General features: G+C 33.6%; 13 protein-coding genes, 2 long non-coding RNA genes and 1 pseudogene across 50 annotated transcripts in view; 14 read left to right on the top strand and 2 right to left on the bottom strand.

Annotated features, from left to right (window-relative positions):
* UFD1 (ubiquitin fusion degradation 1) overlaps positions 1–2,641 on the bottom strand; it is a 5,496-nt gene extending 2,855 nt beyond the window's left edge. Inside the window, exons 1-7 of the mRNA XM_085706622.1 lie at positions 2,558–2,641; positions 2,251–2,303; positions 1,682–1,759; positions 1,371–1,395; positions 1,252–1,284; positions 1,026–1,147; positions 782–912 (exon numbers count right to left, since the gene is read on the bottom strand). Of these exons, the coding sequence (XP_085562748.1) occupies positions 782–912; positions 1,026–1,147; positions 1,252–1,284; positions 1,371–1,395; positions 1,682–1,759; positions 2,251–2,253 (392 nt within the window). The 5' untranslated portion in view covers positions 2,254–2,303; positions 2,558–2,641. The remainder of the gene's footprint in view (positions 1–781; positions 913–1,025; positions 1,148–1,251; positions 1,285–1,370; positions 1,396–1,681; positions 1,760–2,250; positions 2,304–2,557) is intronic.
* A 5,980-nt stretch (positions 2,642–8,621) lies between these two features.
* On the top strand, positions 8,622–9,362 carry LOC146934668 (uncharacterized). The gene has a single exon (XM_085707932.1). It carries the CDS (start codon positions 8,622–8,624, stop codon positions 9,360–9,362), a length of 741 nt encoding a protein of 246 aa, XP_085564058.1.
* Positions 9,363–27,180: 17,818 nt separating this feature from the next.
* Positions 27,181–31,106, top strand: LOC146934667 (uncharacterized). Its single transcript, XR_015007851.1, has 3 exons — positions 27,181–27,233; positions 30,400–30,702; positions 30,887–31,106. It is a non-coding gene; the product is annotated as an uncharacterized LOC146934667 (long non-coding RNA).
* An 861-nt stretch (positions 31,107–31,967) lies between these two features.
* On the top strand, positions 31,968–32,858 carry LOC146934666 (EF hand calcium-binding protein family). The gene has a single exon (XM_085706621.1). It carries the CDS (start codon positions 32,098–32,100, stop codon positions 32,668–32,670), a length of 573 nt encoding a protein of 190 aa, XP_085562747.1. The 5' UTR covers positions 31,968–32,097; the 3' UTR covers positions 32,671–32,858.
* A 7,464-nt stretch (positions 32,859–40,322) lies between these two features.
* On the bottom strand, positions 40,323–43,295 carry LOC146934665 (Tetratricopeptide repeat (TPR)-like superfamily protein). The gene has a single exon (XM_085706620.1). It carries the CDS (start codon positions 43,161–43,163, stop codon positions 40,527–40,529), a length of 2,637 nt encoding a protein of 878 aa, XP_085562746.1. The 5' UTR covers positions 43,164–43,295; the 3' UTR covers positions 40,323–40,526.
* Positions 43,296–44,325: 1,030 nt separating this feature from the next.
* On the top strand, positions 44,326–47,714 carry LOC146934664 (Rubisco methyltransferase family protein). Its single transcript, XM_085706570.1, has 5 exons — positions 44,326–44,690; positions 44,797–44,963; positions 45,561–45,860; positions 46,006–46,269; positions 47,204–47,714. The coding sequence occupies exons 1-5, from the start codon at positions 44,342–44,344 to the stop codon at positions 47,579–47,581; spliced, it is 1,458 nt and encodes a 485-aa protein (XP_085562696.1). The 5' UTR covers positions 44,326–44,341; the 3' UTR covers positions 47,582–47,714.
* An 8,229-nt stretch (positions 47,715–55,943) lies between these two features.
* On the top strand, positions 55,944–58,338 carry LOC146934663 (Pentatricopeptide repeat (PPR-like) superfamily protein). The gene has a single exon (XM_085706618.1). The coding sequence runs from the start codon at positions 56,096–56,098 to the stop codon at positions 58,283–58,285; it is 2,190 nt and encodes a 729-aa protein (XP_085562744.1). The 5' UTR covers positions 55,944–56,095; the 3' UTR covers positions 58,286–58,338.
* On the top strand, positions 55,944–62,099 carry LOC146934662 (ABC transporter C family member 14-like; annotated as a pseudogene). The gene is made up of 4 exons (XR_015007850.1): positions 55,944–60,642; positions 60,747–61,022; positions 61,159–61,245; positions 61,602–62,099. The product of XR_015007850.1 is annotated as an ABC transporter C family member 14-like (transcript).
* A 610-nt stretch (positions 62,100–62,709) lies between these two features.
* On the top strand, positions 62,710–65,370 carry LOC146934661 (nudix hydrolase 18, mitochondrial-like). The gene is made up of 5 exons (XM_085706619.1): positions 62,710–64,036; positions 64,382–64,487; positions 64,601–64,684; positions 64,782–64,910; positions 65,029–65,370. The coding sequence occupies exons 1-5, from the start codon at positions 63,963–63,965 to the stop codon at positions 65,128–65,130; spliced, it is 495 nt and encodes a 164-aa protein (XP_085562745.1). The 5' UTR covers positions 62,710–63,962; the 3' UTR covers positions 65,131–65,370.
* A 1,937-nt stretch (positions 65,371–67,307) lies between these two features.
* On the top strand, positions 67,308–71,689 carry XCT (XAP5 family protein). 2 transcript variants are annotated; one of them, XM_085706617.1, is made up of 12 exons: positions 67,308–67,468; positions 67,985–68,001; positions 68,281–68,465; positions 68,565–68,630; positions 68,736–69,004; positions 69,114–69,190; positions 69,373–69,434; positions 69,533–69,664; positions 69,792–69,845; positions 70,912–70,977; positions 71,136–71,210; positions 71,407–71,689. In XM_085706617.1, the coding sequence occupies exons 3-12, from the start codon at positions 68,295–68,297 to the stop codon at positions 71,455–71,457; spliced, it is 1,023 nt and encodes a 340-aa protein (XP_085562743.1). In that variant the 5' UTR covers positions 67,308–67,468; positions 67,985–68,001; positions 68,281–68,294; the 3' UTR covers positions 71,458–71,689. The 2 variants fall into 2 exon arrangements, with proteins under 2 accessions (XP_085562743.1, XP_085562742.1); XM_085706616.1 differs by lacking the exon at positions 67,985–68,001 and having other exon boundaries at positions 68,246–68,465.
* Positions 71,690–73,018: 1,329 nt separating this feature from the next.
* Positions 73,019–75,000, top strand: LOC146934659 (small ribosomal subunit protein uS19x-like). Its single transcript, XM_085706615.1, has 3 exons — positions 73,019–73,066; positions 73,168–73,380; positions 74,570–75,000. The coding sequence occupies exons 1-3, from the start codon at positions 73,064–73,066 to the stop codon at positions 74,816–74,818; spliced, it is 465 nt and encodes a 154-aa protein (XP_085562741.1). The 5' UTR covers positions 73,019–73,063; the 3' UTR covers positions 74,819–75,000.
* Positions 75,001–78,504: 3,504 nt separating this feature from the next.
* LOC146934658 (uncharacterized) lies at positions 78,505–86,650 on the top strand. Of its 34 annotated transcripts, none has more exons than XM_085706612.1 (10): positions 78,505–80,573; positions 80,666–80,828; positions 81,249–81,288; positions 81,673–81,839; positions 82,122–82,188; positions 82,275–82,417; positions 82,728–83,067; positions 83,419–83,493; positions 84,166–84,213; positions 86,395–86,650. In XM_085706612.1, the coding sequence occupies exons 1-2, from the start codon at positions 78,563–78,565 to the stop codon at positions 80,698–80,700; spliced, it is 2,046 nt and encodes a 681-aa protein (XP_085562738.1). In that variant the 5' UTR covers positions 78,505–78,562; the 3' UTR covers positions 80,701–80,828; positions 81,249–81,288; positions 81,673–81,839; positions 82,122–82,188; positions 82,275–82,417; positions 82,728–83,067; positions 83,419–83,493; positions 84,166–84,213; positions 86,395–86,650. The 34 variants fall into 34 exon arrangements, with proteins under 34 accessions (XP_085562738.1, XP_085562736.1, XP_085562735.1 ...); XM_085706610.1 differs by having other exon boundaries at positions 80,666–80,861; XM_085706609.1 differs by having other exon boundaries at positions 81,249–81,839; positions 86,373–86,650.
* A 1,500-nt stretch (positions 86,651–88,150) lies between these two features.
* LOC146934657 (fe(2+) transport protein 1-like) lies at positions 88,151–90,454 on the top strand. The gene is made up of 3 exons (XM_085706613.1): positions 88,151–89,591; positions 89,709–89,858; positions 89,943–90,454. Exons 1-3 carry the CDS (start codon positions 88,974–88,976, stop codon positions 90,246–90,248), a joined length of 1,074 nt encoding a protein of 357 aa, XP_085562739.1. The 5' UTR covers positions 88,151–88,973; the 3' UTR covers positions 90,249–90,454.
* A 13,041-nt stretch (positions 90,455–103,495) lies between these two features.
* Positions 103,496–107,316, top strand: LOC146934656 (uncharacterized). Its single transcript, XR_015007844.1, has 6 exons — positions 103,496–103,866; positions 104,005–104,101; positions 104,316–104,457; positions 104,543–104,587; positions 105,645–105,715; positions 106,842–107,316. It is a non-coding gene; the product is annotated as an uncharacterized LOC146934656 (long non-coding RNA).
* A 6,373-nt stretch (positions 107,317–113,689) lies between these two features.
* On the top strand, positions 113,690–119,780 carry LOC146934655 (ubiquitin-conjugating enzyme E2 variant 1B-like). Its single transcript, XM_085706567.1, has 5 exons — positions 113,690–113,843; positions 117,217–117,356; positions 117,959–118,084; positions 118,177–118,303; positions 119,385–119,780. Exons 1-5 carry the CDS (start codon positions 113,816–113,818, stop codon positions 119,441–119,443), a joined length of 480 nt encoding a protein of 159 aa, XP_085562693.1. The 5' UTR covers positions 113,690–113,815; the 3' UTR covers positions 119,444–119,780.
* An 11,783-nt stretch (positions 119,781–131,563) lies between these two features.
* PDLP6 (plasmodesmata-located protein 6) lies at positions 131,564–135,284 on the top strand. Its single transcript, XM_085706566.1, has 3 exons — positions 131,564–133,029; positions 134,531–134,656; positions 134,757–135,284. Exons 1-3 carry the CDS (start codon positions 132,288–132,290, stop codon positions 134,765–134,767), a joined length of 879 nt encoding a protein of 292 aa, XP_085562692.1. The 5' UTR covers positions 131,564–132,287; the 3' UTR covers positions 134,768–135,284.
* Positions 135,285–143,579: the final 8,295 nt, after the last annotated feature.

Genomic DNA, 143,579 nt, shown 5'->3' with positions numbered 1-143,579 from the left:
AGATTTTTTCCTGACACTCACTTGATAATGTCTCCACACACAGAAATATATAAACCAATGTGATAACAAATCAAGCTTTCAACCAAACCACATTCCCCAATTTAATGTGATTTATTGATGCAGCACGTGAATTCAATTGCTAATTTTCCATGTGAATGTTCTTCAGAGATGAGAGAAATGGCAGGATAATAGATGACAAGTCAGTGATATGAAAATATGAACAAATAAATGGGGAGCCTTGGCACAATGGTTTGATTTACCACTGCATGACTAGAAGGTCACAGGTTTAAGACGTGAAACCAAGCCTATTGTAAATAAGGTAAGGCTGCCTATAATATATTCTCAATGGATCCAACCCTTCCATGGCAAGAGTTTGGTAGCACCGGACGGCATTTTTTTTTTTTTTTGGTAAATAACTATAAAAAAACGTACACCAGTATACTAGTGTTTGGCTGGGGGTCAGATCTAATTCAATTTTCAAATACAAAATATAGCACTGAACCGGTTAAACAATTCCTAACAATTCCTACGAAATAACCAAAAGTACATGCTGGTTACAATAAAAACAAACCTACACACTTAAGTTAGAATTTTGGGTGAAAGTGGGCCACAATATCAATCACTAGATCAACATGACATCAAACAGCATGGCTATCACTGAAAGACAATGTGAATTGGAAGAAACATATTTAAGCTACAGAGTTGCATCCTTGCAAGAGGTATTCATAAGTTGGGATATATCACAACTTTATTAAACTAAAATAACATAACATCGACTCACATGGCCTTAGGATTGGAAATATCCAAGAAGTCTTTTGTGTGAGGCTGTAACTTAACATATGTTCCCTTTGGAAGTGTCACATTTTTCACTCTTACAACATCGCCCTCTTGTAAAAGCATGTTCTCCATCATCTGTATAAGAACCCATGAAGAGCATTTCAATTAACGTCAAAACTCAAAGGAGAACCATATTCGTGAAACAAGCTTACAAGCATGTTCAGAAACAAAAACTTTTGGATGCATACCCAGTATGGCATGTATATCATGCCTTCCTCAGCAATGAACTCCAGAACACCACAATGAGAAACCCGCTCAGCAGCAGCATTACGAAGTTCAAACAACATCGGATAATCAATATGCAGAGATGCTGCAAATTAAACTTAATATTAGTATTGAAAACCATAAATAAGACGCATATTCACCGGGAAAAGAATGCAAAATACATAACAGTTGAACAGTGACATAACTAACCTAGACGATCAAGGGCTGATGGAGGCATTATAACTGAAGCACAACATTTTTCACATTAGACAGGAACACATAGAACAGGTAATTCAAAAAACTCAAAAAGCATGGACATTGAAACTTACTTTTGTCACCACTTTCAAGTTGGGGCTGCAGGATTGAGATGCAAAAAATAATAAGACAGAAAAGTTAGAATTGTTTCTTAAATAATAATGGACTTAAAAAATTTGTCAGAATGTCACAACTCTCATGTTAAGTACGAGAGATTAATTGGATATTTTTGGTTAAAAAACATTAACAATGTCACAACCCTCATGAACAATCGACATGGAAATTAACCCTAAATAAATAATCGACATGTAAATTAACTCTCAATAAACGTTCTCAAAATCTATGTACATAATATTAGAAACGGACGCCTGAAAAGCACGCTAACCTTTTCGATAAAAGAAGCAGGGTAACATCGATACGTCTGCTCAAACGATGTCCCGTGATATCCATATCCATCGAAAAACTGTGTCAAGCATACAGTAAGCGGTTAAATCATTATATGCAACAAAATATCATGACAATCATAGCATCAATATTGCATATAACTAGCATAGTTATAAAAAACGTTAATGAATTAATTTACGCGTAGAAATGAGCGGAAACAAAACTAATGCCGATGGTGCGAGAAGAAATAATTCGGGTGTGTTTGTTACCATCACAAGTTTTTACTTTTAGGTAAAAAAATATCATATTTTTTCACTTTGTTTCCTACTATCAAATACTTGTACAAAACATAATTCGAAAAACACAAAATCAAAACCCTAAACTATTTGTTTCCATTACAAGTTTTTACATTTAGGTAGAAAAATATCACTTTGTTTCCTATTATCGAATTCATGTACAAATAATCATTAAAAAAACATAATTTGAAATTCCCATTATCAAATACTTGTACAAATAATGATAAAGAAACATAATTTGAATCAAAACCCTAAACATTTATAGGAATCATACCATTTTGTATTGTGATGATTGAAACACCAAAGTGTCAAGTCTTCAAGCTCCCTCTGAGAGTAAATTTGTACATATGAGTAACTTATAAAAACAGAAAATTATATAATATAATACAAAACAATAATAAACAAATTAAAATAGATTCCTAAACTAATTAACAAGCACTTTGAGTGAAGTTGTGAAATTGAAGCAGTTAAAAAAAAAAAGCAATTGAGGAAACCCTAAAAGATTGAAAAAGCATTGGAAAAATTGAAGAATAATTAGGATCGATAAGTAAAAGATTGATAAGATTTGGTAGAGAAAAAACCTGATAATGGTTGATCTGAGAAGAGGAACACGAAACGAATATAAATAAAGATTATTTAGTGAGAGAGAGTTGAAAGAAAGAAACCAAGATCAAGAAGAGAGAAGTGAATATATAAGAGAGAGTAAAGCGCACGCTCTGTTTGTTACGTGGCAGTAATATGGGTTGGGCTTTTAGTTTAGTCCACCTTCAACAAGCCCAAATAATTTACAATCTTTTTTAATTTTCCAAATTTATTTTCAATTCATTATGAAAAATAATTTCTGGAATTACTTACTATAATTCAAAATAAAATTATACTTTTTTTCGAGGAAAAAAATATTCCTAATGCTAGAATTTCAATTTTTTCCAAAAAAATGATTAATTATATTATTATGTTACTGACGTGCAGACACCTGCGTGTATGTCGGTTTTTCTCATATGAAGATCACGGTTGACTTCCGTAAAAGCTAATCTTCATGTTTTAGATGGAATTCTATCATCTAATATATATCGTAAGTTTTATTTAAATTACTAAATTTTAAATCAAGATTGAGTTATTATTAAATTAGATTGGCTAAAACGCACTTTTTGCCCCATAAGTTTCAAAATGTTGCAATTTTGGCCCCCTATTAAAAAAATAGCATTTTTGGCCCCCTTCGTCCAAAAATTGCTGAGAAGAGACCACGTGTCCCAAAAAAGGGGCCATAATTGCAATTTTTTCTAAAGATAAGGGGTCAAAAAGCATATTTCTCTTATGTTAGAGGGTCAAAAGAGCATATTTCCCTAAACATGGGGGGTCACTTTTGCCATTTTTTTTAATAGGGGGGCAAAATTGCAACATTTTGAAACTTAAGGGCCAAAAAGTACAGTTTAGCCAATTAGATTTCATTTGTTAATATTGGATTAAAGATTAGATTTGATTTTAAATTTTAAAGTAGAATTGGATCGAATTTGATTTGATTCATATTTAAAATTAGGATAAAATTCAATTAATTCAAGATTGAGTTATTATTAAATTAGATTTCATTTGCTAATAATGGATTAAAGATTAGATTTGATTTTTTTTTGGTACAACTTTTTTTTTAAAAGTAGAATTGGATCGAATTTGATTTGATTCAAATTTAAAATTAGGATAAAATTCAATTACTTGATTAGGTAAAAAAAATTATAAAAAAAGTATTTTAAATAAAAAGGTTGGAAGAAATAAACTACACCAAATTTTGATATTTTCTTTGAATATATATAAAAGTGTAGATATGTTTTTTTTCCTTTTCTTTTTGATAAAGAGTTGTCAAATATTGTACGAATAAGAAGTCTTGTTATTTTTTTTTGATCATAATTATAGTCTTGTTATCTTGTTGTCACTGGATTGCCTCTACTCATGGACATTGTGCTACTCGTGCACCTTAAGCTAAGGAACATCATGTGTCGGTGAGTTTCATTCATGTTCCCAAACTATATAGTCTGGGTGCCAACACAAGGGAGCTTCTATGGTGAAGTTGCTTTTGTGACTTTTTTTGGAAAAGTCGCTTATGTGGCTTAATAGAAGAGTGCCACGTGGATGTCTTTTTAAATCGGTTAATTGGAAAAGCGATTTTAAAAAGCATTTGTTTTTGGAAAAAAGATATTTTTAATTTCTTTTTTATTTTTATTTTCATTTTTATCCCTTAGGATTGTGTTCCTGGCTCTGATACCAGATTTGGTTGGGGGTTTTCTGCGGATTTTTCTCGAGCTTCTTTTAGAAGTTTCTCGATATTATCTAAACCTTGAAAAGGTTGTAGAAGTATTTTTGCTCTTTTTCTTTGAAATTCTATTTTTTGGATAGAATTATTGACGGAATTTTCTTCAATTTCATTTTCTAGATTGTCATACCCCAAATTTTGACCAGTTAAAGTTTTTTTCGCTTTTTAAATCAATCAATTTATTTTTATTCGTATTTCTAGTCAGCTGAATATTTCTATTCGTATTTTAGCTCGTTAAAATATTTTTAGTCTTATTTTAAGTAGTCAAACATTTTTAGTCGTATTCTAGTTGGTTAAAACATTTTTTATTCAAGCAGTTAAATATTTTATCTTTTTGTAATTTGTTTAGTGAGTTAGAACTTTTCTAGTCACATTTTAAGCAGTTACTTTTTTAATCGCAATTTAAGTTCGTAATTTTTATCTTATGTAGTTGTTATTTTTTCATTTAGTTTATTATTTATTTTATTATTTAGCTTTAGTGTTTAATTCATTTATTTTAATTCTCCTTTTTAGTTAATTGGTCCTTTTAGTCATTTTGTCCACAAGGTTCTTGCTGCCCAAGTTAGGGGCACTTTGGTCCAATGAAATATCATTTTACCCTAATGTGTCACTATAAAAGCAGCAATCATTGGCAATAAAGGAGGCTGCACCAATCCCCACAAACACACCACAAGAACGGCAGTGGCCCAAAGCAAATCAAAAATCTCTTTTCTTTCATCTTTTCGAGAACATTTCATCAATTCAATTTCTTTTTCAGTAACATTTCACTTCATCATCATAGATTAACTCAACAATATTCAAACAATCTTCACAATACCCATACATCTCACAATCGGCTGACACAAAAACCATTGACACACAAATTCAAAATTCCAAATCTCATATCACAACACCAACTCAGAATCATCATCACGTATCCATTCTTCTTTCTTTCTCTTCAAATCAAATTCATCCAACAATAACTCTCCCTGTTCAAATCACGCAAATGCCATGGCTGAACCAAGGTGAAACAACAACAACCAACACATACCAGCTTTGAATCGAACCGGATTCGCAATAAAGGAAGAAGGTGAAGAACATCGGAACTGTTGTGCATCCAAAGACGAACTGAATCAAGGGAGCAGGAGCAGAAACGTGGAGGAACCGAGCCATTTTCGCGAACAGGAGAGGTAACAGTTTCGTTTTCTTCCCGGAATTTGTTTGATGAGCTTGTAGATCTAGAACTTCTAGTTAGGTTTAGATCCATTGTTGTGTTTTGTTTGGAAAAAACGATTTGAAAGAATAGTTTGAAGTAAGATTTGGATTTTTTAAGTTTGTTTTGTCTCTAAAAAATGTTTGGAAAAGATGAAGGAAAAAGAGAGAGCAGCGGCTCTGTTTTTTTTCTTGTTTAAGAAGAAGAAGAATCTTTGATCGGTTATGTCATTCTTGCTGGACCGGTTCGGTTGAACCGACCCGTTCCTGAACCGGTCCAGCTTATTTGAACCGACCCTTTCATAACCCAAGCCCATTTCCAACCTGTTTTGCTAAGCCCAATTGCTTTGGTTCACTACTGTTTTGCCAAAGTGCACTCCCAGTACTGCTTGGTACACCCCCCCTGCATTTCGTCCAAATTTTTAAATCGCTTGCATTTTCTTTAGATTTCTTGTTGGCTTATATACTTTTTAGCATCTCATTCATTGATATCTAAAATCATATCATATATTTTATTTTAAAACTCATATGCGCTTTGACTTTATTTCATATATTTTGATTAGTGTGTTAATCTTCATATCATGCATGTTTTTATCTAAATTAGTTAATGGTTTAATTTCTATCCCATGCATATTTGTACCTTTAATTTAGCTAGGCTTTTGAAAAGAACTTCGTATCATGCATAATGTTATTGTATTTGTTTATTCATTAACTCCATTTTCATCATATGCATTCTAGCCTATATAGGCTTCTAAACACAAAAATCATCTCATGCATTTTTAAACTCATTTTGGGGCTTTGCTCCGAGCATTTTAAAACTTTAATCTCCATGGCTTTTATTTCGCTTTAGTGTTTTAACAGGCTTTATTTCATGCATCCTAAATGTTTTTTACTCCATAATATCTTATGTTGATCTTGCTTTAATATTTCAATTTCTACTTCATACACTTCCTTGATATTTCAACATCATGCATTATTGTTAATTTATATGTTGGCTTTGAAATCATTTTATGCATCTTTTGGTTGTTGTTTCGTTTTTGGTTCTCGATACCAAACATTCTTGCAACCTAGCTTTAAAATTCAACTCTAATCCCATGCATTTTACATTTTTCACTCCATGATATCTCTTGTCAATTTTGCTTTAATCTTTCAATTTCTATTTTGTGCGTTGTTTTAAAATTTTGACATCATGCATTCTAAGTCTCATATTATCTCGTTATATTTTGCTTGCTTTAATTTTAGTATAATCTCATGCATTTTCTTTTCCTATAGCAATTTATTTATTCCATGATATTTAGTGTGTATAACTAGGAATTGATGTAATTTTCTTTTTGAGCATTTTTATTTCTTGCTTTAGAATGCCCCTAGGATGGTATGTAATAGCTTAGTAATTGCACACACCGACACTTACACCGACACCATATCACTTTATTTATCGCTTTTATCTCGCTTTATGTTTCCGCATCGTTACGCTACTTTACCGTTAGTTTAGTCAAACTTTTTATCTCAAAAATCAAATAAGCGAAAGTCAAATTATTTTCTTAATAAACCTTGGGTCCAAATCCAAGTTGTTTTCTCTTTATTTTCTTAATCAAATTCCTAAATGAACTTTAATTAAACTTAGACAAAATTTCTCAAATAAAATGAAACAACCCCACTTCTATTTTATTCTTCTATGCCTTGAGGTCTCGCAACCCTTCTCAAAATCATTTTCAAAATCAAATTAAAATCAACCCAACCTACAAAAATATTTTTGAGAACGAACTACGGCGGTTTTGATCCCTTTTAAGGGTACGTAGGCAGAGGCTTTATTCCTTTCAAATCGATCAAATAAAAATGACAAAAACTCCTACTTCTTCTCCCTCCATTCTTACACTCATACTTTAATCAATAAATTTTCAAATAAAATAAAGTTAGAAAGAGGTTCTCACGGAGTACCGTGAACGACGCGGGTGCCTAACACCTTCCCGAATCGTAACCAACCCCCGGATCCAAAAAGGGTTTTTCAATCTCTTTTTCCCTTCCCAAGAATAAAATCGAGCAAGTCCGGTAGATTGAAGGTTCAAGTTCAATTAATGGCTTGACACCCGAAAATCTTGGTCTACAAAAATGGCGACTTCACTGGGGATCCTACGCGGGTTTAGCCCACCTTTCTTTCTTTATTACTTGTGCTTTATCATTTGTATATACTTTGTAGAATATTTTTACGTGAGTGGTGGGACAAAATCCTATACCCGGACTTGAGTGAAACATAGGATATAGGACGGGGTAAAATCATAGTGACATACCAAGAGCATTCTTGGACCATGTTTACAAGTGATAACCCTACTCGGCGGAGGCCTCACGGAAGGTAGTAGTCTTGTTAACATGAGCATTCGTGTTGGCGTTATTACTTTCAATGTGAGTGTCCGGTGAAGTCGTGGACCTTAGTAACCCTTAACCCCACTTGGCCTTTTTAGGACGTAGTGCGGAGACTGAACCAAGAGCATTCTTGACTTTAGTTGTCACGCGATACTACACTCAAACTAGACTTCCTTATGGATGACATTGGACTAGGAGCATTCCTACGCACCGATAAATTCATAAGGGTAGTTGTAATTTGGGAACTTGGTAGAACCTTGTTACAAGTGCAAATGAAACCATAGTCCTTACCAAATGGCGTTGTTATCCCTTAGCTCCAACTTTGTGGAACTTAAACCTCATCATGTATTCTATGTATTCTAGCATAATCATGCATACATGCATTCATTCATAAACCTTTTTTTCATCAAAAATTGAAGGACTTAGCCAAGTTATTTGTAAACATCAAAGGAATGGACCTTGTAAGAATGAACACCAAGCAATACAATTTCAAAAAAATCTTAACTAAGCCTTTGCTTTTGTTAAAGAACTTCGTCCTTGGTTTCGTTCTTACCTCTTGAAAAAGGAACCGATTGCGATATCTTTACAATTTTCAAATGAAACCCTGTTCCTCTACAATGTTTACAGATTAGCTTCGATAAGTCCTTCAACAAAAAAATGTATATTTTTGCATAAACATATCATGCATCACTTTGCATCCATAGTTTCTACTCAGTGTCTCACATTGTGTCTTCTCAATAAAAGGTCAATGCATCAGTCTACTCGTATCTACAACACTCAGGCAAATCAGAATGGATCATTTTGAACAAGAGAACCACAAGCTTCGTGAAGAGGTGACAACCCTCCGGGTCGAAAATGAGATTTTGAGGAACTTAGTGTCTTTGATTACGGTTGCACAGAGTCAACCATCATCTCTTCCTATTGTCAGTACTCAAGCTCAGACGGTTGCTTCCACAACTCCGATTTCAACAGTGTTTGCTAGTACTCCTCAACATGCTATGTTGGAAGGTTATCTCTGGAGCACACCTTTAAGTTCTGGTGAAATATTCCGTCCTGTTATCTCTAAGGTTCAAGCTCCTTTTGTGCAACAGACAACACCTATCTCTCAATCGGGCCCTTTGATCCCTCAAGCTGCTATGACCTATTCAGCTCCTTTGATTCATACTACTCAGCAGGGCCCTAGACCCATCTATCACTCAGGAAATGTGGTTGCATATGACCGGATAGCTGAACTGGAAGGAAAGTTTGACAAAATACAATTGGAATTGAAAGCTCTCCGTGGGAAAGAACTGTTTGGGAAAAATGCTTATGATCTTTGCTTGGTTCCCAATGTCGTTATACCACCCAAATTCAAAGTCCCTAATTTTGAGAAGTACAAAGGGAACACTTGCCCTGAGCTTCATTTGGTAATGTACGTGAGAAAGATGTCTGCTCAAGTAGGTAATGATGAACTCCTTATCCACTGTTTCCAAGATAGTTTGACTGGTGCCGCACTGATATGGTACATGAGTCTGAGCAAGAATGATATATAACTTTCAGTGATTTGTGCGAGTCTTTCGTCCAGCGATATAATTACAACTTGCACTTGGCCCCAGACAGAAAGGAACTGCAGGCCATGACCCAGAATGATAATGAATCCTTCAAAGCTTATGCCCAATGATGGAGAGATGTCGCCAAACAAGTCCGTCCACGTCTAGAAGAGTTGACCGAGATTTTCCTGGAAACTCTGGATCCGTTCTATTTTGAGCATATGCTTGCAAGTGCATCTGGCGATTTCGCGGATATGATGACCGCGGGCATGCGTATTGAAGATTGGGTTCGAAAAGGACATTTGATCAAAGAAGTTGTTCCCACTAATGGTTCATAAGAGGAAGACCAGGAAATGAGTGTGGCAGAAATTCAGCCTCAACAACAGTATCTGGCTTATCATCCTGTGGCCGCTATTATGCCTGTCACAAATGCTCCGCAAAGTTCGGGTTATCAACCCCAGTTTCAGCAATATCCACAACAACCTCGACAACGCATTTCAAGGAAACAGATTGACCCTATTCCCATGACGTATGCAGAGTTGTTTCCAAAGTTGCTTGAAAGGAATTTGGTCTCTCCCAAGGCACCTCTACCAATGCCAGCAAAATTGTCAGCCCGGCATAGGCCCGACCTCTTTTGTGCTTTCCATCAAGGGGCACCAGGTCATGATATTGAGCATTGTTGTGCGTTGCAGAAGATAGTTCAGAAGTTGATCCAGAAAAATCTCATACCTTTTGAAGAGTTTGAATTGGAATATGCAAGTTAATCCGCTATCGGATCTTGGAACCTGATGTTGATGCATTGAATGTTTAGCTGCAATTGGGTCTTTGCTGATGTTTCTTTCTACTACTCATCTGTTTAATTAATATGTTTGTTTGTTGCTTTATGTTTTTCAAAAAAAAATCCTTTCGTCCTACCCGAGACGAAAGTGAACTTGTTTAGGGCTTTTTGCTTTATGTATTTTCATCATTAATTAAAAAGTCGCTTTGATCCCGACTTTATTTTTATTTTGTGCTTTTTCTGGAAAAATGGTAATACAAAAAACCAAAAATTATTTTTCTTTAAATCATTTTCACATATCTGCATAATCATAATGTTTATATCAATAATCAAATCATGCATTAATAAACCCGTTGAACACTTTAGCCCGGTACTCTCTCTTGACTTTGAGTTCCCTGTGTCTGAGGCTGAAAAAGGGATCATGAAGAAGTTTCCAATAAGATTTATCGCCTACTGGGGCATCTTGGCCATTGAAGCTACAAATATTAAGAAAGATTGTTCTGAAGAGGACTTTCATAGGCAAAGACTGGCACGAGACGTTTCCATCTGCCTCGCAAGAATATTGTACTTCAAGTGCACACTTTAGCAGGGGCAACCCCCCCACCATCCCTCAGTATGCAATATAAAGGCAGTGCCCCCACATGGAGGTCAAAGTCCCGTCAACGGAGGCTCCAATGAAAACAAAGCTTGATAGAATTCAAAAGTGTTATCATCGTGCGCCACATACAGTTATATCAAATAGCCAACAAAGAAGGCTCGTCCCCATGAATATCAAGAGGGTGGCTTTGTGCTCAAAAAAAAAAAATATGTTACCTGATTCCAGGAGCAAAGGAATGCCTAATCACAAAAGCATGGTGACAAACTTGTATGTCCTGTGAATACCGATGCAGTCAAGAAATACTTTGATAAAATGAAAAGCTCGATAAGTCGCAAACTTGAAAAAGCGGCTTAGGCAAAAAAGAGCGTCTCGATGGATTGAAAACCCGAAAGGGCGGTCCATGCAAAAATTAGAGACATGAAGAAAGAAAATCAAAAATCAGCTCGATAAGTCGCAAATTGAAAAAGCGGCTTAGGCAAAAAAGAGCGTCTCGATGGATTGAAAACCCGAAAGGGCGGTCCATGCAAAAGTTAGAGACAAAAAAAAAAAAAGGAAAATGTGTTTATCCTGATAGGTTGAAACCCGCAAGGGCGACCTATGCAAAAGTTAAGGATTATGACAAAGTAACTGCATCTGGTCGGACATGACTCACTTGGGGCATTCCAGTCGTCAAAAGACTTCCGACTTATGGCAAGGCATCTTCATCAAATCAAGTATGATTCATCTGGGGCATCTCAACTGTCAAAAGGCCTCTGATCTAAAGCATCTGCAAGTCAAAGACTCGGAACATTGAAATTCAAAATTGCTAGAGAGCATAGCGGTTATTGTGTTCAATGTACCTTTTCCATATAATTACCATTTTCCAAAACTTTTAAAATCTGTGGAGCCACGCCTTTGGCAGGTCACCACTCTTTTACATCTAATTTGAGCCTGTGCCCATTTATTTGAAATTCTCATTTATTTTGTTTGCATAATTTTCTTCTATTTTTGATGTGAATACTTAAAGCAAAATTAAAACTTTTTAAATGTCTTCTGAATATCATAAACAACAGGTACATCTTCTTTGAACTTATGAGTAGTAGAAACATACATCAACATTCATCTTAAGAACAGTTAAACTCTGCAGGGTAATCATGACCAAAAGCTGTGGGATGACCTCTGTTAAAAAAAAAATAATACAAAAAAGCTCGCTAAGTTGAAAACCCGAAAGGGCGACTTAGGCAAAAATGAGCGTCCCGGTGGATTGAAAACCCGAAAGGGCGATCCAGGCAAAAATTAGGGGCAAACAAAAAAATATATTCCCGGTGGATTGAAAACCCGAAAGGGCGATCCAGGCAAAAATTAGGGATTCAAAAAAAAAACAACAAAAAAAAGTGAATGAAAAATAAAGATAGAGGCATCACAGTTCAAGTGGACCAAATGGAAAGATTGCACTTTGGGCTGGTTTACAAGTGGCGACTCCTGCCAGTGGTTGTATTGATGGCGACTTCTGCCAGCGGTTTGATTAAGTGGCGACTTCTGACCGAGTTTTACCTCGAGAAATGGCGACTTCTGCCAAATCATTGAGTGATGAGCTGTTTCCCCAAGAGGATTGATTATTGGGCTTTCTCCCCTCAAGTGGTTTGATTATGGGGCATTCTGTCTCCAAGCGGTTTGATTATGGGGCATTCTCCCTTCAGTGGTGTGGTTATGGGTTGTTCCCACACCAGTGGTCTGAGTATGAGCTTTACCCTGATAGTGTTTAACTTATCTCCAATAATGTTATCCCCAATGAAGATTGCCGAGTGTTTGTACTGCGGTGTCAGTCCATCTCTCATCTTACCTATCCTCTTTTGTTTCATCAAGTTCACCTGTCATATACAGTCATACATTCATACATTCATGTACTCATACATTCATTCATACATATATTCATGCATATAAACATTCATGCACATATTGCATGCATACAAAATATCATTGCATTTACCACCTCGTGTCTTATTTCAACTGTATCTCATAAAAGCGTCTACCTCAGTGTGTCTGGTCCAGAGATGTCATTCACTGTAAGCCCGGTGGATTCCGGCGAACTCTTACCAAGCCCGGTAGATTCCGGCAAACTCATCAAAAGCCGAGTGGATTCTCGCAAACCTCTTATCAAAAGCCGAGTGGATTCTCGCAAACCTCTTATCAAAAGCCGAGTGGATTCTCGCAAACCTTTCATCAAAAGCCGAGTGGATTCTCGCAAACCCTTTCATCAAAAGCCGAGTGGATCCTCGCAAACCTCTTATCAAAAGCCGAGTGGATTCTCGCAAACCTTTCATCAAAAGCCGAGTGGATTCTCGCAAACCCTTTCATCAAAAGCCGAGTGGATTCTCGCAAACCTCTTATCAAAAGCCGAGTGGATTCTCGCAAACCGTTCATCAAAAGCCGAGTGGATCCTCGCAAACCCTTCATCAAAAGCCGAGTGGATTCTCGCAAACATTTCGTCAAAAGCCGAGTGGATTCTCGCAAATATTTTGTCAAAAGCCGAGTGGACTCTCGCAAACCTTTCCTCCAAAGCCGAGTGGATTCTCGCAAACGTTTATTTTGCTTCAAATGGTCAGTCCCAAAACACGGACAGCTTGTGTTTACCTGTCATTCCCTTAATATGTCGTCCCCAGCTTGTGTTCAAGAGGCGTCACTAATCCAATACATAAAAAGGTCATCCTCAAGGTGTTTAATTCATAAATGTCACCAATCAATTTGTGTTCAAGTGGTAGATCCCATCCAATAATAACTTTATCAATACTAATCAGTATAGACAAGCTTTATCTTCTGTACTTTCGTCCTTACCACGGGCTGTTGGTAATGGACAAGCTTTACTTTCCGTCTTAAGCTTTATTTTCCGTCTCAAGCTTTATATTTCGTCTCAAGCTTCATCTTCCGGTTGAGCTTTATGTTCCGTTCAAGCTTTATCTTCTGTATGTTCGTCTTTACCACGGTAGTCGGTAATAGACAAGCTTTATCTCCCCAGTGATGCTCATCAGTTTGTTCCCCAGTCAGTTTATTTTTGTTGTCTTTGCATTCATACTTGTATCGTTTGCATTCATATCATTATATTCATTGCATTCTCAGCTTTTCAACTGGTCAAAATTCGGTGTACTTAGTATTTAAGTCTCTTCGACCCATCAATTTAAAAGTTTTCTTTCAAATCTTCGTGACGAAGAAACTTAAATAGGGGCATCTGTCATACCCCAAATTTTGACCAGTTAAAGTTTTTTTCGCTTTTTAAATCAATCAATTTATTTTTATTCGTATTTCTAGTCAGCTGAATATTTCTATTCGTATTTTAGCTCGTTAAAATATTTTTAGTCTTATTTTAAGTAGTCAAACATTTTTAGTCGTATTCTAGTTGGTTAAAACATTTTTTATTCAAGCAGTTAAATATTTTATCTTTTTGTAATTTGTTTAGTGAGTTAGAACTTTTCTAGTCACATTTTAAGCAGTTACTTTTTTAATCGCAATTTAAGTTCGTAATTTTTATCTTATGTAGTTGTTATTTTTTCATTTAGTTTATTATTTATTTTATTATTTAGCTTTAGTGTTTAATTCATTTATTTTAATTCTCCTTTTTAGTTAATTGGTCCTTTTAGTCATTTTGTCCACAAGGTTCTTGCTGCCCAAGTTAGGGGCACTTTGGTCCAATGAAATATCATTTTACCCTAATGTGTCACTATAAAAGCAGCAATCATTGGCAATAAAGGAGGCTGCACCAATCCCCACAAACACACCACAAGAACGGCAGTGGCCCAAAGCAAATCAAAAATCTCTTTTCTTTCATCTTTTCGAGAACATTTCATCAATTCAATTTCTTTTTCAGTAACATTTCACTTCATCATCATAGATTAACTCAACAATATTCAAACAATCTTCACAATACCCATACATCTCACAATCGGCTGACACAAAAACCATTGACACACAAATTCAAAATTCCAAATCTCATATCACAACACCAACTCAGAATCATCATCACGTATCCATTCTTCTTTCTTTCTCTTCAAATCAAATTCATCCAACAATAACTCTCCCTGTTCAAATCACGCAAATGCCATGGCTGAACCAAGGTGAAACAACAACAACCAACACATACCAGCTTTGAATCGAACCGGATTCGCAATAAAGGAAGAAGGTGAAGAACATCGGAACTGTTGTGCATCCAAAGACGAACTGAATCAAGGGAGCAGGAGCAGAAACGTGGAGGAACCGAGCCATTTTCGCGAACAGGAGAGGTAACAGTTTCGTTTTCTTCCCGGAATTTGTTTGATGAGCTTGTAGATCTAGAACTTCTAGTTAGGTTTAGATCCATTGTTGTGTTTTGTTTGGAAAAAACGATTTGAAAGAATAGTTTGAAGTAAGATTTGGATTTTTTAAGTTTGTTTTGTCTCTAAAAAATGTTTGGAAAAGATGAAGGAAAAAGAGAGAGCAGCGGCTCTGTTTTTTTTCTTGTTTAAGAAGAAGAAGAATCTTTGATCGGTTATGTCATTCTTGCTGGACCGGTTCGGTTGAACCGACCCGTTCCTGAACCGGTCCAGCTTATTTGAACCGACCCTTTCATAACCCAAGCCCATTTCCAACCTGTTTTGCTAAGCCCAATTGCTTTGGTTCACTACTGTTTTGCCAAAGTGCACTCCCAGTACTGCTTGGTACACCCCCCCTGCATTTCGTCCAAATTTTTAAATCGCTTGCATTTTCTTTAGATTTCTTGTTGGCTTATATACTTTTTAGCATCTCATTCATTGATATCTAAAATCATATCATATATTTTATTTTAAAACTAATATGCGCTTTGACTTTATTTCATATATTTTGATTAGTGTGTTAATCTTCATATCATGCATGTTTTTATCTAAATTAGTTAATGGTTTAATTTCTATCCCATGCATATTTGTACCTTTAATTTAGCTAGGCTTTTGAAAAGAACTTCGTATCATGCATAATGTTATTGTATTTGTTTATTCATTAACTCCATTTTCATCATATGCATTCTAGCCTATATAGGCTTCTAAACACAAAAATCATCTCATGCATTTTTAAACTCATTTTGGGGCTTTGCTCCGAGCATTTTAAAACTTTAATCTCCATGGCTTTTATTTCGCTTTAGTGTTTTAACAGGCTTTATTTCATGCATCCTAAATGTTTTTTACTCCATAATATCTTATGTTGATCTTGCTTTAATATTTCAATTTCTACTTCATACACTTCCTTGATATTTCAACATCATGCATTATTGTTAATTTATATGTTGGCTTTGAAATCATTTTATGCATCTTTTGGTTGTTGTTTCGTTTTTGGTTCTCGATACCAAACATTCTTGCAACCTAGCTTTAAAATTCAACTCTAATCCCATGCATTTTACATTTTTCACTCCATGATATCTCTTGTCAATTTTGCTTTAATCTTTCAATTTCTATTTTGTGCGTTGTTTTAAAATTTTGACATCATGCATTCTAAGTCTCATATTATCTCGTTATATTTTGCTTGCTTTAATTTTAGTATAATCTCATGCATTTTCTTTTCCTATAGCAATTTATTTATTCCATGATATTTAGTGTGTATAACTAGGAATTGATGTAATTTTCTTTTTGAGCATTTTTATTTCTTGCTTTAGAATGCCCCTAGGATGGTATGTAATAGCTTAGTAATTGCACACACCGACACTTACACCGACACCATATCACTTTATTTATCGCTTTTATCTCGCTTTATGTTTCCGCATCGTTACGCTACTTTACCGTTAGTTTAGTCAAACTTTTTATCTCAAAAATCAAATAAGCGAAAGTCAAATTATTTTCTTAATAAACCTTGGGTCCAAATCCAAGTTGTTTTCTCTTTATTTTCTTAATCAAATTCCTAAATGAACTTTAATTAAACTTAGACAAAATTTCTCAAATAAAATGAAACAACCCCACTTCTATTTTATTCTTCTATGCCTTGAGGTCTCGCAACCCTTCTCAAAATCATTTTCAAAATCAAATTAAAATCAACCCAACCTACAAAAATATTTTTGAGAACGAACTACGGCGGTTTTGATCCCTTTTAAGGGTACGTAGGCAGAGGCTTTATTCCTTTCAAATCGATCAAATAAAAATGACAAAAACTCCTACTTCTTCTCCCTCCATTCTTACACTCATACTTTAATCAATAAATTTTCAAATAAAATAAAGTTAGAAAGAGGTTCTCACGGAGTACCGTGAACGACGCGGGTGCCTAACACCTTCCCGAATCGTAACCAACCCCCGGATCCAAAAAGGGTTTTTCAATCTCTTTTTCCCTTCCCAAGAATAAAATCGAGCAAGTCCGGTAGATTGAAGGTTCAAGTTCAATTAATGGCTTGACACCCGAAAATCTTGGTCTACATAGATCTTCAATTAGATCTATATGTGTTCTCATTAAAGATTGAGCTTTATACATTATTTGTTTAAATGTTATTAAATCATAATACCATTCTATATCACTTACTAAGTGTTGTAACCTAGTTTTAAATAACCTTAGTTCTTATTTTAATGTTAAACCTGGCATATTTATTGGTGGATTCTCCAACGGAGGTTTTCTTGTTCTAACATTTGTTCGGTTCTTATTTGTTTTAACTTTTCTTCGATTTTTGTTAAACCTTGAAAGGGTTCTAAAAGCATTTTTGCTTTTTCTTGCTGAATACTTGTACGAGTATCCAGATCTTCTATTTCTTCTAATAACTTAGAAATAGAATCTATATGGTAGAGTATTAGATCCTGTGCAGCAAAAAGAATTTGTTTTAACATAATTCTTTCATTTTGAAAATTTATTTCAGCAACTATTTCTTCTAGTTTTTTCTTATAGAGTTGTAACTCTGTTTTTAGATTTAATCCAGGCATTTTGACTTTTATAGTCTTTGATTAATTTTATTAACCTGTATCGATAAAGTTTTTATAGAATCATGTAGATCTTTGAGCTCTTTTTCTCTGTTTATTTCGAAATCCTTTCTAGGAGGTTCGAATGAAGTATTATTTAAGGATGAGGCATCATCTTCAAATATATTTTGAGAACTTAATGATTAATTAAAATCTTTTAGATTAGGTGATGCTATTCGAAGGCTTTGGCTTTTAAGCAATGGTTTTTCTGTTTCTTCAAACAGATTCTTTTCTGCTTTTATTAAGGAAAAGCTATTTCTTGCGAAATTTTTATAGATTGGTGATTCCAAAGAAACTAATGGTTTAAACAACTCATCGATATGAATTGTATCTTTTCCTAAGAATTCTATGCTATGGTGTGAATTACTCAGAGCATAATTAATTCTATAATAAATTGTAAAAGGATGATTACCTTCTTTCATGAATTTTGGATTTTCCATTTTATAATGAAAGACTATGGATCTATCTAGATCTGTTTCTTTTAGGGATAATCCTATTTGTAAATTTATATCAAATTTTATTTTTCCATCTTTAAGATTACACTTTCCTTTTGCAATCATTGCATGGTTTTTATCTAAAATCCTAGAGTCTTCTAGGGCTATTTCTAAAGGTGAATTAATACCTTTCATGAAGGTACTTTTGATTAAGAATTGAATGGTTGATATATGAATATAACCAATTTTTCTTCTTTCGTTTTCGGAAAACGTTTCAAGTCTCTTTATGATTTGTTCTTTGTTTATAGTGGATATAGCTATTTTCCCATTAGTTGTTTCAATAGGAATTGCTTCTTCTCCTGTTACTATTCCAAATTTCAGAATATTTTTTCTTGAAAGAAATTCTCTTATTTTACTAAATTTTCTTTTAAAATTTTCTTCAGCAGTTAAAGACAAATCTGCTTCTTCTATTTTATTATCTATTATGCTATCAGCATAATAACTAGATGTTCCTTCAAAATATGAAATTTCAGTCATGTTTTATAATAATATGCAATAAATTCATACCTGATTATTTCTTCGAAAATATGGTTGATTTTTGCTACAGCAATTTGATTTCTTCAGCAGTTTTTTCTGCTTGTGTTTGAGTTTTTCCCAACTCAGGGCGAATTCCTCCAGAGTATTACCTCAAGAATTCTCAGCTATAGTGTTTTACCACTATAGGACCACTAGTTCTTAAAACTAAGAGGCAAGCTCATATCAAACTGATATAACTTATATTGCTTCAATTCATGGTGGTTACAAATGAGCTTCGAGGCTCTTATTTATAGGATGAGAGACTCACAAGTTGGCCTTCATAGTTGGCACAACGTCTCTTTCCTTTACAACACACGAAAAGAAATGACAGGACAGAAAGAAAAAGAAGACGTAGAAAAATATGTTACATAATTGCCTTAGAAATAAGGCTTATCTCTAAATGGGTCCCATGCCCACTAACTTTCTACATTTTCTTCGTTGTTAGGTGATATGTCACTATCATACAACGATTCTTTGTCGGCCACGTTATTCATGTCTTTTGCACACCACTTGCATTGGTGTCCTTTGTATTTTTGAAAGTGTCGGCAGCACTCCTGTTGAATTGGGTCGGGTAGCTGGCCCAAGTCTGTTTCAAGCCCACTAAAGTTTTCTTCGAACTTTAGTATTTGCTGAAGGTGTTCTTCTCTAGCTTGTTTTCTTGAGTCACTATAGACTAGAAAACTTTCTTTTGCTGTGATTACCCTGAAGTTAGGTAATTTTGATCCAAATATGATGAGAGTATCATAGAATTTTTCCATTTGATGCAGAAAACATTCTGGTCTTGGATCTACATCTCTATCATCATTTGTTGGATATGAATGATTTGAAATGCCAATCTTGATTAAATGTCTGGCTTTAATAACTTTATCATCTTCAAACCATGGATAGGTTGAAGTAAAAGATAAAAAGAACTCTTTACCTTTTGCAAAGTTATTGTTGAATTTATAAGCGATATCGCTTATATCTTTTAGAAGAAGTTCTAATTCATGGATCTTCTTTCCTGTATCTTCTTGAAGATACATTGTTTTAATCATTCCACAATCATAGAATGATCTTACCAATTCCTTGCCTATGCCTGGAACTGTTACAGCCTTGACTTCTATCCCATTGTTGCTAGGATAAAAACATTCTGCTTTTAATTCTTCTGAATAGTTGGTTAACCATCTCCAGTTTTTGTAGTAGTCTCCAATGGTGACTTCTTTAACGAGCTGTCTTTCTCCATAGATAATTCTATCTACAGATATCTTCTTTTTAGTCTCCATTTTTTATGGTTGGACTGTGTTATTAGCTGTTGCAACTTCTTTGTAAACAGCGTTGTAGGCTGTTTTTGCTTCTTCAAGAGTCATATAACCTTTGTATCTGACATTTTTGCCATTTACATGTAACTTTGTGGTTTCCCAGTTATGGTAGATACCTTTCATAGGTCCATCAAAAATTACATATGCTTGTTTTTTGCCAAGTTGACTATCAATTTTCTGGCTTGTTTGTTGATCAATGGATTCTTTTTCTTTTCCATTTTTTCCTTCATCTTCTTCAACTTTGTCAGCCCAAGATGTCTTAGGTAATTCTGCAAGGACAGTTGTTGGATTTGTTGAAGATTCTTTTGTTGAATTCCATCCATTTGGTGCTATTGACTCAATTGGAGTTTCTGATTCTTTTGGGATTGTGTATTTTACATAGTAATTGTACTTCCCATAATCTTTTCCTAGTAGATCCCAGTTTTCAGTATTTTTGGATTCTGAAATTGTTGATGTTTCTTTTTTACATAACTTTTCAAGGTTTTGAATTGTTAATATCATCTCCCCCTCTTCAGAAAGAAGAGTTTCTAGACGATTTTTTGCAGAGGCAATTTGCTCCTGCTTTTGCCTGAGAGAATTCTGTAATGTCTTTATAGCTGCTTCCATTCTCTTGTCAATGCATCTGCAAAGCAATTCTTTTCAGATTTTATATATTCAATATATGGGTGAAACGGTTGGAGTTTCATCTGCCATCTTACAAGTCTTCCATATTTATAATTGACGCGAAGGTCATATTTCCAAAATCCGGTTACATATTTGGAATCTGTTCTTAATAAAAATCTGGTTGGAATTAATTCTATTTGCCATTTTGTTAAAACTTTAACACAACTTAAAGGTTCTAATTCATGAATTGGATACCTTGTTTCGGTATCTGTAAATGATCCTGAAACATATTTACAAAGTAAAAGATCTTCATCTTTTATCTTATTTTTAATATTTTCATAAGAATAATTAATCTTAGTATTTTTTGATACTAATTTTTCTGATGAATCAGATAGTTTGTCCAATTTCTCTTTCGAGCTACTAGACTTAGCGTACTGGGTTGCTCCAGTATCTTTCATTCCTTGTTGATGGGTTACATCATCAACATAGTTTCCCGAATCATCAAGATTCAGTATCGCTTTACCATTAGGTAGAGCTCTCATACAACCTGCCCAGGTTGTTTTATCAGCATCAATCTCAACAATTAAAAAATCATTTTCTGTTGGATTGTATAAGTTGGGTAAAACTTTAATTTTTCTTTTAATAGTTTTTACTGTTAGAGTATCTTGTTCAGTCCATGACCATGGAACCTTTTCAGATATCTTTTTCTGTAAAATCTTTCTTTCAGTTGCCAAGTTTTTGAAAAATCCTTCATTGGCAATATAATTCAAACATCCTAAAAATCTTTGAATTTGTTTTCGATCTTTCAATTCATCAGGGAAAGCTTGAATCTTTTCCTGAACATGTGGAGATAAATCGAGAGTTCCATTTTCTTTAAAAATAAGGCCTAAATACTCGATTTCTTTTTTGGCTAATTGTGATTTCTTTTTTGAAATAACAATTCCCTTTTCTGAAATTCTGTTTAAAACAATTTCTACATCTTTAAGATGTTGTTCTTTAGTTCCTTTTGTAAAAACTAAAATGTTATCAATATATGCCAAACATATATGTTCTAATCCTCTAAGAGCATTATCCATAAATCTTTGGTATATAGATGATGCTTGTTTTAGTCCAAATGGAAGGACATTCCATTGGTAATGACCTTGTGGACATGAAAAAGCTGTTAAAGGCTTAGTTCCTTCTGAAAGTCTGATTTGATAGTATCCTGATTTTGCATCAAAAGATGAAAACCAATCACATCCTTTTATTTTTTGCAAAATATAATCCTTTCGTGGTAATTTATAAGAATCTCCGATTGTAGCATCATTGAGTTTCTTATAATTTATCACCATTCTAGCTTTTCCTCTTTTTATTTCATTGTGATTCAGCACATAAAAAGCGGGTGCTGAATGTGGACTTGCAAATGGAGTAATTAACTTCTTTTCTTGAAGTTCTTTTATATCTTTTTGAAATTCTAATTTATCTTGTACTGAATAAGGCATTTTATATCTTACATTAATCTCCTTATTGGGATCTCGTAATTTAATGGTGACAAGTTCATGATTTGTATTTTTCAGATTATCCAAAGGATTTTCTGAACATACAATATCAAGTTTTTGTTCTATTTCTTCAAGATTTAAAAAGAATTTTCCTTCCTCCCAAATACTCTTTAGGTTTATAAGATTTTCAGAAATTAATTGAATAATCTCATTTCTAGTTATAATTTTTGTAGTTATAACTTTTGTCTTTTCTTTGGGGTTTGCTAAATTTTTCCAAAGTAAAGAAATAGTTTTGACATTTTGCACAAATGGTGCATATAACTTTAAAAAGTTATTTCCAATGATTAGATCTAATCCTGAATCATGGAGATAAATTGTTGGTATGAAGAATTCATGACCTTCAATAGTAATTGAGATGTCTCTCAAAACAAACCATATTTGATGTCTTGTTTTATCTGCAACAATTATTTCTTTGGGTTTTTCTAACTCTTTCCAATCTCTTGATATGCTTCGTTTTCCAAAACATAATGTTGCGCCTGTATCTAAATAGGCTAAAATTTCCTTCTTTCGAAGTTTTATTTTGATAAAGGTAGCACTAGGATTTCCTTTACTCAAAATCTTGGTTTTTCTCATCTTCGGAATCTGTACAAAGTTCATAGAAACTTTGTTGCTCCCAATCAGAATCTGAATCTGATTCTACTGGTTCATAACCTATTCTATAGATCATGTTTAGAACTTGTTTCTTTTCTTTAGAAACTTTCTTTGGACATTCATTAGCATAATGTCCTGTTTCATGGCATAGCCAACATGTGCATGATTTTTTACCTTTAGGACAGGTTTTGTTTTTCCTGGGGTACTCCCTTTTTCTTCTATAGAATCTTTTCTTCCTATGTTTCTTTTTATCATAGGAAATTTTTTTAAATTTCTTTCTTCTAGGATATTTTCTTTTTTTCCTAGTTTTCTCGCAACCATATGCTCCAATTTTTCCTTGGATTCTATCACAGCACAATCCTATTCGTGCATCTCGTTTTGATTGTTTCTTTAGGCACTGTTCTTGCATCCAATTTCTAAGAATAGAAATTCTAGCTCCTAAAGTATTTTTAACCTTTCCTGAGGAAACTGCATTATTAAATTCGGTTTGAATTATTTGGGACATTGCCATAGGTAATTTTTGGTAAAATAGTTCGACAACCTTTTGGCTTTCTTTAGTGTCCTTATTTAAATCATAATATAATTGTGAAAATTCACAAATATAATTTTCCATGTAACAAGGATTACATATGGATAAATTCATTATTCTCCATAATTTTTCAGTGTTAAAGGCGATATTTGAATCTACCGTATCTTGCCATCCTTTGAATTCATTTAAAAGCCATTCAAAGACTTTATTTATCATACCCATACTATTTTCTGCAGTTTGTTCTTCTTCAGGTTTTTCAGCCAGAAATTTATATGCATTACCTTCTGTTCTACACAAAAGATAATTAAAAATCTGATTTGGTTTTAGACCTTTTAAATCACTATCTAACTGTATTTGGATAGTATTTTTATTATACCAGTTTCTTATGGCTTGAACAAGATTGTCAACACAATCAATATTTAGAATTCCACTTCCATCATTTACACTTTGTTTGGGAATATAATTCATAGGAATTCTTTGGAATTTAGCTTGAGAAAATTCTCTATGGAATTCTGTATTCCAATTATAAGAGGGTCCTCTTTTTGTTCCTGAGCTTTCGCCCATTTCTAATTGTTCTATTTTAACGAAATTTCCATCGTCTTTTGATTCATCATCAGAACTAAAGTCGTAGACAAAATCTTCTAGATCTTTAGGTTCAGGTTCTTCCTTAATGGAATCTTTTTCACTTATATCTAAAGTAGCCATAAGTTGATCTAATTTTTCGAGTTGATACTCTATATTTTCTTCTATACTCATTTCTTATAGTTAAAAAATAGAGTTTTTTCAATTTCTTCAATCTTTTCCTTATTCTTCCCCCCTTCTTGAAGAGAAAGATGTTGTTTACAACAATTTTTTATCAGATAATTAATCATGTCAGTTATATTGTTTAATTGAGGGTTAAAAGAATGATATATATGAGGATATTTATGATTCTCATTTTTGTTATAACATGGAAAATCTCTTTCCATATTTACCCAAGTTTCATGGGGTCTTTCTAATCCTTGCTCATAATCTTTTGTGAATAAACTATTTTGTTTAAAGATTTGAGGTAAGGTTTCAAGAAAAGAAATTTGTCTTTCAAATCTCTCATTTAATTTCTTGGTTTCGTCAAGCAAAGTCTTGACTCTGGTTGTGAGTGTATTGTTTTCTTCACTCATCTAACTAATTCTTTAAGTTTATCCCTTAAATCTTGAGCTAATCCTTTATATTCATTATATAAAAAATGATCTTCATTTTCATGGCTTTCATATAAATATTTATCTAAAAAATATTCAGCCGTTTTATCACACCATCTAATTTGTGCTTTTACTAGTGTAATATCTTGATAATTTGGACATAATATAAAGGGTTGTAAAATACACTTCCCTGTTGGTCCTTTAATAAATTCCATTATTTTAGACTTTTTAAAGCCGGTTTTTGAACAAACTGATTTAAAAGATTTGACTTTATTGGAAAAGTCATTTGGGTGACTGCACCGTAGAATTTCCTCCAACACAATCGTTTTTGAGAGGCACTTATAATACACCGGAGTTTAGACTTCACATGGGTTTTTCTATGTTTCAATTTAATAACATTGGCTTTAATAAAAAAACTAAATTTTATTTTCCTAGTACCCCCATGAGCTTAGCTCATTTGGTAAGGGATAATGCACAATATGTGCAGGGGCCGGGGTTTGAACCCCGGACACCCCACTTATTCATCTTTAAGGTGAATTTCTCCTGCCACTAGACTACTTGACAAAAAAAAAAGAATATTTGTAATTTTTCAGTCAAAAGTTTACTCTCTAGTTAAAGTTAATTAACCATTCAAGTTAAATAACTTGGTTAATTTTTTTTAAAAAAAAATTATGTACCTTTATTTTCAAACAAGTATATGGATTTCGTCAAAAAAGTTAATAGACAACAATTATTTGTTAACAAATCTTTTAATAAAAAATTTGAGAATGAGAAATTTTATTAATAACAACGGGTCGACAAAAATGACAATTTACTACTATTTTATGGGCGATTTGAACTTCGTTTCTTTGTATTCTAAAGTTAAGTGCTTACAACTGAACTGATACCTTAGAGAGAATTATTAACAATTATTGAGCAGGCTTTGTTACAATTTTGATCTCAGGTTTCCACTAGATCACATATATGGTCATAAGTTTTAATATCACTAATTTTTTATAACAAAATAATCAAAATGATGATATGATGTGTTTTAAATAACGTTATATAAAATCTAACATGTAAAATACTTCAAATGAATTAATTATTTACATGTTGTTAATTAAGATACAAACAATCAATCTCAACAACTTAAGACAAAGTTCATAAAGCTAAACAACAAGAGTAGATGCATTGACCCCAAGGGCTATGTTATTTTGATATGTAACAGCAAAATTTTACAACAATTTAGATGATTATTTTACATACCAAAGTGTCACAACTCGTTAACCACAATTTTGATGTGCATTTTTTAACATAAATTATAGTTCATACATATCTGGTATAATTTGGATAATTATAATGACAACTTTGATCAAATATACGACGACTTAGGAAAGACAACTTACAAAATAGATCGAAATTACATATAGTTAACAGGGTAGATCATCTCTTATTCTCTATTGTCCATATTTTTCTAACTATAAATGTGAGTATCTTAGTTTTCTTCTTGCCATAACTTGAATTCTGAACTTTTAACTCTTCAACTCCTTAAGTAGAGCTACAATACTCAACCCTCCAAAAATAAAATTAGCGTGTTTGTTGTACGAGCAAGTCATTGGCGATATAAATGTTCGCGGTGTTGTTTGAATTTGTTTCGAGCCTAATCTAACATAAGATCAAGTCATTCTAAGATGTCAATCCACTACGAACCATGTAATTGACGTGCCCTAGAGGCGCACCTTAGTAAGTAGGGCTGGACAAGGACCCGCGACCCGGCCCGAAAAAAAAAACCGAAAAAAAACCGAGCTGAGTGGGTTAAAGCGGGTCCACGGGTCAAACGGGTCATAAAAGCGGGTTCACAAGGGTATACATGGGCTGAGGCGGGTGATGGACCTTCACCCGCGGGTACCCGAACCCGCCCGTATTTAATTACTAAAAACAACGTCGTTTTGCTTGTACTATATAGAAGAGTGGGGAGACTCACTAACCCTAGATCTCATTTCATTTCCTCTACAAAATTTTCTCACTCGCCTCACACTCTTTCACCTTCCTCTTCAAACCCTAGTGCCGCTGCCGCCGCTTCTAACCACCACCACCTCACCATCAAATCCTCCTACCAACATGAATCACCACTTTCAAACTTGATTCCCGTTGTTTTACGCCTTTCTCTGACAAGACACGCAGAAATAGTGGAGGCAGATCCTGAAACTCTCTCACTCTCAGTCACTAACACCACCGTAGAACCCTAAATCCTCGTCGTTTACTACACTCAAATCAAAGGTTAGATTTTCTCTTTTTAATGTTTGCCATTTTTTCTTATTTTTGTTCGATCTAGGAGTGTGACTGTTTTTATTTTTTGTTTCATGAATCACTCTCTGCTCTGCATATGCTTCAGATCTAAGGTTAGATATTTTGTTTTTAATCTTTGTAATTTTTTATTTTTATTTAAGATTTATGAGTTTCTTCTGACCACGTGTTTTTGTTGTTGTTTCATGATTCACATCCATATATCTGCTATTGTCCTGATCCAAGAGGTAAATCTTCAATCTTTATATATTTAGTGTTTTTCGATTTATTTATATGACTAATGTTCTTAGGTTTTTGATTTCATGTTCTTGGGTTTGTTGTGAAATTTATGAAATCTTTCCCTGCATTTCTAGATTTAGTTTATTTCGTTTTGTATTAGTACCATTTGAATCTATTTGTTAGAATATGTTTGTTAGGCTTTTCCAGATCCGAAGTTTATTCAATGTGTGGTTTGTATCTGAATTTGTTACTAACATGACAATTTTTGTTATTTATTTTTTCTGTTCTTATCAGCTTTGGAAACTTCTATCTTTGTGCATATTTTCCAGATTCAAGAGGTAATATTGGATTTCAATATATTAAGTTTACTATGGCCCTCAAAAAGTTGCGCCCCCACGACAGATGACATAAGAACATTAAACCCTTCTGCAGCTAACAAAAACAAGAACGGTGATAACGGATCCCCCTGCCGAAGACCCCTCTCTATAGGAAACTCATCAGTTGGACACCCATTCACTAACACCGATGCCGTTGCCGTGCCCACACACTCGGCTATCCATTTCCTCCACAACACTGGGAAATTCATATTGGCCATAACAGCGTCAAGATAATTCAAATCCACCGAGTCGTAAGCCTTTTCGAAATCGACCTTGAACAAAAGCAACTCTTTTTTCATGCGTCGAGCCTCATCCACAACTTCATTTGCAATTAAAACATCATCCAGGATCTGTTTCCCTTTGACAAACGCGGATTGCGATTCCGAAACCACAGTGCCTATAACTTTTCGCAACCTATTGGCGAGAACCTTAGCCAAAACCTTATACATGCATCCCACTAAAGAGATAGGACGGAAATCGTTTAGACTCTGCGGGCTAATTACCTTTGGTATTAACGCAAGAAAAGTAGAGTTAACCCCCTTCGTTAGCTTCCCGTTTCGATGAAACTCCGTCATGAATCTAAAAAAATCCTCCTTAACTAGATCCCAGAACTCCTTTAAGAAACCAAAACTGACACCGTCCGGCCCCGGGCTTTTATAGCTATCACAATCCCAAATCGCTTGTTTCACCTCCTCCCGCGAGAACGGTATAGTTAAGGACCCCGCATCCACAGTAGACAACTGACGAAACTGAAGACCCTCTACACCAGGCCGCCCCATAGGAACCTTTTTAAAATGTCTCGAAAAATGATTAAACACAGCTAACCGAACATTACTTACTCCTTCAGCATAAGCGCCATCCACCATCATTGGTACAAAAAGCTGGTTGAATGTGCGTACTATGCGTGCGATGCTACTGTTGTTTGAAGAAGCCGCGGGGTTGAAGGTGAACTTCCATAAAAGCATGTTGACAGGAGTGAACATCTCAGACTCTTGGTTGGCGGAGGCTGCTTCGGTAATGAATTATAGACGGGGGACTATTCCTTTTACGTATTTGGGACTTCCAATTGGTGGTGATTCTAGGAAGCTGTCTTTTTGGAAACCGGTGGTTGATCGCATTGCTACTCGCCTGTCGTCGTGGAATAATAAATTCCTTTCTTTCGGTGGTCGTCTTGTACTTCTGAAGTTTGTCCTGTCCTCAATTCCGGTTTACTTTCTTTCCTTTTTCAAAGCCCCTGCACGTATAATTTCTTCTATTGAATCTATTTTTTAAATTTTTTTTTGGGGTGGTGGTGAGGATAATCGGAAAATAGCCTGGATTAGTTGGGATTCTATTTGTATTCCTAAGGAGGTTGGTGGTTTGGGGGTTCGGAGATTAGGAGAGTTTAATATTTCTTTGTTGGGGAAGTGGTGTTGGAGGATGTTGATAGATAGGGGTGGATTGTGGTATCACGTTTTAAAATCTAGATATGGGGAGGAAGGGGGTCGGTTGAAGGGGGGGGGGGACGGTGTGTTCATCTTGGTGGAGGACGATATGTAGGATTCGAGCAGGGGTGGGTAGTGGAGTAGGTAATTGGTTTGAGGATAATGTTCGGCGGATTGTGGGAGATGGTAGGGATACGTTGTTATGGTACGATACTTGGGTGGGGGAGTTACCTTTACGTATTAAATTCCCCCGTCTTTTTGACTTGGCTGTGTTTAAGGAGAGAACTGTCGAGGAGATGAGGAGGTTAGGTTGGGAGGAGGGAGGAGGAGGGTGGGAGTGGAGACGTAGGTTACTAGCTTGGGAGGAGGAGAGTGTGGGGGAATGTTCTGCTATGCTTCATAATGCTGTTTTGCAGGATACATCTTGTGATACTTGGCGGTGGTTACTAGACCCGATTCATGGGTATACAGCTCGAGGGACTTATCACTTCCTTACTTCTTCCGGAGCTCGTGTTGACAGATCGCATGTTGATGAGGTTTGGCATAATTGTATTCCTTCAAAGGTGTCTCTGTTTGTGTGGCGCCTCCTTCGTGACAGATTGCCTACTAAAAATAATCTGTTAAGGCGGGGAGTTATACAAGCAACAGATACGGATTGTACAACAGGTTGTGGGAAATTGGAAACGGTTACTCATTTGTTTTTAGGGTGTGCCACTTACGGCTCCCTTTGGTCACATGTGTTGCATTGGTTAGGTATTTCCTCGGTTTTTCATGGAGATTTACATCATCATTTTGTGCAGTTTACTCATCAGGCTGGTTTGCCTAGTTTCTCTTATCTTTATTTACGCCTAATATGGTTTGCATCGGTTTGGGTGATTTGGAAAGAAAGAAACAACCGTGTCTTCAATAATGTGGCTCTAAGTGTTGAGGTGCTTTTAGAGAAGGTTAAGCTACATTCTTTTCTGTGGTTAAAATCTAAACAGGTTGTTTTCTCCTATAGCTATCATGAATGGTGGAAACACCCACTATGTTGTATGGGTATTTGTTAGTTATCTTTTTACCTTTGGTTACCTTCCATTTTTGGGTCACTATGACTTTGTAAAAACTCTTGTTTGATTTTTCCTTTGCACTTCTTGTGCGGGGGATCTTTTGTGATTATTTATATATACACCATTTTAGTTTGTTCAAAAAAAAGTTTACTATGGTTGTTTCTTTCTGCTTCAATTCAATACAAAGCAACAGTTACGAGTACAAATTAATTGGTGTTTTTGATGCTATTGGGGTTGTGTTCAGATATGGCTCTCGCTGAAATGGTTGTAAATTAATGGATTAGTTAGTTGAACATTTTATTTAAGTCATGTGCAATTGTGATAGAATTTGAATCTTCCCTGTTATGTCATTTTTATAAGTGTTTGTAATGTTTATTTATTTGAATCTGTTTGATGCTTATGTTTGAAATCCATATTGTGACATGAACTTTGCCCCTCCTCTACTGCAAACTCCATTCAATTATGATTACCCCACTTTTTCTTTCTCTTGATAACTTAAACTTGTAAAATTGTTTGTTTGTTTTACCTTTGAAACTTGGTAGCTGTTTTGAATTCATACTGGGTTTAGTTGATGCTTATACTTCTTCCTTTGAATTTATTGTTTACTTGTTTATTTCTTATCTTAATGGTCTGTTATTTATTTTGTTTTTATAGACACATGGAAAGTGGTACCACTAGTGTGAATCATTTTCCTCAAATTCCAATTCAAGTTGCTAGAACACAAGAAGTTGAGGCTGCTGAGTTAGTACATAGCCAAGGACCTGAACATGCTGAGTTAGTGCAAAATCTAAAGAAGAAAAAAGATGCTAGACATCCTTCAATGGCTTGGAGACATTTTACGAAGAAAAAAGATGCTGCCTTTTGTAACTTCTGTTTCACTTCTGTTATGTCAAATAGTTCTGGCCATCCACCTAACAACATGCTTAAACATATGATGATATGTCCAAAAAGATAAAGGTAGTTTTTTTAAAATCTTTTAGAGTAATATTGATTTAGTATTTTTGTTGTAACTTTGTATTTGATTTATTCTATGTTTACTCTCTGTTTTGATAGTTGTTTTGATTTTAGTTTGCTATACTGTCATATTTTATGGCTTTGATTTGTTAGTTACTAATGTATGTTTTCTTTATTTTTTTAACAGGTTATAAATATTCTTGTTGTGATGCTATGAATCAAGTTATATAAAAGAGGACTTATTCCTTTAAAAAAAGGACTTATTATCATCTATCCAGTTCACTATTATTATTATTATTATTATTTTCAAGAGGACTGTATTTAGTTTTTAACTAGGAATATGTAAGTTGTTAAAGGACATCATCAGCATTTAACATCCGCATTTAACAAGCTTTTTAAAGGAAAAATTTTAATAAGTTTATGACAACATAAGTAAAATAAACATAAAAATGGCTCAATGAGAAAAATTAAACCTGCAAAATTGATTGGGCCATAAATTTCTAAATGGCTCAATATAAAGATGATAAAAAAAAATGGCTCATTTTGAAGAAATAAAAAAAAAATTGCAGCAAAATTCGTTTGCCCATAACATTTTGAATGACCCAGGAATTGACCCAACCCGTATTAACCCAAATGTCGAACCCGCAACCCGATTCACCCGAACCCGTCCAACCCGTGTCCAATTTTTGGGTAGAAAAGGGTATGTACTCTACACCCGCGGGTTCATCTGGGTGAGGGGTTTGCACCCGAACCCGCCCGATGCCCACCCCTATTAGTAAGCATGAGGATTGAATGAGAGTTGTACAATGAAGATCATATGAAATGTTTACAACTATCATCCAATACAACTATCCAATCAGGATTCTTTCAAAAAAAAAAAAAAACTATCCAATCATGATTTTTGTCCTATATATCATAATCATCCTCCTATAAATGCCAACTAATGACCAATATACATGTACACAATTTGTAAACCATAAAACCGCACACTAACTTAATTATCAAAGTATTTGTAGGTACATATGATCATCTTTGAACAATTGTCATCTTTAACCACTCAATCGTCTCCCAGACCGTCAGCCAAATCTAATTTAGATAATATTTCCCTTCACATATGCCTATGTGGCCCATATATATCAACAGAACAAAACTATGAAAATATGAAAAATAAGAGCGGGTGGATTAACTAATTTTTAACGAAGTAGCGATTGGCATGGTGCAAACGCCTAAAATAAATTAAAGGCTCTAAATATAGCCAAATCACACACAAACAATAGTTAGTACAAACTTAATACGTCATTAATTAAACAAATAGTTATTCTTCTTCTTCTTTCAAATTCCAAATTTCTCATTCATTCATTCATTCATTCATCACAAAGAAGAAGAATAAAACAAGTCATGCCCATGGGTTTGAAATCAATGTTCAACAAGCCATCTTCATCCTCAGACCCTCCTTCCCGATCTACCTCCCTCTCCGTGCGTTCACGCACTCGTCTCGCCGGCGAACTCGAAGAAGTTTTCAAAAAATTCGACGTCAACGGCGATGGCAAGATCTCTGCATCAGAACTCGGATCCATTATGGGAAGCTTAGGTCAACCAACATCCGAACAAGAACTCAACAACATGATCCGTGAAGTCGACGGAGACGGAGACGGCTGCATCAGTTTACAAGAATTCATCGAACTCAACACCAAAGGCGTTGATTCTGATGAGATCTTGGAGAATTTGAAGGATGCTTTTGCTGTTTTTGATATGGATGGGAATGGTTCCATTACGGCGGAAGAGCTTAATACGGTTATGAGAAGCCTTGGTGAAGAATGCTCGTTGGCGGAGTGCCGGAAAATGATAGGAGGTGTTGATAGCGACGGTGATGGAACGATTGATTTTGAAGAGTTTAGGATGATGATGATGATGGGTTCTCGTCATGATACGACGGATAGAGTCAAACCTGAACCTATGCCTACGGAATGAAGGAATTCTTCATACACCTTCTTTTATGCTTTGTTTCTTATTACCACAAATCATTCATTTTTGTCTGTAGAATGGAAATTCATGCTAAAGTTTCATCATATTATATTTCGTCAAGATTTTTTTTTCTTCCTTTCAGTTTTCTGTACATGAATTTTCTCTTTTTTATGTGTTAGTTTTATCATTTGTTTTTTTACTTATACAAGGTGGCAAGGTGCAAGTACTTGCTATAATTTATATATAAAAAAATGTATATTACATTTTTTTTTTGAAAGAAAAAAAATGTATATTACATTGATTAAGGATTATGTAAGATAATGTCTACATGCTAAAGTTTTTTTTTTCATTAATGATGTCAATTTGCATCCGTAAATAAGATCACCGTAAAGACAGCGAGAAGCATTTTGGATTGTGGAGGGCAGGAGAGTACTCTCTAGGCTTAATACATGCTTTGATCCCTTAACTTATTTTTGAATTTCATTTTGGTCCCTTAACTTTAAACTGTCTCAATTTGGTCCCTTAAGTATCTCTCCGTTTACCAAAGTGGTCCCTTCTGTTAGTTTTCCGTTATGTTTAATGAAAAAAGTTAAATGAGGGACACGTGTCATTTTGTCATTTGTTGAGAATTTTTTTTTCCTAAAAAAAAAAAAGTTTTCAACAAATGACAAAATGACACGTGTCCCACATTTAACTTTTTTTATTAAACATAACGGAAGGGACCACTTTGGTAAACGGAGAGATACTTAAGGGACCAAATTGAGACAGTTTAAAGTTAAGGGACCAAAATGAAATTCAAAAATAAGTTAAGGGATCAAAGCATGTATTAAGCCTACTCTCTATTTCGCCCCATTGAGATCCTTAATTTTCATAGATAATAATAGGTGTCAAAAACGATTACAACACAATGTACATTTTTTAACAAAAAAGAAAGTTGAAAATTTAACCAGACTTTTTTTTTCCTTCTCTTTTTTTTTTTTGGTCAGGTAGCCTAGTGACTACAAAAAAAAAAGTTGAAAATTTAACCAGACTTTTTTTTCCTTCTCTTTCTTTTTTTTTTTGGTCAGGTAGCCTTTTTTTCCTTCTCTTTCTTTTTTTTTTTGGTCAGGTAGCCTAGTGGCTAGAATTCACCTTATAAGGTGAATAAGTGGAGTGTCCGGGGTTCGAACCTCGGCCCCTGTATATAATAATGCATTGTCCTACCAACTGCGCTATGCTCACGGGTCTTTTCCTTCTCTTTCTATACCATTAAAAAGGAAGAAAACTTGTTTATTTTGACCGATAATGTTTGCGCATAAAAACCCTACAAGTAAAAAGAATTATTTTTCTTTGAAGTTCATGTTGTTTGAAAATGGCGGCCAAAGTTATTTTGTGATGGTGTTGTTTAAGTATGATTTGATTCATTGTAGGCATATTTGCATGGTTTTAAAATAAATAAAATACATACATAATGGTACCTTTATTTGTTTGGGGATTATAATTTCATTATAGTAATTTTGAAAAAAAAAAAATGGTTTGATTTCATTTGGCTTAAGCAAAAATCATCATGTAGTATGCATGGCAGGACCTTTCTAGTGACAAGTTGACACTTTTCGTGTCTTTGAGATAACTAAGACGGTTTTAAACCTTTAGGACAAATATAAATTGTTGTATATTTTAGATATTTCAAAAGTTATTTATTTATTTTATTTTGATTGATTTAATTAATTTTATTTGAAAATTAATTTTGTTGACCTCATCACCACTTTTCCGTTTTGCTATATAATTTGTATAACTCCCTTTTGAAGTAATCCACCTTGTTAATAGGTGTTATTTGTTAAACTTAAATATTATTTTTAATGTGCTTTTAAGTATGGTAACGATTTTGACTTGGTATTATACATGCGTAATTCAATTTCCTGAAAGGTAGGATAACGTGCTGCATCTCCAAAATATTTTCTTATTATCATAAATTAATTAATATATATTATTGTCTTTTATGGGGAGAACGGTTATCTAATGAGGTTTTTTTGTTTTCTTTATAAGCTTAGAAACTTTGCTTTTACGTAGAAAACATATGCTATTCCTTTCTTCCTTCAATTTTATAGAAATTCAACGTGTCTTGAGTTGTCTGAGCCTGTGTATTTCTCGTGTCCTGATAGCCTCGGTACGATTACCGCCGAGATGAACCTGTTGTATTCTGGGGGAGTTGCGCAATTCTGCGGATAATTCCTTAGTCCAGTGACATAGTCACGCCTCAGGTTTTACGTTTTATTTTCTTGTTTTGCAGGTTGTTATGATCCTTCAGTCATCCGCTTACAACAATCTAAGGAATTATGGTTGGAGATGACTCTGCAATGTTGTTATCGGTTCAGCAACGGTGGTCACTTATGTCAAACAGCTCGTCGCTATGATGCTACTAGTGCTGTTCTATTTTCAAAACGTAAAAATGTGGGGTTTGACTTTTGTTTGCCTGCTAAAGCCTAAAGTAGCCAGGTTCTTCCGTTTTTTTTTAATTTTGTTTTACTCGTGTGTTCATTTCCAATTCCTTTTTCATGCCTTTTGGTGTTGTGACAGTGTTTGGTTGGATTATGCTTGTAGTTTCTTTAGCCTTAAATTCATAATCCTGCCCTAGAGAATTCATAATCCTGCCTTAAATTCCTTTTTTGTCACGTTGAAAATTTATAATGTTTTGTGAAAGGCTTTATGATACTTGAGAAAAGGTGTTATGTTTATTCATTTTATGTTTATTCATTTTGAGGTCTTGAAATTTCTCTTTAATTCATGTTATTTAGATGTTAATATTCTTGGGTATTGGCTTGCATTGTGAGATTGTTAATTAAGTATTCAAATTTGGCAAAACAAATAGATATCAATGGATCTGAGTATTTTAAAAGAAAAAAAAAATGTTGTTGATTTAATAAGTAGTTGAAATGACTATAATTTGTATTGATGTTCATATTATTTTGATCCCACCTCCATGTACGTGAATGTATGAATTTTGTCAAAATTTTAAAGCCAATGACCTTAGTTAGTGTGAACCTCTTTGTATTGAGTTTGAAATGGTGATCAAAGTACGTGCAGTAGATAGAATTGGTTCGGATTATTACCACTGTATTTGCCAAGTTGGAAAGTTTATTAAGAAATTGCTAATTGCTTCTTTGAAAGGTTTTTGTTTGTGCATTTGGATAAATACTTACAAAATGATACTTTCAAAATCTACTATTACTGCCAACACTTTTGAGGATGTAATTAATTTTTCGTGGTACTGCTTATTGCAGTGTATGATTGGTGGTTCTTATTATGTTGAAATTTAAGATGTATAATGAGTAAAGTTGTCTACTTTAATATTATATAGTCCATATTAGTTCTCTACAAAATTGACTTTGATTGAGTATATGTGATATATTGAGACTACTTCTTGACATGTGTATTTATGAGTTGAGTGTCTTGAAAATATTCTCTTATGAATTTATATATGAATTTATATGTGAGTTGACCTTTTGATGTTTTATTGAGAAATTTAAGAAAAGTATATTTTCTTAAATTCACACATAAAAGTATATATTTATCAATTGTGGGGGTTAGTCACTTAGAAATTATCTAAGTAGACCTAGTGAAATATATTTTCAAAGTCAGTTTGCCAATATATGAGATATTGTTTAAAGTGGATAAACCATCATATTAAATTAATATGATGATGTTAATTAGATATGAATCCAATGAGAATAAATCTATAAGTAGATTTATCTTATTGATGAATATGTTGTCGCTTTGTAGACAACTAAGCAGACTTGTATAAACTTATTGTGTGATCCGAGTTTATTTTTTTAGACTTGATGAAATATGAGATTAATTGACTTAGAGACGTCTTAGTCAATATTTGTGAATTTAACGAATTCGTAAACAAAAACCCCGGGAAGAAAACGAAGGAAATGAGACTATGCCACTCGAAAACGACAAGTGATGGTAACCCGACCTTTATGATTGGAGATCCCATGAAAAAGGTTCAATGGGAAAAACAAGTCACTTGTTAGTTATGTTAGCACTAAATTGTTTTGTCCTTTTCCTATAGTGTTATGACAATGAAATGAGAAGTGCTAATTAAATTAAAATTTGAGGGTTAGGCTTTTAATGCCTTTAATGATTACCATAAGCCTTTAGGGTGGCGTGTGGTTGTAGCATGCACTAGATGGAATCACCTATACGAGTGTCAAGTGGGGCCGCTTGCATGAGACCGTGGCGGGTCTCTAGAGCACTCATGAAAACCAGACACGCGCACGGCCTAAATGCGCAACACAGCGATTACACGAGAATTGTGGGGGTGTAATGTGATTATGAGACCTCTAGCATACATCAAGTGTATTGGGTTCCATAGCTTGCTAAACCAATGCACTGTGTGTTAAGTCTCAATAGTCTAGGACGGGTTCCATAGCTTGCTACACCGTTTCGATGCATTACACTCAAAGGTGACTCAGGCTATATATTTTCTTAATTTAAAACTTTTGAAATATGTGGGGGTAGGGGTGGAAATGGGCTAGGCCGAGCCGGGCTTTGTAAGGCCTAAGCCTGGCCTACTTCAAAAATTATAGGCCTGAGCCTGGCCTATTACCCGTCATAGGCTTATTTTCGAGGCCTGGCCTGGCCTTTTTAAAGGCCTGATGAAGCCTGAAAGCCTATTTAAAAGCCTATTTTACACTAAGGCTTAGGAACATCTATAAGCCTACCACTAAATAGGCCAAAACTTATGAAGGCCTAAAACACACAAATATGACTTCTACTAAATAACAAATACTTACGAAGGGCTAATCACACCAATATATCTGCTACTAAATAGCCAAATCATATGAAAGCTTGAGTTTATAAAAATAAAGCATCAACATTATCAATAATGAAATGCATATTATATATTAAAAGCTTAATAGGCCGGCCCGACGAGCTTAATAGGCTTTTTTGTAAGCCTTAGCCTAGCCTATTTAAGTAAATAGGCTTTATAAAAAGCTTGAGCCTGGCCTTTTTATTAAACGAGCTGGGCCGAGCTAGGCTTTTAATAGGCTAGGCCATAGGCCCCTGTCGGACGGCCTGGCCTGTTCCCACCCCTATGTGGGGGATTGTTGTATATTTTAGATATTTCAGAAGTTATTTATTTATTTTATTTTGATTGATTTAATTAATTTGAAAATTAATTTTGTTGACCTCATCACCACTTTTCCGTTTTGCTATATAATTTGTATAACTCCCTTTTGAAGTAATCCACCTTTTTAATAGGTGCTATTTGTTAAACTTAAATATTATTTTTAATGTGCTTTTAAGTATGGTAAGTGATTTTGACTTGGTATTATACATGCGTAATTCAATTTCCTGAAAGGTAGGATAACGTGCTGCCTCCAAAATATTTTCTTATTATCATAAATTAATTAATATATATTATTGTCTTTTATGGGGAGAACGGTTATCTAATGAGGTTTTTTTGTTTTCTTTATAAACTTAGAAACTTTGCTTTTACGTAGAAAACATATGCTCTTCCTTTCTTCCTTCAATTTTATAGAAATTCAAAGTGTCTTGAGTTGTCTGAGCCTGTGTATTTCTCGTGTCCTGATAGCCTCGGTACGATTACCGCCGAGATGAACCTGTTGTATTCTGGGGGAGTTGCGCAATTCTGCGGATAATTCCTTAGTCCAGTGACATAGTCACGCCTCAGGTTTTACGTTTTATTTTCTTGTTTTGCAGGTTGTTATGATCCTTCAGTCATCCGCTTACAACATAAATTCTCTATTACGAACATTAAACATAAATTCTTATTTCTCATATAAAAAGTTTTTTTTTTTATGCATTTTAGTCTTTTGGGTATTTTTATTTATTTATTTGAGATAGCTATTTTTATTATTTCATTTATGGTACTTTAAAGAGTTTAGTTTGATCCAACGTGAAATTGCTTTAAATATAAACGTGTGATTCTCGCAAACTTAATGTGTGTGATTTTCGCCAACTTAAATTCATAGTTTAATTTGATTACAATGAGTCAATCCTCCATAAATACAGCAAGACTACTTTGCAAGCAGAGAAGGTAATTTAACCAAACTCCAACTTTTTTGGTGTACAATGCTAAAACAAAACAAGAAAAACAAAACAAAAAGAGAGCTACTCTCTCAAACTGAAAATTCCAACCACATCACTTTGGAGAGAATTCTTGAGATCCATTAGAGGAGACTCATGCTGAAGAAACTCAACATCAGAAGAAGCACCAAGCTTGGCAAAAAAACCACACATTGATTCCCTTCCCTAAGGGTGTGATTAACCATAACATTTCCCTGCTCCAATAACTCTTTTATATCTTGAATTAAAATAGCATAGGCATGAAACCTCATTGGGGGATCATTGAGGATGTTGATACAATGTAAAGAATCAGAGTAGCAAACAAAATCAGTAATACCCATTTCTTTGGCCAACAAGAGACCCTTATAGATGGCATAGAGCTCAACATACAGGATAACAGATGAATTTTAAATGTACCCAGAAAAGCCTGACAAGAAAAAACCTACATCATTTCGTAAAATTCCTCCATAACCAGCTCTTATAGGAGATCCAACACAACTTCCATCAACATTAAGGATGACACAAGAATGATTATTGTTGTTCCACTTGATGAATTGGTCTTCATAGGTAGTATTAGAGATGGAAGGGTAACAAGTTTTGAGGGTATCAACTATACCTTGAATGTTGAAGGACAATTTAGCGATCGACCAGTTCTCATTGCCTAAACACATCATGTTTCAATTCCTCCAAACCCACCAAATTGTTGCTGCAAAAAGGAAGAGTAAGGGTCCATCGCCCCATTCTTGATCCAATTTATAGCGTCCTCGTTGGAGAAAAAAATCAGAACCAAACTCCAACTTGTTTAAACACTTGAATAATTTCTTGATATAAAGGAGAGGATATATTGACATTTCGAAGTCAGAATTGTGAATACATGTTTATAACGTATAAAAAATTTGTTTTACTTGTGCCTTTCTTTATATCACATGTGAACATGGGAATTGTATTGGTACGCTCCGTTCATTCCATATGCAATCACGTAACTCCGTTTTGAAATATTAATACTAATAACTTAATGAGCAAATTAAATGTCATAGCAGTGAATTGCCTACAACCCAGATATTCAAGTAATTTTGTTGAAACAAACATTACTATTTCCTGAACACTGAATATTTTCTTTCACTGATACAAATGATCCACCTTTAGAAGCTTTTATGGACCGTGCATATTGTTTCACATGCTTAATTTTTCAAACCTAGAACATAAAAGGACTTAAATATGTTTTAGATGGCAAGGACTTACACAATCAAATGAAGGGCAATGAAGTTAGGAAGTCTTTTATATGGATCAAGGTGGTTATACCTCAATAAATTCTACTTGTTGTCTCAAAATAAAGTATGAAAACAATAAGTGGTAAATTTAGATAGTGTACAGGTTCACTAAAATAGCAAAAATAATAGTTGAAAAGGAAAAGAGTTGAGAAGTAATCGTGTTCTAGAAATAATCAATGAACATGACAGATTCAGGAAGAAGAATTTGAGAAAAAAGAAGGAACGTAGAAGTTGCAAGAATGACAGACAGAGCTTCACGAATACATGAATATCTTAAATCAAGTGAGGGTCCGCGCTTACGCAATTATTGCATTCAAGTAATGTTATTTGAATTATAACTTTAACTAATATGGTAGTGCTACAAAATTCATATGGTGAAGATATTCACAACTTGATACCTAGCAGCATAAGGGGTGACTGAAAGCATACCCATAAATAATATGTGTTGCATCAAGTAATATTTGTTATGACTGATGGCGAGAAATGAGAATATCAAATAAATCAATTAGTTTCCATTCAATTATTGCTCATGATTTGTGGGTGCAGCGGAAGATAAGGTTGAGGAACATAACCATGTTTTCTCAACTCAAGAAGAAGATTCTTAAGAATCAAATAGATCTCAACGGATTGTGGGTGACATCCATCGGCAGCAGAAAACATATGAGTGCCACCATTGACATCAATCCAGCTGTATCCAGGTATCTTCTGAACCCCTTTTTCCTTCATTAAACTTCTAACCTTAAGAACACTTTCCCACTCACCAGCTCCAGCATGTACATTTGAAAGCAAAACATAGTAACCAGAATTGTTCGGGTCTAATTCAACAAGATGTTTTGAAGCAAGTTTAGCCAACTCAACATTCCCATGAAGCCGACAAGCTCCAAGAAGTGACCCCCAAGTACCTGCATCTGGGGTGAATGGCATGCTCTTTATGGTATCAAATGCTTCATGCAAACGACCAGCACGACCGTACAAATCTACCATGCATGCGAAGTGTTCCATCCTAGCACATATTCCGTATTCCTCAGTCATGCAACGGAAGTAGTATATACCTTCATCGACCAAGCCTGCATGGCCACAAGCCGACATTATAACGAGAAAAGTAACATGATCAGGTTGAATCCCGGCTTCTACCATCTCATGGAATAGATCCAGGCATTCTCTAGGGCGACCGTGGTTTCCATAGGCAGCAATGATGCTGTTCCATGAAACTTCATTCTTCCAATCCATCATGTCAAACACAGACCGAGCCAAAGCTAGTTTTCCGCATTTGGAATACATGTCTATTAGTGTACTTGCAACAAACGTGTCAGAGATAAATGAGTTTCTTACCACAAAGCAGTGCAACTCTTTCCCGTAATAGAGTGCTGGATAATTTGCACAAGCAGAGAGAGTAGCTGATAGGCTCACAGAATCAAACTTTGTTCCACTCGTTCCCATTTGACGAAAAAGATCGATGGCCAGTTCTGGTTTCCCATTCTGTGAGAAACTTACAATCATTAAGTTCCAACACACACTATCTTTTACAGGCATTCTTCGGAAAAATTGATATGCTAGATCCAATCTTCCACATTTCGCATACATATATGTGATGGAAGATCCCACTTGACACACATTCTCCAGTTCTTTTTTCAGAATGTCGCAGTGCAATTCCTTCCCTAATTTCAGAGACGCCGAAGCAGCACAAGCTGGTAAAACACTAGCCATAGTCAGACAATTAGGCACCATTCCCTCTTGAACTAACCACCTAAAAAGGTTTAAAGCTTCAACGTTCAGCCCGTTGAGTACATAGCCTGAGATCATAGCCGTGCAAACTGCAACATCAACCAAGGTATTCTGCTGGAAAGTTTTGCACGCCATCTCCACATCTCCGCCCTTGAAATATATGTCAACAAGAGCGCTCTTCAAATAGACATCAAAAGGCAACCCATGCCGCACCATATAACCATGAATTTGCTTACAGTTTTGTAGATTCCCAGATTTAAGAACCGAAGGAAGGAAACTTGCAAATGTGATTGAATCTAGTTTGACTCCACTAGTCACCATTGCTTTAAACAAAGCTACAGCCTCGTCTGTAAATCCGTTCTGTACATATCCAGCGATCAAACCATTCCAAGTAACTGTATCAGTCTGTGGCATCATATCGAAAATCTTGCGAGCATCAAACAGGTTCCCACATTTGGAGTACATTGTAATAAGTGTGTTTGCCAACTGTGGATCAGACTCAAACCCACTCCTAATAACAAGACCATGAAGCTGAATACCTGCACGAACTATTCCTCTCGTAGCACACACCGACAAAAGACAAACAAACGTAACCGAATTAGGCTTAACGCAAGAGTTTCTCATTTCCTGAAAAGTTTCTAATGCTGAGTTAAAATCCACATTTTTCACATAACCATTAAGCATGACATTCCACAAAATGCAGTCTCTCACAGGCAATTCATCGAACAGATACTTAGCATCATGAATATAACCATTATCCGTATACAACTTAATCAAAGAACTACCAATAAACAAATCCATATGAAATCCCATCGACCGCGACAATTCATGAACCATCTTACACAACGGCACATTATTCAAACCACCACAAGCTTTAATCACATAAGGAAATGTATACTTATCAGGTGCAACATTACTACCCAACATCCTAAAGAAAAACATCAAAGCAAAATCAAAACAACCCAACATAGAAAAACCTCTTATTATCCAATTCCAAGGAAGACTATAACATAATTGAAGCCTGCAAAACAAGTTACCAACATCCTTGAAGCTTCTACAAAGAATATACATACCCAACATTCTTGAACCCAATGTAAGACTACCATTCATGCCGCAAACAACTACCTTAGCATGAATTTGTCTAACTTGTTGTTTAACCAACGATGCATCTGAATTTGGAAAAGCTCTGAACATAGATTCCAATTGGGCTGCAAGAGATTCCTCGAAAAGACGTGATTTTGACAAGACATTGTTGGAACTGGTTGCTGTGTTGGAAGTTGAAGTTTCTTGTTTTTGTTTGGGTTGTAAATAAGATAATTTTCGGGTTTGTTTAAATGCAACATTACTATCAAATGAGAGAACGTGTTTTACTTGATTTGTAGTTGTGTATATTTTGTGGAAACTAGTTCCTAGTTTGTAGTTGTTCATGGCACAAAACAGAACAATTGCTTAGACAGACGAACCCATTTATGTTTTGCTGAATGAAAGGAGACAAAAGAAGTAGAAATGAAAACCTAAGCGAGGTAGTTGTCTTGTCTTTTGAAAATTAGGGTGGGGTGGGAGTGTTATTTAGACAAATTTGAGGGGAGGTAAGTGTTATTTTCAGCCGTGGAAAAGTTGAGATTTATTACCTTAAACTTATTTTTGAGGTGTAAGTTAATCCATTTAGACATTTAAAAATGTGGTTTTGATCTCTTAACTCTACAAACTTACTACAAATTAATCTTTCTTTCAAAATACAAACAAATAATATTGGCTATTGTGGCAAATCTAATTTGACTTACGCATTGAAACACACCATAACATATATGCTTTTGATCTGCATATATAACTTGGTTGGTGAGTTAAAAGACATCGAAAAGTTCAAAAAGGTTTGCCTGCTAAGCAATTCTATTTTATTTTTCTCGTAAAAACATGCACATTTATAGAAAACTATAAACCTAAAATGGAAGGAAAGTCTAACCGTACAAAAACATGTACACAACAATGTGGATGTGCGCAAATATTTTCATTCTAAACTTTAAACGTTTTCATTTCACACTTAGTGTATGTCCGGTTTCATTTTAGAGGGACTAGAATTAATTTTTGGATGTGTAAAATTGATTCTGACGTGTTTGGTTGTTGTCGATTAGGATTAATTTTTGTCTCCAAAATTGATTCTAGTTGAAGTTAAGATTTGTAGCATTTTGATTATAGAATTGATTTTCACACACAATTTTATAGTTCAACCGACATTTACATAAAAATATTCAAACACAAATCATTTTTAATTGGAATCATTTTTAACCAACATCAATTTTATCAAAATCAATCCTTTAACTTATCAAAATCACTTTTAACTAAATTAATCTTTCAATCCATTTCTTTTTGTGTGTGTTTTCATTCAACACTCTCAATGTTTTCAATTATAGATCCATTTATGATTAAAAAAAAAATCAGATAAAAAATGTCAATTCAAGAGACTAAAATGACAATTTAATAAATCAAGGGACCAATTTGCACATCAAAAATAAGTTAAAAAAAAAAAAAGAGTGAAGGGAGAAGGTAGCACTAGCTCCTAGTGAAGAAAAGTAGAGTAGAGTGAAAGGGCATTGAATCTGGTTAATATGGTTATAGTTGGTGGTGGTAGTTGGAAAACGGCGATGTTAATGTCATCGTCGTTGAGTCACGTGCGTCCACTAACATGCGCATCTTCATCTTCATCTTCATCTTCATCACGAATAGCTCCTCATCCACACGATCTCATCAAATGGGTAACAAGAGAAGGTGGATTCGTTCACCGTGCTGTGAAGATAGCACAACTCGATTCCTCAAATGGTTTAGGGTTAGTGGCTAAGGAAGATATCCCAATTGGTACTGACCTAATTGCTCTTCCTCAACACATTCCTCTGCACTTCAACGATGATGATCGCAACTCTCACTCTCTCCTCCTTCAATTAACCTCCCATGTTCCCGGTAAGTAAAATTACCAGCTCAATTAGTTCATGAATGATAAGAATTTATGTTATAAGCATTTAATTAAATGTTTATCCAAACAAGACAATGTGGTAGCATTTGGCAGATGAATTGTGGGCAATGAAACTGGGTTTGAAGCTTCTTCATGAAAGGGCAAAACTTGGATCTTTTTGGTGGCCATACATCAGTAATCTCCCACAAACTTACACTCTTCCTATTTTCTTTCCTGGGGAAGACATCAAGAATTTGCACTATGCTCCTATTCTTCACCAGGTACACTTTACTTACTGTTAATCATTTTCGACTATACTATGTTATATGAAAAAAAAATTAGTATAATGCTTTGTGGCCTCTCTGCACTGCACTGCAGATTGCTAATCAAGAAAAGAAAAATGCAATTTTGTTCATCTTCATTTTGACTAGAGAAATGCATATAAGTATACGGCATATAATTAAGAATCTGTTGAACTATGATTTTTGTGTAAAAACCAGTGGTAAAATTCGGTGTAAATAATGTTGGTAGGTTTTTATTACTTCTCTCAGTCCTCACAAGAGCAATGTGCAACTTGTTCTCTTTGAAACATTTGAAATATTCTTAAGATATCCAACATTTGTGACCAGCACCAGAAGCTACAATTGTCTATCTCAGTGTCTATTAATTATGTGGCTTAATTGCACTTTTGACTCCTAATTATCACGATTTAGTTATTTTTGTCCCCCACTTTTGAAATGAGCAATTTGGATCCGCATAGTTTATCTCCAAGTGTAGTTTTGGGGTGTCAAAAATGCAATTAAGTCTAATTATTTTGAATGCCTTGCGGATTTGCAGTTTGGCAGCTAATTTTGTCAAATTCATGAATCACGAGACAGGTAAACAAAAGATGCCGATTTCTTCTTGATTTTGAGCAAAAAGTCAAGCATGCATTAGTCGGTCTTACACCAGATAAGCATCCGTTTGGTGGCCAAGAAGTAGATGCTTCATCTCTTGGATGGGCGATGTCAGCAGTTTCATCAAGAGCATTCAAGTTACATGGTAACAAGCAATCAAATGGGATAAACTTTGACATTCCCATGATGCTCCCTCTAATTGACATGTGTAATCATAGTTTCAATCCAAATGCTAGAATTGTTCAGGAACAAGAAGCCGGTAGCACAAAGATGTGGGTGAAGGCATGTTATTTCATACTCTTTCCTTCATGACTCCTCTCCCAGACACACACACACACACACACACACGCTCACACGTCAAATTCTGCTTTTAGAAACAACTATTCTTTAGATTTTTCTTTGCTGAGAAATTCAATATTTACCTTAGGTTGTGGCTGAGAAAGCAATCAAGGAAGATGACCCTTTATTACTTTGCTATGGATGTTTAAGCAATGATCTTTTCCTTCTTGATTATGGATTTGTGATACAGTCAAACCCTTATGACTGTATCGAGCTCAAATATGATGGTGCTCTTTTGGATGCTGCGAGCATGGCAGCTGGAGTTTCTTCACCAAATTTCTCTACACCTGCTCCATGGCAGGAACTTATTCTATCTCATCTAAATCTAGCTGGAGAAACCCCAGATCTCAAGGTATCTTCCACAAAATTCTATAGCTGTATTTAATTACTACTATTTAAAAATGAAAACTACTATTGGATGTTAAATAAGTGCTCTTACTCTTTCTATTAAAGAAATGACATTTTGACACACAAATTTGACATAAAATTTTGACAAATATTTAGAATGTTAGCGCTGTTAAAGTATGTGGTTAATTACGTCCATTGAATGGTTAATAAATATAAATATAACAAATTGTTGCAATTCATTAATGATATACTCAACACCGTTAACGACCATTTTGAATGTCATTAATCTCAATGTTCATTTGAGTATGTTTGAACACAAATTGTGGTTAATGAATATCATATATAAATATTTGAACACCTTAAAATCATGTATATTTGAATCCAGTTTGGATGATTAATATATGGATATATGAATATATGTGTTTGTGTGTGTTGGAAAACCTGAAAAATTATGTATAATGACGTTCAAAATCGCAGTTTATTTTCATCAATCATCTAATGAATGTAATTGACCATATATACTTAACGATCTAAATGTTTAATTTTGATGTCAAGTTTGTATGTCAAAAAAACACAACTCTTTCTATTATATAAGCTTACTGTACTTTGCAGAAAGGTTTAATCTCTTCTTTGTAGATGCATCAATACTACGTCCATAATCCATTATTTTTACGCATTATGTTTTCCCTCTGTTCATTAAGGCCTTCCCATAGAATAACTATGAACTTTCATAGTAATGTTTTTATAGCAAATATTGGTAATTAGTTATATTAGTATTGTCTCTTTCACCGGGGTTTGAACCTGAATCCTCTTAACTTATTCAACCCTTGGCTCAAATCAGTTGTGCTACTCAACTTCCCAAAACTTTCATATCAATTGGTTGATGTTAGCACAAGAGCCATAAGGTCATAATTTGATTTACTTTTTTCATGTAACAGGTGAGCTTAGGTGGGCAAGAAATAATAGAAGGTCGTTTGTTGGCTGCACTAAGAGTACTCCTTGCAAGTGATATGGCAAGTGTACAAAAGCATGACCTCAACACACTTAAGTCTTTAGATGCTGAGGCTCCTCTTGGTGTTGCAAATGACCTTGCTGTATTTCGTACCTTGATTGCTCTGTGTGTCATTGCACTAGGACACTTTCCCACCAAATTAATGGATGATGAATCTTTATTGAAGCAGGGTGCTTCAGGTTCAACAGAATTAGCCATTCAGTTCAGAATCCAAAAGAAGTCTGTAATTATAGATGTAATGAAAAACCTCTCAAGGAAGGTAAAGCTTCTTTCATCAAAGGAGACGGTCACTACTGAAGGCTAAATGACATTGAACACTTTCTGTCGTGACTCTCGTGTCTTTTTGTTTTAAGTGACATTGAACACTTTTGGTCATATGAATTTTTTTTCAGTATTTCTCTCTTTAGAAATATCAAAATTAGTAAAAGTTATTGATATTTATGAAGAAACATACAGACATAAAAACGACTGCAATCAATCATTGATGTTATCTTTTCCTGATTCAATATCATTGATAAATTTGATAAGACTAGTTTGTTTTCCACGGAAAATCAAGCAAGATATCAAGATATAAAAACTGAAAAGGTGCAATAATGATTAAATGGAATATTCGTCTTTTTTTTAGAGAAAAGAATATTCTATTGTTTAAACCTTAATTAATTTTTGATTTGATGGTTTGTATTTTATTAAACAAAATATACGAGATTTAAGAGCAATGATTTAAAACTGTACAAAATAAAAACATACATTTGAGTGATCACTAGTAATATTTTTCTCTTTTCGGATTTTGAAGAAGTAACAAAGTATTATTATCATTATAGTAGTACGCAAAAGTGGAAGATTCCAGTCAAACTGGGTAAACTTATAGCCTAACAATCCCAAAACACCACAAAAATATCTAACTTAATAATATGAGGCCTTTGCGGATAAAATAATAGAGAAATGATATTTTGACAACCACTTTTTGACAATTTTTGGACAACTTTCTCTCTCATACTCACATGATGTTGTTATTCTCTCTCTTCCTTTTTCTCTCTCCATTGTTTTTGACCAATAAGAAGTAAGAAAAACAAGGTTGTCAACAAAGTTGTCATCAAGTGGATGTCAAAATATCATTACTCAAAATAATATGGCAAATCGAATGCCAACGTTCAGATTTCATATATAAATATAGACCCACGTGTATTCCACCTGGAAAAAATTAATAGAAAATTACGTGTACATACAGTATTTGTTTGAATAATTCAGTGTCTGTCTCACATGAATACGAACCAGAGAATGTGTTTGAATACGTGGAGGCTATGATTTGCATCACGTGTTAGTGTATAATGTGTTTCCGTGTAGATCTAATAACCTAATTCCCGAACTAATCTCTCTGTCCTAGAAGAAGTGTAAACGTTGAAAAAATCATACGTCACAGTTACAAAGTCTCACCAATTTTCATTGTTGGCTTGACACGCACAAACGTAAAAACCTGCGTGATAAACAACACGTATGTCTTGTTGTTGGTCAAGGTTACAAACTGAAAAAAAAAAAAAAAAAAACTTGTCGTGATCTAGCTATAGCAAAATTGTGTTTGATCACTATAACATTGGACATTGAACTTTGCCAACCAAACAAATAAAACCGTAAAAACCAAAAACAAACAAAAACATTCGTGAAGATGAATGTAAGATTGTTTTAGATCACATCTCTTAATTCGAACAACCATTATTATTAGAAATATCGTGTTGAAACTAGGCATTGGATTTTCCTTGGACAATATAGGAGGAATCAATTGAATATGTTTTTTGAATTAAAACACAACGCTGCACATGAAAATATTGAAGCCAAATAGACATAATCATAATAAGAGAATAAATAAATAAAAGAGGAAGAAAAGAGAGTTTAGAGAAACCATGTACCATAGACTATTTAATTAACCATATCCATCAAAACCATGTACAAAAAGTTCTCTAAGAAACATAAACTACTCAAATTGAAAGGAAAAAACAGACAGAACAAACAAAGTCTCACTATGGCTAACCCTAGGACTATGTCTGTCTGGATCCATATATGTATCTAATTATTCTAATTTATATGATTTTTAATATCTAAGAATGACTGAGAAGGATAGTCCTATCTGCCAATCCAAGAGGTGAGCGAGATTGAAGACGCTTCACATCTTTGAGTCTCCTCATATATAACTCTGCCTCCAATGATGGTTGTTTGATTTTCTCAATTTCTTCCTTGATTTTGATCACTTGGATATGAACAGCAAGACCTGCATATACATCTTCATCACTTCTCTTCATCTCATCACTCTTGTTGTTGCTCTTGAATTCCATCTTCTTTTCTCTTCTCTCTCTTCTAAACAATACTGAAAATCAAAACAGAATTGTTTTGCCTTTTGGTATAACCCATTCAAGGATGAGATGTATATATATGCCACGAAGGGAAATAAAAAACAAATAAAATAAAATAATGGAATAAATCAAGTCAAATCAAATATTTATTTGCATTGGAAATGAAATACGGAAAAATATTTATTTAATTATTTATTTTTAAAAATAATCTTTAATATATGACTCCACTTTTGAAGCCGACATTTGAAAACACGTGTGGCTACTAAATAAGTATTATATGATTTCCTGCCAAAACTACCATACGCAAAATCTCAACTGTTTATGTTGTTTTCATTCCTATAAACATTCATCCGTGTAATTTTAATTCAACGCCAAAGTCATGCCACGATAATAGCATTTGGATGATATTTTTTTTTTGGTAACATAGCATTTGGATGATATGATGATAAGATTTCTCTTTCGGTTTAAATAATGATTCTGTGTTAAATTTAACTCTAGAAATAAAAGCCACACCAACTAAAATTTAACTCTTTTATATGTTGATACTCAACTCAAATGATTAATTCTATAAAAAAAAAAAAAAAAACTCAAATGATTAATTTCTACAATTATGTTTAGAGATATCTAATTTACACAAAAGCCACACCAAATTGTTATTAACTTAAGTCATATTACTGACAAAAAATATAACTCAATTTATATTTTATAAACAAAATTCTAGATGGATTCATATTATACATAAGAGTTTGACTGTTTGAGAAAATAAAAACTTCAATTTCATTTTTCAAAGATTTATAAAAACTATAATAATTTTTTATGACTTTTATGCATCAATAAATTATTATGTTATTTTTTGGTCAAGAATTATTATATCATTTAGAATGACACAATTTTCGCAAAACTCATGTGATAAAAATACATAGGTGGAACCAGTTCTTATAAGTATTTACTTATTGTCATTTTAGTCCTTCAATATATTTATTTATTGTATTAAGGTGCAATATTGTCATATTAATCCTTCAATATACTTGTTTATTGTCCTAAACACTTGTTATATAAGAGTTTATGTATTAGTCCTTCAAGAATATACAATCATATTAGTCTCATAAAATATACTTATCATCTTAAGATGCAACACTGTCATATTAGTCTTTCAATATACTTATTATTTTATTAGTTCTTTAAGTACTTACTTATTGTCATTTTAGTCCTTATATGAAAAGAGTTATTGTGAGTATTGCGGGATTATTTTAGCGTCATAGACTATTTTGACTAACTGAGTGCACAACCAAAAACCATTTTAAAGTTTTGATATTGTGACTATTCGTTACACATTCAAGTAGCAAAGTGATCATTAATATCCCAAAAAGTTATCATTATGATTGACCTTGAATATTTTTTGTTGTTAGGATTGAAGGGTGATGAAACACGTGGAAGAAACCCGCCAAAATTAGATTAGGAATAGTGTGATACCGTTAATCCAAATCCATTAAATTAAATTAAATATTGATATTGATTGATGACAGTGAAACGTCAGCAAATTTCACATATTTTTTCCTTATACTTCTGTTCTGTCCCTTCTCTAGTGTGATTGTAAAGGTTTCCACGACATAAAATTGCTTCAACTCAAAATTTATGCCACCTCTATCCATGGCCACGATATCTAAAACGACAATAGGAGAAGCCACGTGAGCCAATAGAAACTGACCAAGTCTGATTCAATAATTATATATATTTTATGATATGCAATACCCACTTCACCATTCTTTCAAAAAAAAAAAAAAAATACCCACTTGATCTAATATAATTCTAAGGGTAAATTACATTCACCTCCCTTGAGGTATTGTTAAATAACACTAACACCCCCTCTAATTTTCAATTAAACATTAATCTCCCTTAAGTTTTATTCAAAATGACAAACATCTCCCCTCCTTCTAACTTGTTGTTAACACCGTTAGTTGTCTTCAATTAATTAACTTCTCATGATTCTGTTAGTGGCGTAATTAACTTCTCCACCTTTTACTTGCTTCTATCCCAAATTCCGTAGAAACTGCAATAAACTTAGTAAAATGGTACTGCTTTATTTAGTTAATCACGATCAACTTCTTATCTGCAAACATAAGGAATAATAAATTTAATTGTATCACAATTTAAAGTGGACATATAGAAGGACTCAGAAAGAAGGAAAATTAGTTCATACAATCAATCTACCTATTTACCCAATTTCCCCTAATTCTTATACCAACTCTCTTCCTTCTTCTTGATCCGCACTTTCCTCTTCTAGTATCTACTAGGCACCACTTGATGGCTCAACTTCACTTTAGCTCAATTCAATTGAAAATCATTTGAGTAATTCAAATTCATTTGACACTAATCAAAAATTTGCCCCAATTTTTATGCTATGTCTCCTCCCACTCCTTCTTCTTCTATGTCTCACGAGAGACACTTAAAAGAGCAAATCCACCAGCAATAATTTTCAATGTTTAATTGATTTTGACTATGTTGACTCCGTGACTTCTTCCAATTATGACAATTTTATCTCCGATTAAGTTATATCTCGGCGTTTCTCACAACCATTCTGTCTCAGATTCAGTTCCGATTTCGTTATTCTTATAGTCACTACCCAATTTCATGAACCAAAAAACCTCCTTATTTGTGTAAAGGGTCACTGTTCTGATTTCCATAACGGCAAACAGAGGAAGAATATTTACATGGTGTTGCTTTTGGAAAGGCTGTGATGAAAAAAACATGACAATGTTGTTGAGTAAGTGAAAAGGGTGAGGTTTTTGAAAGGGTTATTTAACTGGGAGCTAACAGTGTTACATGGGGGGAGGTTAGTGTTTAGTTGAAAACTAGAGGGGTGGTCAGTGTAATTTAAGAAAACCTCAGGGGAGGTGAGTGTAATTTACCCTAATTCTAATATTCAATTTTATTTTGGGTCAAATCTGTTTATAAAAAAAAAACGGGTCAGATCTTTAAAAAAATTAATGTGGTTGCTCCAATTTTCTCTTATTCCGTGATTTCAAAATCTTAGGTTGCCTAACTAGTTCCGGTGTATTCCAAAACTTTTATGTAAATTGTGAGGATTAAGTTACCGTGAATTGTATGTGGTCTATTTGCAACGCATCAAATTGTTTTGCCAATGATTCATAAATCATAAACGTGTGAAAGGTTCGGTTCATTTAGGAGAGCGGCCAGTCAACTAGAAGAACTTTGAAAAAGAAAAACAAATTGGTTAAAGATAGTACAGTTAAAACTCTATAAATTAATAATGTCAGGACCGGAGAAATTTATTAATTTAGAGAGTTATTAATTTATCGATAAATTAATAATTATTAATTTAAAGAGTTTTTAAGTAATTATACCGTACATACCAAACAAAAAGGCAAATTAGTCTATGCCTTTTAGAATTACGTTGCAGCGAACCTTGAGACTCAACGTAAATTAGTAACTACTGTGTTTATATGCATTAGAAATCAATAATGACTTTTGAAGTACAGTAAATGCAAATAAGAGGAACAAATATGTTCAATGTATTCTTAATATATTTTTTTTAGTTTCTATGAATTATTAATTTATGATTTTCTTGGGACCGAAAATTATAAAGGGATCTCCCGAAAAATTATTATCTTATTATTTTATCGAGTTTTTCAATTTTTTACATTGGCCCAAGTCGGGACCGGACAAATTTATTATTTTAGAGAGTTTATTAATCTACCGAGTATTAATTCAAAGAGTTTCTACTGTATATAAAAGCAGTTGACCTATACAATCCAATCACCAATACTATGCTTGAGAATCATAGTTATTTTAGTCTTTTAGACCTTTCAGATTAGGATTAGCAATAGCGTTAGGGTCGTTTGATGATTATGACAAGAGAGACATATTTTATGATAAACAATCAACTAATATTTCAATCAATTGCTTGATGAGTTGACTGTATGTATGTAAATCTTATTTTGGGGTGAGGATTGATTGGGTTAGAAACTAACATTGCCGTAAAACAGAAACCAACGCGATAATACAATAAATTATTTTTCGTATTTATTCTCGAAAAAATAATTTAAAATTAATTAAAACGTCAAATTTAAAATAAAAACAAAAGAATTAATTGGTCCATGTAACATGAGAGGGAGGGATATCTATGTGTATGATCTTTACTAAAAAAAAAAAAAATCATATTCAGATTAGTGTGGATAGTAACTTCAATATCCCATATATTCTTTGAGAACCTTCAAGCATGAGGGAGTTTGAAAACATGATGATTTTGTCAAAAAAAAAGCGGTAAATTTTATTTAATGAATACTACCTCCGTCTCGGTATAATTGACCTACTTTGGTTTTTCACACAGATTAAGAAAAGTGTATAAATAAAGGGGAAAGTGGAATATATTGTATTGGGAATGATAAAAGTAGTATTATTTAGTGTTATATTGTATTGGGAATGATGAAAGTTGTATTGAAAATTGAAATGGGTCAGTTATTTTGGGACACTTTTTTTTAGAAAATGGGTCAGTTATTCCGGGACGGAGGGAGTAATATTTTTTTTTTATCTATAGTTCATTTGCATTTTCCTATATTTTTCTTTTGTTTTTAAAGAAATAGATAGTTCAAGAGGAATATGAAGAAATAGTACAAAAGTGTTGGAATCACTTCAAATATGAATCTTGTTGACCAAGTAGTGGTAAATAATTTTTTTTTGGTTACATTAGTGGTAAATAAATTGGAAACACTTTATAATTCGTGGCTATTACTATTAGTTCAAAAAAAGTTAACAAAGAAGTAAGGTAGTAGCTTTGAATATAATTCAGTAGCCATTATGACCACTCGTAACCAGGGATTACGACCGTAAACACCTGAAGACTTTAATTTATTGATTTTTTTTGTAGTATCTGGATGATCGTTTGTAATCATTGAAGTAAAGCCTTGTAATAGGAAAAGCCTTAACATGATTTCTCACCAATATACAACATAGAATCTAAACTCTTCTACTTTGTTAATATTTTCAATAAAGTCTTGTTATTTTTTTTTCTGTCTTTATTTTTATTTAGCGAACTAATCACTGTGATGAGTGAGTGGTTCTCCCATGTTTTGGGATCTTGGAAAGTAATCTTATGATGAATTTTCTATGATCTGATGTAGATGAAGGAAAGTTATAATTTGATCCACCATGAACTGTCTGGATCCCTTTGATGTGTCGTTATTTCAGTCAAGGGTTGAGCCTTGGTCCATTTCGAAACACTTAAAGATACCAAGACTAAATAAAAATTAATAGCCCCCTGTATTTTTTAGAATATAAATTTTGTTCTTAATGATATCAAGGTTATATAAAACTCCATACCCTCGTATTCTTGAAAAATATAAAAATTTGAACTTAATAATACAAAAGTTACATAAAAATTTAGAGCCTAGTGTTGTTCAAGAATATAAAACTCTATAATCTTCGTATCTCCGAAGAAGATAAAACTGTAGACTTATTGATACCAAAACCACCGAAGACTCCATACTCCGGATGTTTTTGTGGAATGTACAAATTTGAGCTTAATGATAACAATGTAAAAACGTACCTTTTTATTGAAATCCTCACATCAACACATCTCCTCGCGCCTGCACGGCCCTACATGCATGCTGCATAGCTGTGCAACATTGTTTCTCATGTTTTGATCAAGGGCGCCCATTTGCATGACCTACGTATATATGGGCACTCTGATGCACCTGTTAAAATTTGTGATTTTTGGTACAAATTTTGACAGAATATCATTTAAAAGAACTAGCTCGTAATGCAAGCCAGTCTCTTCATAATGCAATAATGTATAGATTTAAATGTACTTTCTTAGACTTAATGACTAAAAAGAAAAAGAAAAACTGCAGCTAAGACTATTTCCATCATAGATGATGCGTTGACAACAACTCCATAACTATGTAGCAATGTTACACTTCAAATAATCAACTCAGAGCGTCTTTAGAACCCCTCACCACCCAACAATGGTATTAGAGAGGACACATAAATCTAACGTCTTTAGGTTTTCTGGATCCCCTCAAGACCCAATAGTGGTATTAGAGTCAAGGTTTATCAAGAGTTCATTTTGGGACCAATAGTGGTTTTGCGTTTAACCATATAAAATGGTAAACCGGAACGGAGAGAGCATTAACGATATATTCACAGTAACATTTGTCATCGTTTACCTACCAACGGTACAAAATCTCAAACCAAAATCACCAAATTAAAATGTGTTGTGTATAAACCAATTTAATTAAATTCCAATGAGAATTAATAATGTGAATTTGGAATTTAATCAGGTAGAATAGTGTTTGGAGCTTTGGGGTGAACGGAGTTGGTCATTCTGTTTCCCCCCAGAACATGGTTCTATACTTGAGCCGTTCATTCAACTATACCTCAAAATTTCAACAGCACCATCCATAACCATAACCATAACCATAACCATAAATGGGTTTTCCTCTTCAACACACCACATGAAGAGAACAACATCCACCATCATCTCCTATCTTACAACATCATTCTCCTCCGCCGTTGCCGCTAAAAACTTCTCAACAGCCCCTCGCCCATTTCCCGACTATTCCCCACGAAACCCTTCTATCTCCGACACCGACCTCGTCCGCCACGTCACCACCACCCTCAAACGCCGCCGTCTCGAACCCCTCCGCCGCGTTCTTAAACCCTACGAATCTCGCTTTAAACCTTCCCATCTCATTTGGGTTCTCATCAACCTCAAAAACGATTACCCACTTGTCTTAAACCTCTTCAACTGGGCAAAATCACAATCTCAACAACACTTTCACCCAACTCTAGAATCACTCTGCATTGTTATTCACCTCTCCGTTGCTTCAAACGACATTCAAACTGCTAAAAGACTTGTTTTTGAGTTCTGGGCTAAGCCCAAAATCGATGTTTCAAAGTCTTTTCACCTTTTTACTGACATGTTGATTTATACTTATAAAGATTGGGGTTCACACCCTCTTGTGTTTGATTTGTATTTTCAAGTGCTTGTGGAAAATGGGTTTGTTTTAGAAGCTCAGAAACTTTTTCATAAGTTGTTACGGTATGGTGTTGTTGTTTCTGTAGATTCTTGTAATTTGTTTTTGTCTAGGTTGTCTTGTAACTTTGAGGGGATTAAGATTGCGGTTAAGGTGTTTGAGGAATTTCCTGAATTGGGTGTTTGTTGGAATACGGTTTCGTGTAATATTGTTCTTCATTGTCTTTGTCAATTGGGGAAGGTCAGAGAAGCACATAACCTGCTTGTACAAATGATGGATAGAGGAAATTTTCCCGATGTTGTAAGTTATGGCGTTGTTGTTAGCGGATATTGTGGAATTGGTGAGTTGGATAAGGTTTTGAAGCTTGTTGATGAGTTAAAAGGAAAGGGGTTGAAACCAAATGAATACATTTACAATAACATAATTTTACTTCTTTGTAAGAATGGTGAAGTAGTTGAAGCAGAGCAACTGTTGAGGAGGATGAGGAAATGGGGTGTTTTTCCTGATAATGTAGTGTATACGACTGTCATTAGCGGTTTCTGCAAGTTGGGGAATGTTTCGGCTGCGTGCAAACTGTTTGATGAAATGAGGCATAAGAAAATAGTTCCCGATATTGTCACTTATACTTCTGTGATTCATGGGATTTGTAAGAGTGGGGAAATGGTAGAAGCGCGTGAAATGTTTAATGAAATGTTGGTGAAAGGGTTGGAGCCGGATGAAGTTACTTATACTGCACTTATTGATGGGTATTGCAAGGCTGGTGAAATGAAAGAGGCTTTCTCTGTTCACAATCAGATGGTTCAGAAGGGTCTGACTCCTAATGTTGTCACTTATACTGCATTGGTTGACGGTCTATGTAAGAACGGAGAGATCGACGTAGCGAACGAGCTTCTTCACGAGATGTCTAGAAAAGGACTTCAACCGAATGTCTACACGTATAACACGATCGTTAACGGTCTTTGTAAAATAGGAAATATAGAACAAACAGTTAAACTTATGGAAGAAATGGATCTGGCAGGGTTTTATCCCGACACTATTACATACACTACACTCATGGATGCATATTGTAAGATGGGGGAAATGGCCAAGGCTCACGAGTTGCTGCGGATTATGCTCAATAAAAGACTTCAACCTACACTTGTTACATTCAATGTGCTAATGAATGGATTTTGCATGTCTGGGATGTTGGAAGATGGTGAAAGGTTAATCAAATGGATGTTGGAGAAAGGTATAATACCAAATGCCATGACATTTAATTCTCTTATGAAGCAGTACTGCATTAGAAATAACATGCGAGCAACTGCCGAGATTTACAAGGCTATGCACGATCGAGGAGTGATGCCTGACAGTAACACTTATAATATTTTGATCAAAGGGCATTGTAAAGCTAGAAATATAAAAGAAGCATGGTTCCTGCATAAAGAAATGGTTGAAAAAGGATATAGTGTCACTGCGGCTACCTATGATGCACTTATAAGAGGTTTCTATAAGAGGAAGAAATTTGTGGAAGCTAGGAAGTTGTTTGAGGAGATGAGAAAACATGGTTTGGTTGCTGAGAAAGATATATATGATATTTTTGTCGATGTGAACTATGAAGAAGGGAACTGGGAAATAACTCTTGAGCTTTGTGATGAAGCAATAGAGAAATGTCTTGTTAAGGAAACATAGTTGATTTTTTTCTGCAGTTTATGACAGAATTATCAGGGACAATATTTGTTGTCTATATATGCTTCTTTATTGGTGGTTCAGTTGAAAGTAACTTCGACATCCTAACATATGAAGCACATGCACGGACACCGTTCACACAAAAGTTCTTGTTCATATCACAAGACACAAGTTCAGTTGCATGCTCCCTTCCTATCATGTATCAAACTTGTTGTATATTTTCTAACATGACATAACATATATGATGAAACCTTAACAATTCTCATCACATGAACTTTTAACCATGTCTTCTTCTTCATGGCTAACTTCTCCTTCATGCACCCCTTTACCTACAGATTCATCTTCCTCTACACCACCACTCATACTTTGGTTAACCTTTCTTTTCCTATCTCCATGTCCTCAAAGACTTCTCCTTTCTGCTCTTGATTCCGTGTTTATACTCTCCCTCCTAGCTTTTGCAGCTCACAAACTCTATTCAAGAATCAACTCAAATTCCAACAATAACTCTTCAATCACAAAACCACTTCTGAAAGAGAAAGACTCTGACTATAGAGTCACTCTTTGGTTCAAACTACCCTTGTTGGTAACTACCATTTTGGCTATAACTTACACTGTTCTAGGAATATTGGCTTTTCCTCAAACCAATAACCTTTCTTCATGGAAACAAATAGAAGCACCTTTTCGGTTGTTTCAAGCTGTAGTCAACATAGTGATAGTGATTCTAATGTTACATGAGAAAAAGTTCAAATCTTCCAAACACCCTTTATCACTAAGAATCTATTGGATAGCAAACTTTGTGATTGCTTCTTTGTTTGCTATTTCAGCTGTTTTCCGAATTGTAAATACCAGCGAGGAAAAAATGGAACTTAGTTTGAGAATAGATGACATATTCTCATTGGTTAATCTTCCATTATCTGTGTTCTTTTTTGTCATATCCATTAGAGGGTCATCAGGGATTCATGTGATAAGAATGTCCGATGTAGTAGCGACATATACATCAGTTCCGACTGATGGAAATTTGAGTCCTTATGCTGGTTCTTCATTTTTGTCCAAAACAGTTTGGTTTTGGATGAACCCTTTGATTAATAAAGGTTACAAAACTCCCCTTAAACTAGAAGATGTTCCTTCACTTCCTCTTGAATTTAGAGCAGAAAAAATGTCAGAAAATTTTATAAACAATTGGCCAAAACCAGAGGAAAACAGTAAGCATCCAGTTATAGTAGCCTTATTTAGGTGTTTTTGGAAACACATAGCTTTCACTGGCTTCCTTGCAATGATTAGGCTTTGTGTTATGTATATTGGTCCACTGTTGATTCAGAGTTTTGTTGATTTCACATCAAGGAAAGATAGTACTACTAGTGAAGGTATTATTTTGATATTGATCCTTTTTGCAGCAAAATCAGTTGAAGTACTGAGTGTTCATCAATACAACTTCCACTCGCAGAAAATCGGTATGCTTATTCGTTCGAGCATAATCACTTCGGTTTACAAAAAGGGTCTAAGATTGTCAAGTTCTTCAAGACTAGCTCATGGAACAGGACAGATAGTGAATCACATGGCTGTTGATGCTCAACAACTCTCAGATATGATGATGCAGCTTCACCCTATATGGTTGATGCCATTGCAAGTAGCTGTGGCATTGACTCTTATGTATAGCTATGTTGGTGTATCAGTACTTGCAGCATTGCTTGGAACTAGCATAGTGTTTCTTTTCGCGCTATATCGAACGAAGAGTAGTAACAGATTTCAGTTTCAGATGATGACAAGCCGCGATTTGAGGATGAAGGCGACAAATGAGTTGCTTAACAACATGCGTGTGATTAAGTTTCAAGCTTGGGAAGAGTATTTCGGTAACAAGATTAAACAGTTTTGTGAATCCGAGCATGGATGGATTGGGAAATTCATGTACTATTTTTGCTGTTAACTTTGGAGTTTTGTCTGCTGCACCATTAGTTGTAACTGTTCTTACCTTTGCAACTGCAACTTTTATTGGAATTCCTTTGAATTCTGGCACTGTTTTCACGATAACTTCGATTATCAAGATACTTCGAGAGCCTTTGAGGACTTTTCCTCAGGCTCTTATCATGATTTCTCAAGCAACAATATCTTTAGGGAGGTTGGACGAGTTCATGTCGAGTAAGGAAATGGATGAGAATGCAGTGCAACGAGAGGAGAATTGTGATGATGTAGCTGTGGAGATAAAAGATGGGAAATTCTCATGGGATGATAACGACGCTCTGAGAGTTGAAGAGTTGGTAATTAAGAAAGGGGATCATGCTGCTGTTGTAGGAACTGTTGGTTCAGGGAAGTCTTCATTATTGGCTTCTGTGTTGGGAGAAATGTTCAAGATCTCAGGAAAGGTATATATGCTTGACTACACTTTTAAAATGCATTTAAAAATATTTTATTGATTTGTGATTCTGTGAATATTGTTCTATGAAAATTTACTTGAAAAATTGTTCAGGTCAGAGTTTGTGGAACGACGGCGTATGTGGCACAAACGTCATGGATTCAGAATGCAACCATCAAAGAAAACATATTGTTTGGTTTACCAATGAACATGGACAAGTACAGGGAAGATGGTGACAGAACCGAGATTGGAGAGCGCGGTATTAACCTCAGTGGAGGCCAGAAACAACGTGTGCAACTAGCTAGAGCTGTATATCAGGACACTGACATCTATCTCCTTGATGATATATTCAGTGCTGTTGATGCTCAAACAGGGTCATTTATTTTTAAAGTAAGAACAAAGCTAAAATTCATAGTTTTTATGATATAACAAATTGATTTTCATTATAAATGAATTGTCAGTTTTAAATTTCTAATACAGTCAAATTGACTCTATAATGGTATGTATAAGCTCTATCTTTTTGCAGGAATGTATCATGGGAGCTCTGAAAGATAAGACAGTTTTACTTGTAACACACCAAGTTGATTTCTTGCATAATGTTGACTCTATAATGGTATGGATAAGCTCACAACAAGTACCTAAAATGTTTGAGTTTTTTCTGTAAATGATGGCTCAATTCAATTTTTCCCAAGTTATCATACCAATATATAGCAACAGTACTCTTCATGTAGTAGGTCTTATTCAAAGGTTATACTATGTATTCTGTCATGCGTTCACCAAAAAACAAATTGCATTATTTACTTACATATACATAATTTTTCCTATTTCTCTATTGGATTTTGCTCCTCTAAAGCCAGCTACTATTTTTTAAAGGTAAAATAAAATATTAGTATTATGCGCACATACATAACATCTATTAGTATTTTGAACCGGGGTAGCTATACTAACATCTTAACACCAACTTTAAAGGTGATGCGTGAAGGGAGAGTAGTGCAAAGTGGAAAGTATGATGAACTTCTCAAAGCAGGTCTAGATTTTGGTGCACTTCTGGAGGCTCATGAATCCTCAATGAAGATAGCAGAAACAAGTGATAAAACTGGTAATGATTCAGCTCAATCTCAAAAACTAGCTCGCATCCCATCGAAAGAAAAAGAAAGCGGGGGGCGAAAAGCAGTCTTCTTCTGAAGATCAATCCAAGTCTGAAAAAACTGCAGCAAAGCTCATTGAAGACGAGGAAAGAGAAACTGGACAAGTGACCATGTATGTGCAGCACACCCCTATCTGTGCTCAATGGCTTCTCCCCTTCACTTTAGGTTTCATGATTTGATTACCAGTATTATGGGATTCTAAGCTAGGATTGACCAAAGCAAAAAGCGAACATTTTCACGACATATTAATTGCTTCATTTTGTGAGAGCAGCAAGATGTTAGTAAATTGTTAACAATGATTAATATTTTCAATGTGAAGTTATGAAATGAACAACAGTGTTCAAACTGCAGCAGCAGCTTCTTCCTAGAGGAGAGAAGCTGGCAAGTGATGTAAAATTAAGAAATCTGAGTTTCAGTCACTGTATGGATATATTTGTCATTAAACACTCAAATTCTCATTCCCATTGTTCCATTTCATTATCAAATGAAATTAGGCACTCCATCACCATTACATACTTCTAGATGTTTTATTCTAAATCACAGTGAACTCTATCACCAATTTCCCAACAAATCTCAATATAAGCCTATTTACAATAAAGAAAATAGGAAAGTAATTTCAAAAACCATCTCAATTCTGCAAATGTAGGTGAATAACTCTAGAATAGACCGTCATTTCAAAATGGTTGGTTCAATACTTTTTTCTCAGGCTTTACAAAAAGCACAACACTATCCTCGGTGAAATAAGTTTATTAGCCATAGCCCCAATTCTTGTCTTCGAATCAAACAGGGATGTGAAAATATAGCTTCAAACATAATTGATAACATATCATAGTAAAATGTTCATTGATTTTACTTTAGCCTTAGCCCCAATTAAAGGCCTACTCTTTTCATGGTTCAAATAGGTCTATTTCTGAAACTTGTGTATTGGTTATATCAGTGATTATTCTTGAAATTACAGAATTGTTTCTTATTATAGAGAAAAGGTTGTCATTGAAGAAATTCCTATAGATATGGAAGCCTTGGTGTTCAAAAAAAGGCATGAGCTCATAGAAGTTGTGTCAAAGGCGGACGATAAACTTGCTGAAACTTTTTGCACCAACATGCCCATATCAGCGGGTAACCCTGTATTATTTTTATTTCCAGATATGAAAACCAGTTGTAAATAAGTTTATTTTTGTTATAGAAAAAATTCGAGGGTTTTTTATAAGATAATTGAGATTTATTTATTTATAGAAAAAAATTAAAAGTCTCTGAATGTCATTTTAAGTTTTCAATGCAATAATAATTTTTTCTTTTCAATTGTACCATCCAATTAATATATACACTACTTCAAGTTCTTTAATGAAAAACAAATCAGATGTCTTTATATGGAATATTAAAATAATAATGCTGATCTCTAAGATGTCTTTATATGGCCAGTGCGCATGACTCTACGCACGAGCCGGATTAGTCGCCCACCTTTGGTGGGTCGGAAACCGGTGCGAAAGCAAAGAAATAAAATAAAACGGAGAGAGTAGTTCCTCTCCTGCATCACTATCTAGCTGATGCAATTATGCATATATCATAAACAGTGTCAGCATGTAAGTAGAACCATTGCATATGGGCCAAACGTGTTGTTTCTGAGTCAACTTGGAATCATGAGTCTATTTTTTCTATATTAAGCCGTGTCGACTGTACTACTTTTGCTAGCTCATTCATGCCTCATGATCCTATATATCGGAGACTCAACAAGCAGCTATACTATGTATACCATTTCCCTTATTATTTATTTAATTTTGACCTAACAAAATGCCAATTGAAAATATTTGCGAAACGACACAGAAGAAGGCTCAATCTAAACATCGTTTCATTATTATATTCCACATTCCATGTAATGACATCTTAGCAATTGGCATTATTATTATTTTAATATTCCATGTGAAGATAGATAGATAGATACTTAATAATAAGCACAAGGAACGCGACAATAACGCGTTTGGTATGTCTGTCTGGTTAGAATTAGATTATATGAGGTTCTATTCTAGCTATATATACCTTTCCTCTTGCCCACTCTTTCTATCCACCCTTCATTTTCATTCTTAATATTCTCTCTTTCACTTTTCCTTCTTATACCATATATATCATCAGTATACTATTCAATTTGTTAGTTGTTAATTTCTGTTAATTAATTGTGTTGAAAGATATGGTTTGTTTGGTATCTCGCTCTGGAAGGGAGTTGCAGAGATATAACAACATGGGTGGCCGCCAAGTTGTAGGGTGAGTAGTACTTTTATTCAATTTCTGACTGCCAAATACTATTCACTTCATTTTTCACGTTGCAAAAATATTTGGTAGGTGACATATGGCTCATATACAGTAATTGACTTTTTTTACGAAAAAAGTTGATCAGTAAATGATTCTATATATCACGTATTTAATCATCTCTTTAGCTCAATTCACTATTAAAGAACATAAATTAGTGACAAAATAATTTAAATAATTTTCAGTATAGTTACTCTAACTCATTAATTGTATGTATATATCTATTGCATTGTTTGTTCATATTGTATGTTTGTTTCATAATATTGATATTATAATTTATAATTGATAATGTTTGCGCAGATGCATACCTTATAGATATAAAGAAGACATAGATGGTAATAGGAGCAACGAATTGGAAGTACTAGTGGTTAGTTCGCAGAAAAGTCAGAGACTAATGTTTCCCAAGGTATCCACATTTTTCAAATTCATTTCAGTGTTACTTGCTCATTAGTTGCTTTTGGAACCCCCTTAATTGGAATATTAATTAACATATCCTATATATTTGATTGATCTCAACAGGGAGGATGGGAACTTGATGAATCTGTAGAAGAAGCAGCTTGCAGAGAATCCCTTGAAGAAGCAGGAGTCACAGGATTAGTTGAGGTATTAATTGGACACTTCTTAATTATGAAAATATTTGATTTATTTTTTTTGTTTCTAGTGAGACTGAATTATAATTAATTTGATATTCATATGACAGTGCGAATTGGGGCAGTGGAATTTCATTAGCAAAAGATATGGCATATACTATGAAGGTTACATGTTCCCTTTGTTTGTGAAGGAGCAACTTGATCAGTGGCCTGAGAAAAATGTTAGGAGAAGAATATGGGTATGTTTATATATACTCAATTATTTAATTTGCATGTTATATAAGTAATTAGATTAAAAAAAAATTATATTTGAAAACTTCTCTAATTTTTTCATTGTAATATTTTTTTGTTAATTAGATGACTGTTGCTCAAGCAAGAGAAGTTTGTCAGCATTGGTGGATGAAGGAAGCATTAGATATATTGGTTCAAAGACTCGTTTCTTCACAAACAACAAAATAAAAAGATGTAGCATGGGATGATTCTTTATTTCTTGAAAAGCAAAAGTTTACAAGTTCAATCTAAAGATAGGAAACTGTCATTGAAGATTACAGAGGGTGTTAATTAGGGAGAAATAGAATTAGACAGAGTTAACAAATTTTTTTGTACACTGCAACCGTATACATAGATTAGTTATCTGTATTTAATGAAAATAAAGCTACACGAAAATGTGTATATATTTAAATATATTTCTTTGTGTCATTTTGATTATGATGTATAAGTTTTAACTATACATTCCTGACTTTTAAAAAAATCTACAATTCAATTAACTTAAAGTCAAGTACAAAAATGATATGAAAAATATCTTAATCTCAATTAGTAAAGGTTTTCTTAAAAAAATGTTAAGCTAATCACATCCCATAATGTATTTAGAAAAGAATGCAAATATTTTACTTCCATTAAGATTTTATCAATTTTATTGGCGGTGGCCGAGGTTTGAATCTCGAACCTTACACATACCATGCATTGTCCATACCAACCGAGTTAAACTCACGAGGACACTTCCATTGAGATTGCTAACATGACAACTCATCCCTGCATTTTCTACATTTGTGTTTATATGTGAATTCTAAAAAATAGATAAAATATTAAAAATCTATCATACCTAAGTATTTATTTGTCTTTTGATTCAATACTTCAGTTTTTACCATATTTTAAAGTTGAGTTTTATAAGTCATTCATATGGTACCCATCCCAAAAGGGATAGCACTTGGGTGACATTGTGGTTGGTAACATTGGTCAACCACAATGTTACAAATGAATTTCTTCTTTCTCTCTCCCACAAGGATGTTTTTTTTTTTTACACTTGTGATATCGTGGTTGGCCAATGTCACCAACCATAATGTCACTCAAGTGCTACCCCCAAACAAGGCAGATAATTGAGTTCAAACATATTTGATAGGGGGGTTATCGTAAAAGCATTACACTACTTTATTTGATTTTACTTTTGTGATTTTTTTTTCCACCCCAGCGATTTCCCACACACTCTTTGAATCGATTGTTTTTATCCTCGTTCGAATTTTATAATTTGAAGATTTAACTCAATTTATTAAAATAACATGATATAAATTGATAACGAAATTTAATAATTCATCACGTTTTATTAATTGAGCATAATTATAATACCTAAAATTAAATCTGTAGTAGAAGAAGGTGGGTGGAATGGGTGGAACTTGGAAGGAGAATAATGTTTTTTCATCCCTCACGCGCACCCTTAGAAGAATTCAGGAGAACAAGGTAACAGTGCAGGAGAAAGTGGAAATTTATCTGAATAATCTCAAATCTAGACGGATATGAAATACAAGTTAAAATAGGATGTTCCATTATGACTCTTCATACTAACCCGGTAACTATTGATATGAAGGTCAATGTTAACTCTATGCATGAAATGCCGTCAACGATACCATGATATCCTAACCTCTCCCCAAAAACAAAAGAAAGAAAGAAAGAAAAAGAGATAATGTGAATTGGAATGAGAAGTTGTGAGCAATGGGTGTGTATTTATAGGCAAAATACTCAACACATATCATATCTTTTTTTTTATCAAATCCATATTTGCAATGACTCTTAAGGGTTATACATGAGTCAAGATTCTCTCAATTTCTTAATAGTGAGACTTACTTAGTGGTAGGATCCACTACATACTTTTTGTATCTATATCTCACCAAATTACAATTATCCATTTACTTTTAGTAAATGGAGAGGATCTTAGCTCGGCAATACATAATATAATTATTAATAATAGTTTTGTTGATATTGTAATATGTACAAGCTCGAATTTGAACGTGAACTTTTTTACTTATTCATCTCAAAGGTGAGATACTTACCACTAAATTATTTGATGGAAAAAAAAAAACGGTGATTCGTTTTTTTTCCTTCTAAATATCTGGTCTTTTTTTTTAGAGAAATTATATTTGAACAGTTATTTTTTGACAACTTTATATCATACTCATATTATATTTTTATTTTCACTCTTTATTACTTTGGTTTTTGTGCTAATACCTAATTTTCTTTGTAAAATTTTAGTTGACACAATGGTTGTCATTTAAATATATTTTTTTTTTCCCTAATTTTCTTTGTAAAATTTTAGTTGACACAATGGTTGTCATTTAAATAGATTTTTTTTTTCCGGTCAAAACAAAACAATCATCGTTTTATCATTTTTAAAGAAAAGATTTGAAAAACCCAAGGAGAAAAAAAATCAAATCTGAAAGCATCGAACCCTAACTCTCTCGCCGCGTAACCCTCCGACGCCGCTCCCGCCCTCGGCTGACGTCGTTCTCGGTTCACACATTCGCAGGTAACAATTGTTCTGTTTCTTCTACTCACCCCAATCTTTTTCCAACGATTTATTTACAATTCAATATAGTGTTTGTTTGTTACTGAAGATAAACAACTTGTTGCTATCAGAGGATCCTTTTTGTTTTCTACCTTTGGTTATGGGAATTAGAAGTAACGGTTCTGTAGTTTTTGCATGTTAAATTGTGTTCAATTTCTTTGTTTGTTATAAATTTCTTTCGAGATATTAATCATGTTTTCATTTGACGGGGATAGCAAGTGTATGGAGCATCAAGCTTCAAATCACAAATATAATAATCAGCTATTAGTTGAAATTTGTTTATTGGGTGAGAGTGAGAGAATAAGTGAAGAACATCTTGATAGGAATTAGAGGATCTTATAATTGAACCACAGTAACACAGCAAAAGAATGAAGATGAAACAGAATTATGTACTAATTATTAAATCAGAAACCGTAAGCAACATATTGAATTTTTTTATTCCCACTCCTATCTCTTAAATTTATCAAACCCAAACAGTTTTGTGAAGGAGAAAAGCCGAAAACTCCAAAATTAAATTAAATCCCCTTATATGCTAAACACACACGCAAAAACCTTAACTCAGTTGAAGTAAAGAATTTTAGATATCTACATCTACTTGCCGTGTCTGGTCTGGAATTTGAACACATGCTTGTCTTTTTGGGCTTTTTGGCCAAGACCCATACAAGCCAAGGTTGAATTGGGTGGACAAGCCCATATCTACAGTTGAAATACTCATAATCCCCTTCTTCACAATCACAGACAGCAGGTTGCATATTTTTGATCGGAAGAGAAAAAGAGAGCAAGGGAGATGTCGGGTATGGGAGATGGATATGTGGGCACCGCCCAAGATGCAGTTCGGATCCGACGGCTAGAGAAACAGAGAGAAGCTGAACGTCGGAAAATCCAAGAGCTGAAAAGCAAGTCTGCCACCTCCAATGGCCAACCCGGTCTCCTCCAGTTCGGCTCCAGCACTTCCGAGGTTGGATACCACTTTCTTTTTCTTATTTTTTTTTTCTTTCAATTTTCTTTATTACAATCGCTAACTAACTAATCTCCTTGTTCAATTTCATCGTTTCAGATTCTTGAAACTGCTTTTAAGAAAGAAACTGTTGGACTTGTCACCCGTGAAGAGTATGTTGAGAAGGTATCTATATATTATTATTATTGTTATTATTATTATCATTATCCCTAACCTATTCAACTCATTCACATGTCCATACTAATAGGAATTATGAATTTGAATATGCAGAGGGTTAATATTCAGAGTAAAATAGAGGAGGAAGAGAAGGAGAAGCTTCAGAAGCAACTACAAGAGGAGGAAGAGCTTCAATTACAAAAACGTAAAAAGAGGAAGATTAAGGGAAATTCGAGACTATCATTTTCTGAGGATATAGACAATGACGCTCAGGAAGAGGAGGAGCCACATCAAAGTAATAATAATATAGAAACAAATGGAGGAGTACGGTGTGGCAAGCTTGGTAAAGACCCCACTGTTGAAACTAGTTTTCTACCCGACAGGTGCGTCACCCTTTCTTCTATCTTCAACACATTGCCCTTTTTACCTTTATTTTCTGTTTTGTCCGTGTGTCTAACGTTTGGGCATAGGAGTGCTGAGGATTTTGTTCAGTGAGCGAGAGGCTGAGGAGCAAGCTGAACGTGAAAGGCTGCGCAAACAGTGGCTCCGTGAGCAGGACCAAATTCGAAGTAAGTCTGCCTACTGTATAATGGTAGTTTATAATTTCTTTTGAAAAAGGATAAAAGGTTGAAAAGCACAGCTTGTGGAGTATGTTTTCTTAGGGAAGGAATTAGGTGTAATTGCTTCTTCTACACGCTTAATTGCCTCTTAACTCTTGTTTATTCATCAATATATCGTTCCTGGCCTTCAGATGAGCCTCTTCAAATCACATACAGCTATTGGGATGGAACCGGCCATAGGCGTGTCATCCAGGTAAGTGAAGGCCATGTGCTTCAACTTACATTTGATTCCTAAGTTTGCGTTTGCTATAGAATATTACATCCTCGTGTCTTAATCATTTTATAATTCAGGTACGCAAGGGTGACACCATCGGAGAGTTTCTTCGAGCAATCCAACAGCAACTTGCTCCTGAGTTCCGAGAGATTCGAACAACCTCGGTCGAAAATTTGCTTTATGTGAAAGAAGACCTTATCATTCCTCATGTACGAAGACCAGATTTGTTTTTAGTTTCAGCAAATCTATGTACATCTTTGTGTTTGTGTGGGCGTGTGCCCATTTCATTTTTTGATTCATTCATCTGTTATTTACCTGTTTCCGTGTATATTACAGCAACACAGCTTCTATGATCTAATTGTGAATAAAGCAAGGGGCAAAAGTGGACCGGTATGTTTCTTTTACCTTGAATTTGTTGTGTTTATTTTATTTCTGAAGTTGTGAATCCTAAAATTTTCCGAAAACAATACATTCACATGTATTATATTCCTTTTGAATGAGAACATATATAACTCCCTCACAACCTAATTAACATTCTTTGCTTTTTTGGCTATGCCACAAAAAAAAATCCCTAGTTCTTTCCTTGTAAGTGGTTCTTAAATTGAGAAAAGAGAATAGTAGAACTATATTTTTATGAGATATAGTATTTGAATAAGCATTTTTTGGGCAACTTATAAGACAACCAATGATATACAAAGAAATGTACGTATCGGCATGAAAACCAACGCTATAGAGACAGAGAGAGTAAGAGCACAATGAGAGAGTGTACAAATATCATTTATCTTTTATTTTCTGCTTTTAGGGTTAATTTCTTTGTACATTACGCACAATTCAAAACTGCAAACAGCCAAACACATGAAAAAGAGGTTATCAACTACAGAAATGAGTGAACGAATAAGAGAGCTGTGACAAATCATAGATAAATTTTTCTTAAAAAAAAATCATACATAAATTAGTGGAAGGTACGATGCAGAGCTGAGATTTGAAGTAGTGCCTATCTTAGTTAATAAACTAATTTTTCTACTTCTAAGGGTTTATGAATTCTAGGTAAGGGAGGAATAGTTGAATGATAATAATTCATTGCAGTTATGAATTAATTCTTCATGGTCTAAATGACTAAATTCAGTTCTTTTGACCAGCTGGGATTCCTTCGCTGATAAACAATGTTTTAGTGTTAAAGACACTTCTACAAGATGTACAAGTGTCTTCAACACTAATTTTTTTGGGTGATAACTCGTGATTTTACTTTTAGTATGTAATCTGTATTGTGTTGATGTAGCTCACGGTGTGTATATGGCTGCGGCTAAAACATTGCATTCCATCTCCACTGTAGTATCTTAGACATAAAATATCATTCACAGGCCATCATAACCTTTGAATTGTTTGCTGATCATCCTTTAATGATTTGCAGTGAATTAATGTTACTTACTATCTGTTCATATGTATGTATATACAGCTTTTTCATTTTGATGTGCATGAAGATGTACGTACAATTGCTGACGCCACTATAGAGAAGGACGAGGTACACTTTCTACCCAGTGATTGTGGTCACTTTTTTGAAATTCAAGTTTCTAAGATAGTGAAAACAAGACAAATTCATGTTTGTCTCTGTGTTTTAGTAAAACTTGTTTCATTTTGCTATTAACTATCTTAATATGTTATCTGTATCTCAATCAACAGTCTCATGCTGGAAAAGTTGTTGAAAGACACTGGTATGAGAAGAACAAGCATATATTTCCCGCTTCAAGATGGGAGGTATGTAGTTTTTCTCTTCCCCTCTTCTGTTTGCATAGTTCATATGCTGGCCTTCATCTTAGTCGTAATGTTGTGCATGTATTTGTACAGCTTTTTTATCCATAATTATTATGACAATATTCTCAGATTAGATGTAGCAGTAGCTACATACTCAGCTTTTGATTCTGACTACCATTGTTTTCATTGTCTATCACAGATTTATGATCCAACAAAGAAATGGGAACGTTATACAATCCATGGGGATTAAACTTTTGCCGCCAAGTCATACAACTTGGATTTGCTGCTTCTGAGTTTCCAGTGTTGTTTTAATAGTCATTCCAGTGTTTGGAATGAGTGGGTCTGTATTGCTACAATTCATTGTAGAAACTTGTACAATTAGTCAGATTTATTTTTACATCAGTGGAAATCTGACAGACCGAGAGCATCTAAAATTCAGACTTTTTGATTTCCTCTAAATTATAGAATTTGTTCCATCTTTAGTGTGTGCTTTGATGGTTCATCCTATTTCCACCCACTTCTAGAAACAAGCAATTTTTTTCTTTTTTTTGAAGAAAAGAAACAAGCAAGATAGAGCTATTGTTTGGTTTGTGTTTCAATACTAGCTGTTTTTTTTTTTTTTTTTTTCTTTTCCATCTTCGATGCTAGTTGAGTTGGGATTCAGGATTTTGTTTGAAGAGGGATAAACACAAAATTAGAGTGTGTGTATGTTCCACCATCATTATGTTTTTAATAAATAGCCAGTTCTCTTTGTTTTTATCTCACTTCAATCAAATTGACTCATTGATTTCTGTAAGAAATAGAGCAATGAATATTTCAAGGATAAATTTAAGCACATTTAAGAAAGAGGGCAAAAATTAACTGTGACTAAGGTGGTTATTTTTCATACTTGGAAAAATTATTTTTAGGATATGTAGATGTTACAAATATAGATTTCTACGTTTATTATAAAGTAGGAATAACACATTCACATTAATGACAAAGAAAAACATCATGAGTAATAAAATAACTTTCATTTACACATGATTTTATCCTCAAAGAAGCGGGTGGAAATATAAGGTCCATGTAGATGATACTTATAAGATTGAACAAACAAACTACTCAATATACCCAACCTTACAAATAATTCTCCGGATTGTGAAAATTATTAACCGAACACAATTTTTTAAATTGTGAAAATTATTAACCGAACACAATTTTTTAAAAATACCAAAGAATAGATGCCAATTATTTTTCTCAAAAAAGTTTCAATCGTGAAACAAAGACCTCTAATTTTATTGAAGGGGTAAATTATTTTGTGGCTAAACTCATACCCTTAAGTGTGGAAAATCAAAAACTCAAGTTGAAGCTTCTAGAGAACTCAAAAGAAGTATCCTAATCCTGAAGGATGAGAGGACCACTAAAAAAGGATTCTATATTTGTAAAGTCAACACATTTATTAACCTCGCGAAGGACATGAGACAGAGAATAAAAAACCTTACTTTATATTTATTGATTTTATGAGAGGTACTTTATATAAATTGATGATGATATTGATTGATTGATTTTATTTTTTATTTTTTATTTTGTTATGGTAACTGTCCGGTTCTTAGAGAGAAGTTTTACAATTCGAAATTTGGTCGGAAGGTAAGTTAAGGGCGGTAAAAAATTATTGATTGATTGATCAATTATTATCTGTTGTAAAATGATAGTTGGGCTTATACGAAAAGCCCAATGGACTTAGAAATGGAAACCCGAAAGGCCCAGGGTTACATGATCAGCTTTCTTAAACCCTACATATAAAAACGAAAGAAACATCAGTGACAAATTTTGTTCTCCTTAATCGTAAACCCTAGCGAGCACCGGCGAATTCAGCAATGGTGAGTTAACAATCCTTCTGAAACTCGATTTCCGATAGAATCTAACATCGATTTCCGATTGAATTTGATTTTGATTTTGAATTTGGAATTGAATTTTGCAGGCAGACGTTGAGGTAGATGCAGCAGCCGCCGCCGCGGGAGTACCGAAGAAGAGAACATTCAAGAAGTTCAGTTTCAGAGGAGTTGATTTGGATGCACTTCTTGACATGTCCACTGATGAGCTTGTTAAGCTCTTCAGTGCTCGTGCTCGTAGAAGGTTCCAGAGAGGTCTCACTCGTAAGCCCATGGCTCTCATCAAAAAGCTTCGCAAAGCGGTACAATTTTATTTTCCCATTTTTATTTCTTTTATTTATCTGAAAATTAAATAGTAAAATTAAAACAACAATCTTAGCATTTTGGGCGTGCTCAATTTAGTTCCTTTAATATGCAAAATACTAACAATTGGGTTCCTTAAATTTGTAAAATAGTAATTGGATACCAAAAATTGGACAATGTCATATCAGTCATTAGTATTTTTGTGTTTTTGTCCGACTTTAGTACCCCATTTTAATGGTTTCATGTTCATTTTGATGCAATAATTGCTTCTAGAACATATTCAAGTTACTATTCAAGTCTCTTGTTGATTATTGATTTTGGTGGGTTTGTTCTGAAGATATATTTTGATTGAGGTGCGAAATTGATTGCTGTTTTTAGGGATTAATTTGTTATTTTTTTAATTTGAGGCATTAAATTGCTCAAACTTTACCAAGATATCAATTTAGTTCCTTAAATTTGCATAATAGTAATTTAGTCCCTTAAATTGAACACTTTTTTTTTTTTTTTTTGGTGCAAAGTTACCACCATTTTGAAGGTTATATGCCTTTTCAAGTTTATATGGAAGTTTTTATTGATTTTGTTGGATCTTTACTAAAGTTATATTTTGCTTGAAGAACTTAGTTATTTTGTTTTTCTTTTATTTAGTGGTTAATTGAATTTCCAAAAATTTTAATGTTAGTCCTTTATATTTGCAAATTAGCACTTTAGTACCTTAATTTGAACACTGAGTCACTTTTTTTTTTTTTGCTTTAAATTTAACACTACCATTTTAAAGGTTTACATGCGTCAAATGCATCAAGAGACTAGTTAAGTTGGGAAATACTTGTGTGACATTAATGTCACGGTGACATTAAATCTGGGTCACACATTGTGTGACATTAGATGTGTTGTGTGGCCCAGATGCAATGGCAATGACAATGTGTGGCCCAGATGCAATGGCACGGTGACATTAATGTCACCAAAGTGCCACCCAGTTAAGTTAATATTTAAACAATTTTATTGCTTTTTTGATGAATGCTTACTGAATAGCGATATTTAGGTATAGGGACTAAATTGATTGGTGGTTTTTTAAATTTAAAGGACTACTTTGTTAATTTGTGAATTTGAGGGACTAAATTACTTGACCCTTACTATCTTAAGTACTAAAATGCTGATTCATATTGTTATAATTTTGTGAATTGGTTGTAGAAAAGGGAGGCACCACCTGGTGAGAAGCCCGAACCTGTTAGGACCCATCTTCGTAACATGATCATTGTACCTGAGATGATTGGGAGCATTATTGGAGTGTACAATGGGAAGACCTTTAACCAAGTTGAAATCAAACCTGAGATGATCGGTCATTACCTAGCTGAATTCTCGATCTCATACAAGCCTGTTAAGCATGGTAGACCTGGTATTGGTGCTACTCACTCCTCCAGGTTCATTCCTCTCAAGTGAATCACCTTGTTTGGGAGATCAGACATGTACTTTGCAGTTTATTTTGAAGGAAAAACCCAAGATGATTTTGTTTCTTATGTTATGTTTAGTGCAATTTTATTTTGATATCATGGTAGTAGTATAACAATGTTTTGCCATTGACTTAATTACATAATGTCAGAAGTATGCTTTGGTTTGTTTGAGTTTATTATGTTTTGTTATGTTTCTCTTAACGTCTTAACGCAAGACGTTTTTATGCACGGATGTCTAAGTAGTTATTTAACAAATTTTAAGTATTGTGAGAAAAACACATTTGTTGGGTTTGGGAAGCTGTCTGTGGTTGGATTGCTATTATTACCTTGGCTCATGTCCATACCCTGTCTAATGTTGGCCATGTTTGGATCAATTCTGTGTGAGGCATCTATTGAACTTCTATTTGGAATCATAACATGATCATAACTTAAACACTTAAAATGATTTTATTAGCTTCATGTAGTGCTTTTACAAATGCTCGGAGTATTGTTTCAAAGCTGTTGAACCAGTTTTGTTTCATGGGACACTCTTGGGAAGGTTGTCCATTTTGCTGTGTTCTTAAAGATTTAGACACAACATCTAGTTAGTAATCTCTTGCGTTTCATGGGACATTCTTGGGAAGGTTGTCCATTTTGCTGTGTTCGTAAAGATTTAGACACAACAAATAGTAATTTGTTACATTCGATAAAAAGTAAACATTATTCTGGACAAGATTCGTTTCATTTGACTAAATATTTTTGCTTTGTCAAAAGGACAAAATATGCATTTAAGGATGTTTAAAAAGAAACCATGTTCTTTGTCATACCCTATTTGAATTGGTGGCATTTAGCACTTGTAAGTAATAAACTAACTACCACAAACAATTTTCCGACCATTAGATCGACACAGTTCTATCATCGACCCTTAGCACTCGATTTTTCCACACTAACTTTTATCACCATTCTCCTCTACTTCTGCGTCTATCTTCAACCAAATAATTGACATTAAAACACTCAGAATTTGCCTCAAACGAGTTGTGCATAACATCCTTTGCTGTTCACACATGGCACATTCAAGACTAACACAATGACAATTGATGTCAAATGAGAAATAAATATTTGTGTAATAGTTTTTTGACAACTTTTTTAAAACTATCTTTTTCATACATCCATTATGTTTTTTATTCTCTCTTTTCCTTTTTTTCTCTATTATTTGACCAATAAAAAGAGAAAAAAAATTGTTATAAAGGTTGTCTCGAATGATTGTTCAAATATCATTATTTTTTTCAAATTGGCTATGTTTATGTACTGATTCATTGCTTTGGATCTGGTAATTTCATTTAGAATCACTCAAGTTGTATCGAGAATGAAGAGTTAGTGAGCACAAGTACCTTGCTTGCTTTTTAATTTTAGAAAAAACATATTTTTAGAACTGGTGCCATTTATACCGAGAATTTTAGAACTGGTGCCATTTATACCGAGAATGAAGAGTTTTTTTTTTTTTTTTTGTGGTGGCCGGGGTTCGAACCCCGGACTTGCATATTTTATGCATAGTTCCTACCAACTGAGTTAAGTTCACGAGGACCCGAGAATGAAGAGTTAGTGCATAGTATGTCATGATTTGTAAATTTTTGGAAACATAAATCTTCTTTAAATTAAAACCATTGTACTTGTAACCGTAAGATCCCGTATCTGAAAACTCCATGGTTGTAGAAGCTTTTTGCTAGCAAAAGAAATCTATAAAATTTTAGATATTAAAAAAAACACTCCTCAAATACCCTTTCTCAATATATAATCAACATTTTCGGGCTTCCAAGTTACTATGACGGTTTCATCCGATTTTTTTTTCAAAGATATGAATAAAATTTGAGACAATTTTTTGATGAAGAAAAAGTGTTTCCACTTCAAACCAACTGGGTAAATACCAACCAGCAACTCTACTCTTCTAATTTATTCATTTTTCAGCTTCAATCTCGTGAATAAGTTATTATTTTCCATTTCCCTTATCATTTTAATTTTAACTTGTTTTGGCTGATAAAAGAACCAAATGGAGGAAATTATATGTATTTGATCTCCCCTTGAGATTAGACTTTCCCATGTTAAACTCCACCATGTAACTTTAGTCTGCTTAATGTTGGTGTGTAGTGCCGTTGTCTCTTGTCTTGCTGTTGCAGTTTGAGGATATTAGCAATGCAAATATTCAATGATTTGGAGAATATTCCAACATCTCCCATTAAGGAATGGAAAGGACCAATTCTAGAAGGTAGGTTTGTGTTACTTCTTTGTCTTGCTTTATTTTTCTCAGCATCAATTATTCTAATTATTCACTTCATCACTTGTTGCAGTTGAAACTTTTCTACAAAAATTGTCCATAATATTAAAGGGGATTTCCCGTCTTTTCTCCAAAGATATTCCCACTTTTAAATCTCCTATTGAATGATTTATTTTGGCTTATTCTTAGGCATGTTGCTTCACACGCAATGTACTATTTTACTAGTACTATGGACAAAATAAACGATACATTATCTTGACAGTACCTTTGCCATGAACTTCATATTTGATAGTTCTGTAGTTGAATAGAAAATAAGAATTAAAGAGCACGTTTTATATTGGCATCAATTTTCATCAGCCTGTCAAGCAAACTAACCATATACCAAAGAATTCTAAAAGCATAAGCTTATGCAATTCACAATTTTTAAATGAGAAATCAAAACTTTCGCATAATTAATCTCAATCGCTAAATATTAAGAATTTCAGTAACAAGGATTTCAAACTGCAACAGCAAGACAAGAGATAACGACACTACACAACAACATTAAGCAGACTAAAGTTACATATAATTATCTCAAGGGCAGACCAAATACATGAACAATTATCGGCAGTAAGCCAATAATTTATTAAAATATAATCTCAATTAAATTCATATATCACATTTATCATTTTAAAGACAAAAAATACTTTTAAATAAATTAAAATTGTTATAATAAATATATTAGATAAAAATGTTTATAAATATAATTCATAACTTATTAAATATATGTCTTTAAAAAAACATATTAAACATATGTGTACTTTTATGTCATTTTATATTTATCAGTCACTTCAAACGCTAATTTTACCAAACACTTTAATTTCAAACAACTAACTTTTCAGCCATAAGCTTTCAGCTATCAGCTATAAGTTAGCTTTTAGCTATGAGCTAGCTTATAGTTTACTTTTACCAAACACACCTACTAGATTGTTTTGATTATTGATTGAAAAACAAATTGATTATCGTGTAAGTTTAACTCAATTATTAAGAACATTACACTGTATAGATATCACAAACATATGAAGGAGTGTCACAAAGGAGTGTGGGTTTGAAGGAGAGAGAAAGAAAGTGTTTTTTGAAGTGAGAAGCAATTTGATATGGATCCGTTATAAAGCCATCCTCAACTTTGATCCGTTATAAAGTGAGAAAAAAAAATAGATATTTTAGAAACTACTTGGAATAGAGACTAAAAATGATTTTTTTTAAAATCTGAAACAAATACTATAAAAATAAAAACAAAATGATTTTTTAATTAAAAAATATAATAGATTTTTTATCTAAAAAAAAACCAAACAAAAATCCACCTACTAGATAGTTGGATTTTACACGTGACTCAAACATCCGTAGCGAACTGATTAAAGTACTAACTGTGAAAGCCAAACATCAAACAAAAACAAAACCTAGCCGCTTGTCCCTATTCGATTCTCTCTCACTAACCACTTTATGATGGCGTTTGCAAGACATGGCAGGAATTGCATCATTAGATCTTCTTCTTCTTCTTCATCCTCAGGAATAAAGGTTTTTTTCTCTAACTTGCGAATAGGTCGATTATCTTCATCCACTTATTGCAATTCAAATTCCGAAGATGATTTCCAGAAAGTGATGAGTCTTCTTAGTAACGCTGCTCCTAATGAGCGCGGCCACCAAATTTATTCAGATCTTAATTCCATTCAATTCACTACTCTACAACATCAACAACAACAACACTTTGCACTTAAAGTTATTGAAACCTCTTGTCAAACTAAATTTGTTGAAGCCCCAAAGGTTCAACCTCATAATCTTATCAACTTTATAAAGTTGGTTTGGAAGAATAACAAGGACCTCATCACTACCCCTGTTCTGGAATCCCTTGTTTCATCAATATGCTCTACTGTTCCTACACCACCTAGAAAGAACGACATACTTTTTCTGTGGGACTTGCTTAAGCGTATTGGCCGCCATCATCACCATACCGGCGGCGGCGTTCTTAATGCCCGTATTCTCAATACACTCATACAATCCTTCTCAATTATGGGGCGACAAGGTAAAGCTGCACTTGAAGTTTTTCATATGTTTGAGGCCTTTCAGTGTGTGCCAAATCACGATACATATTACTTTACTCTGCAAGCTCTTTTGACCACGACCTGTAGTACTCATACGATCCATCAAGCAGCTTCTATCTGTCAGAAGATGCTGCTGTTCCTCCCTCTTCATCACGATGAAGCAGCTTCTATCTGTCAGAACAACTACACCCACCTTCTTCTTACTCCTAGTCCTCCTGATGAAGACATAGACGACGATTTCACCGCACCCAAAGATTTCCAGACTGAGCTTACATTTCTTGGTGGCATTCCTCGTCCCCATTACTATGGTTGCGTGTGCGCAAATGTTAATTTGACGGACTTTAACACTATGCGTCAGCAACTGCACCATTTTGTACTCAAAGTTATTGAAACCTCCTCACAAACTAAATTAATTGAAACCCCAAAGGTTTCGCCTCATAATCTTATCCACTTTATAAAGTGGGCTTGGATGAGGAGGAACACTTATCAAGATCTCATCACTACCCCTGTTCTGGAATCCCTTGTTTCAGAAATATGCCGTGGTTCCACTGATGATAATATTCATCTAAGGAAGAACGACATATTTTTTCTGTGGGAATTGCTTAAACATATTGGCCACTATCAGACTGACCTTCTTAGCACCAGGATTCTCAATCAACTCCTACACTCCTTTGGATTGATGTTGTGCCAAGGAAAGACCGGACTCGAAGTTTTTCATAAATTTGAGGCATTTCAATGCGTGCCGAATCAAGATACATATATCCATACGCTGCAAGCTTTTTTGACCACAAAGTGTACCACTGATATGATCCACCAAGCCGCTTCTATGTGTCAAAAGATGCTGCTTCATCCAGAAACCATCCTTCCTGATGACGGCGAGATACTTGGTGACGTGTTATATTGCTTTTTTAAAAGAAATATGATTAAAGAAGCCTATGCTCTCTTTCTGGCTGCAATTGAGAGACGCAAAACAAACCCAAACTGGCCGCTGAAGTTAAGAATGTTGCTACCACTTAATATGATCAAAATGCTATGTTTAAAAAAAGAAACTGTACATTTGGCTTTCAAGATGTTGAATGATATCCCTGAGGAAGTGGACGACCGGGAAAAATTGTTTAAACTCATGCTCTTTACACATGTTTTCGGTGCCTTGTGTGGGTTTCAAGATTTCGAAACAGCCAAGCAGTTGATCCTTAAAATGATTGCAGACAGTATACATCCTTCAATATACGATATCAGTATAATTATTACTGCCTATGTTAAAGCTGGGGAAGTCGGACAGGTTTTGGAGATGGTGATGCTATTGGAAAGTATGGGTTTTTACATTTGTAATCCTCTTATGTTTGGTTTGACACATTCAAAAGGCATGCTACATATCAGGAAGATCTTGGAAGAAGCCAAAAAGCAGGATTGTAAGTTAATCATTACTTTGCTGTACCATACACTCATTGTTGGATATTGCGAGCTAGAGAAATTTGATGGTGCTCTCGAGTTATTGACTCAGATGAAGGATTTTGGTGTCTCCCACACCAATCTTGATGAATATCACAAGTTGATCCACCATCTTCGCTTGATGGATATGGATTGCAAAATGGCAAGAGAGCAGCTAGAGGAAATGGAGCCCATGGATAGGGAAGTGGCAATAACGCAGATAAATGAAATGGACGGTATAGCTTTTGATGTGGCATACCAGCAGCTAGGTGAAATGTATCTTAATATTAGGGCATTATTTTGATAGGAAGTTAGAATCTTGATGCAAAATTAATTGAGTTGAGTAGATATTAAGAAAAAATGATTGATGTAGTGTTTTTACACATGCTTGGGGTATTGTTTGAAAGCTGTTGCACCAGTTTTGTTTCACGGGGCACTCTTGGGAAGGTTGTCTATTTTGCTGTGTTCTTAAAGATTTAGACACAACAAATAGTTAGTAAACTGTTACATTCGATAAAAAGTAAACATAATTCTGGACAAGATTCGTTTTATTTTACTATATATTTTTGTTTTGTCAAATGCACAAAATATTCTGTAATATTAATGTTTGTTTTAAGTTTAACCGAGTGCACCTCTCAATTTTTTTTTTTTAACAGAGTGCAATGCATTTAAGGATGTTTGAGGAAAATCATTGTGGTAAGATTACTAAATGTGGTAGATTTGAAGTGATTTCAAATGTGACAAGTGACAACATTATGTGTCCAGGCTGTCAGACCACAGTTATAGTTTTTATGATTAATTAGTTATTAGTTTGAATAACGTTGTTTTATAAACCTCTAGCAGCAACCTGGATTAGCTTTGGTTTGGTTTAGTCCACCTATACTCTGGTTTCAAATGGAGTGTATTCAATATTCTGAAACAAACTTTCTCCTTGTTTTCCTCTAGAAACTTGTGCGATGTGTTTATTTTATTAATAACAGGGGCAGAGGACCTCCAAATTGACTCGTGGTTTTAATTTATTTATTTTTGCATATTTCATTTAAGATTTAACTGCTTACGATACAATTTGAAACTATACAGGTGTTAGCATTGATACTGGTATCTATTGGCGTTGTTGTGTCTACCGTGACTGATCTGCAGTTCCATTTATTTGGTGCTTGTGTAGCATTGGCATGGATCATACCGAGTGCTGTAAATAAGATCCTCTGGTCTAGACTGCAGCAGCAAGAGAACTGGACAGCTTTGTCGTGAGTATTTATTAAAGTATAATTGTAATTTTCTTATTCTTGTTGGCGTAAAGTATAACTGTAATTTTCTTATTCTGGTTGGCATATGGTTTTCATTCGAGGAGTTTTATTTTATACGCTTTCATTTGTGACTATTCTACAATTTTAGTATTGACAGCTTCTTGTTGTCTCTGATAGGCCAATTTCCTTCACAAATGTTCCTAGTTTTACTAGAAATAGAATTGAAAATAGTTTTTACCTGTGTTTGTTTAACTAGTGACATTATTTTCACTTCTACTTTAGTAAAGGTTGAATCTCTTTCCAACGTGAGGTTGCCAAAAAGTTATTGAAAGACGATGCAGAAATGGAGGTACCCCCTTGTTTGATGATTACCTATAGGAGAATGAAAAAAAAATGCAAGAACTCGGCAAAAACTAACAGTCCATCATACACTAGGAACTAAGTCGATTGCAAGGACAAAGGATGAGTTGGTGTGGTTCACTCAATTCTTGCTTGTAGAAAATGAGGGTGATATGTATGCAGTTTCTCATAAAAGCTCCAACAGGTCATTTGTCAATGAAACGGCAAAGGAAAAAGTTGTAAGTTCCCTTATTTAGCTTACTTCTTTCTTGTTCCTTCTTTCCTATGCAGCTCATCAAGGTTTAAACTTAGGAAAAAAATAAAAAGAGCAGAGTAATGAATGCATTGAAAACAATGCTACAAGATAAGTTGTTAAAGTAGTCTACGTATATATATATATATATATATATATATATATATATATATATATATATATATATATATATCATGTACCAGCCAAGGGATGTACCAGTGTATGTTAACGCTTGAAACTGAGTGTTATGTTGTGTAAAATCTAACTTGTACAGGTTTATTTTGTGATAATTGCAGGCTTTTTTTGGCGTATTTGATGGCCATGGAGGTGCAAAAGCCGCTGAATTTGCGGCAAATAACCTAGAAAAGAACATCTTGGACGAGGTGATCATGAGTGATGAAGATGATGTTGAGGAGGCAGTGAAGCGCGGTTACCTCAATACTGATTCTGAGTTCATGAAAAAAGATCTGCATGGTGGTTCTTGCTGTGTAACAACATTCATTAGGAATGGTAACTTAGTTGTGTCTTAACGCTGGTGATTGCCGTGCTGTTATTAGTAGAGGAGGTGTTGCTGAGGCACTAACATCTGATCACCGACCTTCAAGGGAAGACGAAAAGGACAGAATTGAGACCCTGGTAAATTTTCTTACCATTTGTGTATTTGGTTCTCTTTAATTTATGTTTTTTTGAAACCTTGTGTTTTGAGTTTGGTTCTTAATCTTATGCTTGAAACAAGCATTGAAGCATTGCAACATACATATACAAAAAGGTAAAAGGTTTGGGTTTGAAGTTTGAACCCATTGTTGCTAAAAGTATTTAGATGATGAGTAATGGTAAAAAAAAGAAGAAGTTAATGTGTTTGGGTTTGTTCAAGTATGGTTGTGTGATGTTGGTGTTTTTTGTAGGAAGACAATAGAAATGGAAATTATGTGGATAATTGTTTTGTTTTGAATGTTTGTTCTTCAATTGTGTATGGTGAAACAACAGAACTGGAAGGAGATGCTAATGATGAGCAGATAAAGATTGCTTATAGACGTTTGGTGAAATTTTATCATCCAGATGGTATGTGTCTTAATCTTAGATACTTGCTTTTATTTTTAGTGTGTCATTAAGTTATGAACCGTTGTGATGACCTCATTCTATATGTGAATTTGATCATATATTGATCATATCTAGGAGAAATATATTATTTTTTTCGTGCGATTGGTCATTAAGTTAGGAACAATTGGCCAAACTCTATGATCAACTGTTGTGTTTTTGTGCGTTTATTTATATGTTTACTTTAGAACCAGGTTTGCTGGTCTAACATATTCTAGGGCTGTTATGACTTAGGATTGGCAGTCTCGCATTCTGTATGAAAGTCGGAACTTTTATGTTTCCCTTTTGTTAACATGACTCAACCCCACAAAAACCGACTTTTCAGGTGAGGAGAACTGCCCAATCCTTATAAACACAACTTAGGTCGCATATCTAGTCAATATGTAGCAACAATGTTGAAATAATGTGTATGGCCAACATGTTCAGGGCCGAACATCTGAAGCGTGAAATAATGTGTATTGAATAAGAGGATCTCAACAACGATAAAACTGTAGAATAGTTTTTTGGCCATGTATAAAGTTATCACTTATCAGCATGATAGGAATAGTAATTACATGGCTAACTCTAATATTTTCCATATCAACATGTTTGTGGAATATGTACACTGACCTACATGCTCTTCTATGGTCATCCCAGCACTGAAGAAGCTACTACTGCCCTTATATTCACACTTCAGCTTTTCAGGTATAATTTTTAGGCTTAATAGGTCATTTGGTCCCCTAATTAATTTCCAGTTTTCATTTTGGTCCCATAACTAATAAAACTCATGTTTTGGTCCCTCAAATTCATCTCCGTCGGTCAAATAAATCCACCTCTGTTAAGTTAAATTGTTTGATCTTTTTTTTAAAAGAGGACCATTGGATTCGCATGTCTATTTTATCTTACATGTACCACCAACACCTAACTTTTTTCCTTTTCTTCATCTTCATCTTCTTCATCTTCATCAATCATATTGATATCTTCATACAAATCTTGAAACTTACCCAGAAAAAAAACCCAGGAAAAATAAATTAAAACCCAAAAAATTGTTTTCTCTTTCTATTCAAAACTGTAACAATAACAACAGCATTATAAAGAGTACCTCTCTTCCTCTTCTCTCTCAAATCCCAACAACAATAACAAAAATCCATCAAAAAAGTAGTATCAAGGATGTTGATTTTGCGCATAATGCTATTGATTTCATCTACCCACTCACGAATTTGCTAATCTTCAAAGCTTTGCTATATTGATTTCACCACACATGCTTGTATGTAACAGACTCAGATGCAAAGAAGCTAGCTTAATTATTAGATCCACAAAAGATGTGGAAGCTTTTTGAATCAAGCAACAAAGAACCTCTCTCACATGTGTGTCTCTGCTATGTGCTTCAAGAGATTGAAATCATGTGTGTCTCTGCTACCATGCTTGTATGAAGATATGAATATGGAAAAAAAAACCTTTTTTGAAAGAAAAAAACCCATTTTCTGGGCGTGTGTTTGTTGTTGTTGATGGCAGCTATGAAAAGGAGAAACCCATTTTTCTGGGTGTGTGTTTCTTACCCAAAAATCTGGAACTAGCCGAACCAGATTCAATTTCAGAACCCTTCATCTTCAACTAAAACCTTTCGCACAGCCTTGTTCGACTGCAAGACCGAATCTAACGAAGGGATTGAGACCGCACAGCCTTGATAACCATGTTTCGATTCAATCCGGAACTAGCTTCCTTTGTTGTTGTTGCCCCGTGTTCCTAATTTTTTGGATTTTGGTCTTTGTTCTTGAGTTTTGTCTTGATATTGTGTCTCTTGTCTGGATTTGTTGATGTTTGCGGGAACGTTGAAATTGTTGGTGAGATTGATGAATTTCTGGGTTATTTGAAGTTAGTGAAGAAGATTATTTAAGCTCTGGCTTAGTTGAATTGCTGGATTTGTTGATGCTTCTGAGTTATGATTGAGGGAAGTGTTAGGTGCCATAGAGTGAAGTGTTAACATTGCTACATCTTGATGGGTATGATTGAATTTTTTCGGATGAAGGAGGAGAAATCTGAGGTTAAAGATGTAGATTGATAGGTTTCTGGGTTTTTTGTGATTTTAATTGATTCTGTTTTTTTCTTCTTTCTGGAAGTGATATGAAGATGGTGAAGAAGTTGGGGGAAGAAGAAGAAGAAATGAGAAAAATATTAATTGTTGTTGGTTCACCGTAAGATATAGTAGACATGCATGATTTAACGACCCTCTTTTAATAAAAAAATCAAACGGTTTAAATCAAAAAAATTAATAGGATCTATGGTGGACCACTCTTAAAGTTGGTCCACCTTACACATTTGGAGTTAAAATTAACGGTCAGGGATTTATTTGACCGACGGAGATGAATTTGAGGGACCAAAACATGAGTTTTATTAGTTATGGGACCAAAATGAAAACTGAAAATTAATTAGGGGACCAAATGACCTATTAAGCCTAATTTTTATTATTGTTAGTGTGATACGTATCACTTCTTGTTTTTTATGTGTCCTATCTTTTAGTATTAAGAACCTTGTATATGTAGATAGAATTCTTGTGATAAAAGAATGTTCAAGAATTGAACCGCTGTAGACCATATGGGGGCTGATACACTTTCTCATCCTAAGTCCTAACAATTGTCTTCTCCTTCTTTAACAAGAAAGGTCATGATTAAAATATAGTAATGTCATTGATTTTACAAGAAAGTAAATGAGGATAATGGAAAAGTTTTAAATTTGTGTTTTGTGCCTTTATATATAATGTGCTGTTAAAGTTTCATTGTGTGTTTGTTTGTTTTGTAAATTGTTCTGATTGGGTAATGAGCTGATTATAGGCCGTATTGTTTTTCAAATTATGTTCTTGACAGTTCTTGTGTACTTGGTTCATAGAAGCTTGGTTATTGGACCGATAGAAGTGCATGGATCCTGTTTGTGCAGTCAGATATATTTATTGTAATGAGGCTCTTCAACTTTTCCGGCCAACAATATTTAGGAATATTACTTAATCTAATTTTTGGGAATATTGTTTTGAATGATTACCCGCTAGTGTATTGGTTTTTCAATGTTTAAACTATGTACTTTATATATTGTTTTGATTGTTACTCTTGAAAGAATTATATGAATGAGATTTTGATATTTTTAGTTATATATTTCTGTATTTTAAGTATTTAATAATATATTTATTTAAATTGGCAACAAAAACTGCCCCATTCAATTTTATTTTATTTTAAAAAAACTTAACATTTGCGATTGTTGGTGAAGGGTCGCAAGCCCCTTTTTTTTAAAAAAAACTTAACATTTGCGACTGTTGGTGAAGGGTCGCAAGCCCTTTTTTTTAAAAAAAAAAACTTAACATTTGCGACTGTTGGTGAAGGGTCGCAAGCCCCTTCAAATCTTTTGAAAACTCTTCATTTGCGACTGTTAGCAACTGTCACAGCACCTTTTGCGACTGTTGGTGCGACTGTTCCACGAAGGGTCTCGCAAAAGACAGTTGCGACCCCAACATCTGTGACTGTTGGGGAACAGTTGCAAATGTACATTTGCGACCCTTCTAACAGTCGCAATCAGCATTTTTAAAAGTCGCAAAATGCAGTTTTTCTTGTAGTGATTTTATCTGTTTTTGTTTCAAAAACATCCTTGTAAGTTTATAACCGTTTGCAATTTTTCCCTCCCGTTAACTCCAGTTACCAAAACGTTGTGGTTGTAGACGGAGACACACGTGACGAAGTGTGAGTTGGCAAAATCTTGCTTATGCGTCAAGAGAGATGATGAGTGTCTAGAAGCAGGGACCAAAAACAAAAACACAAAAGTACACATGTATGAAATTAAAAAAAAAAAAAAAAACTTAAATTTTGTTCATTCCACTCCCTCTGTTTTAATTTCTTCTTCATCTCCAACCCTAATTTCTTCATCTTCAACCCCAATTAAAACTCTACCATTTTAAGCATTAGCCTAATTTCTTCACCTTAGTGTCAAGGAATTCCAACCCAATTGATTGACCCAAAATCTCATCAACAAATCAATCTTATCAATTGAAACCAACATTAAATTAGGTTGCAACCGAAATGCATGAATAACAGCTTCATCAGACCAACCTCATTTCTTAAAGGCATCAACTTTCTCATCCCAATTTTTTTTACTCAAACCTTTCTTGGCTGCCAAAGCAACCCCAAAAGAAGTTGTTGAACAAAGTGGGATTATTCATTTCTCCAAACTAATATGTAAAATTGCAGGGTTTGCAATTAACAATGAAACATTATCAGAGGAAGAAGCACCCTTGTATAGAAAAAAAAAATGAAACATAATTTCATGACTCTTCAAGCTTGATGTCACGAATTTAGGGTTACCTACAACCATACGAACAATGTCAGAGGTAGGAGCACCTTCGGAGAGTAAAAATTGAAACTTTGGTAGAATTCTTTTGTGGGTATCGCAGGAAAGAAGCCATAGCTCTCTGTTGATGATGTGGTGTATGTATGAGTCATTGAAACGGTTAATTTTGAAGATGTTGAGAACTGAATCTGGTTTTTGTGAGGTTTTGAAATAAAGTTGTTTGGAAGCTTTGAGTGCAGATTCATGTGAGAATCCGAATTTGTGGAAGAGGTAGGAAACAACGAATGATTGTGAAGGGGCGGTGTTGAAGAATCTGATAGAAAATTGGTAGAGTGGTGTTGTTGATAGGCCAAAAGCATTGCAGAAGAAAAATGGTTTGAACATTGGAATTGGAATGGGATTTGTTGAAGAAAATTTACGTTTTATTTAATTTCATCCTTCTTGCAATTTTGCGTTTTTGGTTTTAGTCCCTCCTTTATAGCCACCCATCATCTCTCTTGACACATAAGCTTGCTTTTGTCAACTCATCCTTCGCCACGTGTGTCTCCGTCTGCCACCACAACGTTTTTGTAACGGGAGGGACGAATTGCAAATGGTTAACAACTTACAAGGATGTTTTTGAAACAAAAAAAGATACAGGAACGATTTGCAAAAACACGCAAAATTACAGAGACGTTTTGCATATTTAAACCTTTATTTATTTATTTACCACCCTAATATAATACAAGTATTCTCCCGTTAATTAGTTACTCTCCCACATAATCATTTGTTTTCACCTGTAGCACACTTGTGCCACTCCCTATAAATAAAGAAGAAGTCAAAGCATGTGCCACACTTGTGCCTCTATGGATCAAGAGCAGTCAAATTCAGTGGGACACCACATTTACCACACGCCCAACACAAGCAACCTCACTCCCTACATTCTTCCAAGACTACCCCTAATCATCAATAAAAATACCCACACACACAACACATTCACCATCTCCTTGAAGTGCAACAAAGTAATTTCGTCCAATTTCAATTCAAAACATTAACATATTGCCATCTATAAAACCTCGTATCGTAACAACCTTTTTACTCACTCACATCATCATAGTCTCTCTCTCACAACCCACTTTAGTTACGTTGTTTCTTCCATGCATAACAATATGGCAAGATTAAACAACCCTAACATTTTAGTTACAATCATTTTGTTTCTATTAGTAACATTACCATTTGCCTCATGTGAATCAGAATGCTCGTCCAAATATGAAGGTGTATGTCACAACAAAAATGAAGCACTAAAGCTAAAATTAATTGCAATATTTTCCATATTAGTGACGAGCATGATTGGAATTTGTCTTCCAATTTTCACAACTTCGATCCCGGCGTTAAAACCTGACGGAGATTTATTCGTGATCGTTAAGGCTTTCGCCTCCGGTGTTATACTCGCTACCGGTTACATGCACGTGATGCCAGATTCATTTCAGGATCTAAATTCTCCTTGTTTGCCTGAACGGCCTTGGAAAAAATTTCCATTCACCACTTTTATTGCTATGGTGTCTGCTGTTTTTACTCTCATGGTTGATTCCTTTTCTATAAGTTTCTTTAAGAAGAAACTTTCTGCGTCTTCTTCTAGTAATTTAGAAGCTGGTTCTGAGACAAAGGAATCGGAACAATTTGGTCATGGTCATGGTCATGGTCTTGTGGTTGCAAATGGACATGACAAGAATGTGAATGCTGAACAATTGATGCGTTACCGTGTTGTGGCTCAGGTTAATCGATATACTTTTTTAATGATTTTATTATTGTTTATTTTTGATAAATTTTATCATTGTTAATAAGATGATGATGTTGTTATATTAATGTAAGTTGTGTGGAATTGGATTCAGGTTTTGGAGTTAGGAATTGTGGTGCACTCTGTAGTGATTGGTTTGTCATTGGGTGCTTCAGAGAACCATTGCACCATAAGGCCTCTCATTGCTGCACTTTGCTTCCATCAACTCTTTGAAGGAATGGGTTTGGGTGGTTGCATACTTCAGGTAATGAATTATTCCATTTAATTTCATTAAAGAATTTACAATATGATCAAATTATTCCATTAATGTGGTGTATTTATGTGACAGGCTGATTATGGAACGAAGATGAAATGGACGATGATATTCTTCTTTTCAGCGACGACGCCTTTTGGAATAGCATTAGGGATTGGTTTATCAAAAGTGTATAGTAACACTAGTCCAACTGCACTCATTGTAGAAGGGGTTCTAAATGCTATATCTGCAGGGCTTTTAAATTATATGGCACTTGTTGATTTATTGGCTAATGACTTTATGGGTGCAAAGTTACAAAGTAGAATGAAGCTTCAAATATGGTCTTACATGGCTGTTTTGCTAGGTGCAGGAGGCATGTCGGTGATGGCACTTTGGGCGTAAAATTAACGTTAATGTCATTTCATTTTTAAACGTTTTGTTCTTAGTTAGTTAGTTAGTTGCAACGAATTTTTGTGTAAGGTTTCGTATTAATCTAGTTTAGCATTGGCATCACACTTTTGTGACTGCATTATTTGATGAAATATGGTTACCGTGTTAATAGTTCATTATTTGATGAAATGTCATTAGTGTGCGTAGTTTTCCGATTATTAATTTTGTTTCATTTTGGATCATGTAGTATTCTTATTTTAAATACAAAATTAGTATAGTTTAAATACAAAACATTACCAAAATCGACATGGCCACATTCATGAAAAAAGTGACGCTATACTTACCATGAACGGCTTACACCTTAAACCATATAATAATCGGGAATGGAGTTAGAAGGAAGACCAATAGAAGCCACGGCCTCTAAACTTAAAATTTATTTATTTATTTATTTATGGTAGTATGTTATTATAATTTTGGCTTAATTACACTTTTGGTCCTCGCATTTTGATCAGCTCACGAAAAAGGTCATGCCACTTTTAATCGAACAAAATCATCCCTAAACTATCATGTTTTTGCAGTTTTAGTCCTACCTTCTATTTTCAACTCCAGAAACGCAAAGAAATGACAATTTTAGGCAGTTTTAGACCTACCCCTATGTTCAACCATGAAATAAACAAGGAATAAAGCATGTGGGTACAAGGAATCTACTCTATTCAGCACACTAACCAATAAAAACCCTAATTTGAAACATATCTTAGAAATTAGGGTTTTTTGGTTAGTGTGTTGAATAAAGTGGATTTTTTGTACCCACATGCTTTATTCCTTGTTTATTTCATGATTGAGCATAGAGGGTAGGTCTAAACCTGTCATTTCTCTACATTTCTGGAGTTGAAAATAGGAGGTAGGACCATTTTCGTGAGGTGATCAAAATGCGATGACCAAAAGTGTAATTAAGTCTATAATTTTTTATCTTGATATTTTTGTGTGTGAACATTTTTTTTAGTGCGTGAACATTATATGATATAATTGTATAATGAACATTTTTTAACTTACATATTAAGCTTTAAACACTTAAATTTCTACTTCTAAAAATGCTTAAACACTTAATAGAATCACTAATATACTTCGTCAATTTTTATATAAAAAAAATCTCACAATATTTCGAATTCTATATGTTTTTCTAGGACAAAAGTACTAACTCAAAAGGTCAGGGAATTCGGCTAGGATTCCCTTATAGAAAAAGTCATATCTTTTTATAATAACCTTGCCATCCAATTTTGATATAAGTACTTCTTTATATGATTTAATTTGGTCTCTTGACAAAAGAATTATGTGACAGTTGGACATCATTATCATATAGATTTATTTAATGCTATGAGATACTTCCTCCGTCCCTATATGTAAACACCCTTTTATTAGAGGGAAATGATGGTTACATATAGGGACGGAGGGAATATTATATATCATTTGCCCGTTTATTATTGTGTTTGCAAAATGAAGTTTGGTGGAAGTCATGGCAAAAAACCATGTTAGTGTAGGAGCTAGTATTTAAAGCTTCTGGAAAACACGACAAAAAAGCATCGAGAAACGTGCAAACATGATTTTGTATGTTGCAAACCGAAACCAAACACATGAATTGAATAGTAGTATATTTAGTGAGCATTATGTGGAACATTAAATATCAATGATACATTCAAGTCATTTAACATTACTAATCTTTTTGAGAAATTTTACACTCCAAATTTTTCTAAGACTCAACTGGATTTTTAAGAGTATTGTATCCTTTTGTTACATATTTTTTTAAAAAATCTGAATCTAAAAACAACTTCAAATGAAAAGTTGTTAATAGTAGCTTAAAAAAAGATTTTTTTAGAGGAGAGATAAAATATGGATTAAAAATCTTTTTGAGAAATTTTACACTCCAAATTTTTCTAAGACTCAACTGGATTTTTAAGAGTATTGTATCCTTTTGTTACATATTTTTTAAAAAAATCTAAATCTAAAAACAACTTCAAATGAAAAGTTGTTAATAGTAGCTTAAAAAAAGATTTTTTTAGAGGAGAGATAAAATATGGATTAAAAGGTTGAACTAATTTTGTAACAAAAAATTGCTTTTATATAGTTGTATACAAACAAGGGTTAAATATGTGATTCATCCTTGCAAATAGGGGTCGCTTAAAATTTCGTCCCTGAAATCGTTAATCCTTTTTTTTTGCCATTGCAAAGTTTAATCAGTTAAAATTTCGTCCTTTGACCCAATTAATGACTGCCACGTCATCAAATTAGCAAAATAGCCTGGGAAAGGACAAAAATACCCTCATCACCCTTCTTCCTTTGAACAATGCATATGTTGTACTGTTCATCTTCTTCAATTTTTCAGAAACATTTTCATAGCAAATTCAACATAATCTTTAAATTCCAGCAACATAAAACCAATTCCACAACATATAACTAATTCCAGCAACAACAAAAATTCCAGCAACATAAAACCAATTGTCGAACCATTTTCATCATCATCAACATTGATCAACATCACTCAATCGAAAAAAAAATAAAAAAAAAAGGAAATGAAGGAAAGGCACGTTGTTCATCATCAACAACACCCAAAATCACAACCCAAAAGAACAACCCAAAAAAATAATAGATGCATCAGAAACTGATCTACACATTCGAAAGTTTAGGATTTTGAGGCTTGATGAAAATCCTATTTGGTGGTAACACAAATTCGAATTAAATTTCATTCTCAATCCAAACCCTAACAACAACAACAAACACAAATCATCACATTCGTACATAAAAATTCAGTTCAACAACAACAACAAAACTCAATTCTGGAAACACTCCTTCTCCTCCTCCACCACTGTCAACCACAGATTCAGTTCCACTCCTATCCTTTTTTTCATAAACAATTTACCTACCATCTTTGCATATATGAAGTTTCACTGAAGTTTAAGATCTGCTAGGTGTCGGACGGTGAAATGTTGAAGATATGGACTGATCGAGCAGCTGAGATTGCAGAGCTTGGTTGGTCGTATGACTACAATTTGGAGGATCTCATATGCCGGTACCGTCATCTCCGTCTTCGTCCTTCCAACACAGATCTGAAGCATGTTAATCTTTAAGGCATGTTAATGTTCTGCAGTAGATCCACGATTGATATTGTTGTTGGAGTGGGAGGAAGAGGGTGAATTGGTTTTTGGAGAGGGAGGAAGAAGGAGGAAGAAAATAGTATTTTTGTTAACTTCAATTCATGTTGTTGTTGCTGCTGAACGAAATCGTTGTTGTTGTTGCTTTGAATTGGAAAGCATAATCTTTTTAGATCTTCAATGAGTGAAGCATTGTTGGGTTGTGGTGAATGTTGTTTGCAGATCCAGTAAGAAGAAGCGGGAATGAGAAGAAATGAAGATAGGGGTAAAACTGTCATTTCATGTGTGGATTAGCCAATTAACAGAGCCACGTCATCAAATTAATGACGTGACAGTCATTAACTGGGTCAAAGGACGAAATTTTAACTGATTAAACTTTGCAATGGCAAAAAAAAAGGATTAACGATTTCAGGGACGAAATTTTAAGCGACCCCTATTTGCAAGGATGAATCACATACTTAACCCTACAAACAAAGTAAATTATTTCTTTTTAAAAAAGTGATTATTATTACGTTAAATAAACTCAAAATAGATTCTGATTTTTCATAAAATCTCTGTATAATAATATCTAAATTATTTTATAGAAAAATCACTTTTATTTTAATCGTAACAAACGGACCTTAAAACATAACAAAAAAATTGTTTAACCCAAGTATCCAAACTTTTTTTTTTGACAAAACTCAAAAATCAAACTTCGATTCTTCTAAATATGTCATCTTTTAATCGAGGTCATTAATCACTACAATTGTTTGATTCCATACAACGTATTCTTTAACCAATGTTACAAGGCAACTGCTAATTTCTCATACTCTGAAACGGCCAAACACAATTTTCTCTCTTTTTCTTTTGGGATAGGCACAATTTTCTCTCTCTTTCTTTTGAGATAGGAAATAATAAATACAAGATTATTATTTTCATAGGAAATATTTAAACAGAAAAATTTCTATTTTTGATAATAACTTGTCGAGTAACAGAACAAAGAATCTAATGGAAAAATATGTAACCAAAAAAAATCTAATGGAAAATAACAAAAAAGATAAAACTAAGAATTTTAGAAATTGAATCGTGAGAACTCAAATCATCATGAAATTAACCTTTGCCCAGTTGATAATGATGAGTATCAGAAAACTCCTGCTAAATTTTCCAAGAATCAAATAACTTGTTTTTCGATCCATTAAGCAATTTGTTATCGTTGACTTGCTTTTTATTTGGCTTCTTCACATTGTTGTACCACTTTCTAATTTTTTGCTTCACACTTTCTTTCTCTTTCTCTTTCTCTTCCTTTTTTCCGAAGTTTGTCAAGGGATATTGCATATACACATACTTTTGCCTAGACTTAGCAAATTCCTTGTAATTGATAACTTCATTAGTTATAGGATTCACCCTATCACCCTTCTCTCGAGTCTTCATTATTTCTCTAGGTTGCACAAATTTCTTCATATTATTTCTCTAGGTTGTGCAAATTTATTGAACTAAGAAGGATTGAACCAACATTAGAGTTGGTGTTTTGATGTTATAGCATGTGTATCACAAGTATTTATAGTGTTGAGTTTATACTTGCGATTTAAGATTGACTCAAATTAAATTGGATGGTAATCTTTTTTTAGAGGAAATATTGTTTAATAAGCTTGTGCATCGTTATATTTTTGAAGTATATCTTTTATTTTTTGACAAAATCTTTTTTTTTAAGTATCTATGAATTTGGTAATATTTTATGTTAACATTTGACTTTAGAGAAAAACTAGTAAAAATTTTCGAAAGGAAAAAACAAACAATGAGAAAAACTAATAATACTGTTCGAAAGGAAAAAACAAACAAACTTAAATAATAAAATTATATTAACTAGTAAGAAAAGACAGGTAATCACGTGTCTGTCTTTTCGCTCTTTGCATTACGCTAACGTTAGAAAATTTGAAAGGTATTTTTTATTAAATTTTAATTTTAATTAAAAGCATAAATATAAATGTTTGTTATTTTCAAATTATAACAAACCAAACTAACTATTTCCCTAAAAAAAAAAAAAACAAATCAAACTAACTATGTTTATCTATTTCAACCAACAATATGACAAAAATATATAATATAAATTATTATCTTTTAAATAACACCTGCAACAATCATTATTATAGGAATTTTTTTTTTGTTGAGAGAATTATTATAGGAAAACTTGTTTAAGCGTATAATTTGGATAATAAAAAAGTTGGTCCAAAATATCCTATTTTGTTTATATACAGTACTAGCGGAAACGTGCACGTTGTTCCGCTCTTTTTATTGCTCTTTTGATTAAAATTATAAGTACAAATATTTGTGGCATTCGGTTTGTAACAAACCAAACAATCCGTGTTTATCTTTTTCAACGCAACAATAATTTAATTTATACTATATAATAAAGAAAACAACCTCTTTTGGGCTGGCTTTTTCTCTTTCAAAAAATGCCCTCAATTTTGAATACAAATAACACATATAGCAAATAGATAAGAATAAATTTAAATATTAAAAAAAGGTAACAAACACAATATGAATAAACATATATATATATATATGTCTGTTTTTTTCCTTTATCATATAAAAAGTGTAACAAACTAGATGAATATATTTATACTTACTTTTTCATTATCCCAATTATACCTTTAAACAACTTTTTCTATAATAAAGATCGTTATTGGTGTCATTAAGAAAAAAATAGATTATATTTTTTTTGTTATATTGAAATAAATAATCTTGATTAGTTTGGTTTGTTATAACTTGAAAGTAACAAACATAAATATTTTTAGTTTTAATCCAAATCAAAATTTCATTAAAAAAAATCGTTAATTCAAACGTTAGCGCAATAAAAAATAGTAATTAATAATATTTTTTATAGTAAACTCTTCTAAAATGATGGAGATACTTTTATTGATGAGTCTGTCAATGTTTATGTTTATTCGGCATCAAGATTCTAATGAGCAATTTTCAAACGCTGTGAATGGATTCAAGAGAAATGGTCCTACTTTCCCAGTTGGTTTGGTTTGTTACTTGATGCACTACACATCGTTGGAATTGGTATATAACTTAATTTTTATAGGAATTGGTATATAACTTAATTTTTATGTGGAATTTGTTGCTTAATTATGGATCACTCGTTAGTTACTAACTTTTTATTGTGTTCTACACTTAAAAATTGATTTTATCTTTGTTGTCAAGAATATCTATGTCATTCTAAATTGGCTTAAATATGGTATTGGTCCCTGTAAAATAGGTCAGTTTTGGTTTTAGTCCCTGCAAATTTTTTTTATAGTTTTTGGTCCCTGCAAAAATAGGTCAGTTTTGGTTTTAGTCCCTGCAAAATTTTTGTTTTTGGAAATAGTCCCTGACCCCAATTATATAATAAAAAAATTTAAAAAATATATTAAAAAATTCTTGAAAATGAAAAATTAATAAAAAAGTTGAAAAAAATATTAAAAAATTCTGGAAAATTGAAAAATTAATAAAAAAATTTAAAAAATATTAAAAAATTCTGGAAAAATGAAAAATTAATAAAAAAAATGAAAAAAAATATTAAAAAATTCTGGAAAATTGAAAAATTAATAAAAATGAAAAAAATTTAAAAAAGTAAGGAAAAATTTTAAAAATTCTGGAAAAATTAATAAAAATAAAAAATGATTAAAAAAATAAAATAATCTAATAAAATGAAAAAGATTAAAAAATTCTGAAAAAATAAAATTTCGAAATTTTCTGGAAAAATTTAAAATTCTGGAAAAATGAAATTTTCGAAATTTTAATAAAAATTCTGGAAAATTTCATTAGTATATATGTCGAGCTTAAGTTTTTTCAGTGTATTTATTTCCAAAAAAATTTCCGGGAATTTTGTGTATTTATAAACCGAGAATAAGGGGAAAAATATGTGTATTTATAAACCGAGCTTAGGTTTTTTGTGTATTTTTCGAAATTTCGAAATTTCCATTAGTATTTTTTCCGGGAATTTTTGTGTATTTATAAACCGGGAACTTTTGTGTATTTATAAATCGAGAATAAGGGAAATTTTGAATATATACTAATCAAAATTTCAAAAAATACTAATGAAAATTTCAAAAATTTCATTTTTTTTAAAAATGATTAATCTTTTTAATTTTTTTCGAAAATTTCGAAATTTTTTAGATATTTTCCAGAATTTTTTCAGAATTTTTATTTTCATTAAAATTTTATTTAGAATTTTTCCAGAATTTTTATTATAATTTCGAAAATTTTAATTAAAATTTTTCATTAAAATTTCGAAAATTTAATTTTTCCAGAATTTTAATTTTTTTTAGAAAATTTCAAAATTTTATTTTTTCTGAATTTAGCATTATTTTTCATTTTATTAGATTATTTTATTTTTTTAATCGTTTTTTATTTTTATTAATTTTTCCAGAATTTTTAATTTTTTTCCGTATTTTTTAAAAATATTTTTCATTTTTATAAAATTTTCAATTCTCCAGAATTTTTTAATATTTTTTTCAATTTTTTTATTAATTTTTCATTTTTCCAGAATTTTTTAAAATTTTTTTATTAATTTTTCAATTTTCCAGAATTTTTTAATATTTTTTTTATTAATTTTTCATTTTTCCAGAATTTTTGCAAGGACCAAAAACTATAAAAAAAATTTTTGCAGGGACTAAAACCAAAACTGACCTATTTTTGCAGGATCAAAAACTATAAAAAAATTTTGCAGGGACTAAAACCAAAACTTACCTATTTTTGCAGGGACTAAAAACTATAAAAAAAATTTGCAGGGACTAAAACCAAAACTGGCCTATTTTGCAGGGACCAATACCATATTTAAGCCTTCTAAATTTAACATTTAGTACCTACATGTCAGGTTAAGCCCCCATACTGAAAGAAACCACATGATGACACCGGTATTTTTTATCTTGGAATTATTTTTTTTTGTGTGTGTGAACATTATATAATATTGTACAATGAACATTTTTAAACTTACATATTAAGCTTTAAACACTTAAATTTCTACTTTTGAAAGTGCCTAAACACTTAATAGAGTCACAAATATATTTCGTCAATTTTTATATAAAAAATTTCAAGATATTTCGAATGCTATATGTTTAGTTTCTAGCATAAAAGTACTAACTCAAAAGGTCAGGGACTTTGGCTAGGATTCCCTCATAGAAAAAGTCATATCTTTGAATTGAAAGGAAGTTGGCAAGGTGCCCACCATGTGGATTGTAAAATTTTCACGCATTTGCTTGCTGCCTTTACAGATCAGTACATACTATTTGATCGAAGTTAGATGACTTGCATTCTACCATTGTATTTTAACATATAATAAACGCAGTTCAAATGCGAGTCTTTTGATTTTGATCATATGATCTGCCTTTGATATATATTTGAGACCAATGTTTGAAATCCAATTGTGTGACAAAATATTCCACATCTTCAATCAACAACGATTTCAACGCATTTTTTTTTTTGTTTACCATTTTTTTGTTGTGTGAAATGATGCTACTGATTTGTGATTGCGGTGCAATAATAGGCCAATCATCAGTGTTGGATGAAATTATGGGAGTGTAGGTTGAGGTATATCTAAGTATTTGGTCTTGAATTAATATGATTCTGTGTGTTAATATTCTGCAGGTAGAGGTGGTAAATGAAAAGGATCATGCTTAATATGGTCGAGAATGAAAATTCAGGTATTGCCACAACCAGAGCGTGAAGAAACTGCATATGTGCACTTTATGGAGTCTAGTGTTGTTAATTTGCTCTAAATTAGACTGCATACATTCTTCAAAAATGTTGCTTTCTTTACAAGATATTGGTGTGTGATTTACACAAGCTTTATGCGGCTATGTGCTGGTAATATCTTTGTGATGCTGCTCCCTTTGTTGTTTTGGTTTTAATTAATATGGTCGAGAATGAGAAAATTCGGGTATTGCCACAACCAGAGCGTGAAGAAAGTGCATATGTGCACTTTATGGAGTCTTCATGAGAGTGTGAGATGTTCATAATTTTGATTTGATGTACTGAATATTTGAATCAAGGGGAGTGGATGGTGAAGAGTATTCTAGTTTTTGAATCAGTGATGATAGGGCTATTTGTATTGGAAATGGCAGCTGGTGTTAGTTGCAACACATTGTATACTAGCCTGCAGAATCTGCTCAAGTGGTGGTGCATGATGAGCTATTTTGGTACTAATAGGTTGGAGCATTTTAATTGCTTATTCTACTACATTGAAAAAGTGGAATACGGATCATATATCCTAAATGATTGCTACTAGTTTGTTATCTATATCTCTTCTAGGGGTTACTTATTATACAGTTCTGGTGTTGTGATCTTTTGAGTCTGATGAAGGTGTGCATTTTGTAAAAGGTGTGGATTATTTAGAGGTAGGGTGATGGCAGGATGCTAGATAGTATAACCTGCTACATCTTGTGGTGTTCATGTGTGCGGGTGGCACTTTGGTGACATTGGGGTGCCAATGTCATCTGACATTGTCCAACCACAATGTCACAAGTGTGCAAGTGAAAGAGAAGAAAGTCATGATTTTTTGTCCTTTTCCACACTTGTGACATTGTGGTTGGACAATGTCAGATGACATTGACACCCCAATGTCACCAAAGTGTAGGGCTGGCAATGAACCGAACCAACTCGAGTGTAGTTCGATATTCGACTCGGTAATAAGTCCGTTGAGCTTGGTTCATGAACCTAATGAGCTGAACTTGATCTGAAAATTAAGTTCGTTAATTAAATGAGCTGAACTTGAGTTATATATAGTTCGACTCGTTTGGTTCATGAGTTGACTCGATTATGTATAATTGATTTCATATACTTAAATAGTTATTTCGTTAGTTTTCAAAACTTTTTATATTTATTAAATTAATTAAATATTTTAAAAAATACCTTAGAGTTTAAACGTTTTTGATCCTTTTTTTAAAATAATTAGGAAGTAGAAACTTTAACTTTATTATATCCCATTTATTACTTTTGCAATTTCCAATTTCATTTCCAATTTCATTATCATTACGTTTTGGTTCCTTTTCATGTCCAATTGTCTACAAAAACAAAAAACTTTTGCTCTCCTTAGTTTTCAATGCAAAGAAACTCTCTCGTCTAGTTGCTAAGAAGAATAAAAAACTGAATTGGCTTAACTACTACGAACTTAAATATTCTAAAAATCAATCTGTAAAGCTTGCTAAAAAGGTATGTCATATCCACAAATTATCTACCATTTTCATCTCTCTTCAACCTAAGTTGTTGCCATTGTTTGGAAAGTGTTCCATTTTCTTTTCTTCCCTCTTGCACCATGTAATTCTAGTTTCTCACATTATGCTTGCAGACTGGTTTTTCAGGTCCTTGTTGTGGTAGCTATATTGATTTTGGCTTAAATGTGTAATTAGTCCTTGCATTTTCACCCTATTTTGGTATTGGTCCCTGCAGTTTTTTTTGTTTGGCTTTACTCCCTACACTTTATAAATAAATTGCAATTGATCCCTACCGTTAGTCAGCCGTTACAAAAATGAAGGAAGGTCAACACAGTGCCATGTGGCATGTAATTATTGGCCCACATGGTGTTTTACATAATTCATTAAAAATTAAATAAATAAAAGTTTTCTAATTTGTTTTAATATTATTTTATTAATCAAGAAAATTGCTACCACCAAACTTCTTCTCCTTCATTACGTGAGTACAGTACACCATCACCAACCAACCCATCTTCTTGATCTCTATAGAAATTCAACAACCCAAAAATACAAACAAGAACAATAATAAACCAAGTGAAGCAACAATGAACCAATCATCATTTAAAATCCTTCAACAGACCAATAGCACAAAAACAACAACAACAAAAAACCCAAAATTTGAATAAGGGCCTCTAAATCACAAAAGGGATTCGAATATCCAGGAATAAAAAGAAAACGAATCGAATTCCAACAACAGGTTTGGGTTGTGAGAATAAGGGAATCTGAAAAGAGAATGTCAAAGAGTTGGACGAAAATTATAAAGGCGGCGCCAAGACAACGAAGTTGATGAAGGCAATGTCGAATTTGAAGATCGGGAGCAGAGATGGATTCAAAAGATGGAGATCTAGGTTCTTGTATGTTGTATCATTACTTGTTGAGTTATGTGTAAGGGTGTGATAGGGGTGTGAGTGAACTTGTGGAGGAAGAAGAGGGAGTGGAATGGAAGAAAAAGGAGCTTTGTTTCTAAGACCATTTACAATGGTCACCAACATTAAACACCCTTCAACACCCACTTTTTCAATTCCCAACACTCCACATCATCTTCTCTCTCTTAATTCAACACTCATTCAACTTTAACCTCTCCAATGGTTTTTTTCATTCAACACTCTACCCCACCACCTTTTATTTCTTATTCTTATTTAATTTTATATTTTTGTTTTTATAATTACATAAAATTACAATTATCGATTATAATTAAATTAAAATAAAGAAAAACTGAAAAAAAAATTGAAACTAAAAAGAATTGAAACTAAAAAGTGAAAAAAATTTATTTAAATAATTTATTTTTATTTTTGGGATCCATTTCACTAAAAAGAAGATTAAAACTTCACTTAGTTTGCTAATAGAAAGATATAATAAGAAGAAGATAGTGAAAAACTTGGTATTTTTTTCTGTGTCCAAATGAAATGAACCAAGTCTCTATTTATAGAGAAAAAAAAATCTTGAATTTTGATATATATATATATTTTTTTTAAATTTTTTTTCAACAAAATAATTGATGTAGAATTATTAAAAAAAATTAAAAACAGACCAGCCAATACAAAACCAACACGCGTCCCCTTATTCCATATTTTCTTTCTTCTCTCTCCGTCCACTGACATTCCACGCGCTTCTGTCGGCGTGTTTGTTACACGCTCCATTTCTCACCAACCAAGCTGCGACAGGTGGCACAATGGAGCAGGCTTCAACAACGTTGAATGGATTCAACAACTCTCACCTCCAGCTCATCCCTCAACAACATTCAACACACCATTGGACAGGTTCCACTTGTTGAAAGTCAGATTCAACACCCTCATTGTACATGGTCTAAGATGAAGTATCGTTTTTCTTTAATTAATTAATAACAATTAATAATTGTTTTTGAAGAAAATTAATCAATTATTTTAATTTTAATACTATTATTATTATTATTATTATTATTATTATTATTATTATTATTATTATTATTATTATTAATTTAAACACTTTTATAGTGCCATGTGGCCCAATAATTACATGCCACATGGCACCCTATAACCTTTCTCTTTTTTTTTAACAGTCAACTCTATTTTTTTAACGGTCAACTAACGGTAGGGACCAATTGCAAATTATTTATAAAGTGTAAGGACTAAAGCCAAACAAAAAAAACTGCAGGGACCAATACCAAAATAGGGTGAAAGTGCAGGGACTAATCACACATTTAAACCATTGATTTTTTTTTACTACAGCGATTTAGAGACTATCAAGAGACTAAGCGGACATTTTGTAGTGCATGCTTCTTCGTTTTGATTTTTTAAAATGAATTTTTGAGTTTGGATGCTATACGTTTTGACTTTTTTTTTTGAGAAAAATATTTAATTTTTGAGTTATGTGATTCAAGCAAACGAACTGAACCTAACGAGCCGAACCGAACTGTTCGTGAACTTTAAACGAGCCGAACTCGAGCCGAAAAAAAAGTTCGTGTCAAACTCAAACCGAGTTTCGAGCTGAACCAAATCTTATCGAGTCGAGCTCAGACAAGTTCGACTCGGCTCGGCTAATTTCCAGCCCTACCAAAGTGTCACCCCATGTGTGCTTTAGGTCTGATTGGAAGTTAGGAGGATAATGAAAAGTTTGGGAAGGATGAGATTAGAGTAAAAAATAGAGAGAATTTTAAATTTTGTTGAGAAAGTATTTTTTTGTTGTAAAGAATGATAAATTAATACTTATAATTAATCTATTCTATATATAAAAGTTGTCCCAAGCCAATTTTGAAGCCCTAATTTTTCCTAAACCCTAGCAAATAAAATACCTGTTTTAACCCTGACCTAAACCTTAATTACGAAACAGCTATAGAGAAAAAAAAGCCAAACAACTGTACGCGCACTCAACAAGCCTGTTTCTCTTCCTTGAAAACAATCATTCTGACCTAACCCTCCATTTCATATCCGCCGCAGCCATATCACCACCATCACTAACTCTGGCCTTCTCTTCTCTCCTCCTTCATTACAATCTAAATCTTCATCGTCGGTGACCACGACCGGCGACGATCCACTCTTCTCATTCTCACTACCAGCCTCCTCTGATTCTCTCTCTCTCTCTCTCTCTCTCTCTCTCTCTCTCTCAAAACCGAATATCTTCTTCCTCCTCTTCTCCAAAACCCATTTTCAATTTTTCCTTCTCAAATTCAAACTCCCTCTCTCCGGAACTGATACGGCAGTGGCAACCGAAAGCGATTCAGTGAGCGATTGATGGTGTTTGTGGTAGCGAGAGTGGATTGCGGTGGAGTTAACTGGAGGAGATCAATTTTTACAGGTTTTTTCGATTTCCATATTTCCTTATGCTTCAATCATTTGATCTTTTTTTCTTCGTTTCATTATTTTAGTGGGTTGATTCATTTTAGAAAATTTGATTTATCATTATTGATTTGTTCTTAAATGAATTTGCCAACAGTTAGCTATGAATGTCAGTGATTGTTGATCGAATTTATGGAACTGTGAATTGGATGGATTGAAGACTGTAGCAGAAGATGACTAGAAAGATTACAGATGTAGGGTTTGTTGGTTCCTCAAAGGATTTTCATGAAAGGATTTGATGTTAACCCTTTTTTTTCCTTATTTATGTGTAAATAATTTATCTGAATTTGTTTATGGTTTCTCCGGTTTATGATTTGGTTCCTGTAATTTTTTAATTGTATTATTTCATCTTATATTTGGAAGTGAATTGAGATTTTAAATAGTAGTTCTACTAATTTTATATTTCAGGATTGGTTCTCTTGGTGGTTTTGACGAACACATTTGGAAGTTAATTTCTATTTGGCCATTGTTCTTGATCAGATTTTCAATGTTGAGCGCTCTAAGTGCATCACTATGATGAAAGCATTTTTTTGTATGTTAGGACTTCATTGTGAGTATTATACAATCACTTTTTTTTTGGTTGATGATTCCATTTATGATTTTGGTTTTTGATTGGTTGCTACTTTACGTTTTAGATATCACGCACCATGTTGCAATGGATGGGATGATCAAGGCTGACAGTGAGTTAGTTTATCCTTCTTTTTGCAGAAATTTCAATTATTATTCTTCCATCCTTTGCGTTTATTCCTCTTCTTTATGTTCTTTTTGCTTTCTCTCTTCTTTGGATTTTTTTTTTAAAGACTCTTCTTTTCTTCTTTGGAATTGTGTGATGCTCTCTTTTGAATTATAGTTGAAAACGAAATTGAATGTATTTGAAATTAAGGGTATTTGAATACTATGTCCTTTCATAATTTTGTAATTCCATTAGAAATTGACACATAATATGTATTTGATTAAATGTCTAAATAACATGTGATCTATATTATCTTCACTGTAGTGCTTACTTTTTTCTTAAAATGTATGATTTTGGTAATGTCTTGGTAAGAGTTTATTCCCAAATTCAAATTGTGACCTCCACTGGTAATGTCTTGGTGGAAGATCATTGTTGAAACTTGAGGCAAGATCTAATCTTTTGATTACATGTAGCAATTTGAACATTCTTCTTGATGTCCTTTTTTTTCTTCAAATTTTTGCTTTCGCTTCGGTTTAGTCAGCCTTGATAAATGATGTTATTTCATTATGCATTTAATTAATTCTGTTGCAAAGATGTCTGTAAAATAGTGTTAGATTTATTTCAAGTGTTTGCTCATGTTTTGATTATTGTTTCATTCAAAATACAAGGAAAAATATAAGGCTTAGATTTTGAGCTGCCACAATTATTTTCCTAATTTTATGCTAATTAAAAGCACAAATGTTGATTAAAAAGTTGGTTTGGCTGATATTAGTAATAAGTTTATGTTTTCATTCAGTCCCTTAAATTTTGTGAATACCCTAGATTTAACAACTTTATGAATGTTAAATCAATTGAGACCCATTAGTTGTATTGATGATAATCTATTTATTATGTAGCACTGCTATTTTTTCTTTCAAGCAAATAGAGCATCGAAATCTGTAGATTCTAAAGTTTCAGCTTTGAGCAATTGATCTATCACACATATTTCAGTTTTCCATGTATATAGTTTACTATACTATGTTTAATTCACTAAGACATTTTAATGGTTCCCGATATGTCTCAAGTGATTTGCTTGGCCGCGCACCAACCACACCGTGAGACATAACCGATAAATAGATGAAGGAAGAGAATTAAGGTATGTGATTTTTTGACGAGATATATCGACTTTATTTGTGTTTATGGTATGTGATATGTCTCAAGTGATTGTGCTTATAGCTGGAGAAAATAATAGGTGCAGTTGTGATATGTTGGCAGCTGCAGTCACATGACAAACATTGACATTGACAGTCGCAGACATAATTATATTCGAGTCAGAGACATATCCAAATCTCTATCATATTTAATCGTTATTTTTTATGACTTATACAAACCCTAATTTCTCATCTTACTCTTAATCTACCATGTACAGACTCATATTTAATCGTTTCTTTTTCTTCTCCATCCTCCTTCAATCTCCTTTGACATTATCTCTTATATTGAGTACTGCATATTAAGTTGATTCGTTTTGTTTGTTGGAATTTTAAACTATACAACTATTATTTTTGTCTGTGATTCTTTTAGTTCTCGATTTGATTCATTTGCTGGAGTTTAGAAATGCTTGGTAGTATGAGATGAGTTTTTTTATGAATTTGGTTCTTCATGTTAAATGAATACTAATAGTTTCACTCATATCCTACCATGTATGAAATTTGCAGGCTTTTAATGAGAAAATTTCAGTTTAATGAAGTAATGAGAAGGCCTATTTTGAAATTGTGAACCACCAAAGTTAGTTAAACCAAACTAGGACTTGGATTGAAGTATGAATGATTTTTAACTGATATTTCTTAAGTTATTGCATTTATCTACTATTGATGAAGTCATGCTGGTGTATGTTCAAGCCATACTTTGTGGTTCTTTTCTTTCTGCGATCATATATTGAGATCAGAACTTTTTAGCGCTATTGTTAGTTTTGAGGATTTATAGGTTGTGACCGTGTTTGAAGACATCATAAGGTCCAAATTTTAGTGTATTTTGTTATAGTTTTGGCAGCTGGGTTGTTTTCTCTTTCCATGTTTATGTTGCGTAGTTAGTCATCTTGACAGTGGCAGGTTTAAGTTCTTTCATAGTTTCATGGCAGTGGGAGGTTTTAGTTATCTCCATGCATCTTTAAATGCTTGAACCCTTAACAGATTGTGTTTTTAAAAGTTAATGGTTAGTCACCCTTCCTTTATTGCGCCGTTAAAAAGTTTCAAGGACTTATGCCATTTGTTTTTTATCTGCAGGTAGCGTAGCCATTGACTGAAATAACAAGTTTGATCTGGTGCTAACAGATTTAGAGAAAACACCAAATAGAAAATCAATTAGAAAATCAACAGGGGCTGCAAGCGGTTTTAGCATAGTTACGCGGCGGTATTCCTTTTGGTGAGGTGGTGCTGTGGGATTGTCCGGCTGCTGGTTTTTTGGTTTTGTGTTGAAGTTTGTTGCTGGCCGGTTTTAGGTGCAGAAGGTGGAGTTTCACTGTGATGCTGGAGTATTCTCTTTTTTGGTTTCGGTTTCAGCTAGAAGCTTGCTGTTTGGCTCAAGCAAGTGTGCGGTTGTTTTAAATTGTGTTGGAATATGTTAGCATCATAGTTAGATGTGGTGGGTTGTTTAGTGCTAGCTGGTGTGCTTTTTTTAGTTAGGTTGTGTTGCTGCTTCTGTGATATTTTCCCTTTAGCAGCAACTATTTTTGGGCTATAAAGCTTATGTTTTTAGCTTTGTTATGGGTGGTTATCATAGGTGTTTGTTTTAGTGTTCATGTGTATTCTTTCTTCTTGGTTGTTTTGGTCCGCGAGAATTTCGTGTTGCTTACACAATCTCGACGAGAATAATATTTGCCAATTTAAAAAAATAAATAATTGGAAAGAGACCACCATCAACCCAAATGAAAATTTAAAATTATTGACACCCGTTTATTAACTAAAGACATGAGTTATTGTATATCTATTATAATTGTCAATCTACTATAATTTTATTTATTTTTTGACAAGATCTATCTACTATAATTGTTAGTATCATTTTTTTTTTGAGTAAATTGTTAGTATCAATTGAGTCTTCTAACTATTAATATATCGAATGTCTATTCACTTTTCATTTTTATTTATCGTACGACCAAAAAATCATTCTAAAATCATTGTTTTTTTTGTTGGTACAAATTGTAAAATCATTGTTACTAACATATTTCTGGGAATGTTTTTGTTTGATATAATAATGTAATATTTTTGTTTGGTACCTCAAGTTCCTATGTTTATTGTACCTTTTCTTACTGCTGCGTAATACTTTATCGTTCTTATAAATTGTTTTTAATAATTTTCAAAATCAGTGTTGTGAGTACAAATAAGACACTTATTTAAACAGATTGTGAGAGCCATCAAATGAAATTTAACTGAACTAAGGAGAATTGAGCGATGGATCAATTTGGTATTGGTAAAGGCATAAATTTTACTATAGTATGAATTACTTTGTGTGCATTGGTAATGAGATTTTACGTTGTTGTCATTGAAATACAATGTTCTTTACATTTGTAATCACCTTCGTTGTTGCAATAAGCTTCAAATTTGTAATAAGCAGTTCTAATTATTTGTAGCGAAATTGATTTATGTATTCTAGATTCTAAATTCTAATAAGAGTAAGGGCAATCTCTTGAATATGTTGTAATATATCTTCCAACGTATGTGCTTTCACATGATCAACTATACGTTGCAATTTCAAGAGTTACTTCACAATAAAAATTGAAAATATCAATAATCAATGAAGATGGTGAAAATGCTACTGTAACTTCAAATGTGGTCTAAAAAGAAGTATTTCGTAATTATGATAACTAATTTTGTCTGCAACTCATTCCCAAAAAATATGAATTGATCCCTCGCTCAATTCTCCTTAGTCTTATTAGAATAAGGACATTTACGTTGTTAGAATGAGATTTTACGTTGTTGCCATTGAATAATTACAAAATACGTGCATTGGTAATTTTATTGAATAATTACGAAGCACTTGCATTGGTAATTTTATGCACTAAGATGTTCAAATGCACTAAGATTTTCAAACTTCAACTACCAATTTTTTTTAATTATCAACGACTATCCAAATTTACTATTACTATTTTCAGTCTTTCTACAAATTCATTTTTGTTTTAATTGTATAGTACAATGTAATATCTTCATTTATATTTTTTACATCCACCAACTATTGATTGCATTATACTATTATAAATTAATTTCAGCTTACAAGACCCGTGCGGCGCACGGGTCATCATTCTAGTATATTTTAAATTTTGTCTCGTATGTGTAGTTCAATTGGTAACTATCATGGACATTATGTGCAGGGATCAAGGTTCGAACCCTAGATTCCTCATTTCTCCACACATAATGTTTCTCCACACATAATGTATGTGAATCTCTCCGCAAGGCTAATTGACAAAAAAAAAAAAATTGAAAGTATTATAATAACATAGATTGAATTTGAAAAACTTACCAAAAACCCCTAAAATCCTCCAAACTTTTGATCCAATACAATTTTTTAGTTCTCCTGAATTAGAGAGAATTAATTGAATTGATGATTATTTTATTTGATCGAATACAATTTTTTAGTTCTCCTGAATTAGAGAGAATTAATTGAATTGGTGATTATTTTATTATTGAATTGTTGATTATTTTACGATGCTATTTATTTTCGATCTTTAGTTCTTTTTATATACGAATTGCTTTAACAATAAGTTTTTTTTATTGTATAACAATTATTTACTTACAAACTTTTCTTTCTAGGGAAAATTATTTTCTTACAAAGTTACGATTAACAAATATTGCTTTCATACATAAAAGGGAAAATTATTTTCTTACAAAATTACGATTAACAAATATTGCTTTCATACATAAAATTACCCCAAACACATTAGAAGCACACGCATCTCATGGGTTTACAGTCTAGTACAATAATTATAGTAGCTTAATATATTTCCTTTCAAAAAGCTACCTAAACTCACTATGAGATCAAGTTAATACCTAAACTCAATTAGGAGTCTACCTTAAGAAGTCAAATAAACAAGTTTTGAGGAGTAAATAGCAAGAAATCTCAACTAAATTATAGATGCAATGTGATTTTTTTTAATGATAATTACTTTTGTTCTGAACTAGAACTAAATATTTTGAGGAAGATAGGGTAATCTCATAGTAAAGGTGGATTAATGGAAGAAACTGCTACATTCTTGAAAACTTCGTTGAAATCTATATGAAAGCTCTGTCTTGGTTGGAATCCATGAAAATGTGGTGTAAAAAACACTTAATTCAATACATGATTAAGGTGGCTAAGAGGTTTAAATGAATTGATGAACATATTTTCACTCATATACCAACTTATATTCGTTCTATTATCTAGGGTCTTCAAAACCGAACTAATCCAATAGAAAAACCGCAAACCGAACCAATCCAAACTGAAACCGCAAAAAACCGCATTTGGTTTGGATGTATTCGGATCACTTTTTTACTCAACCGCATGGTTTGGTTTGGTTTGCGGTTTTCATTTTACGAACCAAACCAAACCAAACCAGACCGCAACATAAGAAAAACTTTAATTAAATCTATGTCACCTAGATCAATACTCATAAAAACTCAATGAAAACTTTTATAAAATGACATATTTTTCTTTTGTTAAGTTTCTTCTTTGTTTTTTATTACAAAAATGTATTTATGTGCTACTTGAACTTTTAGAGAATGATAAAATCTTAATATTTTATATTCTTACTTAATAAAAATTACTTTGTGTCCATGTTTTTAATTTGATTTATGTTGTTTGGTGAAAATGAAATTGTAATGTGAAATGAAATTAAAAACATTGTCAGAAATATTGCTGGAAATATGTTGTGTTTTACCTTTTTAACTTGATTTTAATGTTGAAAACAAAAGAATTGTATTGTCTCGAAAAAAACGCACCAAACGATCCAACCCAAACCGTTTTGGTTTGGTTCGGATTTTATTTTAAAAGTCAACCTAACCAAACCAAACTGCATGTTTTTTAATCTTACGATTCAGATAACTTTTAACCTCAAAACAGAACCGCACCGCACCTCGAACGCCCCTACTATTATCAATACAATATGAGCTAAACTCTTTTGGATAAAAAAGATGATATTTCAGTTTCCCTTAAAAAAAAAAAGGGATAATGATATTTTAAAGGAACATATTGTCAATAACAAACGTTCGAAGGAAAAATTACCTAACCAATGCAAATTTATAATAGTACAACTATGCTTCCAATTTGGTCAACAAGGAAATTGTTTTCCAAAAACATCACTTCAAGTCATAAAATTAATATCCCATATGTGCTATTTATAAACTTTATTTACAATACCGCACAATTTAGCCAAACTTATAGATGAGCAAGGATCTCTCCATTTCTTAAAATAAACAAAAATTGTCATTACTATAATTTTGATTTTGATGTAAAGATCTTTAATATTGTTTTCCCTAAAAAAAAAAAATCTTTAATATTTTTTTTTTACAAAGCTCACAAAAACAAAAAAGAGACCAAAAACACAAAAAAAAGGAAAGACTAAAGTCTACGGAACCAGGTTCCCGCAGATTCTAAAACTAAGAGATCTGATAATCTTGTCAGAGGGGAGGTGTGAACAACATACTCTGAGGTAGAAGACGCACCAGTCTTAACTAGAAAATCTGCACAGATGTTACCTTCTTGAAGAGTGTGATCAATAAAGAGAGTTGTTTTTTTGACAACGAATACTTCCAATTGAAACATGGAAATGACCTTAATACCCCTGGCGGTAGTTAACAACCGCTGGTAAACACGCCGGTTGTTAACTACCGCTGAGACCCAGCGGCTGTTAACTACCGTTGAGCTCTGTATGTTAAACACGCAGAAAACTTCCAGCAAGTTAACAACACAGACTTGCATATTCAAACCAACACAAATCCAATTTCACCCCACATTCAATTGCACGGATTAGAAGCAAATTTCTTCAAGTAATCACACAAGTAAGTAACTTTCTTCCTATTTACATGTAATGTAGGTTGTTTAGGGTGTTAGTTTTCAAAAAATTTAGCAAAATGTTTAGGGTTTAGGTTAGGTTTAAAAATTGCAAATTATGATAGAATTAAATGTTGTTTATGATTGTTTAAGCTGACATTGTTGTTTAGAGTAGGTTTAGGTACAATGTAGTTGAATTTGATTTTGAATTAACACTAATTGTGCTAGTATTTTAAAATGCACTTAAGATGTTTGATGAAAAGCCTAAGTGAAATAATCTTGCTTTTTTGTGATTTTTTTCCAAATATGTTAAATTTAATAATGTATATACGTATCTGGTATTATGGTTATGAATTGCGATTAGTGTTGGTGTTGGTTATGAGTTGTTTATGAGTTGGCTATGAATTGAGATTAGCGTAAGTGTTGGTTATTAGTGTTGGTTATTAGAGTTGGCTATGGCTTGGTATGCCACAGTCTCTCACCCTCGCATTCTCCCACCTAATGAGGGATCCCCTCCCAGGCCGGCGAATGTGGAGCAGCTGATTGAGGAGGAGCATGTCAGAGAGATGCCTGACACACTGACGATCGTCCGGGATGTGGCGCACATAGCCTGAGATATTGCGGCCAGGCATGGCGAGATGACCAAAGAGGAGGTTGTCCAGGAGGTCTTGCGGATAGTTAGTGCTACTGAGCCTGTCCTCACTTATCAGATTTCCAGGCGGCGCAGCGGGCAGCAGAGGCAGGCTAGGCAGGGCTGATAAGTATTATGATTTTTTTATGTATTTTTTTAGTATGATGATCATGATGTATTATTATGACATGTTCCGTACATTTTCCTATTTTTATGGCATATACGTACGTTCGTTATATATTATTTCTTGCGTTTTAATTTAACCATGTTCCTGTTAAATATTGGATGAATATGTTTAGGTATTATTAGATGAAAATTTTAGAAGATTTTTCAATTGGTTATTTGATAAAAAATTTAGATGAAAATGAAAGTTAAAATTGGTTAGGAAAAACACAAAATAAGGAAGATTGAAATGAGCTTCTGGAAAAATGTTAAGCACGTAGCGGTAGTTAACAACCGTTACACTCAACTTCGACGGTTGTTAACAACCGCTGACACTCAACGATAGTTAACTACCTGCGTGTTTTCCAGTGGCAGTTAACAACCGCTGGGGGTATTAAGGTCATTTCCATGTGTCAATTGGAAGTATTCTTTGTCAGAAAAGCAACTCTCATCAATAAAAGCTTGTCAGTCAAGATTGAGGAGATCAACGTAGCATACTTATAAAATTTAAGGATTAACTCTTTAAGGATTTGAACACAGTAGAGAAAATTCGTAGATCTTTAGTTAATGTCACATATTTTTTAAATATGCACATTTCTATTCTATATTTACTTAAAAATTAGAGTATTGAATACTTTTATTTATTTTAAAAGATGGAGAGGATTTTGAAATTCTAAGGCAAACATAGATTATAGTTGCTCACATGTTTGTTAAAAAAATAATATAGTTGTTAAATTAGCTTAATTTTTTTTTTTTTTACAAAAACAAAACGATATTCATTCATTTAAATTGATAGAGTACATCAAATACAAACATCACAAAAAATGTAAAGGGTGAATCTGCGAACAAATTCACAACACACAAGTTAATAGCATACAACGAAAAAATGCCTACAAATAATATGATAAAATCTAAGTCACCGAAATACTCATGCTTTCGGATCTGCAACTTTGACGCCCAAATCATTGATTGAATTTATAATTGACTGATTTAGATCTTTCAATAAGAACTAAACGAACACCGCGACAAGACGCAAATCAAACACTGCACAAGAGGACGAACAACACAACGCCGCACTTAGACTATGAAATCACAAAAAACACAAACAAAAAAAAAATTAATATATGAAAACCACTTATCTAAATTGAAAGAAATGGGAAAAAAAATGTAGAGGGTGGCTTCTATAAAATATATTCTTAATTAGTTAGTTAAAAAATAGTTTAATTAGGTTCACCGATTTGGCAAGGTCTACAGTAACACTGTGTTCTCTCTCATAGTACGTGTATATATAAAAACACTAAACAGAAAAAGTTTGGACTTAAGCCACACTTCATTATTACAATCATTCCCTCACACCTTCTTCGTCTTTATCTCTTTCTCTCTCCACCTACCTGCTTTTCTCTCTCTACTATTCCAAAACCCTAGCTCTTCCGATTCATCATCAAAATGGGTTCTGAAGGATCCACCGTCGTTGGTAATTCTCCAACACCTTCACTTCTATTTTCATTTCCTATTATCTCTTTCTACTTTTTTCCAATTTTCTGCTTTTTTTCTTCTTGGTGGTTGCTTGCTTGTGTATAGGTGCTACTCTGATTGATTTTTTCATCTCATCTGTTTTGGTTATATAATCTATAATTTCTAGCTTCAATTTCGTTTTTTTGAAACTGATCAAGGGTTTGTTTGAACCTGATATTGATGCAAATTCATTTCATTTTGAGCTGTGATTGTATCAAATTCTAGTTATTTGAGCTATTTCTGTAATAAACGTAACAGGGAAAGTGTAAAGAACTATGATTTGAAAGATTTTGTGATATGAACTTTGAAATTTCTCTGTTTTTATTTATGCTCACTGTAATTGGTAATTACTATCTATTTCTTTAATGTTGTTAATGTTGCTTGCTTAGATTCTAAATTATGTGCATCTTTTCCTGCTCAGTTAACCTACTGTAGAAACTTTAGGCAGCATGCTCTTGTGTGGTGTATGTACCCGAGATCACCCCTTATCACTCCACTCCTTAACTCTCCCACCCTGGCCAACGTTATATCCCCGCCATTTTTTTGTTTAACATAAATAGATGGAAGAAGTATTTCCACAACTTATTTAATGAAGGATATGAGATCTTACCAGACTCTAACAGGTTAGACATCAGAGAGGAGGACCGAAACTATAACTATTATCGTCGGATTCAGGAGCACGAGGTGAAAGAAGCGTTGAAAAGGATGAGTAATGGCAAGGCAGTTGGGCCGGACAACATACCTATCGAAGTGTGGAAAAGTCTTGGCGATAGAGGAATTGGGTGGCTCACAAAACTTTTCAACGAGATTATGAGGACGCAGAAAATGCCGGACGAGTGGAGAAGAAGCACCTTAATTCCAATCTATAAGAACAAGGGGGATATACAAGATTGCGCGAATTATAGGGGAATTAAGCTAATGAGTCATACCATGAAGTTATGGGAAAGGGTAATTGAGCGAAGACTAAGAAAAGAGACTCACGTTACGGATAACCAATTTGGTTTTATGCCTGGGAGGTCGACTATGGAAGCGATCTACTTACTTCGACGCGTGATGGAGCGATATCGGACGGATAAAAAAGACTTGCACTTAGTTTTCATTGATTTGGAGAAGGCGTATGATAGAGTACCTAGAGAGATTTTGTGGAAAGCCCTGGAGAAGAAAGGGGTGAGGATTGCCTATATTAGAGCTATCCAGGATATGTATGAGGGGGCTTCGACTAGTGTGAGGACGCAGGATGGGGATACCGGAGATTTTCCCATAACAATAGGACTGCACCAAGGGTCAACCCTAAGTCCTTATCTTTTTACTTTAGTTTTGGATGTACTGACGGAACACATCCAAGAGTTAGCACTGAGATGTATGCTTTTTGCAGATGATGTAGTCTTGCTTGGTGAGTCGAGGGAGGAGTTAAACGGGAGGCTAGAGACTTGGAGGCAAGCCTTAGAAGCGTACGGTTTCCGCCTGAGTAGAAACAAGACGGAATATATGGAATGTAACTTCAGTAAAAGGAGAAGTGGGTCTACCTTAGAGGTGAAAGTTGGAGATCATATCATACCCCAAGTTACACGGTTTAGATATCTTGGGTCCATAGTACAAAATGACGGAGAAATAGAAGCTGATGTACATCATCGTATTCAAGCTGGGTGGTTGAAATGGAGAAGAGCCTCAGGTGTTTTGTGCGATAAGAAAGTACCACTTAAGCTGAAAGGAAAGTTCTATCGGACAGCAGTCAGACCGGCAATGTTGTATGGTACGGAGTGTTGGGCGGTTAAGAGCCAACACGAGAGTAAAGTAAGCGTAGCGGAGATGAGGATGTTGCGTTGGATGAGTGGGAAGACTAGACATGATAGGATTAGGAATGACATCATTAGAGAGAGAGTGGGGGTAGCACCTATAGTAGAAAAGTTGGTAGAAAATACGCTTAGATGGTTTGGACATGTAGAGAGAAGGCCCGTAGACGCCGTGGTAAGAAGAGTAGATCAAATGGAGGAGAGTCAGGTTAAAAGAGGTAGAGGAAGACCTAAGAAAACTATTAGAGAAACCATTAGAAAAGATTTAGAGGTCAATGAGTTGGATCCAAATATGGTCTTTGATAGAACATTATGGCGGCATTTGATCCATGTAGCCGACCCCACTTAGTGGGATAAGGCGTTGTTGTTGTTGTTGTTGTATAAATAGTTTATACAATTACAAGCTCATCCATTTATCTGGGCTGTGGTTATTAGGACCTTTGAAGTATGGGTACTTTAAAATTTATGGTGTACTCTCTTTAGTCAATCAACAATCGCGGTGGTACGTGATGTAGTGGGGATCCAGCGCTATGTAAAACAACGTGGTGGCTGGTAGAGAAAATCTATGTTGCGGCCGTAGCACTGTGTGTGGCGGCGAATTCGCAGACAAGACGAACGCAACATAGTAGACGAGCAGAAAAGGCAGTAGTGCCCTTGTTCTTCAACATGTTAAGACAAAAATGCCCTTGGTTTTTAACTGTTTAGGGCTATTTTTTGAACCTTCTGTGCGACTCCGGCAAGCCCGGTACCCACTGCATTGCGACTTTCTCCCGCTACACTGCTTTAGGAATTGTGACAAATTTTTATTGATCAGGAGCAGGAAATTTTAGGCAGGGTCTTTTAATGCACTAAGAAATATGTTGTAACTTGCATGGTGTGTGGAGGGGGTTGATTCGGCCACCCTGAGAATCTGGTGTCTCAAATTTTATTGCTTCAGGGGTTATTTGTTGGAAGCGTTTTCTTTTGGATCCTCATTGGTAACCTGAGTAATTATAAACTTCATCAAAATGAGTGGCATGTCATTCTTGAGGTTCTGTGTTATTCATTTAGTTCCTGAGAGTTCTTTATGGGGGCACATTCCTCTTTTTAGTATCCTTTGCTTGAGAATAATATCTTCTGTTGTGTACCAAACTTGGCAACTCACAAGTATTGGAATGTGATGAATTTGTGATCTAAATCATGAAAGCTGGCAAACTAACTTGCTTAAAAAACAAGGCTAGATTGGTTACTCTTGACCTGAATTGGACCAATAACTTCTGGAATCCTGTTGGGGCTATAACTTTGGTGCTGAAATAGTTAATATTTGGATCAGATCATAATAAGGGTGTGACCGTCCAAGAGTGTGCATTTCCTTACACGAATTTACTATATTCAATGAGTTCATGTGATCAGATATCTACTCATGAATTTTTTAATGTAACTTAATATGTGCAATGTGATTTTCATAATATTCAATTGAGACTGTTTTATTCCACTTGTAGATTTGCAATTTGTGTTGTAATTGTTAATTTTTTTTTTTTTCATTGTCTATCAATGCAGTTCCTAGGAATTTCAGATTATTGGAAGAGCTTGAGCGAGGTGAGAAGGGAATTGGAGACGGAACTGTTAGCTATGGGATGGATGATGCTGATGATATATTCATGCAGTCATGGACTGGGACTATTATTGGCCCCCCGGGTGTAAGTTATATTCTTTGCACTCTGTTGCATGAATTGCACCGAAAAACTTTTTGAAATATTGCAGAATTTATCATTTTTTCTGTGATTTATATGATTCTACTTCCACAGTTCTCTATTTTTGCCCTATTTTGGTCAACAATTCACATCATCCTTGTCAACTTATGCTGGATATTTATCTTTTGCATGTTATATTTATTTTGAAAAAAGTTTGTATTTTGATCAGAATGAGGGGTGTGCGCTGTGTGTATTGGGTTTAATGTTTTGCTTTGGAAACTAAGTGGTTATGGATAGTGTGTTAATATCTTTTTAGCTTCTTCAAAAGTGGTTATGTTTTGAAGTGAATTTTCATATGGAACCTTGTCATTTGTAGCTAACATGATTGATACTATATACTATGTTTATTTGCCTGAAATATTAAATTCTATTTAATTTTTCCTAGACCCTTATTTTCCTGAAGTTTTCTTATCAATATTTTTTATCCCCAATTAAAGCCATGAACAGAATTCATGTGCTGATCTCTAGTTGTTAGGTGATATTAGTGTCTATCAAATTAAACATCATTTTGACTGGTTGTCTTACTGTACTTCTTTTTCTTATATCAGACTGTTCATGAAGGTCGTATTTACCAGTTGAAGTTGTTTTGTGGCAAGGATTATCCAGACAATCCACCATCTGTTAGATTTCAGACAAGGATTAACATGACTTGCGTCAACCAAGAATCTGGAGTGGTAGTTACCATTTTTACTTACTTACTTACACAGTTACACTTTAGTGAATATTGAGTGATTGAATATACACTGATAAATATCTAAATTGGCAGGTTGAACCAAATTTGTTTCCCATGCTTGCTAGTTGGAAAAGAGAGTCTACAATGGAAGATATTTTGCTGCAATTGAAGAAAGAAATGATGTCCCCACAAAACCGGAAGCTATCTCAGCCTCCTGAAGGTGTGTCATTCTTATTTCTGACTGTTACAACTTTCGAGTATTTTTATAATTTGTATCTCCATTGTAGCAGTTGCTATAGGCATAAGTTCTGTGTTTTTTCTGGTTAGTTTAGTTTTCTTCTTATAGTGACTGTATGGTTAATTTTTTAGTTCAACATGCAAAGAATTGTTTCTTTCATCACTGTCCAAATTTGTGGACAGTGGACACCAACCTCACTTCACTTAGTGGGATACAGCTTGGTTGTTGTTGTATATTAGGTAACCACTGGTTGTCTAATATGGTGTTGGATAAACTATTTTATGTGAAATTACTGCATCAGTTGGTTAAGTGGTTGAACATTAATTGTCAACCTACTCTGGAGATACAAATGTACTTATTCAGACTGCTTGCTGAGCAATCCATCAGAAAGTATCACTCTCAACTACTCTGAGAAGTTTAAAGCTGAATATCTCGAACAGCTTTTAACTTCTCGGTGTAGTTTGAGAGTGAAACTTTATGATGGATTGTTCAGCAAGCAGTCTGAATAAGTGCATTTGTTTCAATACATGGTTTGCGTAGCATTTGTTTTGATATTCCCAGGATTTAATATTGAAAGAATTAAATCTTAGATGAGTATATCTGATTTATATTTTGATTGTATTTGAGCTATAATTTATAAATTGAGCCTTATAACTATTACTATTTATTAGTCTGTAACTGTAAATTTAATTAATCTTGTAATTTACCAAAGAAATTATCTTCACACCACCATCAAACTATGTATTTCCATATCATGAAAGGAATTACCAAAATGTGTAGCGGTGAGCTAGGGGCACTCCAAACACAGTTTAACCCCTAGAGAAATAAACTTTGTTAAACTTTTTTAATCATGTGCCAACATATCATTGAATGGTAGTGTACTAGAAATTGCATTGACTAGATCAATTTAATCAGCTCTATTTTAGCCTGTGCTGACTAAGTTATAAGCTTATGGTGACATAACTTTGTTGGAGGAAATGGTGCACTGGTTATTAGGTTTGCATTTTTCTTATGAAATCTTATTGTGATATAAGAAAGCTAAGTGATCATACATGACTTTCAGGCAATGAAGATGGAAGGATTGACCAAAAGGGGCTGGTGCTGAGATGTTGTATCGTGTAATTCAGGTGAGAATCTAAGTAAAATAATGTAAATAATTATATTGAATAGATAATCCGGGTTCATGGGTTAATGCATTTATAAATGTAATTATTGACCATTGCGTTTGTAACCTGGAGAAATCAAAGAGTGACTATCCTATCCTTGAATTTTAACGTGAATTGTGTTGAAACTTGAAACTGCTCTTTACTGCGGACTCTAATTTGGCAGTGGGAACCTTTTATCTTTGCTTTTTTATGTACTCATCTTTGTAGTTGTGATCAGTATGCATACATTCATCCTGAAATTATGGATGTATCCATTTGGTTGTTGAATAATTTATCCTATTTCATTTTCATAATTTTCTTTTACGGCATTGAAGTAATATTTGATTTTATTTTTTTTGTCTTAATTCCGGCTATTGGTGGCATGGAACTCTAGTAATCCAAAGTTATTTTTGTCAATTTTATTCACTTACCAAAAATAATGATATAAATGAATAAACAAGTGACGTAGCTTGTAACAGAATTATAGATACACATTGAGATGCAACGGCTAATATTTGAGTCATAATTTGTTTTCTTTTTTTGGTAGTCAATATATAACAATGCAAACTATACTGAGAGAAGAGATTTTGAAGTAGTTTGCCGTGGGAAATATTGTCTCTTGTCCGGTGTCTCATTTTATGTTTATCAAACTGTACGACTATAAGTGCTTACCCAATAACATTTGGATGAGATGGTAAGAGATCTTCTCTAGCTTAACCAAAGATCATAGGTTCAAATCCATCTTTAGGAATGCAGCGATGTTAAATCACTTGAGGGAAAACTTAACATCCATTGCAGTCCTACATGACTGGTGAAATTTGTCTTTGCAGTTCCGTGATGAGAATATCTGGTTCACACCTAAAAAATAAGTGTTTTTAGGTATAGTTTAGTATGATGGGGCTGCAACACTAATTTAAAGAAGAAAAGAAACATAAAAAAAAAAACCTGTGAATTTTTTTCGCAAGGGTGGACCTTGAAGTAGTGCAAAAAGTTATTCAGGACTCAATTTTTCAGATAGGGAAAAAAAGTCGGGTTGTAAAATATTGGCAGATCTAAGGCTCTGTTTGGCATGCCTAGTTTTCGAGCTTATAACAAATAACTTATAAGCTCGTATGGTTAAAATAGAACTGTTTCGTCACAACTTTCCCTCACTAGCTTATAGCATTTTCATTTTATTTTTTTTGTTTTCTATTTTTTCTGTAATTGAAAAAAAAAATCTAAATACTAGTTAAAAATATACTTTTATGTTCTTTTATATTTATCAGATAGTTCAATTTTTAATTTTATCAAATGTTATAAATCAAATCCTTTAATAAATTCCTAATCAATTAGCTTATCTGATGTAAACTTATTTGCTATCAGTCAATTGTTAACTATTTTTCTTCCTAGAGTAGTGATACGGATACTCTCACATAGTCCCATCTACTTTCTTGTTTGATGAAACTTATGTGAGTCTCACATTTTAAAACTGGATCTATCTAAAGTCGTGAGACCCACGTGAGTTTCACTCAATAAAAGAGTAAGTATTATACTAAACAGTGCCTTAAGGTTTGATTGCGAGATTGAAGTGGTGTGGCTTTGGAGAGAGGAGATTGGAGGGGGAGAGAAAGAGATCTTCCATGTTTTGTAAATAATGAAATTAATACTTATAATTCATATATTTTTAATTTTGAGAATATAACAATATAGATTGAATTTGAATAATCTATTTAAACTCTTCAAATAGTTCCTCCAAATTAGGGGGACTTTGTATTGTGAAGAAAAATGAAACTCCTAAAATCCTCTATTCCTTCCAACTCCTTCATATATTTTTTTCAAACCTCCCCCTTTTCTCGTAGAATTCGTAACAGACCCCAAATTTAATATCAACTACTAGTTTGTAAAGTACTTTGAACATTTCTTTATGATAAACGTTTGTTTGAGTATTTTGGAATTTGTTTTTTGTTTTTGGAAAGGTGCTAGAATAACGTTTTTTTAGCTTTTTAACTAATTGAAGTATTGAACAAGAGAAGTATTTTGTTGAATGAAAACAGATGAATGTCTTGTCTTTACTTTTTTGATCTCTGACATTGGAACTCATCATGGAGCTATGAGTTCACATTGATTTTAACGTTGGAACCCAATGTGCCCATTAAAGACATCGAAGGTATAAAGCTCGCTACAATAACCCAATGTAAGTTAACTGCCGCTCGTTTCAAATGGCAGTTAACTTGTGTTGGTTTCAGGTATGCTAACACAAGTGCACTGTAAACATTTTCCCCTCACTTCTCACTTCAGCAAGCCCTTTTAATTATTTGACAAAAAATTGTGTCTCACCAATATTGTGAGTCCAGATTCACCCCTAGTATATACCACGCTGCACATGCTTGCATGTCAAATTTAAGAGGATGAATCGAGTTTTCAGTATCTCGAAATTTATAATACTCACATAATGTGACAAATCATCTGTGCTAGAGTGACAAATCATCTGTGCTAGAGCCATGGTTCTCAATTTAAGAAACATTTTGTCAAATATAGGTCTTGGCCAATCGCAGTTGGTTCTTAGAGACCAAGTGTATTAAATTAATATGCATACGTCTCAACTCAAACATGTCGTAATCGGTAATCCTATAGAAATTGTATGTCTGGTTAACTAGATTGAACACAAACTCGCATCAAATAATTTACGCTAGAGAGAGATACAAATGACACTTTCACGTGGGTATGGATACGATATATCCAAAGCTATCTATCGAGCCACAAGTAGAATGGGGTTTCCAATTATTTGTCTATGTTTTCTCATTTCTATAGTTTGTTTTTATAATATATAATCATTATAGTAAATAATTTATGACATATGAGGGTTGGCCACCTAGATACTCTGGACAGACATTCAATCAACGCCAAATAAGGTAAAGGGTTTGGTCGTATTTTATGTAAAGGTAAAGCTATGAATGGGATGGAATGGAATATCTCATGAAAACCCTTATCTAAAGGAGCAAAATGAAGTTGGCTTTTTGGTCGGAAGTTGAGGCAGAAAACTTAGTGTAGAGTTGTAGTGACATGTTTTTGTGGTGGCACATCAAAAGGCAAAGACAAAAATCCTCATAACTCCCCATATAAATAGTAGTAATATAAACAAAAATTATATAAGAGAGAATAAAATAATATCTTCATTATTGAATGTGAAGTGACGTTACTTCCCTCTTTGTAATGTTCTTTCGCTTTTCTTTTTCTTTGATAGAACACTCACTGCTTACTTCTCCCCAACATGGCACTGTACATACCAACCAATGGCATGTGTTTGTGATAGAGAAAGATACTTAAGCACTACGTTGAATTATAATGTTTTGAAGAGTGAAATTAATAGTCAATCATAGAAACACAAATAATAGATATCATATGTATTTAAGGTGTCATTTTTCATCAAACAACTATCCCATGTATATAAAGATTGTGTTTAGACGGGTTTGAAGGAATCATGTTCTCCTTGTACTCAATTATGAGAGTTTGTTTGATACGATCATACGAAGACATCAATCAACTTCATCTTAATTTAACCACTAGCTTATTTAATGCCTTAAAATGAAACAAATTTCTTTCTATCTTTTTATTGGGATGTATTACGTATTTAATTTAGAATCACATATTTGGCTCATTTCAAATGGAAATTATATGATCACAAAAAACATGGGAGATTAATTTTAGATCAAAAATTAAGGAATTGCGATAATTGATTGAAAAACATGCATTAAAATGTAAAAAATGATTTTAAAGAGGTTAATTTTTAGGAAAATATTTGGCGTACACGTCATGTGGATGTATACAACTTAATTAAATAGAAAAGGAGAGTGATTGAATATAGGAAAATGATATATTGAGCGAAAAAAATTCCCACGAAATCTTCCTGAGCCCATGTATTTAGTCTTTCAAGTGTTTTGATTGGTGAATCATTTACCCCACCCACCGTTTATTCTCGCCAGAAACAATTTTAAGTGGCTAAACTAGTTTCGCTATGCACTCGTGAGACAATTACTCGCGATGCATGGCACTCCTCTTAAATATATGTGGTATGTTGATGATTTGATAAGAATAGAGATATGGATAAAATAAAATGTTGAATGAGATTATGAAAAAGTGAGGGTGTTTAAATATCAATGTCCTAATTTTCACGCGTCAATAGAAATTACAATATAGTACCACTTTCTTAAGGAAATTTTACCATGCATCCATACCATTATACTTTCACACCTACATTTTTTGTAAACTGTCCATTTTACCCTCATATCAGGAAAACATTTGCGAGGTTGACAATCACTTCTCTTTTTGGGCTCCACCCTCCTCCTCCTCCTCCTCCTCCTCCTCCTCCTTATTCTTCTCCTTCTCTCTCTACGGCTGGACAAAAGTACAAGGTAGTAAAAAGACCCTTTCATATACCGTTCATATGCTTATGCAAAAACCAATCTTGTTATTCCAATAAGGATACTCATGTTTTGTGGCTAATTAATTTCAAAGGGTGGCTACAAATTTATGCCAACACTATCAAATTACTGTTCACGTCCATTTAATCAATTTCATATTCCAATTCATCCCAACTCAATCAATTTTACTCATACTTGAGATTCATCTCAATCCCTTTTTTTAATTCCGTTCAATTTAATTCATACTCATATATCTTTTCCTAACTTCAATCTTCGATTATCTTTTTAGTTTTATGCTTTTGGAGGTTGTGATTCGTTTTTGTGTGCAATTGAGAAGGATTGGAATCAATCGATACCAAATGCCAAAATCCGGGGAACTTCTTTACGCGATATCGAATTTTGGAAAATTTGGAACTATATTCTGATGGAGTGAATAAGTGTAATTTTTAAAGGGTTAAAATTGGTATTTTTCATGGTTTGTTGGATATAGTATAAATGTTGGGGTATAGGGTATAATTTCCCTTTCTTAAATTAATTTTTAAAATTTCATGTGATGTGATTTGATCAAATGCATGTACAAATGTATACAAATTAAGTCCTAATTAAATTCAATAACTAGTTTTTCAATTGACTATTATAATTACATAAACTTTCATCCAATGTAATTTTTAATATTTTTTTTGTTAAACAACTAAAAATTTATGTGAATAAGTGAGTTGTCAAAGGTTCGAATCCCGATCCCTCCATTTTACAATGCATATGAAAACAAACCATGTATTCCTACTTTAGATCCCATATTTTTCAGCATTTATAACCAATTATCACATGAATTATGTTTATAAAGTTTAATATGCGAGCTCAGTTGATAAAAAGCCCGATATACTTACTAAAATGTTTTTTTTTTTTGTGATGACTAAAATGTTTTATTATATAATATGATTTTTGATTCACCCCGATCAATACAGTGCAGGCTAAACCAGTCTTGATAAAAAGGAAACGTCAATGAGTGCTATCGAACACTTTTTAAAGGTAATTTTAAGTTGACACTCTTTGTGTGTACCACCAATTGACACACGCTTACTTGGCAAAAAAATTAAAAATAATAAAACTAATAAAACAAAATAAAGAGAGAAAACAAATTGATAATGTTTTCAATTTGATTATTCGGAAATGAATTCATAAGTCCTACTCTCCAATCTTATTTAGGAAATTATATGTAAAGTAAAACATATAGATCTAATATAACTCTAGGCCACCAGTTAATCTTCTTTTTATTTGTTCTTATGTGGGAATAAAATAAACTCTATTATCGTTATAGTAGCTAAAAGCAGCCAAATAATTGAAGTTGTTTGGATGGTTCGATCGCTTCACTTCTTTTTATGCTGTTTATATGTGGAAGAAATTTCTTCCTTTTTGTTTTTTGACAAATGAAGTGAGACAGCTCCATCAAACATTTTGTGGAACTATGAAGTGGTGGGGATATATGGGATAAGATAAAAGGCCTTTGCTGCCTAACATTTACCAAATTCTTCAAACATATTATATATATCTCCTAAATTAAATAAAAAAACTTATATGATCTAACATATATAATCCACTTATTTGAAAAATTCATATGATTTAAGTAAAATCACTAATACAAAAACAAGCTTAGGCAGTGATGAAAAACCGTAGCTTAATTTAAACTTGATTTAAGTAAAATCACTAATACAAAAACAAGCTTATGCAGTGATGAAAAACCGTAGCTTAATTTAAACTTGATTTAAGTAAAATCACTAATACAAAAACAAGCTTAGGCAGTGATGAAAAACCGTAGCTTAATTTAAACTTTACGCAGCAGTTTTGCTGACAAATATAGGGTATATGGTAAATATAATTATGTATATGCCTACAATGTGGCAAATTAATTTTGAACTCATTTATTTTTTTGAATGAACTCAAAGAGATATTCATATTTAGTGATTGATGATGTTTCGAATATGATTAACTTTGGTAGAAGAAAATTATGAAAAACCCAACAATTTTTGTGTATGATTTTATACTAGAGTCGGGAAGATTGGGATATGTGTTCGTTCTCCTACTTCCATAAATTTTGAATATAAGAAAATATATTCACATTATTATTTATATGATATTAAATTGTGATTCTTTTAAAATAAATTTATATTAATATAACTATATATTTTAAATTTTAATACATTTTTTGTACCTTATTTATGTGTTTTATTGATTAGAGTAATTTGCACCGTACTCATGAAGTAATTCAACGTTCCATAGTTTCTTGAAGATTTTTATGTTCTCCAATTAATTTCATGTTCTGCCTTTTTATTTATCTATCGTAAAGACAATAATTAAGATGAATCCCGGGATGCTTAGTTGTTTGTTGAAGGTGACATATTGTTCTGTCTGTTCCACTGTTTCTTTTTCTCTCATTCCTTTTATATGACTTTTTGTTATTATTAGTTGTTGTACTAAAATGCAGAGAAAACGATATTTTTCAGTTGCTTTTACCTCCATTTATATATTGCATTCTTCGTTATAATAAAAATATTTAATCAACATGTGTGATGTTTTGGATATTAAATGTAGATATCACAACTAGCAGGAATTCAGAAAAATTTAAGCTAGGGATTCAAGTAACAAAAAAATTTAGATTAAAAAAATGTAAAAAAATGCAATTCAGTTAAAAGTATATAATTCGACAAATCGGTTATATGTAGTTCGTTGGCTCAATTGGGTAGAATGAAGACCTTGGATCCTCCTTGACCTAAAGTTCAAATTTTTGACAAAAAAATTGATTATTTTTTCATCAACCTTGTTTTATGTTGTATTATTTTAATACGAGGAGGAGGAATCACAAAATCTTATAGTCAATGAGGATATGAAGCCACTAAAAATTTTGTTTTAGATATGGCCCTCGAACTTTGGTTTCACACAATACAAAAGCTTAATCTCTCATGCTAGTTTCAACCTTTGTTGTCGTAGTTAATTTAAAACTAATTAGAGGTTGAAACTATTTAGTTAGTTTTTTTTTTGGTTACAATTTAGTTAGTTTTTTAGTTGTCTTTATTCATTTTCAATGTCAATTAATTAATGTTACACATAATGATATCAAAAAATGATTCCTATAAGAAAATTAAAAAAACAAATCACATGTTTTCTTTTTTACTCAACGAGTTTCATGCTTGAGGATCAAGAATTTGGAACTTAATTATAAGGCTAAATAATTTTTTCCGTCCTTTAAGTTTGACAAAAATATCAGGTTAGTTTTTAAGTTTTAAATAAGTCTTTGTTATCCTTTTAAGGACTTATTTGAAACTTAAGAACGTAAAAAACTTCAAATAGATGCATTAAATTAACAACTTAGATATCTTATTTGAAACTTTAAAAAACTTAGAGGACTTATTGAAAACTTAAAATAATTTAAGTGACTTATTTGAAATTTAACAAACTTAACTGACTACTTCAATATTTTTGTCAAACTTAAAAGATCATTAGATGTATTTATCTAATTGCAATGGTTTCATTCTTCCCACGTGTCTGAAATTCATTATTATAACTCGTAGTCAATTTTTCAGTCAGTTGTAGGAGTTTATGTTTAATTTAATCCTTATCAATCAACTTCGTTTACTATGATTATGATTACGAAGTTTGGGTTGAATTGACTAAATTGAGGCTTTGCCGCTGAAGTACAGTAGCAGTTAAGATTAGAGCTACGAAGCTTCTCACTCTAGCGTATAGGAAGGGTGAAGAAATGTCTTTGTCCAAAGCCTATTCAACCCATTGTAATATAGTAGTAGCTTTTTGGTATGCATGTGTGTGTGTGATGCTAAAGTTTGATGCTTTTCCTCTACTTTATAGGCTTTTAACAAATTATTATATATTTACTGTTAAAACAAAAACAAAAACAAATTAAATTACATTCCCTAAAAAAAATTACAAATTTATTTCTTTGATGTCAATTATGGTATTCTTTTTACCAACTAGAATTAATAACCTAATTAACAATCCTTCATTAGTACTTCATCAATAAATTATATAGCGCCTTCTGCATTTGATGCAAACCAACTTATTTAGGAGAATAGTAAAACAACTTATCAATTCTTGTAAAATGAAAGAATAGAAAGATTGGTTTTGTCTGATGTGCACGAGTGAAATAGTCTTGCATCCTACACAAGTCTACCATTGAATTAATAAGATACATTATATGTGTCCTTGTGAGCTTAACTTAGTTGTTATGGACAATGCATAGTATATGCAAGGTTCGGGGTTCAACCTCCGGACACCACCAAAAGAAAAAAAAAATTCATCATATCACGCTTGATAATATTTATTGATCCAAATCCAATAGTAAAAACAAGTTTTATGTATGGTGTAAGATTTATTTCACTTATGCACCATAAAATTAGTCAATATATATATATATATATATATATATATATATATATATATATATATATGATTTTAGAATTTTCATCTAAAAATAGTAACTAACAATTAGGTCAAATAATTAAGATTTACTAAAACAACTTTTACCAATTGTCTATTTTTTCAAGAAAGGGGAGGGGATAGATTTTGTGCTTGTTCAACAAGAGAACCAAGAGATTTTAATGGAGGGAAAGTGCAGATTTACCTTTTTTCACCGTTCTAATGTCTAATGCCACATTTAATAAAATGATATTTTAGTTTAAATCTAAAACAAATATTAACTTAACTCTTTAGGAAGGGAGAGTTTAAAAAAAAAAACTCTTTAAGGGAGCTAAAATTGGCTCGTGAGATATTTTTCTGCCCTTGCACTCCTCCACCACTAAAGAGCGGACATTGGAACGCCTCTAGAGCTCTATATTGTGGTCTACAATATTACCCATCAAAGCCTTGTTGTAGTCTTCAATGGAGTTATGGTCACAAGAACGATTTTTTAGTTTTTTTTTTGAAGGGGAACGATTTTTTAGTTGTTCTAGTTAATGAATAAATGCAATTTAACTTTTTATTATATATTGAGCAAAGGTTCGGAATTCGAATCCTGTCAACATGAGAGAGAATACTAACATTTTTTTTTTTAGCAAAGAATACTAACATAACAACAAACATATTATTATTTGTCATTGAAAAAAAAGGCCGAGCACGAATTTTTCGCCACCCCTTCCTCACATCTCCTCATTGACCTTAATTCAAAATGTCAAAATGTGTACGAATAAAAAGATCAAAATGTGTAGGTGAAACAACACAATCAATGTCACAACTATGTGAAAATGGGAATGAAATGTGAATAGTGAATGATATATAGCAGATAAGCAGAAGCAGACATACCACAAATGATTTTATTGATAGATTAGCATAATAAGGCACATTTGGTCACGAGGGTGTTATTTTGCCCCTGGCGACACGGAATTTGATTTGCCAAAATGGTTCCTCTCACTAAAAAACGATTTTGGTGTAACAAACATTTCACAAGATTGAGTAGAACAGTACCAGTCATTCTACCAAAAAAAAGAACAGTACCAGTCAAATGGAAATAAGCAATTTTTTAAAAATTAATAATATAAAATTAACCATCAATTTAAGCAATAAAATATCACCTTTTTTTTTCTTTTCAATTTAACCATTATAGTATAAATAAATAATTTTTAGACTATGTAAAATTCGTCGTTATAAGTCCTCACTCCTTACTATATTAAGATGCTAAGGATTAACATGATACATTTTAAAATACTTTAAAAGTTAAAATAAAATATTATATTTTTAGAGACTATTTATTATTTGTTAGAAATTGTGTTAATTTATTGCTCAAAATGTTTAATATTAATCTTTTTTTCAATAAATTCTTACCATTAATGGAATGAAATTAATGTTTAACACGTGCCCTAAGGGCACAAGTTAACATGACCCATTTTACAATATAAAACATAGAGAAGGTAAAACTTCTTTATGGATCAAGTTGGTGATTTATTGCTTGTAAAAAAATGATGATTTATTCGATCAAGATATCGCGAATACAACTATCAAACACTTGCGAGTTTAAGCATATATCAGGGTGTTAGGGTTTATGGCAATCTATTATGTAACAATTAAGTGGACAAAAAATGCATCGATTCAAGTGGTAAATGAATTTAAATTCTTTAAACAAGTGGTTAAAAATTTGATCTCGAAAAATTTGGATCAGTTAATAATATTTTATATGAATTGATTAAAAAAACTCCAATTTTTTGACATTGGGAGATGATTAGCCCACTAGTGAGGACATTATGAGTGAACCTCTATAAACAAAAGGCTCCACCTAACTGCAAACCCCCCTTCCATCGATTGAAAGAGTAGTAAATACTCCCTCTAGTCACTATTATAAGCAAAAACTCACTTTTTAGATTCATTCAATAAATAATGTATGTAGTCTATATATAGACCACATACATCGTTTATTGAATGAACCTAAAAAGTCAATTTTTGCTTATAATAGTGACCGGATGGAGTACTACTTGAGAATTAACGTTGATCAATTAGAATTTACTTATTTTAAGGTGAATAAGTTGGATGTCCGGAGTTCGAACCCCGATCTCTGAATATAATAATGCATTTCTTTGCCAATTGAACTATGCTGACGGGGACGCTTCAAAATAAATTTTAATCTACTCTTTTTAAAGAAAATTGCATCAAATAAATATTCATCCACACATAATATATTTAAGTTTGAGGACTAGAAGCCCAAATATTCATCTCCAACACCACCCTTCTCTTAGGTCAACAAGATGATGGATGAGGTATCTTTTACTTTACACATGAAGGCAGTTGAGGAGTTATTTATATATGTATACTGCGCAGACCAAATATTTCCAGAATAAGGTGCCCAATGCCCATATTGAGGTTGAATGCACATGTTTGAATGAGCCGTATACCAAATTTGATGTTGACGCTAAAGGAGTACTGCAATTTTTAAGTAATTAAGAACAAGAAATATATATCTTTTAGTCCATTGCTTGAGATATTTTTAAGAGTGAATGAAGATTTTATTCGTGAGAAAATTCGTAAGACTCAATTTGGTCCCTCAAACCATTTTAAGAGTGAAGGTGCTCAATTTTAGAATAAATAAATGTAGCTAAAGTCTCCTCGATGTCTCAGGTTCGATTCTCATCGGTGTTGGGTGGGCTAATTTAGCTTCTTCAAAAATGTATCTAAAGCTAAAAGCCTAATTACAAATAAAAAAGTAAAGGTTTTATTAACGTATTTTTTTAATATCTAAATCACTATTAAGAAATTGATTTTTTAGAGAGAATAAAAAACATCAATCTATACAAGACTGGAGACGAATTTGATGTTGGAGACGAATTTCACTATATATTATTTTTCTTCGTAAATATATAAAATTGTATCGACTTTTTTTTTACAATATAAAATTGTATTGACTAAATCACAAAAATTAAGGAATTTGATTGTGATATTAAATTTGTTAATACTTGAGCTGACTCAAGGGGTCAAAATAGTATTTACAATGTTTATAAACTAAACTTATTTTTTTGGTGGTCAAAATTCGAACTCGACTTTACATATTTTATACTTTGTTCTTACCAACTGAGCTAAGCTCAGGAAGACGTTTATGGACTAAACAAAAAACTAGTGTGATAGTGAAGGGAATGCTCGATTCAATTATTTTTCTTCTTATAAAAAAAAAGGTTTAAATACAGATGTAGTAGTTAGAAGAATATATTGTTGAGTCAAAAAAGAAGAAATATTATAGTTATGAGTGAGTTTCCATGCAATAAGTATATGATCTGTTTTAGTACGTAGTAGGTAAAACCAATACCATCTTTTTGGGTTTTAAATGGCTTAATTTGGAGTCAATCATCACACCAGCCCCTTAACCAATTTTTGACTTCAAACTTAATCAGTGGCAACTAGTAGTAGAACTCCACAATTACACATTGCCCATTAATTCAACCTAATATCCCTAAGAGAAATGATATTTGTACAACCATTTTGGTACAACTTTTGTACAACTTTGTCTCTCATACTCACATTATGTTTTTATTCTCTCTCTTCCTTTTTCTCTCTCTATTGTTTTTGACCAATGAGAAGAGAGAACAACAAAGTTGTCCCAAAGATTATACCGAAATAGTTGTCAAAATATCCCTACTCTATCCCTAAAAGCTAAAAGTTAAAAAAGAAAAGAAAAGAAAAACAAAATAAAATATAACCGTAGGTACAACACATTACATAAGCGATCAACTTTAACCATTTAACACTCCACTCAGCTTTTTTTTTCTTTTTCTCATCGCGCTTATTTCCACAATCATATATTCTCTTTTTCTTTCATCAACTTCTTCACTTCCTTACGTTAATTCTTCTTTAAGTAACACTCTCTCAAACTCACTCTACAAGAAAACAAAACACTTTCTTCATACTCTGTTTTTCAATTCAACACTCTGTTTCATGTCAAACTCAAACACAAACACAAACATGGTTCTTTTTCTTCTCTTTCTAGTAACACTCTTAACCATTCCAATCCCTTCATTCTCTGACACAAACTCTTTCATCTTCGGTGGTTGTTCTCGTTTCAAATACTCACCAGGTTCCGCCTACGAGAACAGCGTGAACTCAATCCTCACTTCCTTAGTCAACTCAGCAGCCTTTTCAAACTACAACAATTTCACAGTTCCCGGCTCTGCTGAGTCGGAAACTGTGTACGGCCTTTCTCAGTGCCGTGGTGACCTTAACAATGATCAATGTTCACGTTGCGTGGCCCGTGCGGTGAGTCAACTCGGGACACTATGTTTCGCTACCTACGGTGGCGCGTTGCAGCTTGAAGGTTGTTTTGTGAAGTACGATAATCTTTCGTTTTTTGGAGTACAAGACAAGACAGAAGTGGTTAAGAAATGTGGACCGTCGATTGGGTTGACTTCGGATGCGTTTACTAGAAGGGATGCTGTGCTGACTTATTTACAGTCGTCCGATGGTGGTTATAAGAATTTTAGGACAACTTCTTCCGAGGATTTTCAGGGTGTGGCGCAGTGTACGGGGGATTTGATCTCTAGTAAGTGTCAGGATTGTGTTTCTGAGGCAATCCAACGGTTGAAAACGGAGTGTGGGGATTCTACTTGGGGTGATATGTATTTGGCTAAATGCTACGTGCGTTATTCCGAAGGTGGAGATCACTCGCGTGGTAGTAATAACGGTATGTCATGTGTCTCCTCCTGTTGTTATTTTTTTTTTTTGTTAAATGAAACACCAATAATATAAAGTTTGATCACAAGTTAAGTAAAGTAAAGTCTAATCAACAAGTGTTATGCTAAAATATTGAATTCACAGTTATGGTGAAAAAAGATTGTCTATCTCAACTATTTGGTGACTTTAGTGATTTTTGTGTGTTTAAAAGAGAAAATGTGCTTCAAATAAAATTATTTGAATGAGTGATAAAAATTAATTAACAAGATTTGAAGAGAACATTAACAAGTGGAGATGATTTCGATTTCGTGCATGTTCGAATTGATGGCGAAATTTGAAATTTTCAAAATCACTTTGATCTAATGTGATTTTGACAAAAACACTCGATGTTGATCTAAACATACACTTGAGTGACATATAATAAATCTCTCCTCGTTTTGCTTTTGTATGATATTTGATAATTTCTTTCATTCATTTATAGTATTTGTTTATTTTCTTTTGAATAATTCAGTGAGAATTGTCTTTGCTTTGTTTTGAATTTTGCTTACAAGCTGTTGCTCTTCCCATGTGGAGTGGGTATGGAGGTGGGTGTGGAAAACTAGAATTGGTCTAACAGTTTTTTTTTTACCCCTAATTAAACTGGTCTAACAATTTAATTAAGGGTAAACTCAAATTACTGTAATTAGTTGGGTACTTGTACTTTTTACGAGTTTTTTGTTGCTGGTAAATACTTGTTGGGTGTTTTCATTAGTATTTGGATTTGGACGAAGCTACTTGTGCCTTTTGGTATTATCCGTGTAGTTCATGGGAAATTTCCAATACATATACATTAGAATAGACCATTATCCGTATTAAGTTTTAACATATATTATGTATAATCATATGCTATATGATCTATGATGGATTTCTTTTCATTTTAAACATATCATTCTTTACTTTTAATTCACATAAGCTGATTAATTTATCCAAAATTCATTCATTTTAAGTAATTGTTTTTCTAAAAGGGTTTGTATCTGAATTTTCAATTACGCTTCCACCATGCCTTTTGTATTCTTTAATCTCTACTTGTAAAAGTTATTCTTTTTGCTCAGCAAAGGAGGAGAATAAAAGATTAGCCAAATAAAAAAATAAAAATATTTTACATTAGCTTTGTGGAAAGGCAAATTATAAACTTTTTTCCAGCTTTGAATTAATGAAGAAACATGTGTCCAAAGAACAATAACGATCCATGAAATGATACCTAGTATTTATCATTTCTCCTAATAATGTCTGAAAAGCAGAATAGCATCCCAGGCTCAATAATTTTCAAATAGTTACTTCTAAATTTAAATTATTACAAGAAATTTTGACAAGATAACATGAATTCTCAAAACATTACATGTGAAAAGTGCCTTATAAGTTGAACCGAATTTCATTTTGTCTTATACTACTACAATACTTACAATTATTGTAAACATTGACAATTAACTTGAAATGCTGTTTAATTTTGGTATTGAATTTGAACAACTTAGATGATGACAATCACAATGATGATGAGATTGAGAAGACACTAGCCATACTAATTGGACTCATTGCTGGTGTTGGTCTAATAATCGTTTTTCTTTCCTTCTTGTCCAAGCTTTGTGAAAAGCAGAGAGGTATGGTTTTGTTGCACACATTTATTTCTATGCAATTTCAATCTCTTCTAATCTAATTTTAAACATTTATAATGTTCTCTTTTTGAACAATGTTATGCAGGTGGTAAATAAAGAATGTTACGTGGATAGTAATAGGATTGAACATTTGTCCCTGCTTTTCTCTGGTAAATTATTTGTCTTTTGGTGGTCCATCTTTCCCTTTTTGTATTGAATCCTTTGTAAGTTTCCAGCACAATTCCCTTCTATAAAGATTGCCAGTGAAGGTATATATAATATAGATAGAAAGATCTTGTGGAAAAAGTAGTTCTTTACAGAATGAGTTACAATAAGGTTAAAAAACTCAGATTCCACCCTCTTTATTTACTTTGTCCACCAATGTGTATAAATAGTGAGCATTTAAGTGAAAAATGCATCATCCTATGTTATAGCCTTTAATAATGGGTATTGATCAGTGTTTTCTTTACTACTAGTACTATATACTAGTATATGAACATGATGAATAACTTTACTTACCATTCAAAAAGTTAGATTAAGACAAGTTTGATCACATTTATGTCTAATATAAGTCCCATTTATTTATGTTATTATTTGCGACTTATGACCAAGTTATTGGTCTATTGATCTTTAACTGTCTCTATTTAAATGTTTATCTAATTATTGTTAATTATGGCGAGGAAATTAACATACCAACTCATGTTTGACCAAGCATTATATTGGGAAATTTGTCACAAGAAAGGTTTTCTAATTTCCTGACTTAAAAAAATTGAATACGTACTTAATATGACACCAAATTATAACCTGCAATAATTAAGTATGTATAATCATCACTCTATTATTATTATATAAGAAGAAAAGGATCAAAATGTCATTAGTTAAAGAGAAAGGATGAATTTGATGTTTGTATAAAGTATTAATAATTATAGGACCATGGCCTTTTATTTAGTAAACAGTGTCCATGAAATCCCTCGAGAATCTTCTTGTTTCCATCTTTATGTCATCGATTGCTTTTTTGGGTCGCTTTTAATATAAGGACTCTGTTTTTTTCCAAGTCTATCCAATTTTTGGCACCACTTAACATCACTACTTTATTATGCCTTTTACTTAACCTCATTATGAAAACCTAAGCTCTTGGTCTCTCTTTTCTTAAACAGAATATTGGAACATACTATACAACCATAATGTGATGATTATAAAATTTACGTTTGTTCATAATTCATTGCATGTCATTGCATTATCAAATTCATAAGGAAGTATATATGATGAGATTACACAAAACCTATATAAAAGTAAAGACAAGTGTAAGCAGGGCCATAAAAAATGAAATAGATGGGATGATATGATTGAATTGTGTAGCAAGAATGAATATTAAGACCAAATGGATTCAATGAACTTGTTATCATCATCTATTTCGGATTAGGTTAAAGTATAGCTTTTTATGATCCATCACTATGTGATTAAGATTAGACGATGATCCTTAAATCATGTTAAAAATCTATCAACTGTTTAATTTTATTTGTTGGGAATTGCTATATATATGGTGCAAGAAACATACACGCGAATGATACACGAAACATGGAGGTAGTTGTATTATATTTTCAAAATACATAAAAGTCAAAGTAAATGGCAATCCAATCCATATCCTACGGCTCCCGTTTGTTCGTTGCTTTTCATTGTCACTGTTGTCGCACTATCAATCATTTCCCTTTTTTTTTACACAATCTATTAAATCCTATCTATAAAAGGACGTTGCACAAGTGAAAGAAACATTCAAAATACCTCTCACCACTTTATTCAACGAAGGACATCGATATTAGAATGTTTGTGGGTACAACACTTTTAATGTTGAGTTCAATTTTTGTTGCCACACTTCATTAACATCTTAGTTAACCTCTTATCACCATATTTATCTGTTGAGTACACTGTATATTTTGATAATTATTAATTTTGCAGAATAGCACTTTTAAAAAAATAAATAGAAAATAAATAGACCACACCAAAAAAAAAAAAAAAATAGAAAATAAACTATACCAATTTTTTTATTGATTTAAAATATAAAATAAGTCGGCGTAAGTATCCAAATAGCATTATCAAAATTGGACTTAACCTTTCATTGATCCTATTAGTTAGGTGTATCACATCATAAGTTTCAACCTCTAGCTATGGCCTCCGGTCACGGATATGAGACTGGGATTGGGAATGAGCTGCTTGGCCATTTAACTAGTTTTGGGATAAAAACTAAATTAGGGCTAAGTCATATGGAAAAAGCTTTCAACCACCACACTACTTGTTGATACTGTGGGGCGTTTGGTACAACTGTACAAGTTCAACTTTTTATATATTTTTTTCGGAGATTTTTTTTATTTTTTTATAAAAAAAAATTAGTTTAAAATTGTAAATTAACAATATTTTTTTTGACAAATGTAAAATTAACAATATATATAGTATAAATAAATAAATAAAGAGACGTATTTAATATGTCGATTGTTGTATGATACCTTTACGGGAATAACAGTTTTCCATCCTTGTAATACAAAAAAAACATAAATGTTAAAACTCCTGTGTAAATTTTATTTATTAAAATAAAAAATACTTGGAAAGTTATTAGAACCATAATATGTATCAAAACTCTCATTCAAGAGATTTTACACTAAAGTAATAAACCTCAAACTTAAAGGATCCATGATGTAATTTAACCTATAAATAAAATTAAACACATCTTCTCTTTACCATTTTACTCATCCAATAAAATTAAACACATCTTCTCTTTACCATTTTACTCATCCATTATCTGTAAGATTCAGATTTACAAGAAAATTCAAAAATAAGAATTGGATTCAAGAACACAAAATAGAAAGAAAATTCAAAACAAAACATAAAATATTTTTTTAAAGAAAAAACATAATTTGTTTTTCGAAAGAACAACATAAAACTTATTAGAAACAGAATTTGTGAAATAATAAACTGCATAATGATTAATTGGTGTACACCTTTTTTAGGCTTTGTCTGAGAGTTTGGGTGGGAGAAGAAGTGAGGGTTTTTAGGGTGGAAAATGGAGAGGTCTTCCATAAAAAAAATTGGAAGAGTGATAAATTAATATTTATGATCGATATACTTTTTATTTTAAGAATATTATAACAACATAGATTAAATTTAAAAAATTCATGCAAACCTTCAAAACCTCTCACAACCATCCTTCAATACAATCTTTGAATTCCTCCAAAATGATGAGGGTTTTGTATTATTATTAATATGAAGAAAAATAAATCCCCCAAAACCCTCACTTTCAATGTTCTCTATTTTATCCACTTGCTCATTCATTTTTTCTAAAACTTTCTCCTCCCTTTCTCTCCAAACTCGCAAAGAAAGCCTAACTCGATATTATCTTAGAGGAGCTTTCTTCCACACTAAGTCACTAACCCCACCCTTTCCAGTGTCTTTCACTGCTGTCACTAAAAAGTAAAAAGTATTATGAATTAATATGGGTAAAAAGTATTTTTAATAGTATTAACATCAAACAATAGTTGGCTGATAGAAAAAACTAAAAATATGAGAGCGAGTGACGTGAGAGAGAGACCTCGCGGTGGCCGGAGTTTAGATCGATGGCAACCGCACCGGAGCTTTTCTCCGGCTGAGAGATACTCTGGGGGGGGGGGGGGGGGGGTAGGGGTCCAGCCTGGGTGGCAGAAATTGGGGGGGATAGGGGAGATTGGTCTGTAGTTAGGTCTAGGAAGCGGAAAGCGACGCAACCGGTGGATCGAGGACGGGACAGGACAAGGGTTTCAGAGCGACGTGGCGGCAGGGATCATGGCAAGGGTTATGCACGGCAGTATCATGGAGCGGATGAAAAGGAATTACACAGGGAATCACGTTGGCATGATAGGGTTTCTATTGATCACAAGGGTTCAACGGAGCAAGTGCATGGCAGATTGGATTTTGCTCCTGTGAAACGTACAGCTGCGTCTCATGATGAGGGGCGGTTTCAAAACAGTGGTGCTAAGGCCTCGTTTTACATCACCAACATTCCAGATTCTATGCCACTGTATCGGTTACGACAATATTTTGAGGTATGTGGAATTCTTTCAGATGTTTATATAGCCAGACGTCTTAATGCTCGTGGTCAGGTGTACGGTTTTGTTAGATATTTGAATGTGAAAAATAGAGACAAACTAGGGCAGGCTTTGAATAATATTTGGATTGGTGATTATCGAGTCTGGGCTAGAGAGGCTAGGTTCGACAGGTTTGTGGTGTTTGATGAGGATGTTAGTTTTGATATGGCTGATGGCCGAGCTGAAGTGAATGAGGTGGAGGTTCAGCCGGTTGTGATTACACACGGGAAGGGCATTAGGAATGTGAGGATGAGGAAGGAGGAGATGGAAGTGAAGGAGAGTGAGGGAGAAAAAAATGTGTTGATTGGAAGGGTGGATGTTAAAGTAGTAAACAAGAAGGAAAAAAATGAGTTGAAAATTCAAAAAAAAGAAAAGAAGAGTGAGGATGAGGGAGTAGTGGGGAAGGAGGAGAACGTTTTGACGTTGGATGCAAAGAAGGAAGAAGTGATAAAATTATCGGCAATGGAGGATGGGAGGTTGGTGTGGAAGGCGAAGGAGAAAAAGGAGGTAGGGTGTGATGGTGTGTGCAATAATCATATGCGGTATCAATCAAATCCGGAGGATTGTTTGTAGGCTAGTAAGGGTATGGTGGCAAGGGTGGTGTCGGGGGATTAATCGCTTTCGTTACAACAACGGGTGGAAGAGGCAGGTTTTTTGAATGTTGTGGTTACACCGATGGGGAGCGATAGGGTTTTCCTTTATTGTTTGGGAGATGGTGATATTTGGAAGGTTTTTAACGATGCTATTCATTTCTTCGGCATGTTATTTACTGACTTGCATAAATGGTCGTCGGAGGATGTTAATTATGAGAGGGGTGCATGGCTACGAATTTACGGGACTCCTATGCATGCTTGGAATGATGTGTTCTTTAAATTATGTGTGTCGGCGTGTGGAAGATTTATTCGGTCGGATAATTGCACGGTGGATAGGGCGCGGTTCGACTATGCCCGCGTTCTTATTTCGACATCTTTTATAGAGGTTATTAATTCCTCTACTGTGATTGTTATAGATGGATCTGAATATGCTATCAAGTTGGTGGAAGAGTGGGGGTGTAATCTAGGGGAAGACGCGTTCTTGTCGGAAGAGGAGTTGGAAGCACCGCTAGATACTTTAAATAATATTCAGGATGCAACTGGTATGGCGGACTGTCATAATGAAGTTGATGCATTGGTGGATGATTTAAATGATGATTGGTTGGAAAATAATGTTGATCAAGGGAGGATATTAGAGGAACAAGAGTGCAGTGCTGTTAATGTCCAGAGGGTTGCGCCTGTGCAGGAAGTTAATATCGCTGCTGTACAGTTTCAGCAAGGACCAAGAGCAGATAATTTGTTTTTTCCAGATGTGAAGCATGCGTCCAGCAGCTGTATTCCTGTGGCGGGGTCAGGTACGGTTAGAACAGACCAGCAGGTGGAGTCAAATTCTGCTCCTCTAAGTAACCCGAAACAACAAAAAAAGAAGCATGTAGGGACTGTTTTTAAGCATTCAGCAGGCTTTATTAAAAGAATTGTGCGGCTGCCTTCGAAAGATAGAAAGCAAATTCTGAAGTTTTTGAGGAATCAGGAACGTAAGAGAAAAGGGGGGTCAAGAGCTTCAAAAGAAAAGTCTTTGTCAACTTCTAACTCAAATAATTCGTCTAATGTTTCTGTTAACAATGATTTGGAACATTGGGCTATTCTTCATGATAAAAAGCAGTCGGTACCGGAGGATGTTCGGGAGATAGGTGCGGTGTTGGGGGTGAATGTTACCGGTGACAGACATTTAAATTTATTAACCAAGGAGGGTAGAATAGAGTTGAGGGCGGAGAGAGGGAGTATGTTGGAGGAGGGGAAGGAGGTGGAAGGTGGGAGCATTAAGGGAGGGGTGTAGGGTCTGGTGTAGTGGGTGAGGGTGGGGGTGGAGTGTGGTGGAAATGAAGATTACTTCTTACAATGTAAGGGGGTTGGGGGGTTTTGAGAAGAGAGCAGAAGTCCGGCGTTTTGTTCAAGAGAAGAATCCGGTAGTGGTATGTTTACAAGAATCTAAGTTGAGTATGGTTGACGGCTTTACTGTTAAAACTTTGTGGGGTACCGACAACTGTGGGTTTTCTTATCAGGCTTCTTTTGGGGCATCTGGAGGTTTAATCACTATGTGGGATACGTCCGTAGTGGAGGTTTGGTGTACTATGAGTTACAGACATGTATTGATCATTAAAGGAAAGGTTTTAGCCACGGGTCAAGATTTTATTATTGCTAATGTGTATGCACCGTGTGATACAAATGGGAAACAAGCTCTTTGGACGCGTTTGTCACAATTCATTCTTAACAATGGCGAGGCAAATATCTGTGTTTGTGGGGACTTTAACTCTATTAGATGGGAGGAGGAGCGGAGAGGAAGAAATGTGATTTTTAGACAGTTGGATGCAGATAATTTTAACAGTTTCATTGAAGGTAGTTTTTTGTTGGATTTACCGATATGTGGTAGATTATACACTTGGTATCGTGGTGATGGTATTTCGATGAGTAGGATTGATAGATTTTTGTTGTCTGCAAAATGGTGTGAATCTTGGCCAAATTGTATTCAAGTGGCTCATCAGCGGGGTCTTTCAGATCATGTTCCGTTAGTTCTTTATGATGATGACACAAATTGGGGACCTCGCCCTCTGCGGTTAATGAAGTGCTGGTCCGAGTATGATGGGTATGTAGAGTTCGTACGTGAAAAATTAAATTCTTTTACTCTGGAGGGATAGGGCGGTCATGTTCTGAAAATGAAGTTTAAAATGATTAAAGGATGTCTCAAGGAGTGGCATCAAAAACATTCGAAGAATATTGACGGGAAGATTATGGATGTTAAAAATAGACTCTCTATTCTGGATACTAAAGGGGAGGAAGAGGAGTTGTTGGAGGAAGAAGCTAAGGAGCTTCGAGAGTTGTCTGTTGATTTGCATTCTATGTCTCGAGTTCATACTATTATGAATTGGCAAAAGGCGAGGATGAAATGGTTAAGGGAAGGAGATGCGAATTCCAAATTTTTTCATAGTGTGATGTCTTATAGACAACGCAAGAATTCTGTAAATATTATAAATGTGGATGGTGTGCTTGTGGAAGGGGTTCAGAATATTAGGACGGCTGTTTATAATCATTTTGCTGGTCATTATCGCAGTCATGATGTGGTGCGGCCAGAGGTTAATGGCTTAAACTTTAGAAAATTGTCTTTTGCGCAGTCAGGCAACTTGGTGCGTCCTTTTTCGTTGGAAGAGGTCAAACAGGCGGTGTGGGATTGTGATGGGTTTAAGAGTCCCGGACCTGACGGTATTAATGTGGGGTTCATAAAAGATTTTTGGCATGATTTGAAAGATGATTTTATGAGATTTTTTGTGGAATTTCATCGGAATGGGAAGTTGACAAAGGGATTAAATTCGACATTTATTGCGTTGATTCCTAAGGTGGATAGTCCCCAAAGGCTAGCTGATATTAGACCAATTTCACTTGTTGGTTGTATGTACAAATTGTTGGCTAAGGTCCTTGCTAATCGACTTCGGACGGTTTTAGATTATGTGGTGTCGGATGCTCAGTCAGCTTTCGTTCGAGGTAAACAAATTCTAGATGGTATTCTTATAGCGAATGAGGTGGTGGATGAAGCTAAACGCATGAAAAAGGAGTTATTATTGTTTAAGGTTGATTCTTAAAAGGCCTACGACTCTATTGATCTCAATTATTTAAATTCAGTGATGTTGTGTATGAGCTTTCCGACACTTTGGAGAAAATGGATTATGGAGTGTATCGGAACAGCCACTGCTGCAGTTCTCGTTAATGGTTGCCCAACAGAAGAGTTTCCTATCCAAAGGGGGCTTCGCCAAGGAGATCCTCTTTCGCCATTTTTGTTCTTATTGGCGGCAGAGGGTTTCGATGCTTTGATGAAGGCTTCGGTGTCTAACAATATTTTCCAACCGTATGGTGTGGGTCCTATTGGGGAGGTTAGGTTGTCTCATCTCCAGTTTGCTGATGATACTCTTATTCTTGGTGAAAAATCGTGGTTGAATGTGCGTACGATCCGGGCTGTGTTGCTTATTCTTGAGGAACTATCGGGTTTGAAGGTTAATTTTAATAAAAGCATGTTGACGGGTGTTAATATCTCTACTTCTTGGTTGTCAGAAGCGGCTGTGATGTTGAATTGTAGAACTGGATTGATTCCCTTTGTGTATTTGGGGTTACCTATTGGAGGTGATAGTGGGAAACTAAGTTTTTGGAAACTGGTTGTGGATCGTATTACTGCTAGATTGTCGTCTTGGAATAATAAGCATTTATCGTTTGGTGGTCGCCTGGTTCTCTTGAAGTCTGTCCTGTCTTCTCTCCCGGTTTACTTTCTTTCCTTCTTCAAGGCACCTACAGGTATAATTTTCTCTATCGAATCTCTTTTTAAAAAATTTTTTTGGGGGGGTTGTGAGGTCTCAAAAAAAATTGCTTGGATAAAATGGGATACAGTTTGTTTATCTGTGAATAGAGGTGGCTTGGGGGTTCGAAGGTTAAGGGAATTTAATATGTCATTATTAGGGAAGTGGTGTTGGAGGATGATGGTTGAGAAGGATGGGTTGTGGTATCGTGTCCTTAAGGCTAGGTATGGGGAGGAAGGAGGCAAGTTAAAGGAAGGGGGTCGAAACTCATCTAGGTGGTGGCGGTCGATTTGTAATGTGAGGGATGGTTGTGGGTTGGCTGTAGGCAGGTGGTTTGATGATAATACTAGGCGGGTGGTTGGGAGTGGTTGTAACACTTTTTTTTGGACAGATAACTGGCTGGGTGGAGTTCCCCTAAAACTTCAGTTCAGCCGTCTTTACGATT

Source organism: Medicago sativa, chromosome 4 (genome assembly GCF_051527215.1).
Source record: "Medicago sativa cultivar Bolivia chromosome 4, Bolivia_mono, whole genome shotgun sequence".
NCBI lineage: Eukaryota > Viridiplantae > Streptophyta > Magnoliopsida > Fabales > Fabaceae > Medicago > Medicago sativa.
The sequence above is the reverse complement of the archived record's forward strand: the minus strand, read 5'-3'. Positions and strand labels throughout refer to the sequence as shown.

What these genes read in the sequence shown, in the direction of transcription:
- XCT (XM_085706616.1), top strand. Translation starts at nt 68,295, where the DNA reads ATGTCGGGTATGGGAGATGGATATGTGGGCACCGCCCAAGATGCAGTT. An exon ending in TCGGCTCCAGCACTTCCGAG is followed by an intron (nt 68,466 to 68,564) that starts GTTGGATACCAC and finishes TCATCGTTTCAG; the next exon opens with ATTCTTGAAACTGCTTTTAA. An exon ending in TTCCCGCTTCAAGATGGGAG is followed by an intron (nt 71,211 to 71,406) that starts GTATGTAGTTTT and finishes TGTCTATCACAG; the next exon opens with ATTTATGATCCAACAAAGAA.
- LOC146934658 (XM_085706585.1), top strand. Translation starts at nt 78,563, where the DNA reads ATGATGGCGTTTGCAAGACATGGCAGGAATTGCATCATTAGATCTTCT. An exon ending in TGTGGCATACCAGCAGCTAG is followed by an intron (nt 80,862 to 81,672) that starts GTGAAATGTATC and finishes GAAACTATACAG; the next exon opens with GTGTTAGCATTGATACTGGT.
- LOC146934661 (XM_085706619.1), top strand. Translation starts at nt 63,963, where the DNA reads ATGGTTTGTTTGGTATCTCGCTCTGGAAGGGAGTTGCAGAGATATAAC. An exon ending in GGTGGCCGCCAAGTTGTAGG is followed by an intron (nt 64,037 to 64,381) that starts GTGAGTAGTACT and finishes ATGTTTGCGCAG; the next exon opens with ATGCATACCTTATAGATATA. An exon ending in AGAGACTAATGTTTCCCAAG is followed by an intron (nt 64,488 to 64,600) that starts GTATCCACATTT and finishes TGATCTCAACAG; the next exon opens with GGAGGATGGGAACTTGATGA.
- LOC146934666 (XM_085706621.1), top strand. Translation starts at nt 32,098, where the DNA reads ATGCCCATGGGTTTGAAATCAATGTTCAACAAGCCATCTTCATCCTCA.
- LOC146934659 (XM_085706615.1), top strand. An exon ending in TCAAAAAGCTTCGCAAAGCG is followed by an intron (nt 73,381 to 74,569) that starts GTACAATTTTAT and finishes AATTGGTTGTAG; the next exon opens with AAAAGGGAGGCACCACCTGG.
- LOC146934665 (XM_085706620.1), bottom strand. Translation starts at nt 43,163, where the DNA reads ATGAACAACTACAAACTAGGAACTAGTTTCCACAAAATATACACAACT.
- LOC146934657 (XM_085706613.1), top strand. Translation starts at nt 88,974, where the DNA reads ATGCATAACAATATGGCAAGATTAAACAACCCTAACATTTTAGTTACA. An exon ending in GTTACCGTGTTGTGGCTCAG is followed by an intron (nt 89,592 to 89,708) that starts GTTAATCGATAT and finishes AATTGGATTCAG; the next exon opens with GTTTTGGAGTTAGGAATTGT. An exon ending in TGGGTGGTTGCATACTTCAG is followed by an intron (nt 89,859 to 89,942) that starts GTAATGAATTAT and finishes TTTATGTGACAG; the next exon opens with GCTGATTATGGAACGAAGAT.
- LOC146934664 (XM_085706570.1), top strand. Translation starts at nt 44,342, where the DNA reads ATGGTTATAGTTGGTGGTGGTAGTTGGAAAACGGCGATGTTAATGTCA. An exon ending in ATGCTCCTATTCTTCACCAG is followed by an intron (nt 44,964 to 45,560) that starts GTACACTTTACT and finishes ATCACGAGACAG; the next exon opens with GTAAACAAAAGATGCCGATT. An exon ending in GCACAAAGATGTGGGTGAAG is followed by an intron (nt 45,861 to 46,005) that starts GCATGTTATTTC and finishes TATTTACCTTAG; the next exon opens with GTTGTGGCTGAGAAAGCAAT.
- LOC146934663 (XM_085706618.1), top strand. Translation starts at nt 56,096, where the DNA reads ATGAAGAGAACAACATCCACCATCATCTCCTATCTTACAACATCATTC.
- PDLP6 (XM_085706566.1), top strand. Translation starts at nt 132,288, where the DNA reads ATGTCAAACTCAAACACAAACACAAACATGGTTCTTTTTCTTCTCTTT. An exon ending in CTCGCGTGGTAGTAATAACG is followed by an intron (nt 133,030 to 134,530) that starts GTATGTCATGTG and finishes TGAACAACTTAG; the next exon opens with ATGATGACAATCACAATGAT.
- LOC146934655 (XM_085706567.1), top strand. Translation starts at nt 113,816, where the DNA reads ATGGGTTCTGAAGGATCCACCGTCGTTG. An exon ending in TGAAGGATCCACCGTCGTTG is followed by an intron (nt 113,844 to 117,216) that starts GTAATTCTCCAA and finishes CTATCAATGCAG; the next exon opens with TTCCTAGGAATTTCAGATTA. An exon ending in CTATTATTGGCCCCCCGGGT is followed by an intron (nt 117,357 to 117,958) that starts GTAAGTTATATT and finishes TTCTTATATCAG; the next exon opens with ACTGTTCATGAAGGTCGTAT.
- LOC146934668 (XM_085707932.1), top strand. Translation starts at nt 8,622, where the DNA reads ATGGATCATTTTGAACAAGAGAACCACAAGCTTCGTGAAGAGGTGACA.